Genomic DNA, 144,179 nt, shown 5'->3' on the forward strand with positions numbered 1-144,179 from the left:
TTACACTGAAGCTAGAGGATTTATGAGTAGGACTTCAAGTGCATCCCATTCTCCATCTTTGCAAAACCTGGAGAGCAGCAGCTAGATATTGGTTCTCACTGCAAAGGTAAGCTTCCCACCATGAAGAACAATATAATATTTAAGCCAATAGTTATTTTACAGCTTCAGAACATAGTCAAAGATGAAATTCAGACTGAACTATTACAGGGGAGAGATTATGAAAGAGGTGCAATGACACAGAGATACTCATTCTATAGGAGGATCAGACTGCATGGAGGAGCAGGAAAGGATTCTGATGACATGAGAGACTAATAACTGGATCCAGCCTCTGAAAAAAGCTGTGTAATTTTAATCAGATGGAGCAAGACTGGAAAGAGAAGGACATCATGCAGTTAATAAAAATATAGATCTCTTTTAAAAAAGAAAAATACTGGGAAAAAAATCCCCATATGGTGGAGCAGGATTCCAATAGAACTGAGTCACAAAAGACCAAAAATTAAAAGAGTTTCCTGAAAGGGTGTCTTAGTTGGTCTTTCCAACGGGATGACCACAGAGAGGACAGAAGTGAATTGTACTATGAAGAGCTCCTGTAGCTGCATGGAAAAAATTCCAAAATAATTTAGAGGTCTTTTGTGTGCTTGATCTCAGACTGTGAGCACTATAAGGTATGCAGTTTCATAGTAGGATATTCTTACACAGTCCTTCTCATGAATTACTTCTTGGCCTCTCCTGAAAAGGGTAACATAACAGTGACTACACTCTAAAAGCCTGAACAGATATGAAATCCTTTTCCAGTGCAATGAATTAACTTGTTTACCTATTGCCCCACATGCACTTCTCACTTGTTGCAGCAGATTTAGAAACCATCTTCATCCCTGGTCTTGCTCCATGATGGAGGTATCTGAGCTGCTTGAGAAGGAGCTGGTGTGCCTGCATTGTTCATCTGCCATAATGCTAGTCAGATGCTGGCTGGAAGCAGTGCATTTGTGCTTACAGATAGTGTTATCCTGCTTGGATAATTAATCCAGATTCCCAGCAGTGCTGTGCATTTGAATTCTGAAGCCCACTCATCTGAGAGCAAGGTGCCATTTCTATGCATAACAGTGGGCACAGAAGTCTCTAACTCCTCTGAACACTGATGTCACTTCAGCTTGTAAACATTGAGGAAGAATCTGTCTCACCCCAACAAAATTCATCACACCAAATTTGAGGAGTCTAAAGTCGAGAGGTCGATTTCACAGTAAGTAACTCTTTCTTATAAGTTGAAAGTAAAAGACATCTGGAGAGAGTGGTTCACCTGATCTACTTCCAACATTAAGGATGAGATGAACTGCAACGTGGAGGAGGCCTATTTGTCTAGTGACCATAAAGGGACAGAGATCAGCTGTAGATCAGGCTTCAGATGCTTGAATTAGATGATGGCTCATCTCAACATCCTATTTCTATGGTCAATGAGGAAAAACAGGCACCTCCAGAAGGTATTTTACCCATCCACTTAGAAAGGTGCTTTTTCCCCCCTATATGTTAAAACTATGATCTCAAAACCACATTTAAAATGGAAGCCTACATTTGGATAGCTAAAAGAAGTGACATGACTTCAAGGGAAGGTGGACACATTTTTTCTCTATATAGGTTTATAACAGGAACCCAAGACTTTGTGTTTTTCTCAGGATTTCTACATTTATAAAATTTACATGTTCAAATTAATAGTTTTATACTATGAATAATATGCAAACTTTACTAAATATGAAGTGATTGTTACTTTCTTTTATAACCTACATGGTTATAAACATAATGACACTAGATCACTTTCCCCCATTCATATCTTCTTATTCACCTACACTTTAAAATGTAATTCTGAAATACAGTAAGTAGTATAACAATAAGTTCCATCATAAACATTCTCTGAGTGAGAAAAGATGTTGGACTGCCCCAATGCTGAAAGATGGAAGGCAATAGGGAGCAGAGATTTATACTCATGGCTCTAATGCAATATGATGGAATAAAAATCCATCATCATTTTGTGGATGGGTACCCAGAGAACTTGTGAAACAGGAAAGAAGTGGCCTTTATCTACTGTGCCTTAACTGCTTTCTTACCAAATATAAAAAATTGCCAGAAAAGCGTTATCACACTGAAGGGGTTTCAAGGAAAAGGGCTACAAAAGGGTAGCCCTAAGGAGTTAAGTGCAGTGTGGTAAAACTAGGGAAGACAACAGTAGCAATCTAAGGAAGAAAGGTGTCAGAAGCTGCATGAGAGATCCATCTGGACTAGCATTAATTGCCCTATCATACATTTTTCCCTGGGCCATTCCACTCCTGAAAATTAGCATGAACAGGCAATAAAATGGAAGAAACACTCTTTTATAAGTTAGGACAACCCAAATCCTTCTCTGGGCTACCAGCTACTGCCCTGTTATCTTCTGCCTAATGTGCTTTCCTCCTGTCAACGAGGTAGCAGTTTTTATGACTTTCTTGTTGAGTCCACTGGAATGGACTTTGAGTTTTCTGCCTATTTTGTTCCTCCAGTTTCTCTACCTATATGAGACATGCATCAGCAGCTGGCTAACTTCTTTCTTGCTAGAAAATGAATAGTGCATCTCCACCTTTTAGTGTCACTGTGATTAAAATCACGATCTTGCCTATAAGGCACAAACACAGTCTGAACAACAATGGGCAGGGTGAAGTTTTGGTGTATTTCCTGGAGGCAGAATGAGATGTCAGATTTTCACTCAGTGAAGACCAGAAACTTTGAATTACTTGAAGATAAATTGCCTAACTTAGCAAGCTGAAGTCAATGCAATAGTCTGATTGTCTAATTTGAAACCTATGCTTTTATTGATGAACTAAAATTATGATAACACCAATACTATTTTGTATTTTTATATCTGGGTTTGGTGAGGTTTCTGGGGGGAGGGAATGTTGTTTTGTTTTGTTTTGCTTTGTTTTATTTTGTTTTGCTTTGATTTGTTTTGTTTTTCTAGAATTGAAGAAGCTGAAGTGTTCTCCAGGCTGAAAACCTGAGATTGACAATTGGGTGGGGTTGATAAGTAGTGAAAGAAGGGAAGAATAGACAACTGCTCTGGAAGAAAACTGAAAATCTAGTTTCTGAGAACAGTTTCTTGCATATTCCTACAGAACATAAATATTTCCCAAACAGGACCCATACTGGAAAAATGCCAGAAACACCGCCTGCAAATATTTACAAAAATGGGTAGGCATCTCAGCAATCTGAAGTCATTGACCTTTTTTTCAATACAGCAAATGGAGTGTCTATATAAACATTTAAGACTTAAGTGTCTTGGAAGATATGCCTAGACTTAAATATGATTATTGGTGTAAAGAATTACCAAATCATTATAATGCACTCATTTATATAAATGTCACGTAGTATGGTTTATGGTAAACTGTGAAAGGAAGTCATGTAAAACATATGACCAGACAATCACTTCAAAAGTATGTCTAACACAGAACTGATGAATTGCACTGGAAAGAACAAGAAAAAACTTGTTAGAGAAAGGGAAGTTGCAGCAACATATGCATACAAATGCTGGTGAATGAAAAGGACCAAGAGAAGAGATGTCTTGGATTGGATTAATCTGGCTTAATTTTGTTGTCTAATTTTGATCCCCTTTAGGTCTTATTAGTGCTGACAGAGATCTAGTAAACAAGCAGTGGTGTATACAGGGTGGTTTATACAGTGGCTGTTTCAGACCAGTGAGTTGCTCTTGCCCTTGATAGTTTGCTATTGACTATGGTGAAGTCAGGTCAATTGCTCACATGCAGACATTCATCTTGTAGCTCACGAGGTTAGGAGGAGATGAAAATAAAAAAGAAAGGGAAAGGCATGGGCTCATAGAGTTACATTATAAAAATAGTTATACTATAAATGTAGTTATAAAAATTTTGAGACAATCAAAATATAAAAAACATACTTGAAATTAATTCTGCTGGTGGAAAATAAATGTGCCTCTCCTTTTGACAACTGTCTGGAATGCCAACTGCATTTTACCCACCAATTTCAATAGAGATGTGATTATATGGCTAGCTTAGTCATCAATTTTTAAATACAATTTTACATTTATATAATGTGCACAATTACATTTTATATAATTATATAATTTTATATTTCTTTTTTGTCACTGGCTATATTTTATAAAAATTGAAGTAGTACTACAGTTTTATAAATCTCAGGAACTGTTCTTCATTTGATTTGCTTTTTTAGTATCCCAACAAGTTAAGACTTTTTGCATTTTTGTAGCTATTCGAAAAGGAAATAGGCTCTTGAATGACTTAATAAAACAAAATAAATCATAATTGCATCATTATTTTGCAGAGCAGGTGAGTATTATGAAGGCAACTTATATTCTAAAGATAATGTTTGCTTGTTATAACTTCAGATTTCAGAAACCAAATTCAGACATCCCCAGGTGTCTGATTGATGACAAATAATTTTCCTGGAAATTCTTTGAATCATACAGTGGTTTGGGTTGGAAGGGCCCTTAGAGATCACCTAATTCCATCCACTAGACCAAGCTGCTCAAAGCCCTGTTCAACCTGGCTTTGAACACTTCCAGGGATGAGGCATTCACAACTTCTCTGCAGACACCACAATTTAACCTGGTCAAGGTTAAAAAGATCACATATTTTTTAAAATTATGCTGTAGCAGTGTTTTTAATTTTTTCTACTGCCCTGCCTGTTGTCAGAGTGAATTGTGTGTCCATGTATCAAATTCTGTATCATGGGATGAAGGCTACAGATGAGTCAGATCTGCCTAGTAAAGCCCTCAGTATCCATCACTGTTCCAAACTCTGTCAAAGTTAGAAAATAGTGTGGTCGAAAAGGACCCAATTTGAAGAATGAGAGAGGTGGTGTGGAGGATCTGATATCCATGCTGGATACTTTCCTCCACAGAGTGGCTCTAACCTCAGCCCAGACTCAGCGACCATCACCAGCTGAAAAGCATTTGGTACATTTTGGGAGTTCATCTCCTATTTAACTCATCTGAAAGGAATCTGCCTTCAGGCTTGTGAGATTTGTCCATGACACACAGTGAGGAGGACAGCCAGGAGATCAGCTTCCAGTGCACACCCCTGACTGAGCATATATGCTAATATAGATATACCACAAAAGAAAAGTGTTACACCAAGAACAAACTTGGCCAGTGAGCGCCTCAGCCTCTACAGATGTCAGAAAAGTTGGATGAGACTTTACAGGTCATAGGTTTGAGCTCAGACATCTACCCGTTGTCAGAGTTTGCCTTAAGTAGCCTCCATTCCTCAGGTGTAAGGTGAATTTGATGTTACATTTCCCTGTTCAAGGGAAATTGTGAAGATGAGGAAAAACACTGTGAAGTACTTAAGAGACTATGGTGATGAAAAATAAAGTTAGACAATCTTGTCTAACAGTACAGAAAATGCTTCATTAATCATTTTTAAAAGCCTTTCTACTGAAACATTCCAGGACTAATAAGCCAGGGAAAATAGGAGGGTAAATTACCTGAGTGGAAAGCCATATGCAAGGATGCAGAGTAAGGTTTGCTGTGCTGCAGATCACAGGGAAGAGCTGCACGAGGGACCAGCTTTGAGCAACACCAATGTGAGGCCATGATACTGTTCTGCTGTGCCTGCTGAGACCTCTGGGCCTGGCAGATCTGGAAGTCCCACACACACATACTGATTATTGCCCATGGCAACAGTCATGAGACCATAGCCCAGAAAACTGCTTATTTAGGCATTGCATAAGAAGTTTGTCTTCTTAGGAAAAGGCTGAAAATTGTCAGTAAGGTCTAATTTGTGGAAAATAAATTTCCAGTTCACTTTCTTCCAAATGGCTGATGTATTTTCTCCTACACAGGAAAATAGCACTCGGCCTTACCTAACAATTGCAACAGTTTGAACAGCGTACAGAGGAACAAGGGACCAGACATTATTTTACAGGTTCTGTGAAGAATAAGACATTTAAGAGAGTTCCCTTGCAGGTGATATATCAACAAGAAGCAGGATTTAATTCCTTGATTTATCAAAGTTACATTTACAGATCATACAAGTCAAAAACTTAATTCTGCTGGAATTGTTTCTCTCATTGAGATATTTTGGAAAGCAATGTGCCCTTCACTCAGAGATTAAAACAGACAGCCTCTCTGTTAATTTAAATTTACCACACTCGTTTGCTAGGCTATCAGTTGTTTTCATTTTTCTAGACAAGCAGCTATTGTTCACCAGCCCGTGCACTTGAACTGCAGATTTTGTCTGCATGAAACCCATAATTCAAACCACAACAGAATGCAAGAGCCCATTTGGAAAATGATGCCCATCAGGAAGACATTCATTTCTCTGCATGAATTTTTGGCAACACACTATTCTTCATAATTTGTACAGCAACTATTCTCGTTTACTGGCACTACAGGTGTACCTTTGTGTTTTCATTTTTAACTGTAGGTGATTAAGGAAGGAAAAAATACCTTCAGTGATAAGTCGTCTATCCCATATTTGTCAGATTTCCTAGTGTTTGACTTACAGCTTTTTCAGCCTGAGTCAGCTTGACTATTGGATTATTGAGAAAATTAAGCACCACCAACCCTAGGTCTTGAAAAGATCATCAGACTGCTATTTGGATGAGTGATTACTATGATCTACAACTGAATGTGACCAAACCAAGTACGATACCTTCACAGTATATAACCTGTATGACAATAAAGGCAAAAGCACATATTTGCAAGAGTGAGACTTCATTACAAAAAAAAACTTGTCTGTCCCCCTGGTCTCCTTAAAAAGGGTTATTTAAAGATTCTGTGCAGGTTGATTTGGTCACCTTTCTTCAGTGCTTGTACTCAAAGGTTCCATATTTGAAAATAATGGATATGTATCAAAAAGAACTTTCCTTGTGTTTTGTACCAAGGAAAAAAAGGATATGGAACTAAATAAATACTCTTTAAAATGGATTCCTAGAAACTTATTCAAATGGTGTCATGCACAATCAGAAAGCCAAATTCAAATGGCATACCTGCACGGGGGGAATGATTAAGTTACTCACAACAACTGAAATTAGGGGGCTCCACTGTTGAATGTATTTCTACAGGCTCTAGCAAAGACAGTGTTTCAGGATTATGAGAAAAAATGCAGGTCACTTTTTTCTCTGGAGTTCTTCTAACCAAAATTTAAACAATTTAAACTTCTTTTGATTCAGTTATTATGGGTGCTTACAGTAAAACAGCAAATATCTCTCCATATATTCTCATTGCATAAATATAGAACTCTTGAGACCCTATCTGTGGGAAAAAAATTACAAGTGGTCATGTGTCAGCAAATGTGAATTAGCATCTTAAATAAATGCTGACACAGCTATATTGACTAATTACAATCACCTGGCAGTGGGGGAGAAATCATATCTTGTGAATAGATCATGTTCCTACGCATCCCAGATACCTCCTGCTGAAAATCTATGTTCACTTAAAACAATTCTCTCTTGAAAAGGACAGATGTTCCAGATCAGTGCAATTACACAAGAGAAGGTAAAACCATAAAAAGGAACTCAATCTTCGGAGAAATGCAGGCTAGATGTTGAGTAGGTCTGATAGCTCTGACCTGCATCCCAACCGAGCTTTCTGAAAGCTTATTTGGATATTTCATTTAAAGCAGCAGGCTCATTGAATTATTGAATTATGTACAATTTGCATGTTCTCTTTTTTTTTTTTTTTTTTTTTTTTTTTTTTTTTTTTTTTCTTGGTGGAAATGAAATGGTAAACTGAGCAGCAAATTACTTTGATGGACATAATGCACTGGAGTGCACTTCAAAGCAGTGATTTTACAATAATTTGCAAGCATTCTAAGTAGTCATATTTGCAGGTAAGTCACAGGTTATGTGATGGAAGATTTGAAGGAAGCATGGGAAAATCCATCTGGATATATGGCTTGACAATGCCTGGTTTGGAAGCACAGCAACATGAAAGTGCAGCCACATTGGATTTGGGACTTGGGCTGACTCCTCTGCACAGCACTGTGTTGTACATTCTCTTGTCCCTGAGAAAGCTCAGAAGTTAGGAGGAGATGCAGCAACATAGCTTTGATAGCTTTCTATGCAGCCACAGCTGCAATTCCTGACAGAGCTTTGAGCAAGTTTGGACAACCCTAGAGAGTGGGATTTCATTTTCTACCTGCCTTGCCATGCCTGGCCTCTAGCAGGCCACTTTAGACACCCTGCTGTGGCTCTGCAGAATTGGGAAATCTAACACAAGAGATGCTTTGCCTTTAAAGTGACAGCTGGAGGACAAGAGGTTTATTCCATGGCACCGAAGTGGCATTAAAGATCTAGGACTGGATCTTGGAATTCTTCCCAAAGTGTCAGTGTGCTTCAGAGTAGTGACTTGCTTTAAAATAGATCTCAGAACTAGCAGAAGAATTGGAGAAATTAAAGCACAATTAGGGTGCACTTTTTATCTTGCAATTTTGTACTTCTGTCATTATCATAATTCTGGGAAATGACAACTTTTAAGAACATGTTGTTTTGTCCTATTAATATTATCTTCTTAACTAAAACACAGGTTTTATTTTAAAATGTTGGGGAACAAAAAATCAACATTAATAAAGACTGTCTTATAATGATTTGTGTTTTCTTTTGCCAACCTTTCCTCATTAATTTTGTACTATTCCCCTCATATTTGCAAGTAATTCATGGAATATTTGAGAAATCTCATTGTATATTTCAGCCTGGTGCCCAGTGGACAGAACATGCTTGAACAAGGCATTGAGTTTTGGTTTTCTGTCTCATAATGAATTGCTATAACTACTAGGCTGTGGTAAGAAAGGGGATTTGAAGCAGTGTGTCTTACTCAGTTCATTAAAAAACTTCTTGTAGCATCCAGTTCTTAGGAGGAAATTCAGGCTCTGGATTCTATATGAACAGAGTTTAATACTCCTTTTCTCTTTTCTAGGGTCCAAAATGTGAAGCTTAGGCAAGTATATGTGCTCAGAGGGTCTCCAGATGTTTTGCAGTCTCAAATACTGAGCTCATCCCGTTAACTCAGGCAGGACTGTTTGCTGACAGCACAGACTAATAGCAGGAGCTCAGGGAGTGAAGGCAATGTGGAGTTGTACCTCTCTTTCATATACTTATAATCTTTACTGGACTGACTCCAAATCCTCATCAAGGGTCAGTCTTGTACCCATTAAAATGAATGGAAGTTTTCCCACTGAAATCAATATAATGAGAATCAAAGTCATTCTCATTAAGTACAATTCCCAGAGATTTAAGAGCCCATCATTTTATACTGACTGCTTATCAGTCAGTATAAGAAATGGACCTCATTATGGAAAAAAGCTGCATTGAGTTTGCATTTTCAAAGCATGGCTTAAATATGAACCAATTAACTTCAAAGTTTTCACCTGATGCAGTGACAAATCATGCTGACAAACATGCTAGTTCTAGTTATGAATCTCCCTAAGCCAGTCTCCATGCCTAGGAGTTAAGTCTATAAAAAAGTTTTGAAAGAATCAAACTTCTACAGTCATGTTTTATAAGGGAACATGAATCACTTATACAGAGAAAAATAATGAAAGGGTTTTACTCAGAAAGGTATTTGCCTTTATGTACCTTGATGTTAAAGCACCAGTAAGTTTATATGCTGCTAAGAGAAGTGAAGAGAATGAGCTGGTCTCTGAGGACAAAAAAGAAGCTTTTTCTTGCTCTCCCATGGCTGCCAGAAATTTTGTGACTGATATTTTTTTAGATAAAAAAAGAAGGAGAAGTAGTCTACAGTTATCTCCATTTTTTTTGGTTTTTTATTTGATTTTTAAAATATTTCATGTGTAAAACATCTTGTGCACTGCTTTTAATGTTGAATCTTCAGACTTTTTTTTCCTTTGCATATGTCCTCAAAATGTCACCTTCTTTAATATGGAATGAATGTCCCTGACCATTCCTTGCTTTTCTCAAAGTTTTGGAAGATGGATTTGCAAGAAGTAACTTCAGTGAATTCAGAAAACCAAACTGTAATAACAAAGAACAGAAAGACACTTTAGAAATCGAAACAAAACAACACTCTAAAAAAAAATTAGCCCAACTCCTTGCTCCTTGCAGGAACCCCTAAAACTAAAATTATATGACTAAGGCCCACGTGGTCCTTGAACTTTGACAGTCTTGGTGCTGTGACCAAGTTCCAAGCTGCAGTTCCAGTTCCAGTTCTGTGTGAAGAACCTTCTCCTAATGTTCTGTTTTAAAGTCCCCATGCAGCTTCACACCATTTCCATGTGTCCTGTCATCATTCACCAGAGAGAGGAGATCAGCAGCTGCCCTCCACTGACCACACTGGGGAAGCTGTAGACTGTGATGAAGTCACCTCTTAGTCTTCTCTTCTAAGTTTAACAAACCAAGTGACCTCAGCTACTTCTCCAAAGTCTTCTCCTTGAGGTCTTTCCCCATCTTTGTTGCATTCTAGACACACTCTAAGAGCTTTTTATTCCTGCTATGTTGGGGTGCCCCGAGCTGGACATCACACATGAGACTGGTGCCACAGGAGCGCAGTACTCTGTGGCACAACCCCCTGCCTTGGCCATGCTGTGCTGCCCCACTGTGTCACATGAAGGCTAACCACACCTGAACCGTCTTAGCCATACAGCTGGGGAGGCAAGGGATCCTTCACCTCTCTTCAGAACCTGTGAGACCACTTCTGGAGACCTTTATGCAGTTTGGGGCTCCACTGTGCGAGAACGATTCTTTCATACTGGGACTAATGCAGTGGAAGCCGTCAGGATGGTCGGAGGCTGAAGAACACGACAAACGATAGGAGACAGAATGAGGGCTGCTCATTGTGGAAAAGAGATTATTTTATGAACATTCTTACTGTTTTTGCTGATTGACTAGGAAGGTGAAGAGACAAAATTTCCCAAAGAGATTGTTGAATTTCCATCCCTGGTGACATTTAAACTGCAGCTGGACACAACCCTAAGCAATCCAGGCTGACTGGACCTTCTTTGGTATTGGACTAGAGGACCACCAAGGTTTCTCTCCAGTCTAAATTATTCTGTGATGCTATGAAAAGAGGGCATGAAGATTGAAAGATCTGGAGCACATTCTTCCCCTGAGAATAATACTGGATGGAGTAAGCTCTTGTATCATTTTGCCTACTTTTAGTGTGCATCCACTTCTCTGACAATTCAGATTCTCTGGTGAACAAGCAGTTTGAAATGAAAACTAGTTTCCATGCTTCTGTGCTTCGGTATGACTTTCAGTTTTAGGCCTCTTTCACCCAGCATCTTAAAGACCCAAATAAGCTGCAAAGTGGCAAATGGACCTAACAAAGAAAGGCTTATGTAGAGAGAGATAAGGCAAATGAGAAGGAACACAGGTATTATTATATTCATAAGTTCTGAATGGCACCTGCAAAAGCAGACTGAAAAAACAGAGCATGTTCTCATTCCCAGAAAAGGAACAATAATTTCATATCAAAGAGCAGAACAATCTGAAAAAATTAGTGGTCCTTTAATTTTACATTTCAATATGGCTCAAAAAAAGATGCGACATAGAAAACCTGGAGCCTTTTGTGTTCCTGAAATTTTAGCTTGCAAAGCCATTACCATGAATATCTTAATCTTTCTAAATGATCATTGTTTTCTTAATATTCCTTTGTATAATACACCATCAAAATTTAAATTCAAGAGCAAAATTTTTAGCCATGAAGTATTTTCCTGCTGGATGTCATCATCTGCAGTCGGTATACACATCATTTTCCTGCTTCTTTCTCTCTTGCAGATGTTTGGGTGAATTGTAGTAATTCTTTGTAAAGAGTGACATTTTCCTACCAAAAAAATATTATTTTCTCCCCTCAGCTATCCCAAGAGAAGCTGAAAATTGTAGATTAATGTAATTTGACTTTGTAGCTTCAGAGATTTTAGAGTCTGGAGATGCCACTACACTCATTCTGTCTTGGAGACAAAGCTCTTATATCCCATACTTGTGTCCCCAAATTAAATACTACATTCTGCATTTCACTAAACTATTTCTTCCAAAGAGAAAGAGTTTGATCTTCAAGACAATTTCTTTTGGTAATTTTATTTTTTTATTAAAAGTTTGCACATAACTTCTTACCTAAATATGTCTGATACCAGCTTTTGGATACTAGTATCTTCTACTCCCTGTTAGATGAAGCAATATTTTAATATATAACATTTTTCTTCCTGAGGCAGGTCTTAAATATTACAATCAAGTTATCTTTTGATTTTCTTTATGGCAATTTCTTTTCTATGTCATTACTTTGTACTCTTTTCTCACCCTTACAGGCCTCTTTTTCAGCCTCTTGAACATTTTGTGTTTGGCATTCTTAAATTCCTCATTGTATTTGACACCAGAAGAGGAGATTTTTTTTTTTGTCTTACATTAAATGCCAAGAAGACTGTTTCCATATTCTTCTTCATTTCTTTTTATGTATCAGTAAGAAGATCACATAAATTCTTCACTCATAACATTACGCAGTGATACTGCTTTTACTCTCCCTGGAGTCTTCTGACAAGAGTTACTTTACAATATACAGTATATAATATATATATAAAATAAACATATGTAAAATTATACTCATTCCCTCAACAGTCTACAACATCCACAGAATGCATTGGCAGTGATAACATACTTGCTTCCTGATGAAGCATGAAAATTCAAGTATGTGATGTTTAGCAGCTGGAACTGTCCTCTATTCTTACCAAATATCTTCAGGTCAAGTACACCTGTATTGAGTAGATACCAATCCCTAGTGAAGTAGTGAATTTACCTTTACCCTTCCAAAGAAGGTCTGGAAGAGCTTCTGTTGTGTCCAATATGTTTTGGACATGAAATGTTATCTTTGTCTTTTAGAAATTGATATGAACTCCTAGCTATACACAGTTTTTGTATTTGTCTCCAAATTGAAGCTTCTGATGAAGTCCATATAATTTCTTGCCATGCCATAGAAAAGGACATTGAATCTTATCTCTGATTTATATTTATATAAATATATTTATCTATTTGCTGTGCTCCAGTACACTCCTACTATGAAACAAGAGCCTAGTAATTTACAAGCTCCATGTCCCTAAGTAGGCAACAAAAATAACTGGCTCTGTTTTAAAGTTGAAGACTCTTTCAATGTTTAACCTAGTGATTGGTATAAAACACACATCCTCTAAAAGACAGAGATAAAGAAATCCACAGTGGTAAATTTAGTGCTAGGAGAACACACTGCATCTTTCCCATCAAAGTCACTGAGATATCTGTGACTTATCTCTGTGCGATCAAAGGACAGTAGTGGGTGGATTAATCTGAACATTGCTTACATTCCTCTAGTGTTCAAATTGACCTTGCTCGCCTCTGGAGCACCACTGAGACTTATACTTGCTATCTGTTAAATCCTCCTTTCCATCCTCTCCACACTGGTGCTAATTTATGGGAGCTGCAGTGGGCTGGCACTGTAGGTTGGAGTCACCTCACCTCACTGTTTAAAGCCGGCTGTGTCAGTGCCCACACGTGACCATGTCTTCCCAGGCTCGGTTTGGAGTCACTGGGACTTGGTTGCTCTGACTTATTTTAAGCATCCATGTTAAGACAGATTAAATGGCGCACAGAAAAGCCTGCCTCTCTGGATGGTAAGCCCAGGACATGAAAATCTACAGCGTAAATCTGGACATCTGGTCAGCTGAGCCCCACACAGCAGGTCTGGCTCTAATTGGTGCTGGCTGCAGAGCTCCAGACAGTCCCCTGCCCTCGGTGATAATGGGGATGGCAGGAAGAAAAACACAGAAGAGGCAGCTGCTTTGCTTTGAAATACTAACTAAATACAGCAGTAGGTCAAAACAAGCCAGTAGTAATGCATTCTCAGTGGGAAATGAAAACTATTGTAAGTCATAGCAAAAGTCCTCTCAGCTACTGAAACCAAAGGATGTTCAGTTTTCAGTTTCAATTTAGAGGCAACATTTTCATGCATGTTTTGTTTCAGGTAAAAGTGTGGGCTGGTTTTCTGTTCAGAATAAAAAACCCTGACTTTTGACTGATTTATTTAAATGTTAACATTTAAAATCCAAATTCTCTATCTGTGCAAGAAGGCTTTTATATGTTTCCAAAATGTCTCTGAAATAAGTCAGAAGGCAGCAACACAGCTAGAACAGACTATTCAAGTGTGAATTATTCAGTTTAGTTCTAGGCAAACTGTAAAATAATAGATATCATTGAAAAGAGCACAATGCCAGCATTTATTACTGCATACTCCTTGAATCTTCAAACTTTTGTATTGTTCAGAAGCAAAAGGTAAGTTATGCCATCAGTCATGATCCTGCTCACGAGGGCCCTGTTTCCCACATCAAATGGTCTGGACAATATCAGCAGGTAAGACAGAAATGGGACAGTAAATGATGCATGTGTACATGCAGTGTGTGGGTCTAACATCCTCACTGTGCAGAGCGAGTAGTGCTGAAGAGGAAAACGACTGTTGGATTCAATGACAGAGGGAAGTTGCACAGACACTTTTGAAATTTGCTTGAAAATTAGCAAAAAAATGAAGTATAAAGTATTTGTATCTTAGGAGAGAGGGCATGGAGTAGGAACAGAGCACAGAAGGAGTATGGCCCCGTGGCTCCACAGTGCCTGCCTAGGCAGACTCCCTGGGCACAGGGGATGGGGATGCAAAAAGCACCCAGAAGGGTGGAGTGTAAAGGGACCCACACCCCAGGATGTCCTGGTGGACCTGGGAGGGCTTCCCCACTGTGGAGTGTTAGGAGCAGTGAGGGTGACGTGTAGCCAGAGCAGCCACATTTCTCCTGTGCAAGCGTATCTGAGATCAGAACGTCTTGGGATCAGCTATAGAAGGGTAATTTTAGAAACTTGTAGGTTACATTGATATTTTGTAATTGTCTAGTATTTTTGTTTTTCTCTTAACAAAAACAAAAGTTTTACCAATATTGATTCTGCATTAATGGTTCATGGATTTTGAGTCAATGAACTGTCATTAATAAATCAATAAATGGCTTCAGTGCTGAACTACTTCAAATCATAGGAAATTATGTTCACAGTTTTTCATTGTGGCATCAGGAAGGTCTGCAAGTAAACATTTCAGTCTATGCTGCCATCCTTACAGTGTTTTTGTCTGCTGTTTAAAAATAAAACTCTTAGCTTCACAGTGCATGAGGTCCTTTAAAAAAATACCAGAAAAAAAAGCAAAAAAGTAATTAGATTTCCAAGCTCACTAAGCCTGCATCTGACACTGCCCACAGAGAAAGAGAGTGGGGTGCAGATCCTGGAAGAGCAAGCATGCAATGGCATATTTACAAATGACTGGAGGAAGGTAACTCTAATCTATCTTTCTGCCCTCTGCTTCTCTGTTGGTTTGTCAAGGAGCATTTAGTAAAACCAAGCATTGCCTAGATTCCTAAGGACTCCAGGAAGTATTTCTTCTCAGACACGCTTGAATTACCCCTCCCAGCAAGCCTGGTCTGCTATCACTGTGACCTTGTCATCTACAAAAGCAACATAAAGTGGTTGACCACAGGTTTTTTGCTATATTGGAAGAGTCTGGTTTGGAGGACTCATGAGCATTTGGGATAGGGAGGACCCAGGCACAGAATATTTCTGGTGTTTCTGTACAATTGCAACAGTCTCCTGGCCTGAATAATTTGTAAGCAGAATTTCTCTCTTCCAGTAAAGTACCATTAACACTGTAGTTATATTTTTTCACATTTTCCTTTTTTTCCATTTCTTAACAATAATTAATTTTGAAAGAAAAATTAATGACAGTAGGGCCTGCCTGGTCCTCCAGGTATCTCTATAATGGACATAAGTGCACTGCCAGCAGCTACTTCAGCACCTTACAGATACATTAACTGGTAACACCCTTTTCTAGGAAAAAGGTATGCTATCACTAAGGGAATAAATATATAGACATATATGTGTCTGTGTGGAAATACAGGAAAATTATAGCAGAGAAGAAGCTCAGTACTACATAATTGCAATTTTCAGAGGGAAAGACTTGTGTCTTGTCTGGCACTATTCTGGCATATCTAACCTGCAAGGCCACGCAAGAGCTGTTAAAAGAGACTTCCTTAGAGACAACAAGTACAACAGCCTCTCATGGTGTCCCTCTTCTTCAAGTGCAGTCCTGGACAAAAACCAGTTTTTTATAGCAGAGTAACTGGTGCACAGTCCCTGTATAGACAATACCCACCAAACAAGCACTGTAATTAGTTAATTAGAATTAATTGCACAAATACAGTACAAATACCCACCAAACAAGCAGTAATTAGTAACTGACCCCTGCATTTAGTCAGCCAAATAAAGTTGCTTGCTTCTCTGTTCTGAGTGTGTTTCTTCATTCTTCTTCTATGAGCATTTCCATTAAAGCAGTTGCAAGACCACAGCTGCCTGCCTTCTTTCATACATATAGCTATGCTGTTGCCAGCCTCCTTACTCCTGGAGATTCCCAGGTTCATTTCAATCATTATAACAGAATGTCACCCGTAGGTTTGATTGCTGTCATCCAGAGTAAAAATTCATGGCTTTGATTCTACGTGTTCCCATTGGGAAGAGGAGGCTTCCAGGTCTGGGAAGCATGGTCTGTACAAGCACACAAGCTTCTGCTCTGATGGTGGAAATCAGCAAATTCTCTTGGTATCAGTGGTGCAAATATATATCTATCTATATCTATATCTATATCTATATCTATATCTATATCTATATCTATATCTATATCTATATCATCTATATCTATCTCTATCTATATATCTATGTATCTATCTATCTATCTATCTATCTATCTATCTATATCTCAGTAGAAATATACTGCACAATTTATAGCAATATTTTCTTTTGTGACTGCATGGGTTTTCTGTTACAGGTAAATTTTGAAGATTATGAAATCCTGACTGTCAGATTAAAAAGAAGAGAATGACTTTGGGGAAGGTTGCTGAGCTACTTATCTACACCATGGAGAGCATGAGAGGGGCTAAGACATGCAAACTGGAGCACTGATGCAAACTGGGGTTCAGCTGCAGGAGGGTTGTGAATCAAGAGATGTTTGGTATTCAGATGCTAAGTTACTGAGATGCAAGTCTCCTCATAGTGAGAAATTATGATGTCAAAACCTGACAATCCAGACAATCAAAAGCTTTGGTACTGAAGCTCATGAAGTAAGAGGAAAAAGCAAATGGGGAGACAAGAGGGAGGAGAAAGATTTAATTATTCCTTCAGGGAAATTAATTTCCATTATAGTTTTTTGTATTTTTGCCAATTTCTGGTTGACAAATGCATGCCCAGAAATCAGGAAACAGGGAAAATCTGTATGACAACATTCAGTGAATATGAATTTAATATTATCTCCTTGTGGGCCCTAGTAAAGGTTCTAAATAAATAACCTTCTGTAAGTCTGTAAGGTAAGATAGCTGCATCTGGAGTGGGAAAAAGAGTGTAATTCCTGATACATGAGAGGAGTCACAGCATGCCTCAATTATCACAGTGGCTGTCCAACAAATACTTGCAAAAGGTTTCACCTTGAGACACATTTGCAAGTTCCTTAGAATGAGGTTTGAGTGTCTCTTAAAAGTCTTGTGAAATAGAAGTCTCAGCTAATTTTCCTCACTTCCACGAAACCCCCTGTGGTCTGACAAGTATTCCACTGCTGACTTAAATGAAGGCAAGGTATTACTGAGGTACTTCCTCACAGATTTACAGTGAAACCTTTTTCTTTTTCTTAGCATGCAGGGTTGCTTTTTTTTTTTTTTTTTTTTTTTCCAAAACGAATATTATTTTACTAATCAAATGTTTGGTTGGTGTTCCTTTTTCCAAACCATTTAATATGGATTTTGCTGTTTGACTTGATGCTTTTTCAATGTCCTCAGAGTCCTGCAGATCCCTGCAAAGTGTCTCAGATCCTCCCCGCTGATCTCTTGGGTGAACAGGCTCAACATCACAGGGCAGTTTTCCACTTCCTCTCACCCTCTGATTGCAGCCTTTCCTCTCTGTTCAAAGGATTGAATATACCCAGGACCATCTTGAATATACCCAGGATTCATATTATGGCAGATCTTCAGCCGGCTGCTTTGGGCAGGGGACACTGGGGACAGAGACCACCTGGGTTTCAGTCTCAGTGTCCCTGAAGGGTTATGCATTTTCCACATAGCTGAAGGGTTTCAGCAGAAGTGAAGAGCATACTCTATTTTATGTACCAAGCTGTCTGAGGCTAAGGCTCTTTTCCTGGAGTGTGAGCACAGGAGAAAGGAAGATTTCACTGTGGGGGTGAAGTTTCAGCTGAGTTGAAGTTGTTCTCCTGGTTCCCTTTCCTCCTAGTGAATTATTTAGCCTTGTGGCTAATGAAAAATTCATTGCTTTTTGTTGATGTAACTAACAGTGGGGTCTGACTCCTGTCTTATTACTAGATTCAAAAGGTTTTACTTTATAGTTTTTGTACCTCATTTCAGCCCTGTTTTTCTCCATTTCTCATGATTAAAAAAGGAGAAATAATAGAATTAGGGCAAAAGACTCATCCAGCAATAGTTACCTTTCTCTGACAAATTTTGTCATGTACTAGCTATACCCATAGCAAACATTATGTAGGAAAAAAAAAGCCCCAAACCAAAACCAATTCTGGGAGCTGGAAAAAGACTGTTTATGTATTCTTTTTATTTATGTACTTATTTCAATACCATTACCCCCCAAAATGCCTCTGTCCATTTTCTGAGATGGGATTCTCAAACAGAAAAGAAGAATAATTAAAGATGAGTGATTCTGTAGTGGAAATTTAATTTTTCATTAACCATGCTTAGTGGACCTTTATGGATCACACTGCTTGGACTTCATCCATAATAACAGGATTGCTATTACTCTTTCCTGGTCCAGGTTAGGGTCATCCAGCTGGGTGACAGGACAGAATCAGGCATAGTATGCCCACTTACCTCATGATGTTGGTTCATACAAGGAAAAGCTAGTGTGAGGGCTGATGTAGGTGCAAAGGGATGCTTCAGGAGATCCCTGCATGGTAGAACATATATAAACGGCACATATAAACTTTCTTGAACGGAGCAAAATATAAGTACACAGTGTCAACAGTTAAATTCTAGCCATGGAAGAAGCAGGTCAGTCCATTTTTAACTATGGACTCCTTCCCCAAAATAAAAGTGGATTAGCTGAGCTAAGAACAAGTTTTGCTCTTTCATTCAAGTCACACACCAGCAAGGGATCTGTGTGCACTTGACTGATGCAGTGTCACAGCAGCGCTAAGTTACGTGTTTGACTGTCAGTGGTGCTGCTGAGGTACAGATGGAAAGTATGAGCTTGTAATGTGTCAGACAGTGAGGCAAAGGACATGAGAATGGAAGACTGGAGTGGAAATACCAGTGGGTGTCTTGCTTGTACAAAGACCTCAACCTCACAGGAACCTTCATAGTAGCTGTGAAGAAAACAATTGGAGGAAAATTACCACTGCATATAAAACGCTGGTATTAACAAAATGAAGAAAGGAAAAAAACAGTAAAATACACAGCAAATACCCAGTTTTCTAGCCTTGATGTATAGAACACTGCTTTGGCCATCTTAGACCACAAGAAGAAGAAATGTCAATGGAAAATGTCACAGACATTTTAATTGCTACAGGTTTTGACTTTTTGGCATGGTCATAACTCACTGCAACTTTTCAGGCAAAATAAGATCACATATGCTGCTTTGTTAACATCTTCCCCTTCCTAAAATTTTTTCAGTGTCTAAGTAAGACATCAGAAGTTGTTCCATACCTTGTGTGGTCACTAAAGTGAGACAGTGAACTTCAGTCCCTGAAGTGAATGGGACTGAATCCTCCGCTGGTCTCCTCACTTCTGGCATCCCACAGTTCTAATGGAGAAAGGCTCAGCTTGGCCTGTCCTACCTGGGCTTATACTGAATTCCTGCTTAGTTGTGGCAGAACCTTAAAAAACAAACTGATAACCACAGGTGGATCTCAAAGCAGATCTTTCCTAAATGGACATTTTTCTCCAGCCTGGTAGCCTGGAGAAGGTGCCATATAGCCATTGCACTGCTGAGCTGTGGGTTCAACACTAACTATGCCTGCTGAAAGAGCTGCTTCTCTTAACATGTAGTTATTTTTCAATCTCAAGGGTGATGTACCTAAGTCACGTGTAGATAATTGTATTTCAGCTTTTACTGTAGCATATAAATCCCTTTTTTAGGGTCAGACCTTGGAAGTTTAGGTGTAATTGACTTAAAAGGGTATTTAGGATCCCAACAGACTATTGAAAGTCTTAAGACTTAGGACCCTGACTTGTTTAGCTGTCCTTGAAAATGTTACCATCAAATGTGTCTGCTGAAGTCAATAGAATCTGCCAAGCCAACACACATCAAAAATCAAACCAGAAACAAAAGTGTCTGTGTATTGTCAGTTTTTGCTGTCTCACTTGTACTGTTTTAGGTTTTGCTTCCCTAAAGGGAAAAATAGCAAATAAAAGTTACTTGCAGCAGTTGTTATATTATTTTTAATATTTTTAGCATTGCAATAGCACTTATTCAATCTTTTTCTTTTTATCAGTTCCTCACAGCTGTACTTAAATGCTCATGGTGGACTCAGGCAGCTAAGGTGTCCTCACTGACTTACAGATATTGCCAGGTCCAGAAAAAATTAAAGTTTTCATTGCAAATAAATGCCTTTAGTACATCTCTTCATTATATCCACTTAAGTACAGCTTCATTTTAAGTGTCAGAGTAAATTTTAATAGGCATGGGAAGGGAAGGGAAGGGAAGGGAAGGGAAGGGAAGGGAAGGGAAGGGAAGGGAAGGGAAGGGAAGGGATTAATAGTTAGCAAGCAGTCCTCAGAGGGAATGAAGAAAATACAAAAACACGGGTTGGCACTTTTCATATTGCATCTTGCTGGCCAACCACATTGACTGATTATTTTTGTTTCCTGATGAAGAAAGTCTCTTTTCTCAGCTTCTGTTTGAATGCACAACCACTCTCCACATTGTAGCTCTGTGTTTGCAACTGTCTATACCTCCACAACTCCTAAAAAAATTATCCAGGATGGAGCAACTGGGAGGAATGCAAAACCTTTTTAAGAAGCTGGATTTCCTTACCATCAAAGTTCCAAGCCTGGCATGTGGTAAAGGCTGTGTGGCCAGAACTGGCTCTGCTGTCGAGTTAAACCTTGCAGAATTTGCTCAGTGTTTTTCATTAATGAACAGGGATTAATTTTACTGAAGAAAGTATCAGTGCTACTTAGAGATCTTGTGGGAGCAATCATGTACGGTTCTTGGCAGAATTCCTTCATCATCTAGTTAATAACTTTAGTTTCCTGCACTGTTGACCCAAAGATATTTTTGAGGAGAGATGGATGATGAAAATAATTGTTCTTTTAATCTTTGATTAAACAGGACATTGACATACTTAGACTGATATACATATTGTAAGACCTGTTTCAAGGGAAGAGGCCATGGGAAAGGATGGACTATCTTTCATTAGCAAAGCCTTTCTGTATATGTTCCTGGTGAAACAAATTTCTCATTGTAGTAAGTGGTTATCACAGGCTCTTATTCTAAACAGAATGTTAGCTTTGGGACCAAGTTTAATTTATTTTGTCAAAGAAGAAAATTAAAGTTAATCTTCCTAAGTAGATTTTAGTATTTTTCTGGAGTTGAAACAACATAAGGAACTTCATGAAGTTACATGGTAACAGGACTGCTGTCTTCTATGTTCAGTCTCTCTTTTGAGATTCCCAGGAGCTAAGTTTGAAAGTGATGTGAATTCTGCTCTGTATGAAGTGGAAACAAAAGCAATTGGTTCTGGAGACAAATTCTTGATCAGTTCTCAATCTGAAAATGTCTTTTGCATGGCAAAAAACCATTAGTAACTTGGATCATTTTACTTCCCTATATGTATGAAAACATCCCTACATGTCTGATATATTAAGCAGAGCACTGTGCAAAAATTCAGCAGTAGCAGAGCCATCTATTCCCCATAGTTTACCCTGAAAGTTCATAGAACCTGAAAAGTACAGAGATCCAGGTTTTGGATCCTGATTTTGCCTCTGCTGTGTTAGAGGTTACTGAATGCAGAAATATTTATTTTGTATATATAGACACTGCTGGCCTGTCAAACACACTCATCCAATAAGTTTGCTACAGGAAAGAGCTAGAAAGGCTCTCCTTCTTGAGAAATTCTTGAGCAATTATTATTTTTATTTGAAAATACAGAGTTCACTTTATTTGTACTGTTTTTATTTGCACCATGGAGGGGAACTGCAAAAATGCTGCAAAACATGTCCTCTTTGTTCTAAATTAACAGTTTTCTGGGATGGGGCATTGAGCAACCTGGTCTAGTGGAGGGCGTCCCTGCCCATAGCAGGGTGTTGCAACTAGGTGGTTTTTAAGGTCTCTTTCAACTTCCAATGAGTCTATGATTTTATAAGTGACCAATAGGATTTTAATAACCTTCCAAAATCTTGTCTGCTTAGCATTAAGGTTTGATTGCTCTCCATTCAATGCTGATTCAAATTCCGTAAGTCAGCATTTAAGTCAGCCACCTAAGCATTCAGAACCCAATTTCTCAAATACCCAAATTTTTCCAAGACTAAAATGAAGCCACTCTAAAAAAAATTCTATGATTTCTGAAAGAAAAATGGTTAAAAGTCTTTTACTAATGTTCCTGGTGAAACAAATTTCTCATTTTGGTAAGGGGTTATCACAGGCTCTTATTCTAAATGGAATGTTAGCTTTGGAACCAAGTTTAATTTATTTTGTCAAAGAAGAAAATTACAGTTAATCTTCCTAAGTAGATTTTAGTATTTTTGTGGAGTTGAAACAACATAAGGAACTTCATGAAGTTACATGGCAACAGGAACGTTGTCTTCTATGTTCAGTCTCTCTTTTGAGATCCCCAGGAGCTAAGTTTGAAAGTGATGTGAATTCTACTCTGTAGATTAGTTCAATTTATTTATTGATATTTTGTAAACTTAAAAAAATGTCTAAGAAAATGAAATTATTTTATAAAAAATGCTGTAAGGTGCATCAACATGCTTACATTTTTTTTTTTAATTTCAAAAATTAATTCTCTCCTATGCTCCTCAACAAAACATTTGCTGTCTGAAAAGATTAACATAAAATATTTTGTGTTATATTATTAGGCCTTTTCATTGCACCTTCCTACATATAAGATTAAATTGGAATAAGCAATTTATGTCAATTGAAACTAGGGATATGGACATGAAAAAAGACATGAAAAAAACCAAATCACTAAATTCTTAATAAATTTATTATTTCTGTTTACAAATCATTGGCTAACACCTCCTGAGACAGACATGCAGTATTCTGTCAGAAAAGTCTATGTGAGATAACATTGGTACTTGTCTGTATATGATTTATATCTTGTTTCCTTTAAATCCTATTCTCTTCTCTTCTTCTAGTTTGTGTAACTGTTGCAGATTTTTGGAAGTCAAAGCAACGATTAGTGATTAAAAACACAATTTGTTGGATGAACTTTGTATTAAGTAGCAATTTACAACGTAGAAAGATTTGGGGGACAAACCTAGGGCTTGTGGAATACTCAGTAGATGAAAGGCCAAGAGAATAAGGTAGCTGCATGCATGAAAATGTTAAAACTATATGTTTTAATATGTATGATTAGCTCTTATAACAAAGCTGGGATCTAGGAGGAAGCTTGTGAAAAGCAGAAGTATTTCAGGCATAGGGAAAACATGTGCAAACGTGAATGCTTTACATGAGCTCATTCACATGGCTGAGAAATCCATCTGTTTCTATTTTCTTGCTTGCTTCCTTTCAGTCACACAGAGTTCTATGATCCCCCCTAAACAAAATAACCATCATGAAAGCAAATAAAGGCATTTCCCTTATCTGATAATTGTGGCCTTTCTCATCCCCTGCTGTGTGTGCTTCTTAAAAAAACAGTGTCATTGACATCAGCAGCTCACAGTACATGATGTCTCATTTGTACACCACAAGAAACAGAGCTGGTAAGAAATGTTCCCAAGAACTAGAAGGCCATTCATTGTCAATTAACAACACACTTTAATAAGTTTCTTAGCAACAACGTTTGCTTTAAGCATAGGCCCCTAAGGGATGTGCTCTGTGTTGTCAGACAAACAGCAAATGAAGACAGCTATTGATCCTTATGCTGTTGTGTGCTGAATGACAACATACAATGATAACCATTTCAAAATTACATTTGGAGTCAAAATGCTTATAGTACAAGATGTTTCCATTAAGTATGAAATGTTCCTTCCATTCCCCCAGTGGAATTTGCATCTAAAAATATGATTTGCTGAAGGAATTTCAATCAGGAATTGCCAAAAAAGATGTCAAATCCCCAGTCTCGAAGTTATAGAAACACGGTAAGCTCCAAAACCAGTGGATAACAAATCTAGGTGAAAATATTTAGTCAGAATATTTTTAGGGAAGATACAGACCCAAGGCATTGAAAATATTTCAAGAAGCCATCCAGTTCTAGAAAAAAATTCCAATCTGAAGTATGCATAGTTCCAGGGCATAACTTTACCTGATGACAAAATTTCTCTTAATGCTTCACATCATTCTTCATCTAGTATCTAATATTTCTTCCTTCTGTTATTCAACCACCTGGGCATTCAGGACTGCTCATTTCCCTCTCTTCTTTTTGCAAGCATTGCTTTATATATGTAAGAATACTATTTTTCTGAACTGAAAAAATGCCATTCCTGGATTCATTCTTCATACAACAGGTTTTCTACACATCTGTTTACTTTTGCTTCTTACGGAGCATTTTTTTCTCCCTTTATTTTTCTTGAAGGTGCTAATAGAATCATAGAATGATTTGAGTTGGAGGGGACCTTAAAGACCATCTAGTTCCAGCCCTGCTGACATGGCCAGGGACACCTTTCACTAGCCCAGGTTGCTCAGAGTCCCATCCAACCTGGCCTTGTACACTTCCAGGGATGGAGATGGGGGATGTTGACCAAAGGAAGTCTAATATTCCCACTGAGCCCTAACTAGAGGGAAAGCTTTGACTTAGTACTGTATCTTAGAGTCAAAAACTCCTGTTAGTGTAGACAGCTGTGGCTGTGCATCATTACAGGCTCTGGAACCACTTCCCCTTCCTTGGGGTCTGGCTACACGTGCTCAGGCCAGCTCTGCTATGGCTTGGTTGAATAAACTCTGATCACATTGTTGTGAAAGAGATGTCACAGAAAGAGCTCCTCTTTTCCTGGAACTGCATTTGAACTCATGGTCTCTCTGCTTGACCTTGCCTATTCCCTGCCTGACTATTGGTTTAGGCATGGCTACACCTGGACAGGTACCTCACTGACCATGACCTACAGACTTGACCTGGCTGGAGCTCAGCCCTGTCCTGGCCCTGTGACCATGCCAAGCAGCCACATGGTTCTGGGTTTACTGGTCACCATCTCTGGGCTTGATGAATACTATGAGACCCTGGCTGGTGAGGACAGAATCCCATGGCCACCCCAAGCACCTGTTGCAGCAGCTGGTCAGTGCTGTGGTCTGGCAGCAGCTCAGGATGACCCACAGGGTCCTTTCAGACCCAGTCAGTGTCTAGAGATGTGTATTCCCTACCTTATACGATGCAGTTCGCTGTTCCAGGTGGAATGCTTTCCCTGTATTTTACCTGACTAAATGCAAGATGGACTAGCTGATGTTTCTTCAGTTTTTTGGATCACTGTAAAAAAAGGTAATTATGCAGATTTTTAGAGGGTTATTTTAAAGGACAGCTATTGTTTGTTATTTTAAAGGACAGCTACAACCCAGGCATGCAACAGTCTTCAGTTAAATAAAATTTTCATTTTAGCTAGTTGATATTATTTGCTAGATGCTTAATCAGAGGGTGTTACTCATCTCTGACCAGTGATACTTGCTGGATCTGCCTTGTTTTCTGGGCTCGTTCGCAGCTGTCAACAATGTTAAGCCTCATTTCAAATATTTCTTAAAATAGCAGTAGTTGTTTGGGCACTATTTTTGTTATGTTTTCATTGTCCTTTTAGCATTCATGCTAAAAGGTAGCCACCAAACAGTGGTGAAAATAAGCCACATGTTAACTTTATGCAAGTTCTGAAACACAAACTGTGGATAGGCAGCTTGTCTGTGGATAGGCACCCAGGAGAAGTCCTGGGTGCACTCTTTTACAAGGACTATTTCTTAAAAAAAAAAAAAAGTGTAATACAATTTGTACAAAACCTATACCACACAATGCAATTTCATTGAAAATATGTGCAAGGCATGTTATTTTAAAACCCTATTCGTGTTTCCGTTTGTGTCAAGTAGACATTTTGACCAAGGTAGAAATCAGAGGTTAAAAAACAATTATTAAAGAGAACATAGCCAGCAGCTACCTTGCTTTCTTTAATCATTGCACTGCCTGGGCCACTGCCAGATGCCTGAGAGCCACCCAGGGGGGTGGCTCTCAGGCATCTGGCAGTGTCAGTAGACTGTCCCTGGTGGCCTCCCACTACTTCCCCTGCCCTGCCCATGGCCCAGGATGACACATCAGCCCGCTGAGGCTGTGGGCCCGTGCCTCTGCAACACCACAGCAGTGCTGGTCCCCAGCTCCTCGGAGCCCTTCCTTGCTCAGCCACGGGCCCTGCCCAGCTTGGCCCACCCACGGACCATAATCCATTCCTGTCCCCAGGGAGGTACCAAAGTCCAGGGCTGGAGATGAGCCAGTGGCTCTTAGGGCCTTGCTCCTGGCTGGGAGAGGGATGAATTTTGACTGCCAAGCATTTAGGGAACAAAATATTGTTTCCTACTAACAGTGGTTATTATGGTTATTTCTGCTGCCCTCATTAGCTCTGTCCCAGCCCTTGAGGTCAGGGAGAAGCCATTGTTCTGCCTTCTGAGGGCCTTTTTCTAAAAAGACCTCCCAGCAGTTTTGCAGAGTTATCATGGTATTTTTCCTTGCTTTGCAATGTATATATGTATATGACTCCAAGGGCAAAGGCAGCCCCATGCTGGATGCACGGATGAGAGGGAAGCTGGCAACTCATACCCCACTGCCATCTGACCCAGGTGTCAGGGGATCTTTTTCTTTAGTGTGCCCAAGGCTACAAGCAAGTGGTGGATTTAACTGCCCTTATCATACATCTACAGACCCTCTGCTTTCCTGCTTTGTCTTGGTAGCAAAGGAACAGTTGTGCCTGACTACATCCAGGGGGGACCTAGGGATTTCATATCTAAGCCTATCTACAGAAGTGTTCCTTGTTGAGAATGGGATTTGAAGCAGGCAACTAACTTGCATAGCTAGTATTTGTCGTTGAATAGTCATAAGTTTTCTACTTTATTCTTTCTAAACCTGAGAACAAAGTTTCTGTAATATGTCTTCCTTGCCTTAACCACATCCAGAAAAACAACACTGTAGGTGTTCAAGACCTTGCAAAAAGTTCAAGAGATTGAACAGTTCAGGAAATTGGTTTCACTGCCCACCCCATATCTAGCCTCTGAAGAGGTTTATGGATAGACCAGACTGCAAATGCGAAGTCATATCAGTAAGAAAAAAAATCTTATGAGGATTATTCTTAACCAGATATTTTATTGTACCTCTGTGTGTCTTGGTCCCACTGCTCCTTTAAAGAAGTTAGGGCCAAAATAGGTAACACCACTTTAAAAAATTCCAAGTTGTTCCTAAACATGTCTTGTAGGGTTCTTGTGGCCTAAAATACAAAATTAATTTTTGTGATTTGGCAAAGATTGCACAATGGATTCGTCACTATTTCTGTGCAAGGACTTTATTTCAACTGGTCTGGATGATGTTAGCAAGCATCAATACCCAAAGTACTTCTCTCTTCAGACTATTTGATAGTCATTGCTTATGTCACTTAAACCGACTTTTCAAATTCAGTCCCTTGAAATTTATTCAAAAAGAATTTGCTAGTTAAGAACAATTTTGGGACTTGCCAGAGACTTATTTTTTCATTCCAGTTAATGTGTAAAATTACCCAATTCTACTACCGAGCTATGAAAGATAATACAAGGTTAAAAAATGCAAGATTCTTGCTTTCTTCACTCTCTTGTTACATGTCAGAAAATTGCATTTTGACCAAAAAAAAAATACTCTCTGTAACAAAAAACTTCTTTTGAACAGTGTCTTCTAAACCTTGCATTTCAAGAATCTTTCTCAAGTTATGAACAATATTTTCTCTCCATGAAGAGATGGAGTCATCCACCCTCTTTAAGTTTGGTTTACAACATGGCTCTGTTTCCTAGGTAAAGAAAGAAAAAACCTTTCAGCATTCTGAAGAAAATTGGTCATGGTCTTTGGGTTATGAATAATTTCTGAAAGTCAGGAGCTCTTATAAGTCTGGTTTCTGGCTCTTGGTCTGGATTGTATTGTTTCCAAAGTGAATCTGTATTTCCCATTAATTTTTATAATCCAGAAGTCCCTCTATTCTATGCCATAAAGTTTCAGAGGCTGTAGTGCATATCCTCAAGAGAAAAAAGTCAGCATAAATACAGGAATGAAATTCAAGCTTTATTGATTTATATTTGCTGAGGATATGCTGGTTAATGTGATACAAACAGGGAATGTACTCTTTGAAAGACAGGACAGTCCTGTAAGGAAACCAGTTGGCAAGTTGCTACTTGCCAAGACAGTCCTTTTCTATTGCATTGATAGATAACAAGTATTTCAAAGACAAAGGAAATACAACCTGGGAGCAATTGAGTAAATTCTTGTCTTACCCTTGACTTGCCATACGTATTTTCAAATTTTTTTTAAATTGTCCTTTGTGCCATGTGCTTGATTAGTACGCCTCATTAGAAACATCTCAAAGGGTTTATTTTCAGAAAGATAATCTTATAGTTCTTGCCCCCATCATCAAATTAAAAAAAAAAAAAAAAAAAAACAAAAAACCAAAAAAAAAAACCAAAAAAAAACCACCAGAAAGATATTTCAAGGGCAATGCTGGATTAAATATCTGCCTTCAGAAAATCTTAGTCATGGACATCACCATCAAGAAATAGAAGTCTGTTGGCTCTATCCTTTTGTCAGCTTTGTCTGTCTTTGCCCCTGAGTTTAAGAGTTACAAGGCCATGGAAAAATAATTTGGCAGTCTCTCTCTTTGCCACCAAAGCCAAAGGGATTTCCTAACTTCTTAAGACCTTCAGCCTCAGTGAAGAATACATCTCACCAACTGAGTTTGTGTCTGTGTTTGGTATTGTCCTACTACCTTCACACAAGTTTCTGTGCTCAAAAAACACATGAGAGAAATGGCATTAGCAGGAAAATAAAGGCTGAATGCAGTACTGAGCCTCCCTCTCAAAGATGTATCTGTTTCATAAGCTACCCTTGAGACAGTGAATACAAATGTGAAGAGAACATGACAGAGCCTCCTGGTAATGGGATAAAAAAGCTCATCTCAGTTGGTGTAAATCAAATGGGGATCAAAGCAATTTAATTTATGGCATGCATTGAACTGATAATCAGTGCATTCAGTACTGATATCAACACTCAAACAAATGTAAGATGTGCCTATGATCATCAATGCAGTCTGTTGTGTTCTAGGACAGGTAGAAGAGCAGCACCTCTTTACCAACAGGGATAACCTCAGGAGGCCTCTGAAGTAAGATCTTCTCCACAGTATTCTGCTTTGCCTTCTTTCCACATGTTGTTCTTTGCTGGGTTGCTCCTGGCTGCCTTACATGTTTTTGTCAGAAACAAGGAAAAATATCTGAAACTGCTCAGCATGTGGAAACAGAAGAGATGGTGGTGACAGAGTATGGGGGTGGAGTGTGGTGCCCTAAAAATAGGTATCCATGGGCTATTTAAGTGTTCAAAGTTATCAGACTGTCACTTCAGAGTGTCATGAATGTCTTTTAGGATGGAGAACTTAGGAAGGGGTTGTGTCGTAACTGATAGCCTATAAGGATTTCTTTCCCAAATGCCACTGAATTCCTCATGGTCACATGACAGCACCAAGCCCAGTTCAATGCATTCAGTGGAGTTTGGAGACTCAGTCAGCTTTCCATGAAGTCAATGCTTACACTTAGAGAATCATGGAATTGTTGAGGTTGGAGAACACCTTTGACATCTCTGAGTCCAACTGCTAACACTGACAAGTCCACCACTAAACCATGTCCTTAGGTACCACATCTACACATCTTTTTCATACCTCCACTCAACCACTCAACCACTTCCCTGAGAAGCCTATTTCAATGCTTGACAACCTTTTCAGGGAAGAAATTTTTCTGGTGAGCTTGGGAAGCAACCTCCTAGTAATGCAAAAATGAAGAAAATGAGTTTATTTTGAAGTACCATAAGACAGAAAAGTCAAAATAATATCATGCATAATATACAGCCTTATGGTGTTAGAAACATAGCACTATAGTTCAATTTGGGAATCAAATACTTTGGGGAAGAGGAGGAGTTTGATAATGCCTATTCAATGTTACTGGAAGGACTGTAGCTTCAAAGGTCCTCTTATTCCCTTACTTAGTGAGTAAGGTAAGGGTTTCCCTTTGCTGGTGTTCCCAGCATCTTGGCTTAATAGGCAATTACTCCTGCTTGTAACAAACCTACCTTATCCTGATTTAATATCCTTATTTCATGCTAGGACATTTGATTTAAGTGGGCTGAATCTTCAATGATGTACACTGCATGAGTTACTGAAAAAGTTACTCTACCCCAACTTTGGCAGTTAAAGATCTAGGCTGAGTACCTGTAGTACCTTTAAAGTTGATTCAAAGGAAAAAAGTGCCTCCATAAATGACTCATCTTACCCTAAAACAGTTGTCCAAGACAGATTGAGTGAACTATCTCTCGAGGTGGTCATTTTCCCCTAATAACTGTAAAAGGAGACTGTTGTGACTAGCCCAAACGTAGCCATCTAAAGTTCATACCTTTAGGACACATTAGATGCCATCTGCTTTGTGGCCTCTAAGGGTGTCAATGAATGTCAAAAAGGCAATGTTGCAAAAATCAGGTTGCCAAGGAAAAAGGAGTTCCAGGTCCCTCATTCCATTTTGTCAGAATTGTGAACAATACTACAGCCTTTGTTTTGTCGGAGATATTTCTATTTTGAAAACAGACTTTCTGTGAAATATTCTTCACTTTCACATTTCATTTTTCTTCATCAAATCATCAAGTGTCTCACACAAAAGTTCCTTTCTGACACTCCAGATTCACAGCACTGTGAAAGGAGAGGTATTCACTGCCCAGGCTTGTGCTTTAGTCCCAGACAGCATATGCACCTCATCCACAAGAAAGCATTTATTCTTGCTTTGCTAATCCTGAAGAAAAGCAGCTCTTACTCTACTTTAGCTCTGGGGATTATAGCATTTAAACAGTCCAGAGAGCAGATACTCATAACTTGGGTCATTTTAAAAAGCAGCAATTCTTATCTTCTTATTACAAAAAGGTACAGATTTGCCATTTTAGTTTTTCAGCAGAAAGGCTACAAAAGCAGTGGGGAACTGACTCCACACCATAAGCTACAGACTAGGGAAATGCAACAATACAGAGACAACTATGTAGAAAGTACACAGAAGCTTTTCTCTTTTCTTTTCTCAGTAACAATACAGATTTGGTTTGGTTGTATGAGGTATTCATGTTCTTAGAGTCTGCTTTGTTTACAAAAATTAAAGAGATTTAGTGTAAATAAAAAGGAATCTGTAACTTTCTCAGTCACATGTCTAAATCAATGAATCATATTAGAAGAAAAATGTCATAGTGTTTGGGCACAAAAATTTTCTACAGGTTTTTACTGCTTTCAAATGACAAACAGACCAATGCTGAAGTGACAAAATCTCATTCAGTAAGAGATGCCAAACAACAGAGACTCAGCAGAGAGACTGCTGCCATGAAACACTGATTTAACAGTAAATCCACATCATAGGAACTAGACAAGAAGTGGCTTTCAGAGCAAGCCTTTGCAGAGTCACGTACCAGGTTTCATTCAGCCTTTAGCCCAGCTGTGTACCCACTGTAAAGATATCCATGTGAGACTAAGAGCAGGGTAGACTTGAAGAGAGCATCCCCATATTTCAGTATCTCCAAATCCAGCTTCCTTTTGCAGAGGGTTCTGCTGCCCTGGGAACTCTCCACAGCTGTGCAGAAGGGACCAGATCCTCCCCACAACATCTACTCCCTTCAGAGACCATGCAGAGGGACCAAACACAGCAAAGGTGTATAAAAGTTGAGTTTCTGTATCCTCCAAAGACAGAAAACGTACTCCAGAGAAAAGAATGTAGGGGAAACTGGGAAGAAGTGGTTACTGCATAATGACTTTCTGCAGCTTGGAGATGACAAGGTATTTAACAGATCTCTGATTTGTTTACAATTACACCTGCAAGAATACCTTAGACCTTCTCTTATGGGAGTCAAAATGTGGCTTAGACTTGAAGCAGTTTATATACACATTAGAAAGAAATGCATAGAAGGTTGTCCCAATAAGAAAGAAATGCATAGAAGGTTGTCCCAATATTATATGTCCCAATATAATATTGATTATATATCTTTTATAATCAATACTGAAATATGATTTAAGATATCCACAAAAAGCTTGGAATCAAAGGTAATTCTGTGAATGACAACTTGGAAATTAATTTTTACATTTCCACCTCTTGACTGTTAGGAATTTAATGCTAAATGTCAGTGTTTACAGCTTGCACAACTGTAATTGTGTTAATGATGAGTTTATGTTTCTAAGTTCAGGCTTAGAATGATTGATATTTTAAATAAATTTGTTGCACTAAATTTTAGCACTCATTACTTGTTTAGCATTCACTAAATTACAGGTTTTACTTCACAAGTCTATCAAAAAAATAAAACTGAGATAAGTTATTTCCTTAAACTATAGGCTACAATCTGATTAAATTAAAAGTTGAGTCCTTTGATTCCCAACAGTGTTTAATAATACTTTTAGACTTTTCCTTTTGCTTTTTCTTTTGCTTGTTTATGGAAATACCTTAGAGCTAAATAGTAAGGAAAAACCTAGCCATTGAATTCAACATCATCCCTTAGAAAAGATTTTGGAGGCTCAGTGCAATCTATTGAAAAGGCTGTTCTATCAAAATAAAGGTAAAATTGAATTAAAATAGCTATTTCCACTTCTTTGGAGTGATAGCAGAACAGAGAATCTCATCAATTCATACTCATCTGAGCATAGCAGTTCTTGTTCTCATCTACAGATGTAATCTGTAAATGTGAATTTTGTGTCTCCATCTGCTGTTTACCTGCTTGGATGAGTTAAGAAAGTTTCAAGGCTGAAGAGCTGCATGTCCTAAGGCCATTTTGGTGGCAGAGACTGTCCTGATGACCCCGTGATCTCTTTAGATATATCACTGCCATTTAATAGGAGATACTGCAGTGCCTTTTCATGAGCAAGCAAGTGCACTGTAATTGTATCTGTATGGTCTCTGATAGCCACAGTTCAGTATGGATTTGAGTCAACGGTGCCTGTAGGAATGTGATCTGATTTAAAGTCCAGCCCCATGGTTGTCACATATGGTTGTTCATGTCTCAGTAAATTGAGTAATTTTCTAGGTACTAAGGGAGCTCAGGATATTTGGGGTTATCACTAAAGAAAAAGATTATATGCATTTGCATATAATAGAAATAGATTATATGCATTTGCACTTGCCTTCTACTAACATATTTGGTGAGCATGACATCTTGAGACTTATAACTCTATGAGGAGGAAGAGAAGGCACAAAAACTAATAAATAATCTTTCTACCCATTGCTCATCAATCTTAACTATTGAGACTAAAATTTGATCAAAAGGCCTTTAATCCCTCTTCTCCCAGAAGAGGGATTTTTTTAACTGCTCAGTTTGCTGACAGTGGTAACTGTACAGTAACTACTAATAACAATGTCAGAGAAAAAGGCTTTGCTCCAGCTCCTGTCCATGAGTTGGTAGTTTTCCCAGCTATGTGTTTCAGGCTGCTCTTTAGATCATGTTCTGGATGGCACAGTTGCCTACTGCTCAGAGCAGGCAGGTTTGCCCAAGCTCCCTTTGTTCTCTTCCCCTTGATATCTGTTGTACTCTGCTCCATTCCTGCCTACTAACACATTCCTCAGTCTAGCACCAGCTGGGCAGTTTTCTCCCCGCAGTAAAATTTCCATGGCTGAACAATGTGTGTGCCTCAGCTGAGGCCAATGCTCTGTAGTGACTCTACCATATGATAAATTCTTGCTCTACTAAATACCCTTCTTCTGCCTCACTCCATCCATACTACTGCTAGAGCAATAATATGAACTCCATCGGAGGCAATTACTCTGCTTTCAATTTCCCTTTAATTTCTGAAGTTGGCCTGTTTGCTGTATTTCTGCATGGGGAAGCACAAATCTACCCTTTGCCAAACATTAGGATAATTTGATGTCTCAGCCTGCTTCTTTGTGAATAAGGTCTAATAGATTATGATGATATCCCAGGCACAAACACTGTAATGGGAATATGAATACATTTTATCAAAATATCATCTTTCTGTTGTCTCTTACACAATACCCAGCATAAATGCCTTTACAGCTTATCCACAAGTGCACAGCTGGCCTCTATGGAAGGAGCTGTGTGATTGCATGTGGTTAGCACATTATTTGCAGACTGAAGCTTGTATCTGGAAAATCCAGCCATTAGGTTGTTGATAAGAATGGAAACCAATTTGTGGATCCATGTCTTTTTCCTCCACAGCAAAGTTCCTCTGACTTATTGTGGCCAACCCTACTATCTATCCAGGTCATTGTTCAGTTGTAGTGTTTCTAGTTTATCGTTTTCCACATTCTGGCCATGGCACAATATTGTTGATTCCTTTTGCTAAAGTTCCTTTACACAGTATGACTCATCCAGGCTTTCACTATCTTACATCTTTAACAGAACAAAATTATTTTCTTCTGCTTTAAGAGATCCCTCTCTTTGCATATCCATTCAGACTGCTGCTGCAAAATGCTGTCTATGAGTCATTAATTTCGATCATAATAGTCTTGGTTTGGAAACTTTTCTGGGTTTTTTTTTCTGTTCTGTTCTATCAGACACAGGCCACTTGTGATCTTATTCAAGGATCTTAACATCTTTGGCTTTTCATTTCAGTTCTGTTCACTATCAAAATGATTTCTTGCAACTCATTTCAGTCTATGGTACCTGCATTTTTCACAAAGTCCTCTAAACCTTTTTGCAAAGTTATGTTAAGATTGTCCTTTAGTCCCTCTTCTTTCTCTGTGAAGAAAGCAAAAGCCATGGCAACATCTAGCCTGCTGGTGTGCTGGAGCCAATACATCCAGTGCCTTTGCAGTACAACTCTCATTTTACCTGATATGTTTGTTGTTTTCTGCATATAGTGTGAAAATTGTCTGGGGAAAGGATTAGGTTTTTTTGTTTTGTGCTTTTATTTCCCAGTCCTGAGAGACTGGTTCTCTTCCCTGACTGGACTTCCTAAACACTGTGGATTACTGCCAGACAGCTGTGGGACTCTTTTGAATCAACATGCAGATATGCTGACATAAGCCCAAAAGAGAATACAACCCTATTGGTATACTTTCTTGAAAGGTATAAGCAGTGTTGGGATAAGTACTTGGGACAGCTGCAATTGAATCTTTTATTACAGTTGCACAGCCAAAGCTGCAAAACCTCCTTATTTAGAAAACCAGTATGTCTCTCTGGCTCAACAATGAGACACTATAAGGGTGGATAAAAATGGGAGTGTTGGAGTGGTGGGTGCTGCTGCCTATTTCTTGTCCCCAACCAACCTCTCCTGTAGAAAAGCAAGTTGAGTTAAGCTTTAGGGAACTCAGTCATACCCTCACTCAACACTCACCACAGCTGGCTCAGTGACAGAGGCAAGAAAGGCTCTTTTTGCAGGGTTTTACTCCAGCGAAGGATATCACACATGGCTGAAAGGAGCCCAGCGAGGCAAAAGAGAGCAACCACATGCAGCACGCAGCTTAAGAAGGGGAAGGGGTGCGGGGTGGAGCTAAGGGTGGGGCAGAGGGATTTGGTCTCCAGGGGAAGGGGGAAGGGGGCTGGCCACCAGGGATACCAGTCCAGTGAGGGGACAGGGAAAGGAGAAACCAGGCAAGTTGAACAGGGGAAGTTGACACAGAAGTCCATTTGGGAGTCTGTTTTTCCCTCAGGAGGACTGACCCTATGGTAAGTAGTTACTGCCGTTGCCAAGGACTTGGGAATTGACCGAGGTGGGAGAGTTCATGGGATGCTACAGGTGGAGATGGGAATATACTGCCACGAGGGGCATCAATATTATGGCAACAAGGGCTAGAAATACATAGGTAGATAATTGGTATACAAGATTATATAAGAAACACAGATTATCTGGCAGGACTAAGAATGTTTTTCAGGGTGGTGCGAAGATCTTTAGTGACCACATCATCATTCATCTTTGTAAGCTGTCATGTCTATCAAATCCTCCTCCCCAATTCGCCAGCACATGCATGGATTGGTACCTGCAGAGAATTATGTTTATTGCAAAAAATAATAGATATAACCTTGTCTTCTTTTATGTTTTAACTATTATTCAGGTTTCTAATTGTTCTTCACCCTGTCTCATTGGACTGTTTTCCAAAGAAGCAGTACCTACCTTGTTTTCCTGACACCAGTACCTTAAAGCAACATTACATGTTCTCATAGCTTCTTTGCCATGATGATGAAATGCTAAAGCCTTTTTTTCTCACAGCAACAGTAGGTTTAGCCTGCCATGAACTAAGTTTGTTTGAGCATATGCCCACTCCTCAAGTTTTATAAAATGGAATAACCCAGTCAGTCAAATCTGTTTAAAAGCCTGGATTATGAGCTGGAACTAGCAAGTTAGGAGTAAGAGGTATAGCATTTTGATCTCTTCTAAATGCCTTAGTTGAAAAGAGTGAAGACTTGACATATCTGAAAATAAATCCTTTTACCAGATGTCATCCTGGGGAACTAAACTGGTACAGCAATAAAATTTAGAAAGAGTTCAGGTGTGGCTGAACTTGTGAGTCTTTGTTTTCACAGGAACAGGAAGAGGTCCCACCACCCATCCTCACCTAGAAATATAGTTGGGGCAATAGTCCCTCTAGTTTACATAAGGCAATCAGGAAGCTAAGGCCCTAGTTGAGCAAATACTCTGTTCTGCTAAATGTGTTCAAGTTATAGGCCTCTATCTTGCTAATGTCATGTCCTAATTAGTTACATGACAAGAAATGACATACAGCAGTGGTCAAGGAAGCTGAGATTTAGAGACTGTCACAGGAAATGATTGATAAAGCCTTTTACAGGGGTTAGTGTAATGGGGAACAACAATGGGAATAAAATTCTATTCACAGCAGCAGCTCCAAGCCCTCTAATTACTTCATGTCTAACAGTGACGTATCTGCATAAAACTTCGCTAAATCACAGGAGGAAGAATTAAGGCTACAGTGACAGATCCAGAGGTTAGTTACATACTAGAATGCCATTTTTTCTCCCAGACACTCATGGCCTGTGGCAGACTAGTCCTCAATCCCAAATCTTTACATCAAGATATGGTTTGGGGCACGGCTGTTTTTTTCCCCCGTTTCCTTTTTTCTTTTTTTCCAGCCTGAGTGAGCATTTGGATTTCTTTTTTGTAGATGGTTGACAAGAAGTCGGGCAAAAGGGTTGATGTAGGCAAAGTCACACCCTTTTTTCACATCCTGGTGAATCCAGGACCCTGCTAAAATGCACACTTTCAGCAATAATTAATATTTTTCCTATGGTTCATTAAAGTAGCCACCTTTCTAAATGGAAAAATAGAGGCAGTGTGTATTTGCTTGGTCTGTGGTCTGAGGCAAAGGAGACTTATCAAACTGTTCTTGACTGTGGTGTATGAGACCAAGAGACCAAATACATCTGGGTTGGGTGCAGTTCTGAACGCAGTTCAGATCAACATGCTTCATTCCCTCTTCCTATCAGAAAATAAGAAAATTGTCTCTCTGAGTCTCAGAGCGGGGAATGATGTCTTAAACACATCACTTTCAACATCAGTTTCCGACAAGCACTTAATCAGACAGGGCTAAGTAGATCACAGAATCAAGCAATATAAAAGCAGCAGATGTTTTGACTCTAAATAAAAGTATTTTGATAGTCATGAAGTGAATGGCAACTGTCCATCCTTCTTTAATGCAGGAAAACAAGTTGTTTGACAGTAATACATCATTTGTTGCCTTTTCAAAATGCTGTCGTGTAAATGCCACTTGCATTATGGTCATTCACAAGAAATGTCACTTCAGCCAAGCAAGCTTTTGGCTGAGGCTCTGTCATTTTCCATCCAGTTTGCACAATGAATCAGGCACTGTGGTAAAGGGGTGCGTGAGGCAGACAACTGAGGTAAGTGGGGAGACGGCATGCTGAGAAAGCTTGGCAAGAAAATTTTCTCTTAGCTTTATTCAAACTGATAAATGCTAAGAGAATGCCATTTGCATTAAAACCATGGTCAGATTGCAAATAAAGTTTGGTGATTCACAAGCTGCTTCGTTCCTTCTGAGAGAATATTTGTAGGGCTGTGAAATATTGCATTTTAAATATAGTGGCATTTAGGGCATGATAACGTGGGAAACTGCTTCTGTTAAAAAAAGCCTGCAATATGCATCAGCCCAAGGACACCCAGAAATTAATTTGCCACCACAGCTGCATCCCTATTTGATGCCATCACGCCCTTTTGCCTCCTCCAATACTGTTCAAAGCTCTTCCAATGGAATTAGAGCTCCCAGAAACTGCTGCACTGTCTCCTTTGAGTCTGAGGTTCTGCTGAATGGAAGAGGAATCTGTACATATCAGCAAAATTACTTCAGCCCTGCCCTTGCAGCTGATAGCTAGAATAGAGTGTGGTTCTGGCCTTATTGGTGAGACCAATGCAGCTATCCAAAAGGGAGTGAGAGCTGAATGAAATAAAATGCTGGCTTAAGTGTTTTCCACCTCCCAATAGATTAACTGGTGTCTCTGTAGGAAATCAGAAAAGAGAGTGTGGGCAAGCTCATCTTTCAAGACTCACCAAGACAGCAGGTTGGTTGATAGCTTTAGGCTGCCTTCAGTGTCAGAATTTACTGCCATGTGCGTTAAGCAAGTTTTCTGAGGTCATGTCCATCACATGCTATCCAGTCAAGCTTACTGGTTATATAGGACATTACTATACTTGTCCCTGCAATAATGTATTTCTATAAATGAACTCTGACTACTAAGTGGACTTTGGGGGCAAATAAAGATCCTGCCATCAGTCTTAACAGAAATATAAATTCAAATGTATGTGACACTAAATCCCTTTTCCCACCCCTGCCTTGTTACAACCATTACTCTTAATGGATTGTCTATGTGCAGGTGGCTAGATCATCCTGTTGGAATGTGTTAAGGGGCACAGTGATGCTGGAGCAATGGTATCAAAACCTGGGATAACAATGGTCCTGTCCCTGTTTAAATCATCTCTTGTAATAATAATTTAGGGGCAGCATCTGACCCCCAAGTGACTGAAAAATGAAAGTTAAAAAAACTGAACTAGGAAAAAACCCTACAGCTGCAGTAAGAAATTTAGAGTGGAGAATTCGATGCTGGCTTTGCCATGAGTGTTCTCTGGGGAATCAGTACAGTAGCAGCCTAATACATTTTATTCATGACCTGAGGAGAATTTATCCCAAGTGTGAGCATGATGGTATTTCACCAAATGTAGTCAGCTTCACTGATCAGAAGATGAGAGCCCACAGTGCTTAAGAAATAGCCTATAAGAAGAAAATGTTAATGATGTAGAGGTAATAAGGACCATTTGGATTTTGTAAGGACTACATGTTCTATTTATCACAGTGACTTTTAACTTGCTCTGTTAGATGAAAAAAAAAAAAGTTTCACAAGTGGCTTTAATTCCAAAAAGTTTGTGTTTTTCCTTCTGTAGTAACTTTTCCTGATTTAAATTTGGAGTCTTGTTGTATCTACAAGCTTAATTTGGTAAACTGTCTGGATCATGATATTGCCAGGGTGGATTCAGTCTGTTTGGAACACATATAATACATCCTGACCTTCAGGATATTTACATTTTTACACCACATCCGAATAAACTATCCAAAAATATTTTTGCTAATATAACCTTGCCATTTTAACAAACTTAATTTTCTTAAGCCAGCCAACACTAAGTATGGAGTTTATTATGATGTGGTATAGTTGAGGTCTATGTGAAATCTTTTAAGACTACATAAAACATCTGTTTTTAATTTCCCAGAAATAGAGGGTGATGGCACCTGCTTTTGTATTCTGTTTAAATTATTCTTAGTTTATTTTAATTTATTTTTATCTTCAAAGGTGGTTAGTAAAAACACTTTGAAGATTTTCCTGGGTATAGATCACAGAACTACTTCATTCATGGGCAAAAAAATTACCAGACACTGTATTTAGTCATACTTCATTATTAACAGAAAAATGAATCAACTGTGATTGTAAAAAAGTTTACTACTTACCATCATTTATCTACAATGCTGCATCTTCATTGGAACTTCAGGTGTAAGGTAACCTTGAACTGTTTTCAAAACTATCAAAAAAAAATTACAAAAACCTCTAGTATTTTGCTTTTCTAAAGGAAAATATGACAGTTATAAAAATAACCTTACATAAAAACCTTCACCAATGACCTGCAACAACTTTCAGAAGTGCAAACATCAGGTGTCTCCTGACCTTGCAGAATGAAATTTGAGTTGTGTTATAGGAGGAATCTCAGGTTCTTCACTCTATACCCTAGAAGGTCTAGTCACAAACCTGTCACTGGTCCTAGTTGTGTGATTCTTGTTTTGAAACCAAAAGGGATGTGTAAAAGTACCAATGCTGTTTGGTGTTTGTATTTCCCTTTACAAAGAGAAACTATCTCATGACTGCAGAAAGAGAGAGGAGTTTAAATGATTAGACACGCTGAGGTGTGTTTTTCCAAGAGTACTGTGTGTACTCCATTTACCACTGAAGATCTCAATTTTACCACAATGTGAGTTGACTGACAAATTTTATGGAGATACAGAGAAAGACTCAGGGCTGTTGTATCAACATGGTCACCTAATTGTCCTCCAGGTTAATAGACATGGAGAAGATGAATGTCTGTAAGTAAATTAATAAATAAATTCCTGCCTTCTTGTAGTTGACTGAAATGTTGAGATATGATGAAACCTGTGGGCCAAAACTGGTTAAAAGCACATTTCACAACCCAGTAACCACTCCTTAGGGTGGGATGCATGAATGGGGGTCTTCATACCATGTGCAGGAAGGGTCTTTTTTTGGTCTTGAGTAGAAGCACTTCAATCTAGTTTTCAGCAAAATGGCTGCTCAGTGTCAGCCTCAGAGTATTTTTCACAGCACCTGCTTCCACAACACCTCTTCAAAGCACAGTTATGTACTTGGCACACACACACACACACACCACACACACACACGCACTCACCAGTTTGTCTCTTGACCATGTATCTCACATGGTACGGACATCCTTGCCATGTTAGGACCTGTTCTGTGATTGAAACTGGGGGATACCTGAGCACCTTCAGTGATGACAGGCATACCTGAATGACTTTGGCCTCTCTTCCTGCATTTTCTCATCTGTCTGTCCATTTAAGCCTTCTGTCAGAAGAGTCACCTTCATTCTTATCATATTGTTAGCATTCCAAACCCCCAAGAAAACAGAGGATGATAATTTAATATGTATAGAGAAGTTCTTTTATCTTTCTTCTATATTTGGCAATAATTAATTTTATATAATTCTTCATACAAAATTTTAGCAAAAAACCCTTCCTTACTGCAAGATGCTTAACAAGTATTTTGATGTTAATTAATCACACTAATTCTGCATTTTTGAGGGAGGGATTTTTTCTCACTGATCTTTCGGATAAGGGCAAAGTTTGCTAGGTTTGGGGTCAGAAAGTTTTTGTTTTTAGACAAATGATCTCTCTGGCTCTTGGAACAGCAATGGTGAAAACACCTCTAAATCTCTCCCATCTAAATGTCAGTTAATACTTTGACCTTTTCACTTACATTTATTTTACATTCACAGAGCCTCAGGCATAGACTAAATTGCAAACCCCTCCCACTCTGATTAGAATTGCTAGTTCTTCAAAAGACCCAGCCAGAGGTCTTACCTACTCTTGAACCTGGATCTCTTGCTCTCTCTTGATTTTTATTTTGTGTCTTCCTGGTTCTGTGGCTTTCCTACAGACAATTTAAAAGGAATGGCATAAAGTCCCACCTGCATGTGTTCCTGTGTAACCTGCTCCATGTGATTCTGCCTTGGCGGGAGGGTTGGATCCGAGGATCTCCAGAAGTCTCTTCCAACTCCAACGCTTCTGGGAAAGTGAATGGGCTGCTACTGAACCAAAGTGTCACCTGTCACCTCCTCATGTCCTGTGATTCTCCACTTGTCAGCCATGGCAGCAATGAATTCAACAGTCAATGCTTTCTATTTCAAAACCAAGTCAGTTCTTTATTCTCCATCCTACCTTATAAGCTGCAACCAAACGTCTCCCAAGAGCTCAGTTGAGACTTGGAGTTAGATCATGGCATACAAACATTTCTGGTAGTAAAGAGACACCTTTCAGGATTTCAAATGCTCAAGGTGCTCCTGCTTTGTGATTGCATTCTCAGTGGCCACGCAGTTGTAGGCAGCTATTTTGGCAGTTGTCCTGGTGCTGTCTTATTGCTGCCTGTCACATCAGAGTGTCAGGTACCATGTCCCATGAGAAAGGCTGATTCAGAAGATTAGAATAAACATGCCAAGGAACAAATTTTCAGTTAATTCAAAAGCGGCTTTGTTATTCTGTCTTTAGGCATTTGAGGGGAGGGAGGAGGAGAGTCTTGCATTACTCAAGAGAACTAGGTGTTTTGCCAGAGCTGGAGAACATGATTCTTTTGGTCACAGGTGCTTGAACCAGGGAGCAGGGATAAATTTTAAAATAATATATTCTAAATTTTTTTGTTATCTATTGGCTCATTCCCTAACTCTGTTCTGATGTCCTCAGACTGTCTGTCTTTAATACAAGTTTCCTGTAAGGTTGCTATAAACCTCCCATTTCACTATGGTATCAGGAGTCAGCCTTTTTCCAGCTCTTCTCTAGCTCTGCAGACATAGCCAGAGTTAGCTGGGCTTTGATATTAATTGCTGCATTTTTCCACCAGTAATAGGCTTGGGTAGCTCTGACTTGTGGAGACATTGGAGAAGGGATTGAGAAGGTTTGAGAATTATAATTGCTGGGAAACCTCACATTGCATTGATGAGAGCAGCTGGCTCCTTATGCACTGTAACACAACCGGTGAACTGCAACAGGCCATGGACGTATCTTGTCAGCCGCAGTGAGAGACATCAGAAAAAATGTGTTTCTGTCCAATGTGGGGAATGGAGAGACCAGGTATCCTGGGGTGACCTTTTGCCTTTCGTATAAATCGGCCACGATGAGACTAAAGTTCATCAAGTCTCTGCAAAATCTGAAAAAAAATCAGTTTCCAGATTTCCAGGTGTTTCTAAACCCCATAGAAACTGTAGCTGAACCTGGAACATAACTGAGGGAAGAGAGGTTAGGCTCAAAGTTCCCTGAAGAAAAAAGTACAGAACATGAAAACTTGGTTGAAACAAAGTGCTGTGCTTAGTAGTCCTGTGAGAGCCCAGAGAAATGCATGCACAGGGTCTCTCCTGCACTTCCAGCTGCCTGTGAAGCTTTGTGTTAACACTGATTATCCAAAGAGTCTGTCTCATGTGATCAGCTTCTGCCAGACCTGTCACAGGAACTTCTGGGGTTCTCCATGTGCTCCAGAAACCACATGGATTTATGGAAGACTTTGTTCAGTCATGACACACTGTGAGGAAACCAGCAGTTAGTATAGATCTATAAACATGCTCAGAGGGAGCAATTACTTCTGGCATGTGAATGATAGGATCAATATGTACACATTCTTTATAGTCTTTGCCCGTCTGCTAAGTGCATAGGGGAGATTATTTTTAGCAGTGCAAGTTGTTTGCCAAGGTAAATTTTTGTACTTTTGCTAAAGTTACTTCAGCCTGGGAAAGGCTGGGGAGAGACATCTGGTGGAAGAGCCTGGATGAAGAGCAAGTCTGTTTCTGAAAGAGGGGAAAAGTTTGGACCAAGCTTGCAAAGCCAAAAGCTAGGTTAATTAAAATATTTCATCCTGTCATTCTGATGTTCATGGAAGCAAACCAAAATACTTAATATTGCCCTTCAGGGTCAGACCATGCTTTGCTTCGCTTCACTTCTAGCTGCCTCTCCCAGTCATTGTTAAGTGCAAGCCTCCAGCTCATAGGGACATCAAGCTTATTAATCAGATTTCAGATGAGACCACATTATATTGTCTGGGTCCCAGGACTGTCAGGTGTTTTATGCTGAGGACTGAGTCTGATGCTTTAGATTGATCATCCATTTCTGGGCATTCAGTGGAAACTCATCTACAGTTAAGCTGATAAGGTTTCACTAAATGAGGTACACCACAAGCTGAAAAAAATTAGCCATATTTCATATTAATAGAAACCATTTTGAACTAAAGTAGAAGTACACTGAAAGATGCAGCACGGAAGAGGAAAATATTGAAATATACTCTTCCAACAAGCACAAGTTTGGAGCAGAGAGACTGTAGCAAGGAGATGCATTAAGCTTCTGCTACATCTATAGGATTTAAGCATTAATTTCTTCAAAGTAATTGGAAAATCTTAAATTGAATCTCCCTGAAAAGGGATACATCAAAGTGACAGAAGTTGAAGGCTACTCTTGTGACTCAGAGCTGAAATGACTACCATGGACTCAATGACATGAGAAAAGAAGCAAAAAAGAGTGGGGAAAGGGAAAGGGAAAGGGAAAGGGAAAGGGAAAGGGAAAGGGAAAGGGAAAGAAAGGAAAAGGAAAGGAAAAGGAAAGGAAAAGGAAAGGAAAAGGAAAGGAAAAGGAAAGGAAAAGGAAAGGAAAAGGAAAGGAAAAGGAAAGGAAAAGGAAAGGAAAAGGAAAGGAAAAGGAAAGGAAAGGAAAAGGAAAGGAAAAGGAAAGGAAAAGGAAAGGAAAAGGAAAGGAAAAGGAAAGGAAAAGGAAAGGAAAAGGAAAGGAAAAGGAAAGGAAAGGGAAAGGAAAGGAAAAGGAAAGGAAAAGGAAAGGAAAAGGAAAGGAAAAGGAAAGGAAAAGGAAAGGAAAAGGAAAGGAAAAGGAAAGGAAAAGGAAAGGAAAAGGAAAGGAAAGGAAAAGGAAAGGAAAAGGAAAGGAAAAGGAAAGGAAAAGGAAAGGAAAAGGAAAGGAAAAGGAAAGGAAAAGGAAAGGAAAAGGAAAGGAAAAAAGGAAAAGGAAAGGAAAAGGAAAGGAAAAGGAAAGGAAAAGGAAAGGAAAGGAAAGGAAAAGGAAAGGAAAAGGAAAGGAAAAGGAAAGGAAAAGGAAAGGAAAGGAAAGGAAAGGAAAGGAAAAGGAAAGGAAAAGGAAAGGAAAAGGAAAAGGAAAGGAAAAGGAAAGGAAAAGGAAAGGAAAAGGAAAGGAAAAGGAAAGGAAAGGAAAGGAAAAGGAAAGGAAAAGGAAAGGAAAAGGAAAGGAAAAGGAAAGGAAAAGGAAAAGGAAAGGAAAGGAAAAGGAAAGGAAAGGAAAGGAAAGGAAAGGGAAAGGAAAGGAAAGGAAAGGAAAGGAAAGGAAAAGGAAAGGAAAAGGAAAGGAAAAGGAAAGGAAAAGGAAAGGAAAGGAAAGGAAAAGGAAAGGAAAAGGAAAGGAAAAGGAAAGGAAAGGAAAGGAAAAGGAAAGGAAAAGGAAAGGAAAAGGAAAGGAAAAGGAAAGGAAAAGGAAAGGAAAAGGAAAGGAAAAGGAAAGGAAAAGGAAAGGAAAAGGAAAGGAAAAGGAAAGGAAAAGGAAAGGAAAGGAAAAGGAAAGGAAAAGGAAAGGAAAAGGAAAGGAAAAGGAAAGGAAAAGGAAAGGAAAAGGAAAGGAAAAGGAAAGGAAAAGGAAAGGAAAAGGAAAGGAAAAGGAAAGGAAAAGGAAAGGAAAAGGAAGGAAAAGGAAAGGAAAAGGAAAGGAAAGGAAAGGAAAAAAGGAAAGGAAAAGGAAAGGAAAAGGAAAGGAAAAGGAAAGGGAAAGGAAAGGAAAAGGAAAGGAAAAGGAAAGGAAAAGGAAAGGAAAAGGAAAGGAAAGGAAAGGAAAGGAAAGGAAAGGAAAGGAAAGGAAAGGAAAGGAAAGGAAAGGAAAGGAAAGGAAAGGAAAGGAAAGGAAAGGAAAGGAAAGGAAAGGGAAAGGAAAGGAAAGGAAAGGAAAGGAAAGGAAAGGAAAGGAAAGGAAAGGAAAGGAAAGGAAAGGAAAGGAAAGGAAAGGAAAGGAAAGGAAAGGAAAGGAGGAAGGAAAAGAGAAAGAAAGAGCTCTGTCATGTATGAGGAGAATGCAAATATTTGAGAAAAAGACAAAACTAATTCCCAAAGCATTGCACATGTGACACACACACAGGAGTTCAAGTTTCTCCTCTATGTCTTTCCCACAAGGTCCTCTAAACAGTTCAGCCTTTACCACACTACTCCTTCTTGGGCAAGAGAGAGACAGACTCCAGTATATTTGTTTAGATTTAATGTGACCTTCAAGCCATCCTTGCTCTGGTATTTTTGGTAATAAGTGAGTATGTCTGGATACTCTCAAATAAATGATGGCATGGGACAGTGGGACATAGCCACATTGGAGAGCTGAGATAAGCATGAAATTCAGTGTTGCATCATTCACAAGAAACAGCTTCTAGACAAAATGATTAAATTTGGATATATATGCCAGTCAAGGTTTATTTCTCCAGTTTAAGGAGGCGATTGTATTTTTCTTGGAAAAACCTGAGGGAGTATGCAAGAAAAAGAGCTGACCTCCAGCTGTTACAGGTTAAAGAGGTTAAAACCCCAAGGATAGCTTCCATCTCAGTGGTGAGAGATACCACCCTCCTTGCTGCCTCTCTCTATTCAGTCTCAGGACTTGTCTCATTCAGGGAGTCTGTCTGTAATTAGTTTAGTCCTGAACACATATCCTATCTGCCCTGAAATTTGAGACCTGACTCTCCTTATGTCTGAAAGATACGATTTTTGTCATGCTTCCAAAATTTTGAGGCAAACAAAAGAAGCTAGGTCCATTTCTGGGCTTCCTGGCTTATCAGTTAGGACCAAGAGTTGTGATCTTGTGGCTCAACTCTTCTCTAAGTCCCTTCTGGTGTCAGCCTCACTTAGTCACTCTTTGCCTTCTCTTATTTCAAATTCCTGTTCCTCTGTTCTCTTGTTGCAAATTCCTGCTCTCAATGCCATCAATGACAAAGCAGGTGCAGTACTTCAACAGGTGTACATCATTAGGACATCAGAACAGATTTTTTAAAGAAAGAAGAAAGGGAATTTCATAAAACATGTTCCATTTAGTCCACATCTTCTTCTGAAATGAGGGGAAATTATTCCCTATTATTATAATCCTTTTTTTTTTTTTTTTTTTTTGCTTTCTTTCACTGCTATAATGAATTAATCTGGAAACCATTTCCTTCCTCAGAAAGTGATGAATAAATAAGCAACAGATTAAGGAGCTATAAATGTATTTTTTTAAGACATCATCTGCTTCAAAATAACAAGATCCCAGGTCTTCACTGTTGGAATGAATAACTGCTGGTGATGCAAAAAAAGAGAAGAGACTGCTTAGGCTTTACAAATGCCACTAGAAACAAGAAATCAAATGCGAGCCCTTCCTCACATCATAGTGACTCCTCTAGAGTTATTGTAGATCCTCTCTTCTTCTTCTTAAATCAATTCCTTTCTTCTTTTCCTCATCTGGATGGTTAGATGGTCTCCATAACTCAGTCCAAGGGGCGAGTGAGGTATGGGGGAAGATCCTGCTGTGCCTTCTGCAAGGTGAGTTATTTCCTAGCATGTAGAGGCAGTGTATTTGCTAGCTCACAAAACTCTACAGTTTGGTCTGTTTTACTGAGTATCAGTAACTTTCAAGGGCCTTCAGCAATGTATATTATTCCATGTTTTCATGGAACTCTTATGACTTTATCACATGATTTGTAAGCTTATTTATGAAGAAAAATTTTAAACTCTGCTTTTCTTGAACTTTCTCCATAATGCACAAGCCTTAAAGCCCTCCAGGTTCATATATTAACTCGGTTAAAGCTATTAAAGGGATGTTAAGACTGATAGAAGGCTGAGAGCCTAGGAGTTCCCAGAACTGGGAAGAAGGTCTGGGGCAGAGAAGGCCGACTGCCCAGAGCAGGAGACAGTGTTTCTTAGGGTAAGGAGGTGGGAAGGGTGATGTGGTGCTCAGAAAAATGGAGACCAGGTCAGTGATCTGTTTGCTGAATTAAGTGTGTTGTCTGTAAGAATGGGGAATAGGAGATAAGGATGAAGAAAAGAAGGTAAAGATGAACAGGTCAGTGTGTAGAGAGCATACTTGAGGCAAAACCATACTTGACAGTTTTAGATTTTGGGCTGACACATGGAAGGAGATAGAGAATTATATCCCCAAGCTCTTAGCATTGGCCTTATTCAGTTGTCAACATTCAGCTGTGAAATGAATGTTTCAGCAGTATGTGTGACTTACTGGGTCTGGTGGGGGCCACAGCAGGTGGGGACACGGCACTTCTGTTGCTGAGGGATCACAAACCTGTGTCAAAAAGGATAGTGAATAAAGGAGCCTTGAGTTTCTCTTCTGTTTGTGGTTTGGTTTTTCTTGTTTGTGTTTTGGGATCTTTTTTTATTATTTTTTAAGCTGTGAAGTCTTCATGTGAAACCACTGTAAAAAAATTGAAATAATGCTGTTTGCAGATGTAATGATTTCAAAGATAAGCAATGTCAGAATCAGATGTGAATCAGTCTTTGATGACACATGTACTAAATTCTGCCAGCGTCACCCTGAAAAGTAGAGTCAGAACATGTAACGATGCTCTCATATGGCATACACAGTAGAGGAGAGGCGTTACATTTGATTATGCAAGCAAAATTTGAGTTTCCCCAGCTCACGAGTGCTTTTTTTTGGCAATGATTGTAGTGTTATTTTAGCTTCACAAGTTCCATGTAGGCCAGTGCTAGAGTTAATGAGAGGCAGTATATACTGAACTGCATAATGCCATCTATTTTTACTGTATAACTTTGGAGCACTAATGCCCTTTAAACAGTTTATAGATTTTGCTTTGGCTGGGTGTTTATAGCTCAGTCTTTCACATGTTTGAATTCAACCTCTATAAAGTCTATCTATGTATAGAGTTTTGCTAGTATGTAAGTAAGCTCATGTAGATAGGAGTAACAACACATTGCTTAATCAACTTCCTCAAGTAAACTATAAATGGAACTCTGCTTACTTGTTTGTGTAGAATATATGTGAATGGCATCTGTGTACCTATGCTAAAAACAGACTTATGAAGAGAGAGGCCATAGAAAATGTTCTCAAAAAATATGGCTGTTGTATCCTGCTGTGTTTCTCTATATTGGGAGTGCACGAATGTGGTAATGTTTTTTTTTATAGCTAGGTAACTCATTTATCTATTTCCACAGCATTTTGACTTCTAGGAACCATAATTGGTGTTCCATTAGGCACAGTGCTAGCTTCACTTCAAATAAATATAGAAAACTCTTCCAGTATGCATCATTAATGACTGCATAGCACACACAAAATCATTCCCCATGAAAGGAAAACAGATGGCTTCTTTACATTTTTAATATTGCACGGAGTAAAATCTTACAATTGCTTTTATTCAAGAAAAGCTTTTGTCTCCTCTACAGTAAGATATATTTTAGTCTTTATGGCCTCACAGCTTACAAGATAAATAATTACTGGATTTCCATCTATGACTGCAGACACAGATATTCTCTAGGTACAGATGAGACTGGAGTGTATTTATGAAATTTATAGATCATCTTTAATCAGTGGGTTCCTGAAGTGACCTTCAGATACATAAATAGCTACCACCAGGTGTCCGAGTCTGAAGCATAGATTTCTATGAAGAAAACAAAGTAGATAAGGAATGTCTAGAGGGTAAAAAGAAAGGAGGAAAGTCACTAAGTTCCTTTAAATTGTTCTTTGAGAGGAAGTCTACCTCTGAAGATTAGATACAGTGCCTACGAAAAGAACATGAGAACCTTAACAGAGCCCCAATATAAATATAGTCCCTGGCTGAACCCTCTCCTTGTTCTTCCAAAGAGAGTAGCACATATCAGAGGAGAAACTATCTTGACAAGTGCTTTGGTTAGAAAATATCTTGAGTTCCAGGGGCAACCTGTGTATTTCCTCCAGCTGAGTTATATGAGAAGTACATAAGCACACATTCAGCCTCACTTTTGATCTCAGAGAAAGTGTATTACCTGCTGAGTCTATGGTTTAACTAGGAATCCAATTTTAGTAGACCTTTAGAAATTTATTTACAGTAAGATTCTTGTGGCTGTAGATGAGGCAGAGCTAGGCTGTTTATCAGCCATTTTCCCAATCTGTGTCAAGCACTGGGATGTGAGGAAGGTGAGGTGGTCACCTTTCCAGCTCTAAGTTAGTGATCTCCTCTAAGATGTTCACCTAATCTCCTCTGTGAGTCAGTGAGGACAGAAAAGTGATTCCTTCCCCCTCACTCAGACTCTGAGACACTTTGGTGAGACAGCACACATGAACTGAGAAGGGGCACATTAGGTTTTATAAATCTTGGTTAACCTGTTGCAGTCGAGTATTTATTCTTCAGACTGTTGAAGAACATAAAAATAATAATAAATTAATAACCTTCCTCCCTGACAATAACAGCAATAGCATGAAAATGAAAGGTGGAGATGGTTGGTATCCATGCAAAGCCCTACTCCTCAGAGAGCAGAAGATCCTTGTGAGGGATGTCTTGTGCAGCCTCTCATTTGGGCACAGGTTTTACTCTGAAATGAAATTATTTATTCCAGGGAGATAAATGACTGAAAGCACAAGTGCTCTGCATTGAGACTTGCATCATCAATGGGCCAGCTTCTACACCACCCCAACTTCAGTCTAGAGTTTCCTTTGATGCCATTGTGAATGAGAGCATCAAATGCTCCGTCTGACCACTCTGACCCTAAAAAAAGAATCATTGCCTTTCTTTGAACAGTGTAACAAAGGCATAGCACAATTGGGCAAGTTTTAAAATGTTGGAAAAGGGCACAATGCTTTCACGGTGCTATATTTGCATTGGACAAATTCAGATGAAGAGGAAGCTCAGACCATCTGTACTTTAAGGAAAACCTGGACAACAGATGTTTTTCTTACATCATGAACATTTTGTTCTCCTCTGTGATTTGTCATCTTTTTTTTTTCTGTTTTCATTTTTTACTACCAAATTCTTGCCCCACTAAGTCTAACTTTTCTTTGAGCTAAAACAGCAATGAGTGTAATGAAGTCAGTAGGGCTGTGCTGACATGGAGACAGTATTTTCTCAGTGGAAAAGGTCTTTGGACATTGCTTCCTAATGCTGTCACACACTGCTCTGCAACCATGCAGGAACTGTGGAAGCTAGTGAATTTCTGAACCAGCAATTTTAGTATCTAGTTACAAAATGTAGCCATATGGTCATTTTTGTCTTGGTCCTAAGGGTCTGTATATATTTGCATGTTTCCTCTCGAGGGCCACCACAGACAAAGAGCACTTTGGGGACAGAAAACAAGAATAGCAACAGCAACACTGACTTCAGCTGAGGGGGCACAGATTCATACCATTCCCACGGTATTATTGGGATCTTCCATTTGTTGGGATGTTTATAATTGTCGGGTTTTATATAAGTGCATATGTGCAAAAGGGAAAGAGATCCACACAGAGGGAAAATTCTGTTCAATGCCTTAGTAAAAAAATGTGTTCACTGGAAATCACAAAAAATGCTAATTTGACTCAATGGTATTGAATGTTCTCTTTTCCCTTTGGTATATAGGTATTTAGGAGTCTAAAATTTATGTGAAAGTGGAATGGTGGCAACAATATTAAGAAAAAGTTTTCTTTTTCTGCAAAAATTCCTGATTTTCATTATCCATTCAATCACCCTGCTACTGGATCTGTTCCATTAGCATGACCTGTATCTGCATTGGAAGCCCACTCCAAAATCTTTTTTGAGGTCAGTATAGCCTGGCAATGTCTCTTGACACTGTGTGGATAGTCATGATGACTGCCTGTGACCAAAAGCTATACTTGTATGCAACTTTTCTTTTTATAGCAGATCCCATTTTCCTCCTTTCTCTCTTTTAGATTTGTTTTCTCTCTGATTGCATGTTGAAGTATTTCTGGTAAAGGTAGGAGCTTGGTAACCCTGCCACTTAAAACAGTTTATGCTGTTCATAAAATTGAAAATGAATGTGCCTGAAGTTCTTAAAATTCAGAGAAGGTGATTAATGGTAGATGGTCATCTCCATCATGCTTCTCAAGCAGTGCTGTGTGCAACTATGATCTTCATTTGCCTTTCAATCCCAAACAAAATCTCACCACTTATTATATTATATTCCTATTCCTTACATCTGCTTACAAAAAGCCTTAGGTGATGCCTGATGGCTCTTCGCAGATACATAATTGAAGAAAGGGAACCTCTGTGGAAAAAAAGCCCTTAACCATGCTTAACATTTTGAATTAGTTGCTTAGGAGTCTTTGACCCTAAGGATGATCTCAGATACATCCCAAACAAGATAAATATTCAGGAAGGCCCTTGAAAGTGTCAGTTTTTTATTCTCCAGCCTTCTCTCCTAGCTTAGAGTATTTTGTGTCACATTTCAGGCAAGTTGTAATCTCCAAGGGGAGAAAAGCACTTAAGCATGCTGTCAGGCTCTTACTTCAGGCTCTCAGCAATTTTCTCCTTCCTCTGAACACTCGTGTATATGAATGAGACTTATAGATATTGTCTGACTAAACAAATCAAATCACCAGCTATCTCACGGAAACTCCGGAGGTAGCTTTGCATCCCTGCTTTTCAAAATGTCAGGGTGTCTTTTAAATATTATTGAAAGTCTGCTAGAAATGCCATCTAAGGTGTTAGCCTGAAAACAAACACATGAATCGAGGAAAACAAGTTTGATAACTTTGTCCTAATTATCTACAGTTTAGTAATAAGAACTTGTGTACATATATAAATTTGTGAAATAATAGATATACAATTCTATTTTTACTTTATGTACTTGGTATACAAGTACATAAAGGTATACATATATAGCATATATGTAACATAATAGCACATATATTGTTAGAATACACTATTTCTGTAGGAAGGGACTTACAAAAATAATTTATTCCAGCTGCGTGACCACTTGAGGGCTGACCAATAGAAGCAAATTATTGGGGAAAATTATTCACAGAATTATAAATTGTCTGAAAAGCTATACATTGATGGATGGTATACAGAATGGGTGGCCTATCAAATTAACGAAGAAAGGAAACATCTGTGGGAAAACCTGTTAAGCTTGTATATGGGTCACATAAATTAATCACATGAAGAATCATCAAAGTTGATGTAACTAATGTCTTATGTGTATCAGACTCCATCACACAGAAATGAATTTTGTAGAAACTGCTTTTTGTCCAAGCTGGGTGTGCAGAAGTGTGCATTCTGATATCCTCTACTATAAACTTTGGAATGTCTGTATCAGATTAGTCATTTTAAATGGAAATAAATTTATCTTGCTGGTATTTTGTTTGATATCACTCAAATGATAAGTCTGTGATTTGCAGGTCACAGAGGGATGCCTTCTACACTACTTTCACAGTTCTTGAAGACCCTATGGAAGAACATGAAGTTCTAAAGAAACATAAAGGAAGAGTTTGGATCAAATTTTCTTGCTTTCTTTTTTCACTTTCTTTTCTTCCATGTCTTCTAGCCACCACTGAGACACAGCACATGGTTCATGAAGAAATCTCAAATAGCCTAAGAAATAGTGAGAACAAGCTTTTGACAAGGTAGTACTGTAGTTGACATCTCTGCACTGGCAAGTGCTTACAATTCCCTTTGGGTGTCTCTAATTATAATGTATTGTTCATTAAAAATGGCAGCAAGAGTTCAGTGAGCCTGCATTCTTGTGATTAATTGCAGTGTTCTCCTAATCTTTTATTGTTATTTATACTTCTGCCTTCATGCAACTGATTATGCTGTACATTTACACCATTCAGAGAGTAACAGGAGGGACACAAAGTGTGAGTTTGCATGATGCAATAGAGTCTTGTGGAGATATATCTGAACTTGTGTTGACCCAAGCCCAGAGATGTACATCACTAGAAATTCTCATCTCAGAGCTACAAGGGTGCCACGTTGAGCGCATAAGCTCTGCCTCAGAAGGATTTGCTACACTCTATGAAGAGCTGTGGAATCATGGTTTTTCTGCTTTCAGTTAAGCGCATGCTGTTTCCAATTGGTGAAAAAATTGCAGGTAGTTCAGTGCAGGTGTCTCTCAGGAACACCCTTTGAGTGTTCCTTCCTGTATGTGATTCCTGTATAAATATCAGATGCCAAATTTCTGCTAAACCCTTAAGGCTCCTAAACATGTCTTTAAAACGATGTATATCCACTGTCTGTGCACTGATGTACATTAAAGAATCTACTGAGCAAAACCCCCATAAAAGTCTCTGCAGCTCCCATCATCAGGAAGAACAGAAATTTTGAGTTATCCATGATAACTTGCCTGTAGCAGGATTGTAGCTTGATCCACCTTGAGTTTACATTCGTCATTAAATGATTTCTGATTTTCCTTTGATGATTGTAGCTAAGGTAGCAAGCAATTTTAGGTGCCCGTTATTGGATACCCCAACCTGAGGCAGATGTCAATAAATTGATTTTTGGAGAAATTTCAAAGTGGCTATCTCTGAAAATGAGTTAGTCTCTCATGTACACTAGCGTGGATGGCTTGGAGAGGTGCACACTTCATCAGGTAAAAAACTGGCTGGGTGGCTGGGCTCAGAGAGTGTTGGTAAATGGAGTTACATCCAGCTGGTGGCAGGTCACTAGTGGGGTTCCCCAGGGCTCAGTGCTGGGGCCAGCCCTGTTTAATATCTTTATTCATGATCTGGATGAGGAGATCAAGAGTACCCTCAGTCACTTTACAAATAACTCCACTTTGGGTGGGAGTGTTGATTTGCTGGAGGGCAGGAAGGCTCTGCAGAGGCATCTGGACAGGCTGGACCAATGAGCCAAGGCCAGTGGTGTGAGGTTCAACAAGGCAAAGTAACAGTGCTGCACTTGGGTCACAAAAACACCATGCAGCACTACAAGCCTGTGTAAGAGTGCTGGTTGACAGGATTTGAACATGAGCCAGTGTGTACCCAGGTGGCCAAGAAGGCCAATGGCATCCTGGTCTGTATCAGCAATAGTGTGACCAGCAGGACCAGGGCAGTGATTGTTCCCTGTACTCAGCACTGATGAGGTTGGACCTCAAATCCTGTTTTCAGTTCTGGGTCCCCTCAATTCAAAAAGGACATCGAGGCGCTTGAGCATGTCCAGGGAGTTGAAGGATTTGGAGCACAAGTCTTACAAGGAGGAGCTGTATAGCCTGGAGAAAAGGAGGCTCAGATGAGACCTTATCACTTTCTACAACCACCTGAAAGAATCTTGTAGCAAGTTGGCCTCTTCTTGAAAGTAGCAAGCAATAGGACAAAAAGGAAACAGCCTCAAGTTGTGTTAAGGGGAGGTTTAGATAAAATATTATGAAAAGTTTCTTCCCTGAAAGGGTGGTAAGACCTTGGAACGGGCTGCCCAGGGAAGTGGTCACTGTCCCTGGAGGTATTAAAAAATTTGTAGACGTGGTGGTTAGGGATAAGGTTTAATGGTGGACCTGGCAGAATTAGGGTAATGGTTGGACTTGATGACCTTGGAGTCTTTTACAACCTTAATAAATTTATAATTTTATGATTCTATGCATGTGCATAAAGAATTGCAGCATTGAAATGCCAGCTTAAGTTTTGGGGTGTTTTTTCAGAGAAGCCAAAATGTTCTGTGTTGTTTGAGATCTTTCTTATGTCTTCCTCTTCTATTAGTTTTCTGCTTGCTACACGCCTGCTCTGAAACTCTTCTGTTCCTCAATCTCAAGCTTTTAGTTGCAATCTAATGCTATCTGCACTGCATTGTTGCCCAGAGGCCTAAGTCAACGCTGGCAAGATTCCTACTGGCATGTTATGTTAATAAACACTTGGTTTTGTTCTCAGTGAAAGCAATTTGTCCCAACAACTGGGATTCATCCTGCTTTTCTTAGTGAGTACACAACTACACTCTAGTACAAATATTAAAGGCCAAGATCCTTAAAAATAGAAAGGTTGGAACCACCAGCATCACTTCATCCAAGCCAGCAGCTGCAGGATGCATGGAGTAGCTGCCTGGTCCAAACTGCACACCAGCACTTGTCCCCACCATCAAACCAGTGCTCCTGAGGGTAAATTTACATTTGCTTACTTCTGATTGAGGATTTTGAGCATCCAAGCATCCCCCTGCCAGCTTCAAATATTCAGACTTTTTAGCCAGGCAATTGTTGACATTTTGGCCCACCCTGGCATGTAAATACTGCAGGAAAAAATCACGCAGATAAGGACTAGCAATATACTGCATTAATTAATACACAGTAATGGGAATTAAGGCTGCAGAGAGCATGCTTGTACTTGTTCTTCAGTACATGCAACATATGTCCCTAATATTACATGTACTTGTATTTGGCACTACAAGGATGCATCTCTATGGTGTAAGCTTGGCATTTTGACTGTCTGGGAAGTTTCAAAATAAATACCCCAGACAACAACAACAAAAAAAATGCTACTCACAGGCAACAAAAAGAAATATGTTAAAATCTATATTTTTAAAATAAGTCTGTGAAATTTTACAGTCATTTGCATTTCAAGTCTGCAATTAGATTTTAAAAAACCCACAACTGCAGCTGTGACAAGTACTCTGTTATGGGAAAAAAAAAAAACCCATGTAAATAAACCTCTTGTCCTTCAGTGACAGCTCTGATGAAATTTTCTGATGAAAATGAATTTTAGCATAGCACTCAACAATTGCCTCTTCAAGGTTGTTTTCATGCTTGATACAGTATGAATGGTAAACCAAAAAGAATTGACATCCAAACAAGATATGTATTTAATTCTACAAATTGCTCTTGGTATTGCACATGACCCTTTACAGAGCATCTTCTCAGGCTTTTTGGATGAGCTGTAGAGCATCCCCAGAGCCACAGAGAAGCTTTTCCTGGCACACAGGGTGTTATGGCATCCCATCAGCTCCATCATTATTCAGAAAAAGGGGAGATGAAGGTTTCTAGGGATGGACATCCATCAGCTCCCCTGGAGCTGGGAGTGCACATCCTCCCAGGAAGTGGAGCACAATACATAGTGGGCAGCCAGGTGTGCAGTGCACTGCTCTGCACTTTGGCTGGTTGTTGCCATTGCCAATGGTTTTCCCTGGTGCTCATTAGGGGTGATATTTGTAAGCATTTTTTATACTTAGCTGAGTTGGCAAAAGGAGGTGCTGAGGTTTGACACAGCCCTGCCCTGAGTATCTGGCTTCAAGTATGGACAATGACTTCAGTTTTAAACCCCCAAATAATCCAGCATTTAAAGTCTCTTCCTGCCAGCATTAATGCTGAAATTGTAACAGAGATGTTAGGTCTGAGCCCCAAGACCTCATGGAGGAAATGTGGCATCTTGGAAAATATCCATTGCCTATATCAGAAAGCAAGTGGACACAGCAGGGAAAAGTGAATTACAGATACAAAAGACAAATAAAAGTAAGTGATGAGCTAAGGACTGGGCAGGGGAAGACACTGATGATAGTTATTGGGAGAGTGTGTTGAAATGACACAAGAAAGGACATGATAAGGAGGAATAAAAACAGTAGGAACAGTATATAATAATTTTGTCATTTATGATCCATAAAGAGGGTTATTATATTTTTTTTTCTACAAGAGGTGAAAGACTAAGATGGTGGTCAGGGTAGAAAAACACACAATGTGACTTAAAATAACCAAACTTGTTTCAGCTTAGCAAAAGGAAGATTGAGAAGGATGTGATTTCTCTCTAGAAATATATCACGAATAAATGCCAGATGGAGAAGGGCTATTTGAGCTAGTGGGCAATTTTGGCAAAAGAGCAAAAGGGGGAAAATCAGCCATAAATACTTTCATCTTGGAGAGCTTTCTACCCATCTGAGCAGCAAGGGTGTGCGCTGTCCTCTCAATTGGTGCCACTGGGGCAACATCTGAGATTTAAACCTAGAGCCTGATCACTGCATGGAAAAGAGTAAGTGACAGGACTGCCTGGCTTTGGCAAGGCAGGATGCTCCTAATGTTCAGGTCTTTGGGAAAAGCCAATGAAAATGGAAATGAATGGAGGATTTGCTACAGCCTTTTTGTTAGCTAGCAGTTATCAATAAGACTGAGTGTACTGAAAATTTCCACAGTTGGCTTCACCCTCACCCAGCCAGTCCCCTGAAGCTCTTACCTTCATGTTTTACAATCACTTTACAATGGAAAAGAATGCGTATCCGTGAAGACAGTGCTTTAGAAGTTACCAAGACATTTTCTTATTACATCTGAAGCTACTAAATATGCTTTTCAAAGTCCTTTGACATGCCAGCCAGTACTGAACTCCAAATAAATGTCACCTAAATAAATATTAGACAGAAATTCTTCCAAAGTTGCTAAATTATTGGCAGCATGAAGGTAGCCCCTCCTTGGAGGTTCTCCTTCATTTTGGTTGTTGTGATTTCTCTGTTCCTTAAACCTCTAGTAACTCACTCTGAGACTGCTGGACTGGTGTCAGTGGGCAGGAAGCAGCACAAGAGCCAGGCAATGTTTTTAGTTTTGTATATAGGAAAGTTTCTGGCCAAAAGGTCTTCACTTCCCAAATTAGAACTGTCCCATAAATTCAACATGGTTCAACACTGTTAGGTCTCGATAAACATTTCCTTTCCAACAAAGCATGTAATATGTCTGATTAAACATCAATAATACATTAAATATTATATCAATATTTTTATTAATGAAGAATAATGAAAATAATTAAAATACCTATCTGTTGCAGTAGGGTGCCAGCCATCTGGAGATGGGGAGAGTTTTCTGACCTGCCAGATGAGGTCTGCTTCAATTTTTTGGTGGCGGTTTGGAAGGTTTTTTCATTTAGTTTAGCATTTTGCTGCTAAGGGGCAAGCCTGGGTTTTGTGGACAACAGTGGACAAACAAAAACTCAGCCTGGTTGTTTTTCACTTCAACATCAACAATGGAGTTGATTAAACTAAAATCACAAAAAATTCTATCCATTGTCTCTATTGCAATTCTTGGTTTCAGTCCACTATTGTATTTTGATCTTTCTTATAGTCATCTTATAGTCTGGAAATTTTTATATCTTATCTTCATATAGTCAATTAAGATGTAAATTTTCCAGCAGTCTGGGTAATATTAATTTCAGGTGGTATGAAAAGCCTGTTGAAACCTCTGAGAGCTTTTCTTTCAACTATAATGGGCTTTGGATCAGAACTCATAATAGCAGTAATTTGCTTGAATCTATTCTAGCTAATGAGTGATTAGCAGATGCTTTTTCCCCTCTTTACCTAACACTTGATAAACCAGAATCCATGAGGAGCTGTGTACTAAATAATGGTGTGATTTTACAACCCTCAAATTGCTTTAGAAAATAGATTTATAAATCATGCACATAAAGGCAGCGGATATTGACAAATTCTCTGTTATTAAAGAGGTGGCTTGCTGTGCTTTATGTGAGCCTCTCAACAATAAAGTGTTACCTGTGATGGGGCACTGGGAAAAACTATCAGGTCTTTACATATATTGGTGTCTCCTTTCTGTTCTCTTTTATTTGAGGTGATTTACATGTTTTTGGTATTTCAGCTCAAATTTCCTATTTTTTTAGGACAAAATCCCTGTTTAAATGCTGTTAAACAGTTGTTGCTTTGTGCAGGAAGAGAGTTATGCAAAGGAATGACTTGCTGTTATTCTCTAAGTCATCTTTCAATCCAAGCAACCTTTCTAAAACTGAAAGATACCGACTATCAGGATTTGTTCTACTCGACCTTTCTTGATATTTAGGCATCTGGCTTTCCAGCTCAGGTAATCAAGATGATAATTAAACCTACATCTTTGTGAATGTCAAAACTGTCATCTGCATTCAGGATGTTACAGGTCTGAAAGAAAACATGATCAAGAGAAATTTAACATCAGTGAGGTCATTAGCAAATTGTTCTAGCATTGGCTTCACCAAAAACTACCTTGTCAAGGCAAATGAGATACATGGAAGCGTGTTATATTAACTTCCCCTATAGAATACCTAATCAGTGTTGTTATAAAATAAGCATATTAGTCAAATAAAACTGTCAGCAGTATTTTAAATAATGCTCAAGCAGTGGTTGCAGGTAACAGGTATCCTTTAGAGTGTTTCACTTCTAATATCTTGCACTATGTGCAGTTGTATATGCATTTATAACACCAATTAATTACTTTCCTGCTGCAAATGGGCATTGTATTTTTAGAGAAACCAACAAAACCCCTCTATGCTTCACATTAAAAAATGGAAAATGAAATAGTAATTCAAAAATTAATTAATGACACAGTAGCCTCCAGCTTAGAATAAGACAGAGTCAGAACTGTTAAATTCATGGGAAAACATGTCTTGAAATTGTTCCCATTTGCAAATGAAGTCATGCCACAGTTTTCCAATCCTCAAACAATCAGAAGTAATTTTCCTATAGCCAGTGTGGTTCTGAGTTTTCAGCCAAAGCTGTAAACCCACACTCAGCTCTCACTGATACCAAAGGGAGGCGACCACTGTTGGTCATGATATGGGATCACTCACATCACAGGATGTCTTCTGTCATCTGCACTGAAACCGTTTCATCCAAAACATTATAAATATAGGCAAGTGTAGCAATTATTTCCATTTCTTTGGCATTATTTCTCTCTCGTGCTCCCTATCACATGCAAAATTCAAGCACAGCAACTCCAGCTGCAGAGCGGCATGCAACAGCACTTCTGTGCTGTTTCCTCTGCTCGGATCTTTCTTTGGCGATGGTTTTACAGCTAGTTGAAGAAATGAAGCTAAAAATGTTGGCTTGGAACTCCAAATGTGTGCTTTAAATAACCAGGATGATAGTATGTATTTTCGTTTGTTAAAAATAGGGTCTACAAAGATGGAAGGACTAACTGGATACCTCAGATGAATGTGCCATGTGAGATGGAGTGAATTCAGTCCATGTGTTCTCCGCTGTGGCAGGAGAATTGTACAGCTCTGCAGGGCAAAGCAACACGTCCAGTGTGCAACTGTCCAGGAGCAGTGGCAAGAAATAGAGAGTGTAGGGAGAATCCATGCCTTGAAGGCACTCATGAGACATGCCTGGCACCCAAAGCCTGCTCATGACAGGAGACTCCCCTCCATCTTAGATGCAGTTAGATGTAGTGCTTTTGTCAGCTCTTCACATGAGAGACAGATGCCTAAAGCACACTTGCAGAAACGGTGCTCTGGGTCATGTTTCAGGATCATTCTCAGCTGAGCTGGAATTTCCATCAAAACTCTCCAGCTGCTCAGCCAAGAAGAAAGACCTTTGAAAGCAAGAGGAGCACACATGCCTGACTCCAGCCTAGCTCTTGACCAGCTTGTGTAGGGAGATTTACTGTCTGCTGGTTCCTACTCCTGCAGTTGTTTGTGCCTTTCACATTAAATATCTCCAATGGAAAAAAAGATGTACAGATTGTTGCTAGAAATATAAAATACTTCAGCATTTACCTACATTACTTGTGTTTTGGACTGCAAACTCTTAAGAGTAGCCCTGGGCAGGAAATTTTGTACCAAATTACTTCTGTCCCTGTAGATTAAATGTATAACTTGAAGCAAAATGTGAGCCTGGGTGAATGGAGAGAGGTTCTTAATTGTCTGACAGCTTGCAAATTCCTCTTTTTCTAGTAATTTTCAAAGGATGGGAAAACGGGGTCCCTAGTGGCAGTGCTGGCATTTTAGGAGAAGGTGTGAAGCAGCAGCTCCTTGTTAGATTAATTATAGCATCTGATCTGTGAGAGGCTTTCTAACAAGCAGAGGATTTAATGGTACAGCTGAGCAAGTCAGCACTTGGCAGCACACGCCTGCAGGTCTGGGCTCTCAGTAGTGGGGGTGGTTAACCTAATGCAGGGACAATGCAAACTCGGATCTGTGATGTGGATGAAGGATGGAGGAAATGCCCAGGAGAGTACTGCTGGGCAGATTTAAAGTGTTTAGGAAAACTCCCCATGCTCTGTCCCAGGTACATTCATATAAAAAGCACCATCATCTGGAGACAAGTGTGCTAACCCTTGAAGGCTAGAACATAACTGAAATATATTTAAATACAATATTAGAATGAATAACCTAAAGATTACAATGATGTATCTTAGCCCTGAGTCCACGTGCTGCTTGCCAGTGTACCCTCTGACAGCTAGGGTAACAGCTACTTTATCTCCAAGATTTTGCAGCAGGAGCAATAACAGCTGAAACAACCCAACTGCTGGTGGTAAGCTGGGGGATAATTCAGAGTTAGCCTAAGGCTCCCTCTGGAGTTAAAGGAATGATCAGTGCCTCCAAGGAGGGATTCAGAGATGGGATCAGAGTCTTTCTGGAGAGCTCAGTGTAGGGAAAACCCAGAGAGGTGCTCTCCCTTTGCCTTGCTGGAGCTATGCCAGTGCAGGGCCACTTTTTGGGTTTTCTCTTGTTAATGGGGAGAAGAAAACTTGCTAACCTCAATTAGGCTGCAATGCTGGGACAAAGACATACCACAGTGAATGCTGCAAAGTTAAGGGACGTTGTCCAAACAAATACTGTGCTTGCTTAAGCATTACCTTAAGTTCAGTTAATTAGTGATTTAAACTTTGGATGATTTTAGGGACAGTTGTTTTTTTATTTTTGTACTATTACATATTCTATCCAGATAGCTTTAGTTTTCAAGTACAAGTGATGCTGTATGATGAGAAAACTGTCAAAAGGCTGATTTTCTGAACGTGCACTTCAGAGTCCACAAGTCAGCTCTCACAAGCTGTAAGGACCACATGAATTAAACACCCATGATCTGAAATAATTTTTGTAAAGCTCTGACCCTGTATTTGGAGGAGTCTGAAGGCACTTAAGAGAGATTTCTTTGTTCAAAACCAATTCAGAGAAGCCTTGAGATTCCCACTGGTTTTAGTTCAGTTTTCAGCTATTGCTGTACCTCTTTTAGCAGGAAGCACTTGCTGTTGTGACAGTTGTGACTATAAAACCAACATCTGTGGAAATAGTCTTGATACTAACAGGATCATAACTATTTGGAGAAAAGAACTCATCATTTTGACTAGAACCTGAACTCCTTTGATAAATGAGTAGTACTTAAGGAATTAAATAGTATTTATCCATACATCATCTCCAAAATACACAAGAAATGCACCTCTTAGCAAATATTCCCCATCACAAAACTGAGCTTACTACAAGGTTAATCTCTCCTACTCTACAATGCAGGCTGGACTAGAAAAAATAAATCATAGATGTTACAACCTGGGAAGCATTGCTAAAAGTGAGCAGAAACATGCTAAAATAGGAGGGAGCCTTTCTGTAGATTTAAAAAGCCGTTACAACTATGATGCTGAATATTTTATCTGCTTTTAAAAATTGTGACATATATCATTAGCTACTATGAGATTTAAGCAAGCATATGACAGCTTGTTCCCGCTTTCCAAATTTTCAAGGTATTTTTTGGTTTTGATAGAAGGGGTTGTATCACTAATAGCAAGGTGTCTTTAAAACCCCCTTCCACAAAATTCTCTGTATCCTCACTCCTCTAAAATAACTTATTTAGCAATAAAAAGTTTAATGAACACAGTACTTACTGAAACACATAAATAAACATTGTCTTGTTTTGATATTAAAAAACTCTTTTGTGTCCTGGGTAGAAGCAGGCTTTTTCATACAAAGAACAGAACAAACTTTTTGCTCTTAACTGGCAATGCCACAGCTTGAAGACAGATTGGTTTGCTATTAAGAATCTTGCTAAGTCAGTGGATGTTGCTTTTTCCTGTTCCTTTATCTACTATATAAAGCACTAGGAAATATAGTTGTTCAGTGCTCCAGAATCTCTTCTATTTGTGTGTTGTTTAGAAAATGCTTCCATATTTGGTGTTTTTCTGTAAAATGTGTAAGACTAATAATTACATGCTACTCAAGATTAAATTTGGCTAAACAGTCATCATGCTCCCACCATTCCCAGAAAAAAAAAAAACCCAAATAATTTTTAAATCCTTTTTAATAAATTAATATTCATTCATCAATATTTTCATAAAGCATCTCTTCATCATTCCATTTTACTATTCTTTTTTTTCACTGCAGAAGAATACCAAAAATACATAGCTGTGCCTTAAGCAAAAAGGATTGGGGTTTTTTTAGTTTATCTTTACAATGGGATGAAATCAACTTGGAGTAAAACCACCATAATAGTTCTAATGTTTACTGAGCCTTTCGGCTATAACAGAAGATAGTTCCTTTTTTCCTTTTTTTTCAATGCCTTTTACAAATAAATTATGTGTAAATGTTATTTATAGTAGTGTTGAGTTACAAAGGAGTTAATTAGCTATGAAATACAATACTCTGGTGTGATTTAATTGAAATTACTGTTTTTAGTCTTAAAGCAATCTATGGTTAAAATAATATACTGCAGCTAGTGCACAGGGTCAAGAGCCAGAAAATGGGAGGTCAAGGCAAACACTGTTCTTAACATGTGGTTGTACGTGTGTGTTTTTGTGTGTAAGAAGTCGTGCTGGGGCTGTAGGAACGGAATTGGCAAAAAAAGGCACAAAAAATGCGTGTGTAAGATGAAGTGCTAACCTTAAGTGAGATTTTCCTGGCTTTTTTCAAGTCAAACCAATACTTGGATCTGTTCAAGGTTAAAGCTGTTTGTGACTAAACCAATGAACGTGAAATCTTTTGAAAAAGCTGAAATGTGCAACTGCCTACTTTTTGCAAGGACAGGCAAGATGAGGAGTACAGTTCCCTGAAGGGGGCTGCAGTAACGTGCTGCCCTCCAGTAGTGCAAAGGGTAAGAGAGGGAGAGAGTTCTCAGAGACTCAGCCCTCTTGCACATGCAGGTCCCTGAAAAATCCACATTGCCTCTTTGCTCTGTGCAGAGAGTAATTTTCTGCCTTCTTGGAAATTCTGGTTGAAGCCACTGAAGAACTGATTTCAGTGGGATTTGGAACATACATTACTATCACAACTAAAAACTCACTTCTTATTGAAGGTTTCTGCCTGGTTATGTGATTTCCAGGAGGTGGGGCTTGAAGAAAAGAGAGTGCTGTGGTTAAATCATGAGGGCAGGACAATTCTCAAATCCGACTTCTTAGGGTAGTTCTTCTAGGGCACTTACCAGAAGACTTGCTTGGAGATTATTTCAGTAGGGAAACTTTTCTAAAGCAAAGCCTAGCATTTATAATTTTTATTAAAATGAGATATTTTGTTTAAACATATTTTGCTATTAAGATAAAAACTTAGGAGAGGTTTTCAACAATTCTATCTAATATGTATTTTGGAAGGGTGTTAATTGTTAGTTACTTTGATTATAAAGGTGACAGTGTGTTCTGTAATCCCTTCACAGTTTGAAGAGATATTAGAGAGCTCGCAATACACTGTGCTTTACCAATGGGACTTAATACTGAGGAGCTTTTAAACACCAAGTTTTTCTGCTCCAGCTCTACGGGTTCCTTTGAGGCTCTTGCTGTGTAGTTGTCTGCAGATATAGTGCTGAAAAACTGCAGCTTCAGCCACTTTGCACCATTGCCAAGGATGCAGCAAGACTGCGGCGCTGATCCTGCCCACGGCAGCAGCCGGGGTTCCGGTGAGCATTCCTGGCTGGGGATTGCGCCGCAGCAGTGCTGCAAGGCAAGTGTGCCCAGCCCATGCATGCTCAAGGAGCAGCCTTGGGGACTGAACTGAAACACCTTTGCAAACCAGGCTGGAATTTCAGTCCAGAGCAAAGTTTCACAGTTCAGCTGCAAATAGGGGTGGGAACAGTAATGGGCTGTAAATGGCAGCAACCCAAGAATCAGTGCTCTACTCAGGTAAATCAAGTCCTAGTGAGAACAGAGGGTGGTCATTACAGAGCCAGGACGGCCTTTTCAGTTTCATATATATTTGGTGGTTTTGCTAGATGCATATTCACACATATTTTTGCCCATAGATGTCTCCAGCTAGCAACCAAAGCTCTCTGTCAAAAAATCCCATTGATGTCCACAGGAATTTCGCATGCAGAGAACTGTCAGGGCTAAGCCTGAATTCTATTTTTTTAGATCTATTTATGCTACTGTATTTGTTGTTATTTGAGAATGTACATGATAGAAACACTGTTTACAAAAAATATATCTTCTTTTCTTTAGAAAGATTTAGTTCTGCTAAATAACAAATTAGGTTTACAGATCTGAAATTGGCATACCTTGATGACTACAATCTACTAAACTGAAAAAAGTTGGAATCCCAGTGAGGGAACAAACTGAGATCAAAACTAAAATAGTCACATTTGCATGAAGGGTATGTTAGAACACAGTTAATGCTGAAACAAAACATACTGTTGTGATCTGTGATGGCAGCACACTACCTTGGTAAGTGTAAGCATATACTTTCAGTATATAAATTAAATATGAAAATGCTCTGTTACTGAATCAAAGAATTGGAAGTGCTCTATTTGCTCAACTCTAGAGAATAAAAAGTTATAACATCACAGAAACAAAAATATGACATAACATGCGGTCACAATAGCAAGCACAGGGAAGAAAATTATTGAGAAAATATACTTATATGCATATTATGCAAATATATTTTACATTAACATACAATGTTATAAGAATGTTAAATAATACGAATGCATGTTTAAAAAAGGCTACAGCTAGGTGATTTCATGTTGAAGTAACAAATAACCTGAGACATCTTCTATGCTTTCACTGGAATAACAATCTTTAAATCTACAGCAGATGTAGAGCACATTGACAGTAGTTGAATTCTCAGCTAAATTATACTAGAAATGTGCTGTTCTTTTTCAAAATGACATAGCAGCTGGAACCAGTCCAAGGGAAGGAAAATGTGCTGTACATTTACAGTACTTACAAAAGATTAATGTCACTGTTGATGGACACTTAGAATGCTTGTTTGAAATATTATAAACCTGTATATGTCTCCAAAGACCTACAACACTCCCATTACCAGCTTGCTTACTGCAGAAGAGAAAGCAAGAGATCATTAAAAACTATGTCCATCCTGGACTGGTAAAATATGTATTATGACATATAGAAACCCAAAAAATTTTAGCAAAGAAAAATAAATTTTGCTTGATGAAATGGTAGTTGATAGATCTGCAATATAAATAACTTATTTTAAACTTACCAGTGTAACTCTACTGCTTTATGATTAGTGTGTATGGCAGCATTTACAAAGGATGTTACTAAATACTGACTTTATACATGATTACAGCTGTTCAAAAATTTCTGACAATCCAAGTTTTGTAGTGATAATATACAACACTTACTTTCTCAAGGCTTGCTTCTTTGATGACACCTGCCTTTCAATTTAAAAAGTTCCTGTGAAGTGCATTCTATGTTAAAGTGTCCATAACCTCAGAATGAATGTGTTCATGTGTGTGTGCATACATATTCTTTTGCTTTGCAGTATGTGCTTTAAAGTACACACAGTTCTTTGCTACATGTATTCACACATACATGAGTATGGTCTACATAGTAAAAGTTCATACATATATTTTTATATATAAATATATATATATAAATATATATATAAACTCTGCAGGCAAGTAGTACTTCACTTGTTATAGTTGAAGTCCTTTAAAAAAACTAAGTCACTCAGTTAACATAGTATAGCCAGTAAATTAAGTTGAAAAGAGAAAATGTGAATGGAAACACCATTCTTGACCATCTGTCAATGGCATTCACATCCGTTAGATCGGGGATTTTTATTTTCAGTTGTGAAGACCTTCTTCGTAAATGGCCCCTCTTGCTATGGGAGCCTGTTCTTTCTGACGAACGCCTTCCAAGGCTTTCACGATGTGAGCTTTGTTTTCTGTACTGGATTCCTGAGTTGTCAAAGGATATAGTTGAATTTCGGGCCTCTGTAACGCTGGTGGTGACCTCGTTGCTTGCCACCTCATTGTGAATTTCAAGCGATGTTAGCAGAATGTTTCCATGTGTATCCACCTGGGGGGGAAAAATAGAAACATAAATTCTTTCAAAAGACTTGACATCGATGAGCAGAATGTGGGTGTATGTAAATCTCCAAACCCATACAGATCTAGAAAAATAATGTAATTATTTTTAAGCATGTGATAATCTTAAAAAAGAAATGGCACTATTCAGCTGCCTAAAATCAGGCAAGTGCTTAAATACTTTTAGAAACAGTGCTATTATCATACTACCAAACATCCAGTACAAAACTGTACTTGGCAAACTCCACCATTTTCTTCTCCCACAGAAGCAGCCACATTTTAAAGGATGGTGCAGTTCAGTGAAACCTCTGCGTTGCTGGCAATGGAGGGAGAGAGTAAGGGATGGATCCTCTCTCTGCTACAGTAGGAAATTAAATTAAACTGGCTAGATTTTTTTTTCCTAACTGTGATCTAAAATAAGATAAAAAAAAGTGCCTGTGAAGTTTGCTAAAATCACAAGAACAGTTCTGATGTGCTGAACTCTGTATTTTATAATCACAGAGTTTATTTACAACTTATCTCCTGAAGTTTTCCTTCCAAAGTAATTTGCAGAGTTTTCCAATCATGACAATTTTTAACTGCAGAGATTTTCTGTCTAAGTGATTGATCTTAAAAACCAATGAACTTAAGGCATAGAAGAAAAGTGGGTGAATTGAGGAAATAGGAGGGACTCTCTCACTGCCCTATTCCAGAGGCAGTAACCAGTGTTTAGCACAAAGTATATTTATTATGCTAACAAAGTCAAAGTCTTGTTGAGAGAAACTTGACAGCAATTTCTATGTAGATATTCTGTTTAGTACTAATAATACTTTGCTTAATTTAATAGCAACAGCAACTACAGAAAGGTCAATGTTTGTGTGAGCAGTAACCCATACCCAGTCAAGGACTAGACATCACCCTGATAGACAAAAAAACAGGACCCTGGTCAGCCATATCCCAGAGACCTCCATACAAAAATCATCAAAACCCCATATAAATTTCCAAGTACAGAACACGCCATTTTCAGTAATAAAGAAAAAGGTCCTGATCATTTAGAGTCTTAAAATCTGAGCCAGACTCTCCAGTCCTCCAGAGTGGCAAAAGAGGAGCAGCACAGAGCTGTGTATGGCTCCTTCACTCCAGAAACCTTAAGAGTTCCCATGAATGGCACTGAGGAGAAATTCTAAGCAATGGTGTCTGAATCAGTATTTGATAGTTTCATTGGTAGGGCAGCACAAACCCCATGCCCAGGCCCAGGCCCTACACACTGAAGTATTTGCAGTCAATACAGGTAATGCAGGGATCAGCTCCAAATTTTCTGCCAGTTTTGGGACAAGAAAAATAATGGCTGAAGGTAAAAAATTTGTCATGTGCTGGGTATTTTCAGACAGGTAACACATGTGTGACTCTGTTCAAGAGAATTTAGTTCTCTGTGTCAGAAATAGATAGTGAATCATGGAATACAGGATAATTTCCAGTTTTACATATGCAATTTATTCATCCATAATTCATTGCACACTTAATACATTTTTCTAGCCTGCCACATTATCTAGCTGTGTTAACTGTGTAGCAGTTGAACATTTCATTCTAGAAGCATCAGTTTAAAAGTGATTGTAAAGACAGACTATTGTCACAGCCTTCTGAAGTTTGCACAGTCATCTGATACCACGTCCTTTGCAAGCTGTGTGATGGATTAAAAGTATGCGCAGCTATGTGTCTGTCCATACACATTTAACTTCTTTCATTCCTACTGAAATTTTGTGAAATGGATATTTCTTTCATCCATTATTGATGCTTCAGCTTATCTCAGGGAAGACAATTATGATAGTATATCAGTAATGCTTTGCCAAGGTGCTTGCAAATGGAAAAAAAAAGAATGTAAAATGCTATGAATGATATACAGGCAAGTAGGAAAAAAATTCTAAGGTATCTAACAAATCCTGCTGCTGTAGGCAATGACACATTATGCTGATGAGTGCCTATAAATAAAAATAAACAATATGAACAAAAATAATGGCATGGAGAAACTTCAGTGGTGATTAAGAAGAATTTATTTTTTCCATTGCAGAAACCCTTTGGGTACAAAAGTAAGATCTCGAGGTTTATAGAAAGGAGTTCATGCTGTTGAGCAGTCTTTGTAACCAGGGAATAAACACAAGTGTAAAATACAGTCATGGATATCATCACTTCTTATGGTGGTCTCTGAAAAAACTGATTCAGTTTCTTCTGTTCTTCTTTTTCCCCACTAAGAGTACAAATTATGATCAGGATATTTTTTGCACATTGCGTAAAATATCTCAACAACCTGTTTTTTCCTTGTGAAGCTTAAAACTAAATCTCTCATCCAGACGGCCATGGCATCAAATGTCATCTTTCCCATTTCCTCCTAGGCTTTGAGAAATATCCTTCAGCTTACTAAAAATGTCATAGCAGAGACCATTTTGGTGGGCTTCACCCCTAGAGCCCTGCCATCTCCTTGCAGGTCTCCTCCTTTTCCTTCCACCACCTCAGATGTCAACTCTTCTTTCCCTCAGGATTTCCTGATCTCTCCTGATTCTGTCTGCCACCTACATATACACAGACATCAGCCCATCCTGGGTGCTTTGTCCTTCTACACTGAACCTCGACTGTTGTGATCTGTCAGTTGAAAGCCTGTATTATGGAGGGTACACCTATGCATTCAGGCTTCTCTTGATAAAGGAATTAATTTTATTCCTGTTATTTCCTTGCATGGCATAGCCTTCTTCACCTTATCTCCAACTTCACATGCCACCTTAACACAGCTACTGCCTTTGATGTGCCAACTTTTCACTGTTTGTCACTGCCTCTAGAAATCAAACCAGAAAGGTGGTCAAGAAAGTTGCAACTTTTGTGTAAATTCTTCTTCTGAAGGTTCCAGTATGTCCTATGAAGCTGCATGACAGTATACATTTTCCTCAAAATGTCAAATGAAACATATTTGGAAACATACTTTAGAAATTCAGCTCTTTTCTAATGGAGCAACAGGCTTGCATGTTAAATATGAGGAAGGAGCAGATGGAGAGAAGGGGTCTGCAGAAGCTAAATCAGCCTCTGATCCACAGATACTCTTGAGATTTATTCTCTCAAATTGATTCCTTCAGAGGTTTTGAATAAACCACTTAAGCTGTTGACAACATTAGAGCACTATATGCTAATACTTTGTGACAATCTTAAGGTGATGTCTTAAAGTATGAATACTTAATGCACGCAGCATGTTAAAAAGTATTTGCACATAAACATGACTTTAGAATCATTTAGGCAATGATTTAAATTACTTTGACAAAGGTACACAAACTCTCTCAATGAATAAAGAAGTAAACAAATAATGACAGGGTAACCTGTGCAAGTCACCTCATGCTTGCCTGAATATACAGGGAAGGCAAAATCCTCCATGAGTGAACACGAGTGTTGCTCAGTGGCTCCAGGGAAAATGTTACCCCAGGTATAGATTAAGAAAAGTAGCTGACTGGATTACAGGCAGTCATGGCTGTGTATGACAAACGAGGCCAATGTCTTTGATAAAATTTAGTTTTACTCTGTATGAGCCTTAGAATACAATTTTATCACCTGGCTCAAAAATGTCACTCTGTGCACTGGAAATTCTCCCCAAAATGCTAACAGCAGTCTTTACTCTCAAATGCTGTTATAAATTAGAGAGGAAACTGTGGATTTGGCCAATTTCCCATCAATTCTTACCATCCTTCTTTAACCAAAGTATTTCCCTTTTTTCACTTCTCTGCCAACCCTGTGCTTCCATTATTTTTACAGCCTTCTTTCTCCCCACTTTGGCTCCACTGAAGCCATTCCTTCCCATTTCTTCACTATGGTCTCCATGTTTGGTTCTCATATCTCCTCCCCAACACAAGCAAGGGTTGGTTGTTTCCTTGGAATGTTTCCCAGTAAATTAATCAAAACAGATGAAAACAGCTGAGTATCAAATCATTAATTAATTCTCTGCTGAATCAGCATGGATACAAATATGCAAAATCAGTGTTCTTATTTCAGAATAAATTTTTATCAAACTCCATCCCTCCCACCTTTGAGTAACTACAGCTTCTGCACCAGGGTGAAGTGATTGAATCTCACATAAGTGCACTTTGAGAAGCAGATTCACTTTTGAAGGTTCACCATTTCTGAACTAGGCATATTACAGGACAAGTGAAAAATTCAAATACCCCAGCAGCCTAATGTCATTACCCAAAAATGACTGTGACGCACCTAACTGAAGCCAGAAGGAGGAGAAATTAAGACAACATTCACAAAGAACCTGCTCCTTGCTCTTGGAGGAACACCACATCACCAGTGGACTCAACTTGGATTATATGTTCCAGGTCCAAAACTTCAGTGCCCTATTATATCTGGGAAGTCCTTAAATCTACTTCTCAATTCTGCCTAGGATCCAGGCTCATTTAGATGTTAGCTATTCTAGTTTAAAAAACAAAGTACAACAGCTGCTATTAAATACCTTTCTCCAATATTTTTTTAAAAACTTCAACTTTAAAGACAGTTTGAAAGCACTTTACTAGGGCCAGAAAACTACCATAAGCCTTGATTTATTATTAGGTAGAGTCTGAATTGTTTCAAGTTCATTTAGTTCTCTGTTTAATATTCCATAAATTTTAAAGAGTATGTTACAATGAAATATCTTTTTCCTCGTAAGTCTTTCAGAGGGAGCATTTTGCTCAAAAATAGGAAGCATTTTATTCAAACCCCATAGGTATGTTTACTTGTACATCTATCCCAAATTTTCAAATACCATGTAAACCCTTCCCATCATGTGAAGCAATATAAATGCAAATAGGGGGTTTAAATAACATAATGAAAAGCTCTGTCGCTGTAGTTAATCTTGCATTATTGTACATCAAAATTAGCATTTAAGTACATACAGAATCACAGAATATTCTGAGTTGGAAGGGACCCAGAACAATCACCTGGTATGACTCCTGACTTTGCACAGCACCATCCCCAAGGGTCACAGCTTGTGCCTAAGAGTGTTGTCCAAACATTCCTTGAACTCTGTCAGGCTTGGTGCTGTGACCATTTCCCTGGGGAGCCTGTTCCAGTGCCCAAATACCCTCTGGGATAAGAACCTTTTTCTGATATCCAACCCAAACCTCCTCTGACACAGCTTCAGGCCATTCCCTTGAGTCCTGTCACTGGTCACCAGAAAGATCAGTGTCTGCCTCTTTCACCTTCTTTACTTATGCAAAAATGGCTTTCCAACATGTAGAAAAATATGCAATCAGGCCTTAAGTTTTATCTGTGCTTAAAGAGAAATACATTGACCACATTATGCCTTGGATATTTAAAAATAATTTGAAACTGCAGGCAAAACAAAAATTATAGTGTTGAGTGTTCTCCCTGAGTCTAAAAGTTGATACTTCTCTCACTGCCATTTAATATGTTTATATTAATTAATAAGTATCAAAAAATAGAAGAGGTAATTATGTTATATCAGCTTAGTAGATGAACCCAGGATAACCAGCAGAACTGGGAAGATGGAAGGACCTTGAAAAACAGGGAAAGCATGAAGAAGCAAACTAATTAGGAACTTCCATATTATTCTCACTGTCTATCAAATAATAATGAAGTTTTACAATTAGCCTTGATGTATTTCAATGGAGGAAGAAAAGGAAACAAATGCATAGTCCTCCTTTGCTCTGTATTCCACATTGTATGGATTATTACAGTCGCTGAGATGTCCTATGAATTGCACATACAATCCTTCTTACTGTCTCAGGATTTGCATGATTCATACTTGTGCAAAGTGGTTGCAAAACAAAACTAGTACATGCATGAGTCTCAGTGCACAGTAAATGTCCTCACCATGAGCTACAGGATGAATGTTCTTCCCACAGAACTGTGCTTATCACCCTTGACAGATATATTTCAAAATTTGGTACCTACTCATCACAGTGGTGATATAAAAATCTCCCACTGTTAAAAAAAGCACTGAAAAAAGTATCCAGGAAAGATGAAGATACATAGGAGAATACTGCCAGTTTTGCTATTCTCGTACTTCCCAATTTAAACTGAGTGATAATTCTTCCACAGAAGTCAAGATATTGATTTTCACAATAAAATCCCACTTATGAGAAGGGTTGCTACAATTAACAAAACTGCTATGTAGATGTAAGTGGCCTGAGCCTCTATTCTCAGCCATGCCTAGTGGGAAGCTGCTGCCTTGGCCAACAGCGGGGGTTGGAGCCAGGAATCTCCAGAGCTAAAAATACATGCAGACACTGCTTGATGAGAAGGGCCTTTTTATAAAGGGTTATTGCATTATTCTTGTCAGAGGAAGCTCTTCCCACATGTCTTCCAACCATCGGGGGTTTGAAGCTTGAATGAGCTTGTGTGATTGTTACCCTCCTGCTTGATACTCTGGGCCTGAACTTTTGGTCCCTCTAAACTGAAAACATAAATAGCCACAGTTTTAACCAAAAAGCAATGTTTTCAGCAGGGGACTTTAGCATATATCACATAAGCCCTGTGGATTGGCCCAGAAGGAGCAATGTCTGAAACACATGCTCACCATCTGATTATACAAGTAGCCTCTACCACAAGAGTGAACAAGTGAGAACAGGATTGCCTTAAAGCTGATTTAGCCATAAATTAGGCTTTATCTGAGCCCTATTTAAAATTAACAAATTGTGTAGCAGAACTGAAAGCTTTGAGAGCTACAAATGAAGCCTCAATCTGCCAACACAAACAGGATAAATGGAATTGATTTGTAACAATGGTGATCAATTTTCAAAGGAAACATTTTTAGAGACCACCTATTCTTTTCTGACAGTTTTTCTACAATCAGAGGGCTTTAATTTAAGCATCAATACCCTGTCAGGAGAAATATTTTATGAAAAATAAAAATTAATTTCTTCCTTGATCCTAGAGCTTGCCCTCACATAGGAAGCAGAGCATCAAGGCTTTCAAAAGAGAGTTTTCAATCCCAAACGAGCATGTGTATGAAAATTGGTTATACACAAAAAAAAAGCAGCATCCTGTGTTTGTCTTAGTAACTATGGTTTACTGCAATAGGCTGGAACAATTCAGTGAGGAATACTGTTTACAGTGCATTATCTGAAATAAAATGTGATGCAAAAGCAGTCAAAAGAAGAGACAGCTAAGTGTGAAATTCCCTCTGTAGTCAGCCGCTGATCCACAGATGAGTCACTTGGAAAGGATCACTCAGGTTTCATCTCATCACCAGCTCTGAATCTTCTGAAACCTTTTGCAGAGATTCAATTTAGTCAGACGTGCTTCAGCCATCATGCCACCTTTAGCAGTGCTGCACAGGAGAATACAGCTCAGAGTTTTTCTCTCCCCACTGCTTTTCTTTGACACCTCTGCAATGTGAGGACACTGGCTGTGCCAATTCCATGTTGCAAGAGCTCTTCTTTTCCTTACACCTGGAGCTATTTGGCTCACTGGTTTCAACATAGACAAGCAGCAGCTGGTGGAGCCCTCCCTCCTCAGCACAGCAAGCCTTAGTGGTAGCATATCAGGAATAACTGAGAGAGAAGTACCTAAAAGCCCGGCACTGGAGAGGCACATCCATAGCAGCAGCACCAAAATGGGGGTGGCCGTGCCAGTTTTGGCTTTTCAAACCCTAACCTCTGACAATGCAAACGCTTTCATTATGAAGACTTACTGAGCGTGAAGTTACTGCTTTGCAAAGCAGTTATCAAATGCAACACAAACATACCCACATCTGTGCATTTTGTAGTCTAGAATATTTTTTCAGTAAAAACCTCCTTTTCTCTACAGTCCAATAAGACTAAGAAAGCAGGAAAAGCCCTTTTGCTACTATTAAGAGGACTGTTTTTAACCAAGCGTGCTAGCTTGCACTCCAGATTTCAGTCCTCTTATGTGTAAAAAATAGACTAAAATAGTAGTATCCACACTGGTTCTATTGGTTTTCATGGGCTAAAACACTTCTGAGTGGAAATAACGTGCCATTTTCCCACTGCCTTTTCTTGTTCCTTTTCCCTGAGAGAAAGGCATTGTCTCAGCAGCACTGCCAGTCTTAGGAACCATAAAAGAAAAGCTTGAACTCAGGGCCTGAGCACTAGGAAATGTGTTAAGCTGCCCCTTCTCTGCTAGTGCTGCTTCCTAACACAAGGGATTTCCACCACACCACCAGCCCCTCCTGACTCTGGCTGGACCTGATACAGCACTAAGTTGTTCTTTCACTACACCCTACCCCCACAAGTTACAGCATCTGATGTGGACAACAAATTGAATGTTTATTTTTTTATTCAGCTAAGTTTGTTTTTTGATTTGTTTTGTTTTGTTTTCCTAGTGCCCTGAGCTAGTATTCTTGATCAGTGGCAGGGAGCTCATGCACATGGTCATAAAAAAGCAAATTCAATTACTAAAACAAAACAGCAACAGAGCAACCCAAAATAGTAGTCAGAAATAAACTAATAATAACACCTTTTGCCAGTTTTATATTTGAACATTTTTCAATCTCCTTTCCAGCACAGCTTACATTTGACAGTTATGAAATAGTGGTGATAAGTGCAATGTGGGCTGCCTGCTTTTGGCATTCTCCCTTTCTTTAAAAATGTTCCTCAGCCCCAAAACACATGAGATTGGAAATATTTTCCAGGATTAGAAATCTTCCCTTTCTGAATGGAATTACACTTCATGGAAGACTGAAGCCTCAGCAAAACTACAAAACCATTAATTTCATTGAACTTGCACAAAGTAGTCTTCATGTGTGTCTCTGAGCCTCCCTTACTGTGCAGTATTGGGGTACACTGCGTGAGCCTGTCCCAGAACATCTAGCACCGGAGTCCCAACTCTAAAGCAAGAAGCAAGCAACTGTTATTTCCACCAGATTCAATTATTTTCAAGAGCCACCAAAGGAGAGATTGGAAGTTAATCACTCTTTACTATCCCTGAAGTGGTCAGAACCAAGGTTGCAGAGCTTTCAGGTACTGTCTTCCATAAAAAGTATGTTAATCCAGCAGGATCCAGTCCTGTTGCATCCATGGATATCTGTATAGCATGGTAAATGGTGGACATGATCCAGAAGACATTTTCCTGTTTCAAGGCTGTGGTATCTCAAAGCTATGAAAAACTTCTCCAAATATATCTGTTAGATATATTTTCCCTGAGATGCGCATCTTGAAATCCATGGGACCTCTTGCCTGTTGTGATCAGTTTCCTATGCTTCACATCTGCCAGTGTTTCTCAAATGAGAAATTTGACATCCTATATCCAATGAATCTTCTATCTATGTTTTGTTTCAAAGGAAGATTTCCGATTAGCTCTACCTAATCTTTCTGTCTGTTTCTGTTGCATGCTGGCACTGCTTCTCTGAAGGCACTGAATCCAGAAACTGGAACAAAGCTCTGCTGAATTCCCCAGCTGAGGCCTGAGGATAAAATGTTTTCTACACGGAAAGGGACCATACCATATTATTTATCCTGTGCTATTTGATCAGCAAATATTCGCTGTAAATATGAGTATATATGATTCTACAATGTATGCAGCGCTCCCTTTCACACCTGGGACTCCAAGGGACAAAGTAACATACTCTCCTTTAAACTCTGGTACACTGAATTTGTATCCTTATTTGACAGAATCATAGAATCTCTTAGGTTAAGAAGTCCCCTGAGGTCACTGAGTTAATCTATTAACCCAGCACCATGTTCACCAATGAAACATGTCCCCACATGCCACATCCACCTGACTTTTGAACTCTTACAGTGATGGTGATTCCAATGCTTGAGTTCCTTTTCTGTGAAAAAAATGTTTCCTAATATAGAATCTAATCCTCCCCTAGTGCAACTTGAGGCCACTTCCTCTCATCCTGTCACTTGCTACGTGGGAGAAGAGACCAACCCCCACCATACTACAACCATGTCTTGAAGTGCTGCATCTGAACATCTTTTAAATATCTCCAGGGATAGTGATTCAACCACTTCCCTGGGCAGCCTGTTCCCATGTTTGACAATGCTTGCTGTGAAGAAATTTTTCATTCATGCATGGTTGATATTAAACCAGCAGAAAAAGCAGAACAGTTCATTATATTTGCTTGGGATGCTTCAGAAAAGAAAAGGCTGTAAGTCAAAAGCCAGGAAAAAAAAATTGCTATATGGTATGAGCAGATCCAGGATATAAAAATGGCATGAACGGGGTGTAAAAATATACATTTTCATTAGTTAAGGTACTTATGAATATTTTGAAAACAGAGATAAATTGATCTCAGGATAGAAGAACTGTCAGGCATGGGGTAGAATTGGACCCATTAACAAGTCTTGTACTGAATTATGTAAATCATTTAAATGGATGAGGTACACCAGATGGTTTCCAGCAGGAGAATTAAACCTTAGTGTGTACATCTGCATTACCTGCTTGCAGTTAAAATCTTCTCCATGGCTTTCAATTTGGATACTCTTTTATTTCTCCATCTGTATTTCTTTTATTATTATGACTATTTATTTTTCCAGTAAAGGGAATTCCTTTGTCCTGATATCTTAGTTCTAAGTAGAGCTGCCAACTGTGATGAGAATCTGGTTTCATAATACAGTGGAAAAAACGTGTTTACTGGTTTAGAATTGTTTCACATATATGAGTGCTGATAATTAGGTAGTTCTGCATTACATTTACTGTAGCAGACAAAATCATTAGGATAAACAAATATAGATTGAAATTAATTTTATGATACTGGTTTTGAAAAACAGGTAGCAGTTTTGTCATTGTGAATTCTTCTGATTTATAGCTGATAGAAAAAAAAACCAGTCTTACTCAACAATGAAATGAAATGAAAAAGCCTCACTGGGAGCATTTTGGTAAAAAAAAAAAAAAGATGTTCTATTCAAACTGATATGGTTTGTTAATGTCAGATACTGCTGAACACCTTGAAATTTTCTTCCAAATATTAAAAAAGGAGGTATTCACTGGATAAAGTAATACTCCAGGCAAGGAAATAGGCGCATAGACCTTGCCAATACCATGCTTCAGAAATCAATCTGAAAGTTTCTCTAGGACTTACACTTTTCTGCTGGTTTTTAACAGCAGCAGATGACAATACCACACACAGCATTGAACTATGCTGCCCAGTTAATTAGCGTGGCAAAACTAATCCTTTATCTGTTCTCTCCCATGGTAAATGCATCTCCTCTAAGTGAAGTGAGGGAAGGTGTGCTCAGATCCTGGATTTGCTTACACAGGAAATGTACATAGGTACTTAAAATCACAGTTAGATTATATTTAATTTAGAAAAATAAACACCTTTGTAGATCTGAGCCTTTATTTTCAAGCTAGCTTCCCTCCCACTGTCTTCTTCTTACACTTACTTGTCATACAGATCATACTCACTTCCACATCTGTATGCCTACATATAGTCTTCTATGTCAGTTTCTGAAAATGAAAATGGCCAAGGTTGTCCACAAAAAGATGTGGTTGGTTGTCACCAGATGGTGATGTTTTTGCACAAGCCTTTTTGGTTTTTTCATACCAATAGTCTTTGTGATGTAAAAACAGAGTATATATAAATTCAAGAAACCTACCCGATTGCCTTCAAACCTTGAGCGATCGTTGTGTGCCTTTGTTGTTTTTTCTGCAAGTTTCTTCTGCCTTTGAGGGCCTTTTCCAAAGAAAATGTAGTTGACAAAGGCGTATTCAAGTAAGGCCAAGAAGACAAACACAAAGCAGCCCATGAGATACATGTCAATGGCTTTAACATATGGAATTTTAGGCAAAGTCTCTCGTAGGTGAGTGTTGATTGTTGTCATAGTCAGCACAGTCGTAATTCCTATACAAAGAAAAAAGATCACATATCTTACAACTCCAAGCATTCAGTTTTATTTTCCTTCTTGACAAATATGCTTTGTCAGTGGGAAGAAGCTTAACAATTTGTAAAAGACGTCTTGCAGGTGACATCACTGCAAAAAAAAAAGCAAAATTAATACTTGATGCATTATTATTCTGTTACAATAATTTCCTTCCTATGAGTGGGGGAACAGCTAACAAAGGGGTCTGGCACCACTGCCATGAGTTAATGTAGCTTCATGGAAGCCAAGTGTAGCTGTATTGAAAATCTCCTCCATGGACACCAAACTGATGTATAACAAGAACAGTGCTCACACAGATGATGAAAGACTTCTCACACAGTTTTAAATTTCTAAGAGTTAGGCAGTTGGTTGATGTCAGTCCTGTAGGATCTCCCTGTAGACAGGTAGAGACAGGTACTTTTCTTGAGCAGTTCATCCCATCTAGTTTAGATATCTATTTCAGGAAAGTTCAACGTATAAGTGGAATTTGAGATGACTAATTTGGAGCAGTAAGGTAGTTACATAGAAATAAGTGAGGTGAGCAATGAGAGACAGAGAGGTATGTGAATTTTTGGAAGGAAGAAGAAGTGAGAGTAGCATTTCTATAGTAGCAAACTGGACACTAATAAAATATCTACAAAATATCTATAAAAAACTTTTGTCAAGGTATTTATCTAAGGATGGACATAGCACCTGAAAATATATTACAGAGCACTGTTATGAAAATCTGGAAAGAAAAGCAAATTTATTGTCAGTCTGCCTGAATTCACAATAAACTGCAGGATCTTTATCTCTGCTGGAAATTCTATGGGAATTGCAAATCACAGGTTGCTGAAAACACTGATTTGTGGAGTAAGTCTCATTTCAAGGCAAGTCATTCTATTAGTTCTCCTCCATTACTATTTTCTTTGATTCCATAATTATACCATCAGTTTACATGTAGTCACTAAAATACAGGCAGAACAAAAATAAAGGACAAAATAAAATTGCTGCCATGTAATAAAGCACAGCTTCTTTTACCTGAAGAGACAGAAATAAAGACAATATAACTCAAAATCAAGTTGTCAGTGTAAGGAGTGTCACTCCAGGGAACTGTAGTAATTCTCTATGAGATTGTGTAACAGCTATTTTGGATATTTAGTAGGTTAGCGTCATGCGGTTTTCAGTGTTTTTCCTCTACACTGTGAAACAAGTGTGCATTGATGCCAGATGTCTGGTGATCTGGAAGATTAGGCACACTGAATAGAAAGGTGGCTATCACTAACCAAAGGGAAATACATTCCCTGGAAGATTCTGAAATCCTGTGGCCAAATGTCCTTCTGAAGCTCAATAATTTATTTTAAAGCACAGCTGGAAGAGAAGAAGCTGACACTCTCCTAAAACAAAAAAATAAGATAATCTTGTGATTATAGTCCTTCCTACAAGGGAGGACTCCAGAGATTATTTTCCTCGCTCTAAGGACTGAATTTAGGAACTTCTGGGGCTAACTAGCAAAAAGTTGAGAGAGCAGAATTGATAGGTTTGAATATTTCTCTTGAGATCAGCCCTATATCACCGTCTGTCTGCAGTGTACATAGCACACAGTCTCTGGAATGAGCACCTTGGCTTCACTCTGGAGGCAACTATTTGGTTCAGTGCAGCAAGGGATCAGGCACAGGGGCAAAACATAGAAGTGAATGAATAGAATCAGGCTCTTGCAGAGAATATAGGCTTCTTGCAGGGGTTGGATAAAAGTTTGTGCCCCAAGAATTGCACAGGGAATGCTTCCTTGAAGAAATACTTAGGAAATCAGGTATACCTTCTCTGTACTGTGCTTTTCAGAGCCAATCATATATGTCCAAAGGCTATATTGCCTTTAAACTTTTATACCGGCTCACATTAGGATGCCATGTAAGTTCACAGACACTACATAACAGGGACCAGCTGTTGCCTCCCCTGGAGGCAGGAAAGCCCTGCAGAGAGACCTTGTCAAATTAGAGGACTGGGTGGGCAATCACCAACCATGTGAAATTCAAAGAGGGGAAGTGCCGGATCCTGCACCTGGCATGGGGCAAATCTCAATGAACAGACAGACTGGAGAACAAAAGGCTGGAGAGCAGTGCTGCAGAAAGTGCTGGGGAGCATCAGGCACAGCATGGCCAGCCGGGCAAGGGAGGGGATTGTCCCTCTCTGCTCTGCGGTAGCCTCACCTTGAATATTGTGTGCAGTTTTGGGCACTGCAATTTAGAAAAGATATTGAACTATTAGCAAGTGTCCAGTGGAGGGCAACAAGGATGGTGAAAGGTCGTGAGGGGAAGCCGTATGAGGAGCAAGTTAAGTCACTCAGTCTGTTCAGCCTGGAGACCTCATTGCTCATTCTGTGATACCAGCTTAAGACTAATAAGAGCAGGTACACAAAGGAACATAGGATTAGACCCGTGATACTGAACTTTATTATACAAATGCCACTAATCATGTGACATAATCACCAAGGCACTAATTGTTTTCTGAGAAGAAACTATTAGATGGATTTTTGTCCTCTCAAAAGGACTTTCTACCAATTGTAAATAGAACCTCTGGTCTCCTGAGCTTGCCTTGTACTCTGATTTTTGTTCTAATATGAACTTGTGCTACACAGAAATGGATGACATGAGACAGTCTTGCTCCTTAAACAAGGAAAAATCTCATGAACCTGTAACAGAAGGGCATGGAATGTCACTGGGTATGGTAACTTCTGTCTAACCATCTCTTCTCCGCAGTCCTGGCCAGTATGTATCTAGATGCTTCAACCATGGTTGTGTTTGAAGCGCTACCCTCACTTGGTCCACCTGGGTGGATCTCTGCTATCCAGGAGCTCATTTATGAACACATCCGAGATGTTTGGGCTCTATGCCCCACTTCCTATTAAGCTACTACTTAGCTTTGAGTTGCCAAACAAACACTGGCTGCTGAGTGGTAATGCCAGACTGTGTCATGCCCATACGTACCAGCTAACCCACAGTATATGCAGAATTACTGCGCAGTAACTGCAGTTAATCTACAGTATCTCCAGCTACCCAAATTCAGACGCTGGATAATATGTTGCACAAAGGTGACTACCCTGCCTGCTTCGGTATGTGGGACCTTGGGAGACATGGGATAAGGAATCAGGGAGTCACAGGGACATGGGCTGGAGTCTGAGTTTGCTGAAAAACATTACAGAAAAATGGAGGAACTAGGGAATATGCTTCTCTTTTAAGAAATAAGAGAATACAGCAGGAAGATAGCACAGACTTAGTGACAAGTTTTGGGTAATGGGGAAGTGACAAGGTATGTGTAATTGGGAAGCACAGGGTTGAAGACAGAATTTGGGACAAGATGAGAGGCAGAAGTATTTATAAGGACTTATAGATCGATTTAATCTTCCTTAGCTATAGCTATCCCTAAGTATGCTTCTGTAAAGGATGAAATATTTGCTGGGATATATTGTCATAAAATCTGTCCTGGTTCTGGCCAGGACAGGGTTAATTTTTGCAGTAGCCAGGAGTGGACATGGCTAGGACCCAAAGGCTATTCTATACCACCTCACTAACCACCAGTCTTTTTCTGGGAGGATGTTTCTCTTCAGGTTGGGGCAAGTGTGGCCGCCATTGAGTCGTGAGTTAGTTCCACAATAAGCATTTTTGCTTGGGAATCACTCATTCTTTTGTACAGTTTTGTTATTAGTATGTTGCTGTTCTTTTTCATGTCTTATTGCTATTTCCAGTAAATTGTTCTTACCTCAGCCTGGGATCTTTGCCTTTTGTGCCTCCAATTCTCTCCAGCCACTCACAGGGGGAAGGGGGATGGGGTAAAGAAGGCAGCGGTGTGGTTTTAGTAAGACCACTAAATTGGAGAATATAATTCCTAAACTATGACCGAATCACAGAATGGTTTGGCTTGGAAGGGACCTTAAACATCATCTAAGTTCACTGCCATGCGCGGGGACCTTCCACTAGATTGAGTTGCTTGAAAACACATCTAACTTGGCCTTCAACACTTCCAGGGATGGGGAATCCACAACTCCTATGGGCAACCTGCTCCAGTGCCTCATCACCATTACAATCAAGAGCCTCTTCTTAATCTAAAACTATCCTCTGTCATTTTGAAGCCATTCCTCCTTGTCCTGTCACTACATGTCCTTGTATGAAGTCCCTTACCAGCTCTCCTGTACCCCCCTTTGGGTACTGGGAAGTGCTGTAAGATTACTCTAGAGCCTTCTCTTCTTTAGACTGAACAAAACCAAATCTCTTGGCCTGCCTTGACAGGAGAGGGGCTCCAGCCCCTGATCACCTTCGTGGCCCCTCTCTGGACTCACTCCAACCATGACCTTCTTAAATTGGGCACCCCAAACTCAGATCCAGTATTCCAGCTGGGGTGTCATGAGAGCAGTTGAGGAGAAGAATCACCTCCCTCACCCTGCTGGCCATGCTGATTTTGGTGCAGCCCAGACACAGTTGGCTTTCTGGACTGCAAGTGCACATTGTTGGGTCATGTGGAGCTCCTTGGCAACCAACACCCCAAGTCCTTCTCCTCAGGGCTGTTTCTCAATCCATTCTCTGCCCAGCCTGTACTTGTGCTTGGGATTGTCTGACCCACATGCAGGATCTTGCACTTGGCCTTGTTGAACTTCATGGGGTTCATGCGAGTTCACCTCTCAAACTCGTCAAGGTTTTTCTGGATGGCATCCCTTCCCTCCAATGTGTCAACTGCACAATCTTCTAGTGGCCTTCCATTTAAAGGATACCTTGATCTGAAAAGTCCTTGGGCAGGAATCACATACCTGTGCCAAATCCAAGTTTTTCTGTCATGAGGTAAATGACACTTTAAGCTGTCATAAACATGCACTTAACACACCATGTACTCTGAGGGTTAGGTGGTATGGTATGGTCCATAGCTGATGTGCCCCTGTGTGCTGAACTAGCAATGGTTCTTGAAGTCTGTTCCTGCCAGTGTCAGTTAAAGCAGCCAGGAGCAGCCTCAGGAGGAGGCTTGGAGCCACATTTGTCCTCCCACACTGAGCTGGACTAAAGCCCACGCTCAAGTACGATTGTGGAGCTGGTGTCCTAGATGGACTTACTGACAACAGCATTAACTTTGATGAGAACAAGTCTGGGACCTGTATGAGCAGCTCATACATGTATGAGTAGTAACTACACTCTTGCATGAAGGGGAAAACATCACTTTTGAGGCAATACTGGATGACATGATTTTGATGCAAATTATTTTGGAATTTCAAAACACTGACATCATGTTGTAGTTTTTAACAACCTCTGAAGGCTACATTAAATCTGACATTTTAATGTCCCACTCATTTTTACCACATACCAAGGGCAACTCTTGCTGCTGATGCATCATAATTGATCCAGAATGACACCCATGATAAAATGGTAATCAGTATGGAGGGCATATAGGTTTGAAGAATAAAGTAGCCAATATTTCTCTTCAACCTGAAGCTCAGTGAAAGTCTTGGATAGGCACCTGAGAAAAGAGAGAGGGAAACAGTATTATCTATACTGAAGGAAAGACGCTTGTAGATAGCTGCCTTCAGTTTTACACATTTTATGGGGTAGTATGACATCTGCAGAACAGTAGGGATGACACCTTCACTGTATTACTCATTTGTATTAAAAGAAACCTTGCAGTGAATACAGTGATAGCCAAGTAATTTGCTTTGGGGAAGAAAAAGAGAGACAGTAAATTACTTTAGACTATTGAACAGATAGGTGAGCACTGGTTAGTTTTTAAAAACAATTGCTTAGGTCTCCAAGTAAAATGCTTCTCCAAACACACATTTTTCTGTATAGAATTTATATTGAGAGAATAAGTAATGTGCATAGTTTTTCATGAACAATGAGGAGTTGTTCAAGAGATCAGATTTCTTAATTACATCTGAACTATGAGAAACATGCAACCTGTGATGTCAAACATAAATTGTAATGAAAAGCCTCCAGACTAGATCCTTTAACATCAATTACAACCAGCCTGAATTTTTCTTCCAAACACATTTTAAACAAAACAAAACAAAACAAAACAAAAAAACCAAAAAAAAAACAAAAAAAAAGTGTGTATATATGTAGTTCACGAACAGTGAAACAGAAAAAATTAACAATGAAAAGAATTAATAAACTAAATACCAACTTCATTTCAAATTGGTGTATATCTTACTAAATTGGTGTTAATCTTACTGAATACATTTTAGACATTTATATATATATTATATATATATACTCAGACTAATATATTTAGAAATCTCAAATTGTTAAAAATAATTGTGACTTTTTTCACTGAATGCAAAGATGATTAAATCTGAGTACAGCTGTATAAGAAAAAGGTAGTCATTCACACATTAACTCCACGACTTCAGTGTTTGCACTACCAGTCTTAGATATAGTTCTAACAGCTCATCCAAAAGATCTAGTTAGTCAACATCCTAAAAAAATATTGAGCACATACCAAGAACCCAACCATGTATTGGAACACTTCCCACCTATTCTAGTGCAAATATGTAAAAACTATGAAAGAGTACATCTAGAGAAAAAATAAAAATTGAAAACCTTCCCTTTAAATTATATTCATGTGTTTGCATATGAGCTTAAGAAACTACATTTGCCCATGTAGACATGAATGATGGATTTCCTAAGAAAGAAAGGGAAAGAAGGAATAGAAAACTGCAGATTTCTCTCCGTCACATTCCTGATAATTTGTTACACTTTGAGTCAGATGACAGAAAAATGCCACACCATTTCCAGCCAGCAGGAGCATCAAGGTAATATCAAACTTGTGCAAATATCCTTAGCTGTTGTATCAAACAATCTCAGAACAACTATCACCAGGAAAAGAAATACCTGGTACATGTATCTGGTTGCTGTGATTACTTCAATCAGTAGCATTTATTACAGAATGAAACACCTTTTAGTTTCACCAAGAGAAGTATATTGGTGGAATCAGAAGGATGTATTTCATCCTGATTAGACCAAGGTTTTCTGCTGTCTGGAGCAGTTGACACAATTTTCAGCAAGCAAACATCTAGTCTGCAGCTTGCTTAACATCTTCATTTTCCAAAAAACAATGTTTCATTTCAAAAGACAAGTTTTCTCATTGAAACCAGCCTTGCTTTTTCTTTTGCAAAGCTGAACATTTTCATTTGGATTCTTATGAAAATGCTTTTGTGGCCTTGTGTCTGCAGACTATATAAATAAAACAGGAGACCGTAATGAAATATATAAACTCTGCTATCATGAAATACATTAAAAATACAGCAGACCTGATCACCTTTCTGCAATAAGAGTAGAGCATCAGACAGAAATCTTTAAAAAGCTCTGTTGAGAAAAATTACTTAATATAATACACTACCCACTCAAAGGATTTTCTATAAATGTGTATAAAACTTTTCGAAAGTCCTGTCCAGGTCTGGATATCTGTGGAATATTATTGATAGAGATGACAACTAAAATACTGATTCTTTATTTAAATAGTATGAAGGATTAATTCAAGAAAATTCAGTAGAACTGAATCACTGAATCAAAGTCAATTCTTGGTTTGCTCCAGAGCCAAGGACCCTGAATGCACAAGGGAAATTCAGAGAAAGAAGAGAGAACTTCACTTTTGATAAAACACAGAAAATGGTGTGGGTGAAAGAGGTGTGTTTCAAGAGGGGAGAGAAAAATGTGTCACATATGTTAGTAATGTTCAGTAACAAAATCCCAAACTGAGAAACCATATAACAGAATGAGCTTTAGACATTTATCTTGAATGCTTCACCTGTGACCATCACCCATTACATCAGCACCATTTCTGTCTAATTAGGTAAGGTAATTACTGAAACGAGTGAGATCTGGCCTTAAAGGTGGACTCCCAAGAGAGCTGACCTCAAGGCTAGAGACACCAACCTAAATATGCTTCAAGCACCAGGCTCTTTGTCCTGAAGTTGGAACCTCAAGAACCATGTCTAGGGCCAGGGCTGTCAGTGCCTTCTGTCTTCCTGCTCTAGAGTTGGAGTTGACTGTAACAGATTCAGTTGCTAATCCGACAGCGCCTTGATCCTTTTGAGTTGCCTTGTGACATCTCTCAGACACCAGCACACAGCTGATGGACATGATATACCCCCTACATCTTTTTGATCAGCACATGGATACCATGAAGACTGCCTTGTGCCCTCTCAAATAGCTGTTGATTAAGCAGCTAATTTGAACTGCTTACACATGAGCTTGGTGTCGAAGCTCCAGCTCATCCAGTCAATCTAGCAAATGAAACCTAGACAATTAGTCACCACTTTGTAAAATGGACTCCTATAGGTGTACTGAATTTGTCTCCAGACTCCACCAGCTGCATGAACTAGATTCTGATCAACTCAAGACACCTAGTTCAAATGTAGACACTGAAATTATATTCATCATAAATCAGAACAAGATTAATCCAGACCCTGCAAGTCTCAGGGTAGATTTTGATGGTGTGAGGCTCCTGGGCAATATAAACAAAAGTCTTGCTGGCATTACAGCTGCTTACTGCGGTTGACACGTATAGTAGAGTATAGACTTTGTTAAGGTCAGGTTGAAATTGAAACATGAACTGGTAGCCTCATTTTTTATCATACTACATAGCCAGAGTTCTCTTTTAGGTACCTCTCCCTGAGACTGTGAGAGTTTATATTACTTTCAACCGAATTGCTTTTATGTCTTCAAAAATTATCTATTGACCCTGCATCCAGCCTGCCATCTCTGCTGCAGTATCTCACCTCCAGCAAACAGGCCACAGGAATCTGTGGAAAAAAAACAATTAAAAGAAGTACCCCTCTTTATTTCCTTTAGTTAATTCCCCCTCTTTGTCTGAATGGCTAAAGCTCTGTGAAAAGGATGGGTCCTAACTTTCATGGAGCAAGGACTGTAAGTCCAGATCTTTATTTATCTAGAAAAATTCATTCTGTGCATTACTTATTTAATATAAGTTGACTTCTGGGTAAGCTCAACAATTACAATGTTACTTGTCTGATTATGATTGCATAATGATTTGTCAATTGAGGCTCAGTTCATTTAGAGATTAATTGCCAGGAAATTCTAGTTGTTAACTTTCTTTAAAAATTTTCTGTTTTTTTTTCCTTTTAACCTTGTTTTGCCTTGTTATCCTTCCTCGCATCTCATCTAACATGTTGATATATATGTGCTAATTTAAATACTACATGAATAACAGAATTTTGCCAGAAGTATTTCAATCTAACAGAATGAAAGTATGAAAATAAATACTTAATCAATACTTGAACCCCAAATGTTCCTTTTTCACATTTTTGGGCACTTGATAAAAAGAGATTACTTGTTTCTGTTCCAATTTCATTAAAAGCTAGCAAGCTGAAATATCTGGCTTCAAGGCTAAATTAGTCTCTTGCTGTTTTATCCAAGTATGAAACAAGATAACAGAGGTGGTCAGTTACAGAATTCTTATTTTAATATGTTCTTCTGGGAAGGTTCTTTGGCTAATTGGAAATATACTTTACATACTGATCTTTCAGAATACAGCAAATATTTCATTTTCAAATCTTTTAAGACTACCCTGCTCGTACCAACAGGTTGCTAATATGGTTTTAACTGCTAGGTGACTTGAAGCCTTTAGATGGTGCTTTACATATCCCCATTCCTGTTCACTATCCAAGCATTTTGGGATAACAAACATTTAGGAGGCAGATTCAGGTAACAGATTTAGCACTACATTTCAGGTGTTTGAATGCATGTATTTGCTCATGCATGGAGCATGAGCTGTTAGTGGAAACCATGGAGATCTAGACTGATCTAGCCAGCTGATTCTAAGGGTGTGATTTAACTGTCTGTACTGTGGTGGCTAAAGCCATTTGAGATGTGATAGGCTAAGGAGGAGCAGAACAGAACACTACTTAAGTAATCAATACTGAAGCAGTAGATGGTGAACATAGGACGCAAGGCTCTAAGATGCCAGAACAGCAGCCTAACTGCTAAGCAAGATCTTCTACAGCAGCTCAAGAAGCAGCAGATTGTTATGTTTAGGCAACTGAATAGTGTCTTAAAATATTCATTTGAGAAAACAGAGGTATTCAAGAGCTGAATAGCTCTTTAGGCTTCACCGACAGCACTGACTGGATAGCATTTGACTGTGGGCTTAATTCAGTTACTGGCACATGGGCATCCAGTGCCATTTAAACATCTTATGGTATCCTGTATGGCCTTCAGTTGGTGTGAGAAGGATAGTCAAACCAGGTATTTCTTCTTCCTAGCAATTTAAAGATCATGAAAAAAGGGATCAGGGTACATGGCTTTGCAGATACCTTCTAGACACCTGAAGGTTTTATTTAATTCCCAATCAAGTGCTCTCTTTTTTTAAACTACATGACCATACTTGTTTCTCCACTAATCTCAGGTATGCTGTTTTCTATATTTTCACTAATATTTGCTTATTTTCCATAAACCCTCTTTTATTGCTCCATTACTGCCTCCAAGAGTGCTACCCTTGACCAAAAATACAAAGCTTCAGCATTATCAATGTACACCAGACTTCTTTTTATTATGAGATTCGTGGTTTTGTTTGTTTCTTTTTCTCCCAAAAACATCTTATTGGTTCATATTCAGTCTGAGATCAACACCAACCCCTATATTTCTATACACAGAACCCTAGCATAACCTAGCATTCTCTATCCTTAATTTGGAAAGGAATAATTAGTTGCAAAGGTGCTGTATTTTGAACTTGTCCATACTGAATTTTATACTTTTTCATACACATGTTGCTAATTTGGCAAGATAAATTTTAATTTCTATTCCATTGAAGGAACTTTTAACTCCTATTCCATAGAACAGGCATGCAGTTCCTCCAGCATTCTTGCAGCTCCACCCAGATTTCTGTCATAATTGATGGGGGTTTTCCCATGCTTATCATTGCTTCTCAGAAGTAACTATGGGAACAGATTTTCCTTTGCCTAAGCTACACAAGGTTATACAGTACAGTTTCTCTTGAGGGACAGGAGAAATAACTAATCCAAAAGCTGTTTATGGCATGACTCTGAAGTCTTCTTTTAGTTTCATTCAATCAAAGCCCACTAGGACTGAAATCTCTGAAATGTTCCCTGAGATATTACACTCAAAGAACTAATATCTCCCCCTGAGACTTAAATAACCTCAAAGCCAAAAACATGCCTAACTTATTTTCCAAAAAAATGTAGAAACTGGCCCCAATTACTAGGACTGTAAAAAACTCTTGAGAAGAAACTTGAAAAGTGTCTGCTGACTTTATGTATCTGATCTGCTGGCATGCTTTAGATTTAGATTTAAATGTGGTTTTGAGAAACAAATGTGATGTTTCCCTGCATGGAAATACTTGTCATAAAATGTCATAATTAATCAAGCATTTTTATAGTGTCCTGTATCAAAGCAATAGTAAATTCAGTATCGTGTCTTCATCAGTGAAAAAAATGGCACAAGAAACATGCTGTTCTCTGTGAGTCCCTAATGCCAAGCTGTCTTAAACCCTGAAGCATGAGACTTTTTTATTCCTTTCACTAGTATTTTGAAGAAAGAACCATTAATATTCTGAACATTTGGTCAGTCACAGAAATATGCGCTCCTAGGTTTTAGTCTCTCTTGTATCTGTCACATATCTCTTTGGATTTCTTGTTTTCCTGATTTTTACAAATCTCTCATCTCTACATTACTAAGTCATGCATTTAGTGAAATATTTCATACTGAACTAAAAGGTGGCCTTGGACTGTCATAAAAGTCACTCCACAAATAAATTCTCTGTATTCTCATTGTTGTCTAAAAGAGCCTTCCTACAAAAGCATATCCAGTCCTGTGGAGGGGCAGGTAAGCCCTGGCTGCCAAAGGTGACACTAGCTGCAGGACAGAAGGATATGGGATTAGAGCAACTGATTCTCTCTTTAAAAAATCTTCCATTCACAATGGTAACTGAGAACAGCAGCAGCTGGCAAACCCCCTCATACTAATTTCAGTCCCAGCAATATTTACATTTTGTTCTGAAATACAGCTCGTGTTTCTGTGTACTTTGAAACAGATGCTGTGTCCAAAGAGTGGGTGAAGTGATGCTTACAAACATGATTGAGCTGTGCTTCATTTGTTCTGGTGTGCTGAGACAGATGGAACAGCACACTCCTGTGGTCTGAACAGCACTGAAAATCTGAAGGCCCAATAATGAACCAAATAACGGCCCCACATGTGCTGATGGCTTTCTGTGTTGCTTTGCCTTTGTCACACATATTCCTATTTTGGTGTCTAATGCCAAATATGTAAATCAACCTTACACCTTGTAATCTAAAGACATCCAATGCTGTGAGTTACTACTAACTTTTATTCCATCTTCAAGGAAACAAGCAGGGATTTAATTTTAGCACTTTAACAATGACTACAAATGCACTGGATGGCTATGTATAAAGTCCTGTATATCTATCAGTGGAAATCAAGAGACAAAAGACATTACGTTCACTATATAACAACAAAAAAAACATGCACTGATAAGTTGCAGGGAGGTGTTTATAAAATTGGTGGCTTTGTGACCTAGCATGCCAAAACACATTTATGTATGATCAGTTACCCTGCAGGTTACATTTAAACTCATGATTCAGAGGTGAATGACTTAATACTTATTTAGACCATAGATATTTAGGTGTCTAGTTAAGTGTCACATACATACACAAAAAAGAAAAATAAACAAGGAGGCAAAGAATCACAAAATGGTTTGGGTTGGAATGGATCTTACAGACCACATCATTACAACCCCACTGCTGTAGGCAGGGACACCTTTGACTAGACCAGGCTCCTCAAAGCCCCATCCAACCTGGCCTTCAATACTTCCAGGGATAGAGCATCTACAACTTCTCTGGGCAGCCTCCTGCCTCACCACTGTTACAGTAAAGAATTTCTTCCTGTATCTAAGCTAAATATACCCTCTTTCAGTATGAAGCCATTTGCCCTAGCGCTATCACTACATGTTTTTTGTAAAAAGTCCCTCCCTACCTCTCTTGTTGGCCCCATTAAATGCAGGAAGGCTGCTAGAAGGTTCTCTTCTCCAGGCTCAACCTCAACTCTCTCAGCCTGTTTTCATCGGAGAAGTGCTCCAGCCCCCTGATCATCTTTGTGGCCCTCCTCTGGACTTGTTCCAACAGGTCCACGTCTTTCTTGTGTTGGATGCCCCAGAGCCGAATGCAGTACTGAATGCAAGTCTGGAATTTTCATGGGCTCCTACCTCCAGGTTTTGTCAGGTAATTTCTTTATCCAAACATGCAACACAGGCTACATATTGTGACTGGTAATAATAGTTAATTATTAATTATTAATAAAACAGTAATTTTCATGCACAAGAGAATTAAACACTAAATGTGCAAATGGCAATACTTGCCTGTGGCAAAGACAACATTCTTTGACACCAGTCTGTATTCCACGATAGAGAACTGAGGAAGTTCAATCCTCTCCACGCCAGTGACGGCGTTATCTCCACCTCTCCAGTAGAACTCTATGTCATCAGTTGTGTAGCCATCTGCAGGCAAAGCAAGAGAGTCAGAAATAACAGCAGACTCAAACGTAGCTCCAAACATGCAGCTTGTCATTTGTGACAACAAAAAGAATTGGTACAGCTGGAGAGCTGTATGGTATTTTGCCTGTGGGAAGGTCTCCCACATTGCTACATCATTACAGTCTGCCTGGGAATTTTAGGCAAAATACTCAGCTTTCTTTTTATTTTACATTTTTTTTATCATTCATGTATTATTCACTAATGGTCACAGTGAGAAGAAAACACTATCCAAGATTTAGGATATCAAATGCATTTAGCATTGAAACCGAATGTATATTTACACTGATAATCACCAGAAGAAGGTTGATTATTCAATGAACACAGAGAAACATAATTGGGGCAGACCTTTTCCATTCACAGTAAACTGTGTGTTGCATCATTTCCACTAGCTTCCACTAGTAGAGGACAACAGCTGAATATAGAATATATACTAGTATTTTCTGTATATGGCCCACATTTTCCAGCCAGTAGCAGAAATGGCCCAGATAATTCTGAAGAGTAAATATACACCTGAATATTGCAATCCTAGGACATGACTAGGTGAAAAAGAGAATACTGTTCTTTTTGTAACACAATTTCAAATCATAAATGAGGTCAGTCTGAGGTCCTGCACCAAGATGATCCATACATAATAAAGCATATTGAAAGTGTAACACAGTGTTTGCTCTCTTGAAAATAAATCTGATAAAAATACAAATATTTGTTTGTCATGTTGAAGATTAGCATCCTGTCACTACCTCTGCCAAGTTAGGCAGGAATACTAAATGACTTCATTCTGTCCTAACCATATTTTTCTAGGATGTATTCCTCTATCTAGAAATGGATGACTCCTTATATCTTTTAATAATTCAAATAAACAGACAAAAAAAAACCCTAAATTGTGATAATTACATGATTCAAATAGCGTTTATAGACACATATGTAAATATTACACAGTTCTATAAAAAAAAAAAAAAAAAAAAACAACAACAAAAACCAAACTAGAGTTCACATGCATTTTCTTAGGTACATACAGCTTTCTATTTCCAGAGTACAATTTTGTTCATCTAATGGGTATCTTCTCAAGTCCATCATACATGCTGCAGTGGTTGTGATTCTGAAATACAAGCATCAAACAGTTTTACCATACAGCCAGTAATCCAGGTTTTGGGTGATGGGGTTGTTTATCTTCCAAAGTGAAGACCTTCTGAAGAATAGCTTACAATAACTGAGAATCTGGTCCATATTTTTACATTGAACAGCAGCCTAATGGAGCAGCAATTACACTGACTTTCAGTGGAACAACTCACTGTGAATTACCCTTATGCAACCAGCCCCTTTGGGGTTCAATGGACCTATCCTCATATGCAAATATTACATGAACATTTGCTGAGATTAAAAGATACGACTTTATAACAGAAACCATGAAGTGAAAATAGTCTGCTATAAAATGTCAAAAGTATTACAGCTGCATGAATAACTGATTTCTTGGTTTTGTGGCAGGTCTTGAAAAAAAACCCTGAAATGTTGGAAAAAAAGTTTTAAGTTCAGAAAAATTCTTTGTTTTAAATCTTACTTCCCTGGTTTTCAAATTGAAAGAGGATTTTGTTGTGAAGCTCCATGTTGAAGTTTTAAGTTTTCTCCTCAAATAACAATACACTTTTGCTTTTCTGTCTATTTAACCATTTAGCACTCTAAGGATGGTTTTGCAAAATATTTCACTATTGATGAATCAGCATTATTCATCAACCTCTTGTATATCAAGAGAGTCAACAATAAACATGTGCAACCAGAACAAGTATCTTAACAGCTTCACACAGGACTGTCGCTTCATTTTGTAATTAATGGATTTATGTATTTGTACTAACTTTAGACAGATATAATCATATGCTCATAATTAATCTGCAGCATATTTTGATGTTTTTCTGAATCACAGCCTTCACCAAGGGTATATACATTATTATGCATCATTGTTTTTATAATGGCATCATATAAATTATCTTCTGAATCTGACTAGCTCCATTCATTACTGATCCTTTTTTGATATAAACAAGACATGGACCTTGCACAGTTTGTTCCTAAACAAATAATATTCTAGTGATAATTTATGCTAATAAATACAAGATGGGAAAATTCCTTAAATGTACCACTAAAAGCTGGAACCCTCAATGTTAATGTTTTTTTCATGTGTCTTCTCTGAAGTTCTTTCTTCTGCCCATTAACCTTCTAAAATTACAGTCTTCTAAATTGGTAAATTAATATTCCAGGGCAATGTTTCAAGAGAAAAAAGTAGTTAGGTGCCTTTCTTCACATCTTTCACAGTAAAAAAAAAACCAAAAAAACTATATTGTTATTATGAATGTTCTATCCAATCTCAAAGAAAAGGAAGGAAAGAATGCTTATCCTTAGTATATAGGATCTGTCTGTCCTCTGAATACTCTTATGCTAGTCCCACAGTACAGGATGTCAGGTACTAAGTACTGTATCACAAGAGGATACTTAGGTCAGCCTTCCTCCAAGCTGCTTCTGGGAATTGCTGTGGTTCCTCTGTTAACACAAATTCCAGTGGGCTGGAACAATGTACAAACAGCAATTCCTCAGTTGCTCTGCAGTTTAGGGAAATGTCTTCTCTGCAACCAACATTTGCAAATGCCCTTCTGGAACCTCAGGCAGGATGGTAAGACACAAAGCTATTAACTATGGAGATGATTAATCATCTGGGTTGTTTAGTCTGGAGAAGAGAAGGTTCCAGGGGGATCTTATAGCGGCTTTCCAGTACCAAAAGATAGGTTACAAGAGAGCTGAAGCAGGACTTTTTAGAAGGATGTGTAGTGGTAGGACAAGGAGGAATGGCTTTAAACTGAAAGATGGTAGATTTAGATCAGATTTTAGGATGAAATTTTGACTTTGAGGGTAGTGAGGCACTGGAACAAGTTGCCCAGAGAAGTTCTGGATCCTCCATCCCTTTAAGTGTTGAAGCCTGCACAGGACTTTGAGCAACCTGATCTAATCAAAGGTGTCCCTGCCGATGGAAGGATGATTTTAAGGTCCTTCCCAATGCAAAGCTTTCTGTGATTCTTTATATGTCTCCTCAATACAGTTACTAAGAGCAGCTCTAGCTAAGCATATAAAACTAGGATTAGCATACAGTCTTAGAGGAGCAAACTTATTCTTAAATCTGTGATTATTGATATGCAAGCAATGATGCCCTTAACAAAGCCATACTGATTGTGCAATGAAAGGATCTTGCTCCTGAGTCAAATAATAACTGTGTTCAAAGTAAAACAAGTAGGCATGCTTGGAAATTGTTGATATGAAGGTTCTCTCCCATGCTTTAGAAGATTTGCCTACACTAACCTAGGTCTCATGCAGGATCCTGCAGCAGAATCCACATGAGCTAAGTTGATACAAAAGGGAATGTGCTAGCAGGCTCTTTACTGTATTATGTTGTATAACTAGCTATAAATGCCAGCCTTACAGAACACAAATTATTAATTTTACAATATTGTAAAAAATTATACAGCTGGCAAATGTATATTCAACTTAATAACTGTGTTATGACTTTTAAGGAATGTATTTTTATTTTGGTCTGTTCACATACTCTAGTGGGTTTGCATCACAAGTTCCAGTACCAGAAACTGCACATTCTTGCTCAAGAAACTTTTTTACACTACAGAAAAAATGAACTAGAAAATAAGATACAGCCAAAAATAGACAGAAACAAATTTACCTCATTTTTTCAAAGTAAGTTTAGTACTCAGAGGTCCCTCCTGAATGAACATTCAAGCAACCAAATTTAACTTGCACAAATGCACACCAAAGCAAATATGAATGGCTCAGGCTTGTGTATGCTCCCAGGAACAACAGGTTTACTTTTCATGGGATGGGATGGTGCCTGACACAAGACAACAAAGTTTCAAGAACTCATCATCATGGCAGTGACAGAGGAATGATTATGAGCCAGACAAAGATGAAGCGGGACACAGACACAGACACAGAATTTGGGTCAAAGCAACACACAAACAAAATGTTTTTAATTTTTTATAATTTCCTACTATGGTCTTCTTTCCTCTGGATATAGATTATCTTATCTTTCTCTGGTACTATATTCCTTTGATTAAAGGGCCCATTGCCTTTGATTATACTGCCATATTGTATAAGAACCCCATCTGTGATGGGCTGTGAGGCGCTGCATACATAACTGAGAGAAGGATATTTTATGTCCCCAAAACCTTCACAGTATGAAGCAGTCTAGATACTGCTATATAGATACTTCATATGTTACTAGGTCACAGTCCTGACTGTTTACTTTCTTGATACAGAAATACATTAATCCAAAAAGAAGTGTGGTTGCCTTGTCTGACTGATCACAATTAACTTTTTCACCCTGCAAACATTCATCACGTTTCAAATATGGGTAATAATTATGTGAGTCCATTCAGATAAAATACATATATTCCTCCACTCCAGTTACTTTTAACATTTAAAACTGTACTGCCTAAAAACAAGAGGTTTATGCATGAGAAACACAAGCAGTCAGACTCTATTTTTGATCCCCAGACTATAAAATAGTTATTTCTTCCATAGTCTCTTATGAAAAAAAAAAATGCTGTTATATCATAATTTTCCTTGTAGATTGCTCTGAAGAAGGTAGAACAAATTCAGTGTGTCGGCCAAAGAAAAAAATTCCCCAGAAATGGTCTGAACTTCAAAAAGCTACTGTTCCATTCCCTCACTATCACAGACTTCTGCTGCAGTAGCAAAATGCTTTCTCTAAAGCAGAGAGGAACCTTGGATGACTGAAGGTCAAGTCCTTCAAAACTGTGATAAATCCTACATTGTTCAGAAGAGAACACACATCCAGTGTGGCCTTGGGATCACTCTCAGTCGTATATGTGTTGAGAAACTGCTTTGTTCTGTGGATGTTTTGTAATTGGTTGAAACCCTCCAAAATTTCACCTATTATTTTGAGTGACCCTGTGCTTTGTAGCACATAAAACTCCCAAGTTCTGGCCTCAACCCACATTGCCCTGGACTGCAGCTTGAGCCCAATGCCATTGGGATGCTCTGAAGCCATGAAAGAAGAAGTAGGGTAGTGATGGAACTTTACATCAGCAGAGATAAGACTCAGATATTTTCTTCCTTTTGATCACAATGTTCTATATTTTGCCACAACTTAATTTAAGACAGTCATTCTTCACTATGTAACTTAGCTGCTGCATATCATGGATATCTCACCCTGGATATTACATGCTTTCAGAGAAAAGGAATGGGAAGAAGTGTACTTCATATGAGCCACTGGTGCAAATCCTGCTGAGCAAATCCTATTATGTGAAATGCATCTGCTGTGGACACTTGTATTTTGCAGAAGAGGAAGCCAACTTATCCAAATACACTACTCTGTAACAGATACTCCTCACCTGAATAGGTACAAATGTTTTTAGGCAGTGACAGAAAGACTTCCACATATTACTAGGATCACAAGAATTCTAATCTCCTTTACTTTTTTATTATATTGCTTGTGAGGATATTTCTTGACATGAAGAAGACAAATATATCTCAGATACTTTTTTCTTACATGTAACCACTTGAGAAAAGTATCCTAAACTTGTAGTGTTCCATACTAGGTCAATACCTTGCAAAACAAAAGCCTCCTTTTGCCAAAACAGGTTAATTACAGAGAAAACATTCTAAACTTTGAAGTTTCATATTAGGCTGAGTCTATCTCTATTCTATGTCTAGAAAGATTCATTCAATTCTCCATAATGTAATATGAGTTAAAAAGGTGAGGGCCAAGACCCAAGTCAAGTAAAAAGATCTGCTGTTGATAAAAAAGAGAAGCAGGTAAAATATTGATACTGGGTATGTAACACATCTGCACCACTTTTCTGATCTATTTCTATATTAGGGACTTCTTATCCTTCACTACCTATGTGCACCTATCTTGAGTATTATATCCGCTTAAATATACAAGAAACTTCCAACTATGGAAATGGAGCTTTCACTGGCAAAGACTTGTTTTGCTGGTTTAAACCATTGGAGCAAATGAAGTAACCTGTTCAAAGAAAGCAATATTTTGATACTACTGGGTTTTCCATAAGGATTTTTGCTAGCGTAGTTAAGTTTATTAAGGGAAGGATACTTCAGCATTTCTAACCATAAATGTTATGGCAGAAAAGAAAGAAAACACAAGTCAAACCTAAAATACATAGAAAGTAAGAGAATGTAAGGTCACTTTGTACCTCTGGTTTGAAATGTAACAATTACATTTGCTGATTCCTGCTTGAAGAAATCACTGAAAGCACTGGGTCATGATCTTAGCTGTGGCCGACTCTCCCCAGCCAGGGCTACTTCTGGCTTTTGTTATATAGACTATGAACACATCAAGAGACAATATAAGCACCCATATTCAATCTTACTGCCTGTATTTTGGACAGGATTTTCAGGTTTACAATTAATATGTGCTTTTCTGATTCCTATAGCCAGTGGGCTTTCCAGATAGGGTGACTGTACAGAAACAGATAAAACCTGACTGAAGGCGCTTCTGGCAAAATTAAGAAACATCGAGTGTGTCATTTGTTTTCTACTGGCATCTCTTAGAGTTACAGGGAAGGTTACATAATAAACTAACCAATGTTTGTAATAACCTTGTACCAGGAAGCAAACATCAACAACACATAACAGCAGTAATGAAATCTTCATCATGGAAGCACAGACCTGAGGCCGTAAAGCACCGTTCCGTCCGGGTGAAGGCGAATCATTCGATTCTTCACAGTAACACCGTGCACAAATGATTTCTTGTCGTTTAAGAAGTAAGTGTCAGGCACCCAAAGCTGATCTGCCACTCGGTTATCAAGTGTGAGGTTGAGAGGTATGCCAGCATAAGCCAGCCTCTTATCTCTCCAGTACTGTTGAAAATACATAGTCAAAGTGTAATCCTGGTGAGGAAAAAAAAAGAAAAGTACAACAGTCAACCGTACTTTGTGTAACTAGGAGAATAATATCCCTGTTGATGGCTTATTCTGCTGTTGATTAAATTTAAATTTAATATTTTAAAATGTTTTTTAAAAATTAAGAATTTGTATCACTTAAGAAATAGTTCATATCATTCAAGTATCGCTGTAGACTAAGGGGGCATTTCAACTCCTATGAAATTCAGCAGGTATCAGTATCATTTGTCCTGCTTCTGCTTTTCTTTCATGTAGTTCCACTGACAACTGCCCAAAATTATCATATTTGTGGGATGATAAATGACATAATGGGTAAATTCTGCCATCTTCCTAATTTTTAAAAATGACAGATAAATGGAAAAACATTTAAAGTATTTTAAAGCAGTATGCAAACTTCTGTCTGAAAAATAAGCTGAAGGTATGTTGATTATACATGTACATTTGTGTGAGACTGCACAAATATTTTCTCATCAACAGACTACACTGATACTTTGAATAACAGTAAATTGTATTAAAGTCCCACTAATGTCAATGTTTGATTTTCATAATTTTGTCAGTTTTAAGGTTTATGGTGTCTACTGCAAGCTGTGATCACTAATGTAAATGCCTAAACATGGATACAGAAGCGTAAAACATCCATTTAAAAATTCTTTATTTCAGAATTTGCTAACCTGACTTCTTCATATCATAATAATGCTATATTGAAATGCTTTGAAAGGCTTAGATGGTAGGCCTCATTCATTAGCTTCACGGTATTATAAAACATTTTAAAGTTATGTACCAGCAAAACTGTAAAAATAAATCACATGAAATAAATGAGACTGTAAGTACAGGCCATTAAAACTCTGATTTACAAATTACAGAAGCACTCTAAACAATAAAACTCTTCATGAGATTCTTCACAAAATACTGAGGAATTTATGTGATCTCCAAACGCATTTAAATATTTAGCAGCAGGTGTGCAAGCCACAGGATACCTGCATTTGCATCTGGTTCTGCAAGCTGGTGATGCAAAACCCCTCAGGCTTGCCACTTGTTTGGGAAAAGGATGCTCAAGTTTTCTAAGCACGGCTGTGGGGAATGGTCCATTCTTGTAATGGGTTTCATGGACACAATCCAACTCCAGGCACTGCTCCTGCCCTGTTTCCTTCAAGCCCTATGGTCCTTCCTTGAAATCATATGAAACTTGAGCCTGCCTTTCACACTCAGAGACTTCGCATTTTTGATTCAGTGATTCATTCTCTTTAATGAGGGAGCGGCTAAGGTTTAAAGAAATCAAATCTAATTGCTTAGAAAAATAAATCATTATAGATATCAAGGAAAAGCTGTTCCCATTTCAAGAAACTAATAGGAGGTATATTTGAAAACAAAAGGGTCCAGTGATGGGAGAAAGGAGCCCACGTGGAACTGCCTGGAAGGAATCTCATTCCTCAAACCTCAAATCTGATGTGACTGCTCAAGAGAATGAGCTCTAACCTTTTTGTCAGCAGCTTTCTTCAGTGGGACTGATGGTCCCTGCTCAGCAGTGAATGAGGTGCATGAGACACTGGGTGCACCTCCCTCTCTCCCATTACCAGGTCAAAAAGGCCACCTCTCCTCACGTTCTCTGCAATCAGTTTTCTAACACTGATTCATTAGAACAAATATCCTCTACCAGCTCTGTTTTGCTCTCTTTAATTAAAGCTTGTTTCAATTAACATTCAAAACTTGCTGGCTTCTATAATGGCTTGCACAGCAATGTCAAAAAATTTGGGATTATAAAAGTTGTGGACACAAGAACAGCACACCAAAAGCTCACTACGTGCAATTGCACAGTATATGCACAAAATAATACTAAGAAAATGAAATAAAGAAAAGGGGTGGCACTGCATAACATTGAAAGCGAGCTGGCCAGCACCAAAATATAAGAGAAGCAGTACATCTGAAAAAAAAAAAGTTTTAGGCTAGCTTTCTTTTTCATTTGGTTTGAGATAAAATATATGCTAACATCTAATGAATGGAGTAATTAATAAGCTAAATAAAACATACATAACAATAAAAGCACTAATAGTCTGGCATATTATTTTAAAATACAATTTACTATGTCAGGGAACAACTTTACAAATTATGCACAGAAGCAAAACAACCATCAAACATCCAAAACTTTTTGTGTCTTGAATGAAAAAAGGACTTCCAAAACACATTCTCTAAGGTACAAATTTCACCAGTGCTTTCTGTATTAACCCTGCTTACTTCTTATATCATCTTAATTTTAAATTTAAAAAAAACTCTCAAAACTCTATGTCTATTAATGTATATGATTATATTTGCATTTTTTACATATGGGCTCTGCCAGCCTCACCTGTTCTGAAGATGATGACAGAAAGAATTAATATGAACCATGCTTGGCCACCATCACACTTTTTCAGTCCTCTCAAAAAAAAAGGGAGCAGCAAGCTTACACAAGAACTGCACTGAAACTGCTTGGCTGTACAAGGAGTGAAAAATGAGCAGGAAAGGCCAGTTCCTTAGGGTGGCTCCACCAAGTCGCTCACTACCTGCAGAAAATATACTTTTTAAAACCCATACAGATCAGTTCCAATTCTTTGATTAACTAATTTTCAAGACTTTGTATGTATAAAGAAAGATTTTCCCGAGCCTGGAGGAAAATGCAAAAATGTCTTGAGTGTTGGTCTGGAAAATATGAACTAGATATTACAGCTAAATGAGAAAATGAACTTTTACTACTCAGTAAGTAGCCTACAAAGTTTATTAAGGGCCACCTTCCTCCAGGGAGCTTCTGATAACTAGTTCTGATATGGAGGTCAAGAGGGTAGATGTCTAAAGCCAGAAGAGATTCATACCACTACAGCTACTGCATTAGGGTGCTATTGTATGTCAAAGATGACACAGAGCTGCCAGCTTTAGGAAATTCTAGCTACTGCAAAGAGCAGTGGACAATTTTCTCAGCAGCAAAGACCTCTATAAATCATATTTTATTCCCCCAAACAATACAATGCAACATTCAGCATTTACCTCTCCAGATCCTCACAGTTATAACACGCTTCAGGTCAAGCATGGTAAGAAAATCACTCAAAAGCTCTAACAGCCAACAAACACAGCGCTTCTCAAGTACAGGTGAAATGTCCTCAGAATGGGAAAAGTTTGACTGCACAGGCAACATGATCTTTCTTTTGTGCATTTAAAGACCCTGAAAGGGTCTTTACCCCTACAAGGATAAAAGACAGTGCTGGGCATCCTTGAATTTCTAGCATGGCAACAATGCCACTAAGGTAAGGAAAGGCACACAAAAAGTTGTGATGGCTGTTCTTTCAATATAGCTTTCCTTGGACAAGGGGAGTGGAAAACAGAATTAAAAAACCTCAAAGATCCAAAAATACTTTGGATATTTTTCAAGATACGACATTTAGGTACAACAATAAAGAGGCTGATATCACAAATAGTGTGTAATACATCTATGGTCTCCGTGGGTACTGCTTATGATTTTAATACATCTTAAGCAAGAACTGTAGACTAACAAATATTGTATGTGCTAACCATGTACAAAGAAATTTTAAGTGTTTTCTACATTATATATTTCTCTCTTGGACTGAGCATACCATGCAGGAAACACAACTAACCCACTCCTAAAAAGGCACTTCAGAAAGATAATGTACAGTACCTAATGCACTGACTATAAGACCAATTAATGAAAAATACTAATAAGCTGTAATAGCAAAGGAAACAATTACTTTTTTTCTATTACAGGGCTTGTTATCTCTAGTTTTCCTCTCCTTCACTCAATAACAGTGAAAGAAAAATTCGAAAATATAGTTTGCTCATCAAAATAAAATTAACATAATTATAGCAGCAATAATGCCCTAAATTTGACTATCACTGTTTGCTGTCTTACTATATCATACTTGAATCACTGATGTTACAAGTTTTCTATTAGCTGTAAAAATGTTGCATCAAAATGATTTCTAGATAAACACTGCAGTCAATAATTAAGATGGAATACTGTTAATATGGCAAATAAGCAAAAGAAAATCTTAATGTAAAACAAAATAATATATTTAAAATTATTGGATATTATTGAAAAAAATGATGCAACAAAGAACTATTTCACTGCTTGGGAAGATAGCCTTATGTCTACCTAACATGCAGGTTCCTGATTTAAATTTGCATTCGGATGTAAATTCACATCCTTGTTTTCTTGACCAAAAGACAAATGTGATTATTACCATTGTTTTCTGGATTATTTAATTTTGATGATTTAATAAAGCAAGTACTCATTTAGTGGATAAGAAGATTTCTTGAGAGTCCATGCCTTAGTCTCTTTAATAACTTCAAAGTCTCTTCCCTCACCTTCTACACGATTTCAAAAATTAGATATGGTTCCTGTAGTATAAAGAGCTATTTCTGCACCATTGCTGATTGAATTATATTCCTCCCAATAAGCCCAAAGTGAGTTGCAAAGCCAAACTCATGAAACCTATGCTTTGACAACATATCTGTAAATCTGTTACCCTACCATACACAGAAGAGTCCTGACAAATAGATTAATGCACACATTAATTCACATAGCTAAAAATGAGTTTAAATAAAGACATATTCAGAAAGGCTAACCATAAGAAAACAGAATTTACCAGCAGTGCTAGTCAGTTGTGTGAGACAATCACAAACCTTTTTCTCAGAATTCAAAATTTTCTAATAGCTTCAGCAACTTTCATATTAAAGAAAAAATTATTAAAGAAATAATTTCGAATCATAGAATCATTAATGCTGGAAAAGACCTCTAAGCTTATTGAGTCCAACCACTAACCACCATGCTCAGCACGTGGTGAGCACCTTATCCTCACATTCCACATTTACAGGCCTTTTGAACATTTCTAGGAATGGTGATTCCACCACTGCCCTGGGAAGCCTGTTCTAATGTCTGAAACCTGTATTTTCACATTATATTTTACTTGTTGACATTTTGAGTTGTCCAACATCTAAACAATACAGTTTCTTACTTAATTGCCATAAAGTGGAGAAAACCACCAAAGTCTGTTTTTCTGTGAAGTCTTTTACAAGAGAACTGCCTGATGAGAATGTCTCTGGCAATAAATGTAGTTCCTGGGCAGCCTGAGTGAAGGAGACCTGAGCATGCACACAGACACACACACTCATCCACTCTAGTCCACCAAAGCTTCTTCTTCTAACATTTCTTGGGTTACCTGCTCTTAAAAGTAAAGGTTCATCTCACCTATAAGATCCTGACTCGAGCTTTTCTTTGACATTATGCAAAACCTCTACAATACTGACAAGTTGAAAACGTAGCACATATTTTCCCGAGCATGTGGCTACAATACTCTTCCAATTAAGCAAATGCTAAAGCAGCTCAATCATGCTGATTTCAGTGTGACCCTCCATACATCTATGTTGTCTTGGTATCTTTTGTACAAAATTACCATTACTGTTTTCCTCTTCTACTGAAACACGAAAGAATGGTGTTATAAACAAAAATTATTTAGCCTCCAAGAATGTACTTGATTCTACAAAACACATTTCCAAATAAATGTGTGATTAAATGGGTCTTTCCTGCCCCTCATACCCTTTGGCACAAGAGCTTCCACCTCCACTGATACCCCAGTGCCTTCTCCAAAGAGCCTGTTTCCCATTGAGCATCCTTGGGTGCTCCGAGGAGGGTTGCCATACCAACCAGCGCTTGGCTTTCTGCAGGCAAAGAGAGCACAGTTGACATAGCAACCAGCCAAAGCAGCTTCTTCACTGCTTTTTGGGCACAGGTGGTGGTCAGTGCAGTGGAATTAAAGCTTCTGAGCAGGAATGAAGGGAGCAACCAGGGCCCTGAGGGGTACTGCCCCTAGCACCTTCCTGCCATGGCCAGCAGAGCTCACTCTTCAAAATCTGAGTATTGTCTCTTTTCTCTCTGTTCCTCTACCCGCCCCAAACTGATGGGGATGCTTTCCTGCTCTTGGAGTGTTCTCTCATCTCAACATCAGAGGACCCTAGCTGACAAGAAAGCAATTGCTTGGGGTGAGCTTTGGAAGGCAAATATAGAGAAAAAACAAGTTCCTGCAAATATTTAATTTCAGGGACATAAGACAATAGGCAGACAGCCTGGGCTATTTAATCCCTGACAGATGAAGGTGGGGGGAGAACACTGCAGTATACCTTTTCTGATTCAGACTATCACAGGTATTACAACACCACAGGCTTCTCAGTAATAAGGAATTTCTATTCCCAAAGGACTGATCAAAGGAAAACTAACACACACCTTTACACATCATGGGTATAACACTCTCTGACCCAGAGCAGAAAGCTAGCAAAAAAAAAGTGTGGTCTTACACTACATCCCTGAAGAGCTGTCCAAAGAATTTGTAATAATTTACAATCAAATTACATGTGCTGATGGACAGATAGAACAAAAAATTCAGTATCTGATAGGTCCCTCCTAAGAAAGAGGAATAGAAATGCCAGATGTATAGATGCTGTTCTTGAAAACTCTAAAAGAGATCAAGTCACAAAAAAATACTATCAAATGACCTAAAAAAAAAAAAAAAAGACATACAAAAGAAAAATAATGCTAGGCTAAGTGATTCACTGAACTTGTTTCAAGAAGCACATTTTAATGCCAAAAAGACCTAATGAAAACAGGTACATTTAATTGCACTAATTGAAATCCTGCTAACAACATACAGGGAAGAAAAAATCAACTTCTGTCAGCTGTCAGCTGGTTCCCACAAGAGGCAGCTGACCTTAGAGGGATGGGAACTGACAACTAATAGAGTGTGCCTCCTACACAGTAACAGGATGTGCCACCAGTGAGTTGGAGAAATGAGCTACTGCCCTATAATCTTAAAGCTGTAGTTTTACTTTTTTTTCAGCTTGGAGGCATGAAAAGAGGTTAAAAATTTGGGATATACCAAGTACCCATTTTAGAGAATGAAGGACTTCTCACACTTCTACTTTGTTCTTTCCATAAATACATAATCTTATATCTTTCCTTTGCATTTCTTGAATTATCAATATAAATCTGGAAGGAAAAAAAACTCAGAGAAAGCCCTGTAAGTTGATATTATTTGTCATATTTATTCAGGCCTTCCAACTTCTTAGACTACTGAATGCATGCACTCTTTTAGTGTACGCAAGGTGTTCCAACACAGACTCTAAAGTTGGGCATACAGAGATGTGTTTTAAATACTGTGGCCATAAATACATAGCTCCATGCCCCTCTTATTTGCTGTGATTAAACATGAAAAACATTCAAAAAAAATTTCGTAAACAGTATTTCATGCTGAAAAGTCCACAGTTTTTTGTCACCACATAATTGTAAAAAGACCATTGTAAAGGCACTTGTAGATTTTTTTTTTAATCACTTCAGAGTCTACAAAAAAATCAAAACTATATTTAGGAACAGAGAGCTGATGGATACACGCACTTGAATGAAAACACGTATCTGTTCACATCCACACTTTTTGGTTAAAAAAAAAAAAAAGGAGTATTTACTCCACTGTGGGAAGAATTTCTTAAATTTTCTCATCTCTCAACCTATCAATTTGCTGACTCTTGGAGCCAACCAATTTCACTGGCACTGGAGCATCAAGGCTGACACCCAAAGTTCTACTTGCTGTCTGTAATTATCTGAAACAGCAGATATTCTTACAGAAAAACGCATTCAAGACAGACACAGTGAACAAAACACCCTTTGAGAAAGAGAGCAAGAGCACATTACCCATCAAATGCTTTAGCTATGCTAAACTTGAAACATAATCTCTGTATTTTCAATACCAGGCCTGGAGAGCATCCTCACACCCTGCCAGAGCCAAGGGCCCAGGACTCCAGGTCAGCACCTGGGTCCATCAGCTCCTGCCCCATGGATGCCACAGCAGGGCTGGTCTTCCACAGCCCTGCCCCAGCTGGCCCTGGGCCAACCAAGCCCAGCCCACCCGTGGGGCCCTGACTTGTCCCCAACCCCAGGGAGGTGCCCACACCCAGGGCTGGGGCTGTCCTGGTGCCCCCAGCTGCCCTGCTCTGGATTGGGATGGGATGGGCCCTGGCTGCCTGCTGCCTCTCTGCCTTTCATGAGGATCCCCTGCCACTACAGACACCTTGGCCACTGTGGCTCTCTATATGTAAGAGGGTAGTTTATTTGTTCCAGGCTTTTATCTGTTCATTTCAGAGTAAGAGAACGAACTGGAAGAGATTTATCCTTGGTGGCTGAGGATTGCAAAGGTGATGCCTGAGCTATCCTCTGCTGCCTCCTCCCTTCCCTCCAGACGTGTCACTCACACTGCCAGCTTCTCTACATCTTCCTTTCACTCCATCAGTAATGCTAATTCCCACTTTATATCTTACAGTAACAAAATTAGGATGCCTGCTAAGTCAAAGGGAAAACATGCATTTACTAACAACTCTTACAGCGAGTAGGACAAACTCACCCTGTGACACGGCAATGCTCATGAAACTCAGCCAAGCACAAAATAAATACATGGACAAACCCCCCCAAATGCTGTACCCAAGAGGACATATTGCAAGCATACCTGATATTTAACATCCACACAAACTTCCTGCTGTACAGAAACCTGTGGAAGAAGTGGAGAGAGTGTGTCCTTTTGACAGTGTTCTTTAAAGATCAGGCTGTGAGTGACTTTATAGAGAAATATCCTGCCGGAGGAGAGTCTTCCCTCTTGCATGGGATCTGAACATCCTGCAAAGGTCTGCTAAAAACCTTTGGAAGGGAATCGAAATATGCAATTGCAAAAAGAAAAAGGAGGAGAGTTTCAAACTACAATGCTGCCTAACTCCTTAAGCCACAAACAGTATGGTCTATAAAGGCAGACATGTCCAGGGATCTGTGTCCACTTAGGATATTTAGAGCAAAACTGATCCTGTAGCAGATAATTATTTTCCCCTTTGTGTGAGCCTCATGCAGTTCAATTAGGCCAAGTGCAAGGTCCTGTACCTGCATCAGAGCAAACCTAAGGACAGATACAGGCTGGATGGAGAATGGATTGAGAGCAGCCCCAAGGAGGACTGGGGGGTGTGTGGGAAGTGGGACATGATCCAGCAATGTGCACTCACAGCAAAATTCCTCATATACATCTGTGCTAGGTGGACACACTGATTTCAAAGACACACCTCAAATTCAGAAGCATGGGCAGAGACAAGTTATTTACAGAAACTGAGTTGTCTTTCCCACAGGTACAGCCTATAACCACTGCTCAATCACTTACTTAATTCATCTACTATTGTCAAATATTTCAGAAGCAGGACATGCATTTATGAGGCAAGAAATAATTTTCCCCAAGAGGCCTTTGGGTGGAAAAAATGTGTCTGTGTAAATCAGCATGAGCAAGGTACATTATATACCATTGCTTTCAGATAGAGATTACTATTCTGCAGAGTCACTCAGCTAGGATGACCAGGTGACCTCCCAAATATGAAAATTATATCCTTGATCATCTATCTACCTCTGCTCTTGCCCCAGCAGTGTCTTTCACGCTGGCTTCAGACAATGGTGTAGGAATGGAGGGTTTAGACTCATGAGGAACTGGACAAACTTTGTACAAAGTCTTTACAGGAAAAATTGGATTCAGATAAAGCTGCTGTAAATAAAAACCAGGAAGGTCACTGAAGAAGGAGATTGAATAAAAGACTAGAGGAAACTTAAACAGGTGCAGAAGAAAATCTGGCTTGGGGATATATCATAGAAGAGTGAAATTATAAAAATATTTGTATCCTTGAGAAGAAACATGGGACAGAAGTTCATAAAACTCAGGCAGGACACAAGCTCATTCTGTGCCTGAAAATGCCATTTAAAGATAGCATAGAAAAAATAGCAACCAGATCAAATACATACATCCTACTATTGAAATGCTACAAGTTTTAAATTAAATAAAGAAACGAGGATGCTTAGTTTTAAGAGACAATATTGACCTAATAGGAGCATGAAAGACTTGATGAAAGGAAAGGCAGTCAGTGCAAACTACAAACTACACAGGCAAGAAAAAAAAGGATGCAGTATATGTTAAAGAATGCTTTGCATCAGATAATTGTTCTGAATGTTGCACATTATGGATTAAGACACCAGGACTACAGAAATTTTAGAAAAATCCCTAATCAGGATGACAGTGGTGTGAGTGAGGTACCAAGAGAGATTTAAAACACAATAAGAAAATAAATTAGTAATCAGAAACTTCAATCACCCCCACAAAGACTGGGTAAATGTCAGGTTGGGGTGTGATGAAGAGACTAAATGACACCACAAATGACTGATTCATGGAGAAGCTTTTCAGCTAAAAGCTGAAACAAGCCAAGATACCCCTGACTGGGTTCTGAGAAATGTGCAAGTCATGGGGCAAAATGCTGTGACAGAAACTCTGCTCATTAACCTGATGGAATTGGGAAATTCTATTTTAGAACTGAGAAAACACTAAATTAGCATAAAAATTGTTTTTGATTTCAAAAAATAAAAAAACTTGCTTCAAAATTGGAGAAGATTGTTTATAATCACCATAATATAATTTTTTAGCTATCGAAAGCAATTGTTGAATAACAAACAAACAAACCCCAGAATGTTTACTTTACTACAACTAAAAATATGTACTTCAAAAATAAGAATCACATCCAAAGGAGAAGAAAATAGCTAAGAAGATACACCAGAAAAGCAAAATAAAAAAGCAAGACAAAACTGCCTAGGCATTAATTATTTTAAGGCATAAACACTTACTATAAATCATCAAATAATATTAAAAGAAAGCCTTGTAAAACAAGAATGTTTTATATTTAGATTGTTAATGACCTGCGATAAGACAAGAAACAGAGACCAGCATTTTTTGCAACAGTGGGAGGTCACCTGCAGACCTGAATGAGGATGTTTGCAGACCTCCATCATCCTCATAAACATGATAGACAGGAGATGAACACTGAGGTACCTAAATTTGCTTCAGCAATTCTTTGAATAGTAAAAATGAGAGGTGTGAGTGTGAGGAGGTGCAGAAGGACAGCAGAATTCTGTATGCCTGAGTGATAAAACAAAAAAAAAAAATCATTGCTGATGCAAAGTAATGCACATGGGGGAAAAAAAGAAACAGTCCTAACTATGGACTAATTTGTAGGTTCTGAGCTAACTATGGCCACTCAGGAAAAAAAGAAATTGTGGTATTAACCAGTATTTTTATGATTAAGTAAGTTCAGTATTCTGTAAAGTCAAAATAAACAAACATTATGACTATTTGGAAAAGAGAAAGGCCAGTCTGAATGGAGCTCTGTGCAATCTGATCTAGTGAGTGGCATCCCTGCAAATGGTGGCAGGGCTGGAAACAGATAATCTTTATGGTCCCTTCCAACCCAAACCATTCTATGGTTTCTGAAAGTGTTGAAGAAAAAAGGAAAACTCCCTGCACTGCATCATTTTAGTCGACTTACATGTTGAATACTGAGTACAGTTCAGGCCCCTGTCCCCACAAGGGCAGAGCATAGCAAGGTACAAGGAACTGCAGCAAGGGGAATGAAGGGCACAAAACTCCATCTAAAACCAGACTAAACATGCAAGGACTTTTCTGCCTACAAAAGAAGCAACTAAGTGATAAATTGAAAATATCTGAAATAATGTTGTGGAGGAGGCCAACAGCTATTTACTCCTCCTCACTTTTAAGAAACAGAGACCAGCAAATGCAATTACCAGATGCTGAGCTCTGAACAAATTATATGTATATGTATATGTATATGTATGTTTAAATCAGGCGGTCCTTACCCACTGCTTGACACCAAAAATAAGCAGATGTCCCAGGAAGCCCCTGAGCAGTTCCACAGTTTGCTGCTGGAAGAATATCAGAGAACTAACATAACTTAGTCTCAACCTACTTTTATACTATGCTAGAGCATTCATCATTGCCCACAGCAGGAAACTGAATACCAAGAAAGGCAGATTTCAGGTTTAACTTTGTAAAGCCATTCTTGTGTCTTTATCTTCTTGGAGAATGCTATGAAGTCATTTAGGACTCTGCAGTGTCGTTCAGGAGCTGATGTGACCGTCCTGTGGTGTTAATAAGTATTGCTGTCAGGGCTGACAACTTATCTTTCCCAGGGGAAAGGAAGTAAAAGTTATAACCTGAAACACTTACACAATTCATTTTTGATCCAACCGCATATGATGATTCTGAACATGAGATTTTTGCAAATAGCACAAATATGTCAATGTAGAACATTTTACTGCCTGTCAAATTTCAGAAATTATTTTAGAGTCACTTCTTTAATGATTTTGAGTGATACTTATGTTCACTTTAATTTGTCTAGCATCTGCTCCTGGCAAATGTAAGCAGATGTGTCTAATTATTACCTTTTGATACTTGTATATGCATAGCATGAGTAAGATCATAAAGAAAACAGACTTTTGCGAAGAGGAGGCTAAAGACCTTTGAAGCCAATGACATGGCAATGAATCAGATAGCTAAAATATCTATTTTATAGTCGTGAAGTTGGCAAATAATCACAAGCCATACATTATTCCAACAGAAAACATAATTTGAAGATGATAGATACATATGTAAATTTAAATTAGGTTGGAGCTCAACATCAGAACCATGTTCTTTCCAATTTAAGCTCACAAAATCATAGAATATCCTGAATCAGAAGGGACCTAGAATCATCGAAGTCCAACTCCTGATGGGTTGATCAACAGGGGTAATATCCTTGACCTTATTTTTCAACGGTAACACCATTCACATTTCATTTGAGTGGGTTTTGCCTATTGAGAGATTTTAAATTGGTTAAAACACCAGTTAAAATGGTGCTTTTTAACACAACACAACAATTACAAGTAGAAGTTTAACCATAAACCCCCTGTAGAATCTCTAACCCCACAACTGCTTGTGCAGCTTCTCCACCTCCCTCAGGTACATCTATAGTCTTGGATTTGGGCCACTTGTTGACAGTGCAGCTCTGGGACTTGCTGTTCTGTCTAGGGACAAATTGCTAGAGAGTCCCTGGAATCTTTGGGGTTATAAAAAGTATGTCAGAAAGGGAGTGTGGTGGGTTTCTAGGGTGATATGATCAGGAAAAGTTGAAATCTGATAACTGCTGCGAGAGCAATGTAGTCTCAAATCAAGAGGTCGCGCTGTTCACACCAAATGCAAAGTTAGTTACGTTATACACAGAGATCATGTCAGTAAAGGAGGAAATATTTTATTTTAAAGTATCTATTAAAACCACAGAAAAATTCTTTTAGCAGTTTAAATTTTAAGAATGTTTATTTCTCTATTATGTTACCTGGTTGCAGACAAAATGATTCTGCTTATGACCAAGTATCAAAATTTGTACATGGTTCAAAACTTGTAAATAGTTCAAATTCTGCTAGATGAGAAAGATGTACCTAAAACCATATTGCATGCCAACATAGATCATTAGAGAAGCTAAACATAATTGTTCTTCCACCTTATTGTACTATATTCAAATTTGATTCTGTTTCTATTTAAACAAATACTTTTTCTCCACTATTGGCTACTTTTTGTGACAGCTACTACACTGATTATCTTTTTTCAAATGAGATTTGTAGTTTTCAGCTACAAGCAGAAACAGAATTACCAAATTATTAATTGTACAAAACAAGAACATAAAGTAACCCCTATCTCTCACTCAGAAACTAAATGTAAATCTATGTGTGATATAACCAAGTTTTACATTATCTCTTTCACGTTTGTCCAGGTTCATCTCACAAAAATTCATTCCTATATGACCAGCTGTTCTACATGGTCCCAAATCCAGCAGCTCACCTTCAGAGTAGAAACTGATGGATGCTGAACATGTTAAAACATCTGATGCTGTAGTGGGAAAAGAGATCTCAGAAATTTGGCTGTAATGTCAGAAATGGATGCATTTGAAAAACATGGTTGATTGATTATCTTTTACAGCTAACTGTAACAAATGTGTTTACACTAAAAAAAGAACTGACTTTCTTTGAACTCAGACTCTGTTCCCCAGCTAAGTGATTTATTCTATGCTTAGAAAAAGACCTTTGCTTGAGTTATTGATCTATGCATTATTACTACAATAGCATGACATGGTAGATATATTGCAAATGGATTCATAAAGTGGGTCCCTGATTATATAATGACTAAATACAAATATAAACAATTTATCTTTCCTACTAGGAGCACTGATTATACATGCATTTGTACGTGCAGACATGCAGTCTCTAAATCCTGATTCCGTGCTACTGTATATGAGAGAGACACGCAGTGTCTTTCTGTCACACTAACTCATCTTTTCACTAACATGGCTCGCCTACCTAGGCTTTAAAAAGGTTCTGGGTTATAGTCAACTTTCAAAACAACTAATTTGTGATCATTCACAAGCCACCTGAAATATACATGAAGGGTTGAAGCTATTGTTTCAAAACCTTTACCTGTGGCTATGAATTCTAGAAGGCTAATGTAATGAGAAATGATTTTTAAAATATCACTATGCTTTTTTGAAGAAGAAGTATTTATTTCACATACTTCAAATTTTCAAAATCGATTGACATTTCTTTGCAGGAATAGTCTTCAAAAGCCTACAAAATGCAATGCCATTTGGGTGTTTCCATTAAAGACAATGAAAAACTATATTGAAAACTGTGAAAAATTAGCCCCTGCCTTTCATAAGACTAGACTTTCTTTGACTGTCATAGTTGGAGGTATACTTCAGTTACTCTACTAAATTAAGCTCTCCTTTCAGTCAAAAGGAATTAAACTATTTGAAATTGAGGAACACAGAAGAGGAAAGTTGCGTGCCCAGGGACTGAAAACAACAACAGCTGATCAGTCAGTAGAAATCATAGATTATTAAGCTGGGTATTTTGGACAGTTACAAGAGCACTAAGCATATGTGCCTAGTTATATTGGTACTTCATACCAATGAAATGCATATGTGAAAGATGGTACTATAATCCTAGCATGCAGCTAGGATGGACTTGATGGAAGTCAAAGTGCCACTGCACAAGGTACCAGTTCAAATTTCCTCTAAAATACACTGAAAAGTTCTGGTCACCTTTCTTCAAAAACTTCAGCAGGGAGAAGTGCAGGGGAAGGGCTATTGAGAGCCCAAGGCAAGAGAGCATCTGTCTTCTGAATCAAACACTGGCTTGTTTAGCTCAGTGACATGAAAAATGGAATGTATGGTGATTCTATCCATGCGCTACATGCACTGTTTCCTTTCAGACTGAGTAACCAGAGATGGACAGATCATGTGCATCCACATGCAAAACACACTGTCAGCATGTATCTGCTTAATTTACTTTGATACTGAAGAAGGAAATACTCCATGCTCAGATGTAATCTAAGACAGTATACAATTGATTGCCTCAAGAACTGCCCAGGCACAGTTCTTCATTATTTAGCATTAACTTTTCACAGAAAGTCAAAAAAACCTCCAACTTTTATAAAAAAATAACCAACAGGTCCTTTGTTTTTTTTAAAGGTGTTAAGGTGCAGTTATGATGTAGTCTCCTAAGCTACCTATGATCTTGAACTCCTTACTGAAGCTCTATGCAAACAAATTGTTCAAATTTTAATGGGAATTCGTTAAAATAATTTAATGATTTTTTTTATTATTTATTAGGGAAAAAACATTAATTATATTTAGAGGCATCAGTTGCCTAATTAATGTTGATCTGATTCATTGGTTGCTGTCATTGATTGCGACTAATGAAAGATTCCAGTAGTGTTAAAACCAGAAAATCTGAACTAAACTAGAAGCTGTGGGACTTGTCCAAGCACTCTTAGGCCTAAAGCCACAAATAGTAGCTTTACTTATGCTATAAGTGGCTTTACTAAGTACTGTACTTATATATAGCAATTGTGTTCAAATGTGTACTTCACATGGCACACATGAGCATTTGGAAACCAAAACAGAGACCTCAAGAGCAGTGAAACCATGTGCACAAAATCTGCTGATATTGGAGGGATGAGGAGACAAGACCCTGCTTTGAGAGTGCAGTTTGAGTAGCCTGATGAGTCAGGAGACAGGAGCCCTTTGTGCTCTTGTGATTTGAACTGCAGAGTTTCCTAGGAGTGGTCTAAAGCCCCAGTACAAGGATCCAAGTGTGACTGATTTACAGGGAAGAGCTCATGAGAGGCTGATGAAGACAGAAGACACAAGCAGGGCTAACACTCTTTGGCATCCCAACACCTTGCAAAACCAGGGTGTAAGTTCCAACATAGGTATAAGCAGTTTCTGCTTTCAGACTCTTTCTACATCATCATGTCAGGATGATGTTTTATTTTAAGTATGCTTATTCTGGCATTCAAAGGTTATGCTCACTTTTGACTGAAAGGAAGCATCACATGGAGAAAGTATTGACAAAAACCTGGAACAACAGTGATAGTGTGCAGCTTACACTCAAATACTGTTCATCTTGCACTTAGATAGGATGAAAGGACATTCACTGCTTTAATGGAGACCTCTGGCATGTCCATGCCCAGATAAGCATTCTCTAGAACACAGCCACAGCAGAAGAGCTGCCCATTTTGAATTATTTCTGTCACGTGATTCAGATTCTGGACTGAGCTCAGACAGACAATTTGCAGATAATGGGCCACATTCAGATAATGTGATGCTATTAGAACTCTACAGGTTCTGACGGGGTTGTACTCCTGTGTAAAGGACATGTTAATTTCTCCCAGTAAACAATAAAATAATGATTCATGTAGAATGCTATGATGCAAGACTAAATACAACCCAAAATTAAACATGTATGCTTCCCTTCTTTCAGGAAAAGCATTTTTTCTGGCTTTTTCTGTTGTGTTCTGCCTGCTAGACATTTCTTTCTCCTATAAACTGTGTTTCTGCTCAGGCAAATTCTTCATTTATTGGTTCTTTTCTTTTTACTATTCAACCTACAATCATCCATGATACAGTCTCTGTAGCTTTATCCTTTTTGCCATATTTTTGTTTCTGAGTGTATCTAATTTGATCTGTGCTTTTAAATGCATTTCTCCTTCCATGGAAATCATATTTCTTCCTCTAAATGTATTCTCCCATACTTGTTTCTGCCACTATGTGCTTTTTAGATTACCTTTGTTACAGTATTATCAGACCAGAGCAATACATTCCTCCTTATTTCTCTGCTGTGGATTTAGTCTGAATTCACACAGATATAACGGTGCAGAAACTGAAATAGAACATTTGAAGATGTTGGAACCAATCTTTTTCCAGAATTCTTGTATTTATGTGAATGTGTTTTAATATTTCTTTTCCTTCTGAAAGTGCTGTGAATAACAAGCAATCATGGAATTCTGCAGGGGTGGTCTTAGAAATTTTGCTGGTTGCTATTTGCTGGCTTTTACCACTTTTCTGTCCGTCAACTGTGTTTATTCACTTTAGATGTAACCAGTTTAAATCTCACTTATCTAAACCTCTCTAAAACACATAGGTAGTAAACATAACTCTCTGCCTTGGAAAAAAATGTACATCTTTGAAGCCACCTAAAAACAAACCATTTTATCAATACACTCAGGTTTTTACATATTATCTGAGCTACCCAGACTCATGTTTATGTGGATAATAAATTCAACAGACAGAAGGAAGAGGAAAGACTAAAAGACTTCTGAAGTTCAACCAGAAGCATTCTTCATTTTGTTCTAAGATTTACATGCAGATAAAAAAGGTAAATGGCTACTGATCCCTCTCTTTCTGGCAGCTTCATGGGCTGATACTGATGTGTGTTTTAATGCTGAATTACAGGAGGAGGTAATGGTTCATTCAGGTCTCACTACCTGGATATTTATGCATACAGTATTAAGGAAATGGCACTTAGTATTTTGGAGACTTTCCTTTGAATTTTATAGATTTCAAACCAGTCTGTCCAGAGGGCCTCAGGATAACTGTTGAGAATAATTAAAACATTCATTATCAAGGAATGAATCACAGTAGATTGCAACCAAACTAATCTGATGCAGGGACTGCATTTCCTTATTTCTTGCCTTCATAAACAACATATATCACAACCTTCCCGGGATGCTGAAACATCCTTCAGATGGATTAGACAAACTATTTCTAAGCAATTTTTTAAAAATCCATTCTAAAAATAAGTAATTCTATTCCAAATATAGTGCCCTTACTGAACATTTTGTTCTTTTAGTCTTCACATATTGCATCTTTACTGATCAATTCATTCTTTACAGAACATTTTATTCTTTTAGTCTTCATATGCAAGGAAAAAGTTGACATCTTTTACTCAAAACATACTAAAATATTCTGGAGTGTACACACTTTCCCTTCACTGATCATTTTAACTGTGAAGTTGTTACCAGAAAATTTTAATCAGAAATTCTTCAGCAATCTTGGTCCAGCAAGTTTTAAACTATAAAGGAACTTCCAACATTCTTTGTTGTTTTCTGTCTCAGAAGAAAACAGGAACAATCATAAAACCATAAAAATTCAGCCCTAACATATTAAACCTGCAGTGCAGTTTTTACTAGGGCCTCCAACCATAATGATGAAATCCCATTCATTTTGTGTAGCTGTCACTCCACAAAAAGAAACAGCTTTGCAGAAAACATCACAACTGATTTGCACCCGTTTGCACCTGTACAATTTAGTTACAGTCTAGAAATAATCCAAGTAGCAGAGATGGAAACCGTTTGGAAATACAAATGTTCTGTTGCAATGAAGTCAGCCTGGCTTGAGGGGTTGTGCTGTCTCTCCTTTGACAATACAAGAGGCAAATATTTTGATTATCTATTGCTGCCACATGACACAGTGTCACTAGCTGATAGATTTTTAAACCATGCAAATGAAAGGAGCACCCATACGCAATAGATACTGACCCTAAAATATTTACATCATATTTTCACTGAGGCTGGAGGGAAAAAACCCAAACTCTAGCAACCTTTCCTTAAGAAGCCTTGCAAGTATTTCAGCAAATGGAGATTCGGTATTTTTGCAGTTATGCTTTTCCCCAGAGAACCCAGACTTCTGATGAAAGAATAGAAATAGCTGAAACACTAGGAGAGTAGCACTTTTCACATGATTCAGTTAGGCAAGAAATGTTATGTGTCATTCCAGTGCCTGAAACAATTTGAAAATGCAGATGTTGGAGATTTAGTATCTTCATAGATACACATATGAAAAGCAGGAAGGACCAAAGTAAAAATCATAGAATCACTCAATGGTTTGGCTTGGAAAGAACCTTAAAGACCATCTAATTCCAACCCCCCCCATCATGGGACACCTTCCACTACATCAGGCTGCCCATCCAGCCTAGCCTCCAGGGATGCGGTATCCCCAGCTTCTCTGGGCAACCTGTTCCAGAGCCTCACCACCCGCAGAGGAAAGAATTTCTTCCTTCTATCTGATATAAATCTACCCTCTTACAGTCTGAAGCCACTCCCCCTGATCCTATCACTACACATCCTTGTACTCAATTCTTCTCCAGTACTCTAGTGGGCCCCTTTAGGTAAAGGAAGGTGCCATAAGGTCTCCCTGAAACCTTCTCCAGGCTAAATTGTCCCAACTCTTTCAGCTTTACTCCATAGGAGAGGTGCTCCATCCCTCTGACCATTTTGGTGACCTTCCTCTGAACCCCTTCCAACAGAGTCCCTTGTCTTTCTTGTAGTGGTGACCTCAGAGCTGGATGGAGCACTCCAGGTGGGGTCTCACGGGGGCAGAGCAGAGGTGGAAAACCACATCTCTTGATCTGCTGGTCATGCTGCTTTTGATGGAGCTCAGGATGTAATGTGCCGGTCCCAATACTGACCCCTGGAGGAATGTCACCAGGACATGGGGCAGTTGAGGGAGACCATCCAGACAATGCTTCATCCACTGGGTGGTCCACCTACCAAATCCAAATCTTACCAGTTTAGAGAAGAGAAGCTTGTGTGGAACAAAGTCAAATACTTTTCTAGGCTTGCACTATCACTGGTACTATCAGTGAGGAGACCTCTGCATGTGTAGTCCTGGGAGAAAGACAAGACCCACAGATGGGATTTTGGGTGGAGTGTTTATGACCTTCTTATTTCTGAACACAAGGGAGATTTCTCTTGTATCCACACAATGGGACCAGGAAAACAAGACTTTTCAAAGACCCTTACTTTTTTTGTGTTTCCCTTGTAAATAAACACCAGTGCTAGACCAAGCAGCACCAAACACATTAATTTCCCTTTCTCACCAAAAAGATAACAAGATCCAGTATGCTATCACTCTGTATGAATCTCAACACAGTAATATCCAAATGTGCTGCTACAGTTGTAATGATTAATTAACTAATATTCACAATCTAATATTAACTAATATTCATACAAATTTTCATTATTTAGCATTTACAAAATTGATTCTGCCTGGAATACACATCATGAAGCATCAGACGAATGGAGAAGATGAAAGGAGACATGCTCAGAGGCTGTTCATATATTAATGTACTTTAATATGCTTGAAATAATTTTTCAGAAAAACTTTACTTTTCACTTCAAACGTTGAGACATACACCACTGTTGAAGTAGAGATAACTGTCACCCTGTGGATGCAGAACAGAGACAGACAGTTTTACTTTATACATACAATATAAAAAAGGTAAACAAAGGAATTCCTAATTACCTCTGTATTGAACTCAAGGGCTGGCTGAATCAGCTCACTCCTAGAGATATGCTACCATTTCAGTGCTTCCCATTCAGTAAAACATCAGTCTACAATAACTGGAGTATGTGGTTAAAATACAAGATTTGTTAATTTCCTGCTTATATAAATTTTATTATCTTATTAAATGAAATTAATTTAAAAAAATAAGTTGCCTGCTTAAGAAATAACAAAAGCATCTTCAGCCTTTGCTGAGGGTAGCAGGTGAAAACACTTCTTTTTTTCAGAATCAGTGACTGCCATTTCAGGCTGCAAAAAATAGAAAGCAGTAAAATGTCAGCTGACACAATGAATATCTGTATAAAAGCAATGATACAACTTGGCTAAAGCTAGGGAGATGTATGTGATAGCTGAGGGCAGTAGAGCTGTCAGCCTGCTATGCAGATTTTATTGTATTTCTTATTTAAAAAAAATAAATACCATTTATATTGTGCACTACAGATACAATATTTTTGCATTTGTTATATCAATATTTTTATTTTGTCACTGACATAAATTTGAAGTACTAGTAGCCACAGAATAAAGGTATGCAACAGGATGTAGACTTAATTAACTGGCATCTGCTTGTACATTTGTTCAATTAAATCAGGTCAATAAAAGTGTTAAAACAAACTTGATCAAAAAGTAATCTTATTTACTTAGATAAACAAAATAATTGCATTAATCAAACTAGAGCATCTGCCAAATTTCCATTATGTCAGTTTTAGTGAAGAAGCAATCCCAAACTCCACGGGCAGCCACTCCAATGCTTCTGAGGATATTTGACCTACACAAGTGCACATCATTTGCATCCCCATAAACATGAGAAAAACACATTTCTTTCTTACATCTGTCCTCTTTTGGTAGCTTTGGACTATTATGTGACCTCTCCTACCAGTATAATCTGTCTGGCACTAATTCAAAGAGTTTGTTCCTGCCAAATAGTTTTCCCTATGACAAAAAAGCTTCTTACTTCTTCTGTACTCCCACACATATTTACATCCATCTTTGATAGCCTGTGGACTGCCAGGCCTTAGCAAACACTCAAAAAAGTTTGCAGAAAATAAACTGTTCTAGCTGAAGAAAAACTAATTCAGAATGTTTTTATTGTCTGAGATAATATGTTAATATTCATACCGTCCACTGCAGTTGGTTTGATGTTGCTCTCACTGGCAGTACATAAAGACCATGAGCTCATAAAAAACAGGACAAGGATTAAAAGAGTATCTAAATGTCAAATAACTTAGGGAAACTGGGCTCATCAGTAAACACCATGGTAAAGCCAAAATGTATTTTCCTGGTACACAATGCTGATGTGACAACAGATAAGAACAGTGAGAGTAGTAGCAAATGATGTAAACCACTTCCTACTCATACCAATACAAACCCTTATTTTTTATTTTTTTTTTTACAAAAAAAAAAAAAAAAAAAAAAAAAAAAAAAAAAAAAAAAAAAAAAAAGACACCATATAAAAACAGGATGGAAAATCAGTGGCAATGACTGGTAGGAGATTTTATTCCCTTTTTTACTCTTAATGAAGCAAGAGCACAAAAATTATAAATGAAAATAAGAAGAAAATTATACCAAACAGACACCGTTAACTTACACTGTAAGAATTTAACATAAACTCAGCTAGATCTATAATCCTTCCAGTTTTGATGTTTGTGTGTACACATTACTTGAAAGGACCTATACATAATTTTTTTTTTTTTCCTGAAATCTGTAACGTAGTCATGGAAGCATATTTGTTCCGAAAAACAACCATTACAAATATGAGAAAACCTATTCAAATCTAGGACAGTAAACACTCAATATGAGATAAATTAACTTAAAAAAGTTTGGGCTTTTTTCCCAAACAGTACTTATTTTAGGGTCTCGTAAGACTTCAGTGACTCTTTACAAAATGATTCCAGTCCATAACATACTGTCTTCAAGTGTATTACTAATAGCTCATTTAGTGCTCAGGGTTGTGCTCAGAATCTGGCATCCAAACACCAGTTTGTAATTATTTTGTTGTAATACAGTAACCCATCTCACATATTTTCGAAAAAGAACAGATTCACTCTACTGGATACTTGACATAAGAACAGTGAATATTTGGCAATTTCAGACAACCATTTTCTGAACCATGTAGTAGCTTGCTGGCTACTTCATAAAACAGCTCAAATTTTCCCATTCCAAGCCATGACTTCTTTTTCCCTTACTCTTGCCTTTTTTCTCTCCCCTCCCCTTCTCTAACATATGCTTTTCTTACTCCAACTCTTTTTTTTTCTATTTTTTTCTTATAAAAAATAGCAACATCCATCATTAGAACCACTATGCAAAGAACCACTATGCAAAGAAACTCAAGTGAATGGTGTGTGACAACAGGAATGATACTCCTTGAGCTCACCCAGGATACTCTTGCTGTATTTTAGTGCTAGTCTATCACATTCTTAATTCTCCAGCCCTGGCTTCCTCCTGAGCAGAGATGCACACAACCACTTCCCTGCAGAAAGATGTGATTGCATATTTCTGTTACAGCTTCCATATTCTGAACACTTGTGATCACAAAAACTCTTTCACTGCCAATAATACCACATATTGCTGGACACTAAAGAGGCAAACGCCTCTAAGGAAAGAAATACTACACGCTATAATAAACATCTGAAATGAGGCCAGACTTGTATTTTGTTTTATGAACAGTAATTCTAGGTAATTCATGCTACATGGCAACCACATTTTCTTTTTCATGAATGACAGAAACAAGGAAAAAGAAAACTGCTATTAATTCTTCAGAGAGCATCAAGTCCTTAGGCCTAGGGTCACACTGCTGTATTTCAAGTACTTACATGAATGAGATACGTAATTGCCCCAGGCCAGCGGAGAAGAATATTTAGATCTTTGACAAGCTGAAGCCTCTGAGGGGCACTTCCCTTTCCATTGACTGTATATGCAACCTAGGACAAATGCACTCATAATTTAGATGTCTCATATGAAGCCCAATACAGATTTCATAAGCAAGTTACTCAGCCTGGACTAATTAGGGTTGAAACAAAGCCATCTCTGAACTAAATACTGTAGACTCCAAATCAAATGTCTATTGCAAATACAGTTTTAGATTTGCTGTTCCAATTTGCACCACATAATTGCAAGCAACTGTTGCCTGTTTCAGCTCCTCCTTATATTTCTGGAGCTCAAGAGTTGATATTTGTTTGTAATGGGCGTATAAAAAAGCTTTACATTTCACTTTCCTGATGCCTCTAAATATTCTGTTAAGGGAAGGATTGTTTACTTACCCCTCAAGAAAGTAAACAGATAACTAACCTCCTCAAGTACAGCACGTCTCTATAAATATTTCACCACACATTTTGTTGTAGAAATAAAGTGAGAAATAACACACCCACTTCAGCTAGAATTGAGTCTGGCACTTACACTTGCCGGACAGACTCAACGACTACTGGACAAGCATTGGTGTGTGGCTGTCATCTTACAATTACACTTTAAATTCTAATCCAAAGTTATAAATAAATAATTTGTATTTACAAGCCCCACCTTAAATTTGTTAAACTATCTAAAGCTGTAATTCAGTATTTATTAGAAAAGCTTTCTTGTTTGTTTGTTTTTTTCATTTACTGAAAAGAAAAAGGGGATAAGTGAACAAAGAAGGATCACAGAATCATTTAGGGTGGTAAAGACATCCAGGATCATTGAGTTCAGTCTTTGACCAAACACCACCTTGTCAACTAGACCATGGCATTGTCCCACACTGTTTCTGGAACACCTCCAGGGACAGTGACTTCACCTCTTCCCTGGGCAGCCCGTTCCAATGCCTGACCACTCTTTCCATAAAGAAATTTTTCCTGATGTCCAATCTAAATGTCCCCTGGTGCAGCTTGAGGTTATATCACCTCATCCTGTGGCTGGTTGCCTGGAAGAAGAGCCTGACCCCCACCTGGCTACGACCTCCTTTCAGGGAGTTGTAGAAATGATAAGGTCCCCTCAAATTTCCTTTTTTTTCTAGGCTAAACAATCCCAGCTACTCCAGCCACTCCTCATGGGACTTACCCTCTAGACACCTCACCAACTCCATTGCCCTTCTCTGGACACACTTCCAGCACCTCAATGTCCTTCTTTAATTGAGGGTTCCAGAACTGGATATGGCATTTGAGGTGTGGCTCACCAGTGCTGAGTACAGCAGGACAGTCACTAATTTGATTCTGTTGGCCACACCATTGCTGATACAGGCCAGGATGTCATTGGCCTTCTTGGCCACATGGACACTCTTTGGCTCATGTCCAGTTGCTGTGGACCAACATCCCCAAGACTTTTTCTGTTGAGCCATTTTCCAGTCATAAAATAATTAACATTACAAAACAAATTTTGACTCATAATCATAATCAGACCCTAAGCCCAACCTAGCCTTATTCTTATTTCCACAGAGAAATAAAATCTTTGTCTAGAGAAATTATTAATCACAAAGCCAAGGCAGTATTTCTATATTAAAAGCATAGCATGGGGAAAAACCCTGTCTGCTCAGCAATTTATTACAATAGGTGTAATTGTGGAGAAGTGACTTTATCTCCGACAATGAAATTCATCCTCCTGGAGCCTACTGTATTTCTGCACTCTGCTCTGGCGCATCTTGGTGTTATCTATTTCTGTGCTTCACAACACCCTGGAGTAATGCCTTCGGCAGGCCTGGAAGACAATTCTCCTGTCCCTTTGGTACCTGTGAGCAGGGTTTGGTTACCAAGATGTGCAAACCTATTCCTCTTGGATAGCTAAAATTTCTGCACAAAGCTGCAGATGGGACATATAACTATCAGATGAGCCTGGAACTCTATTCCTGGAACTGTACCTGGATGCCGGATAGAATAATTGCAACACCCAAAGGGACACTGACAAGAGATACTGGCTACCTGTGACTGAGCCAAGGACTATAAAACTCTCAATTACAAAATTAACACAGATTTAAAGAAAGGAAAAAAAAAAAAAAAAGGAAGAAAGAAAATAGAAAATAGATGACCAGAAGTTGCAAAGGTATTGGACAGAAATAGCTAAACACATCAGAAGCAGCAGCCAAAAATATGGCCCACAAATTCTGATTCTAAACAAATTTCATGTCTCCTGTGTAAATTCTCCCACTTTCTGTTCTATTTTGCTAATTTAGTCATAGAAGAAGCCCCTCACTGATTCATTTTTTCTTTTTTAAAAAAAGGTATTAATGATTACAAGAAATACTTAATCGATTCAACTCCTTTTCAGCCCCTGTCTGTAATGTTAATTTCCAACTTTTCCACCCAGACACCCTCAGAGTACACTACCTGAATGGGAATTTCAACTCTCAAAGCTGCAAAAATCTCCAAACAATGTTTCAGTATTTTACAATATATGCCCTGGTAGTGTAAACATTCATTTTCCTGAATAGCTCCTTGCCAAAGTCTTGAAAGACAGCAGGATTTTTACCTTGAGTAAGTGATTGGTTCTTAACATCTCTATATGTACAGGAAATAACCATATAGAAACAGTATCTTCAAGGAATTGATCTTGCTGGTATAGAATTTGTCCTTTAGAATTACATGACTGGTACCTGTACTTCTGGTTCAAGAGCTCCAGTTCTTTCCATGTAGAAAGGGGAATAAAAATATAACTTAATTACACCAATATTACAGTTCCTACTAATTTTTTGACCTAAAATGATAAAAGGTGTAAGTTTGAGTATTCAAGTATATGTATATCTGAAGACTAGAAGAGTGTCTACACTTTATTCATCTCCTGTGTTCAAAAGTAATCTTTGAAAATTCACAAAACAGAGTCAACAAGAACAGCAGGGAAAGATTCAGTTGTTCTCATTAATTCTACATCGAATTAATTGAGCAAATTAATAGCAGAAGTGTATCTGTCAGACATCACTCATTTTACAGTCATTAAAACTCAAGGTAAGAAATATCGGATGGAGAGTAGAAGAGCTGTTAAGATACATCAGAAGGGCAAAATCATACTCCATGCAAATTGTTGTTCAACAACAGCAATTTTACATACTTAAAAATTTTTTACAATAATTATTTAAAAGCTGTTAAACAAACTTTTGGGCTTTCAAAAAGGCAATATGATTTAGTTCTGGGACAAAGTAGGACCAATTCTGTATCATTTGTGTGCATTCTCTTGGAGAAATCTAGTGATACAAAATAAAAATAAGCCCATTCCATGAGGGCATCCATTAGAAACCGGGAGAAGACATTCGTGCCATTTCTGAGTGTGCTTTCTGGGGAAACTTGATCAGGATAAATGTACTGGAAGTGTAGAGGTAGACAAACAGGAAAATGACTCCAGGCAAAGCTGTAGTACAGACCTTCCAAGAGAGTGGCTTGAAACAGGTTAAGCAATGAGTTGACTTCTGCTGATGGCTGACAAAAGATTGAGACAGAAAGAGAGGAAGGAGCAAAGGAAGGCAGGAGCTTTCAGTATGATTCAAGCCACTGTAGCCAAAGAAATCAGAAATTCCAGTGGGAAATCTTAAAAGGCTGCAGGTATTTCAAGTGGATGTCGACTGATTTGAGTGACAAGCTGAAAATAATGCTGCCCAGTTCGGTGCAGCCACAGTAGAGCTGCTGCTGCACAACACTACCCATGTTTGGCACAGCTAAGGGGAGCTTTTGCTGGTTGTCTGGAGAGACCAAGGACTTCGAGCAAGTTGCTCCATCTGAAAAGGAACCATGAATGATTAAGGATTGGATGTATGTGTCAGAGTACAGGGCAGTCCTAAAAGAGCCCTCAAAGGTAAGCCATGCATCTGCCTGACTGCTCCCAGGTTTCTGCCCCCCTGCATAGTATTCTCAGGCTGTCTGCAGAGCACAGAACAGGCTGGCAGACAAACACAAACCTGGGACATTGCTCTAAAACACACAGGTGCATGGCTTGCTTCAGAGAAGCTATGGATAGCAATAGCAGCCAGAGAGACTAAATCTAAATTATACCTTTGTTTTCAAACACACAAGGAAAACCAAGAGCAGCCTAAATATCAGCAGATAACATTAGGAGTGAGGATGCAATTTTACCTCCCTGGGAAAAGAGGCTAACATCAGTAGGCTTGCAGTACTGATGCCAGATGGACTTTTTCAAGCACCTGTAGATCAAACTGAAGTCTTCAGGCAAATCAGAGACAAATACATGTCAGTGTCCATGACCCACTCATAAACAGTATCAGGGAAAACTAAACCAACCAAATAAGCAAATGCAAACAAACCTGGAGGCAGAACTTTCTATGTTTTAGGCATTAACTGAGAAGTGTAATGTTGTAATTCCTTTGTGGTCAGCTACTCTAGCAGAAACATAAGGCAAAATTAGTCTAGCTAAGCAAGACAATTGCAAAGCAAGAAGTGTGCAAAGCATACAATCAGAAACAATATGCTTTTAAAGTAAAAAATTTGTTTACACAGAATGCGTTATAGACATGATCAGAATATTGCAAAATTCTAAATGAACATTTTTCTGCTTGGATTAGCCATGCTAAAGGGCAATAGTTTTGCCCTTTCTTTGTATTTCCTCTTTCTTCACAACTCAGCGCTTAACACAGTGCCTCTTAGTTCAGATTAAAGTGAGAAGATGTAGGTCACTTGTGGGGGGAAAAAAAAAGACAACAGCAGGATTTTTACTAATAATCTAGCAACAGAACCAAGAAATACCAACATTTTGGAAATGCCAAGATGGTACTTTAGAGCCATGCTTTGCTTTTTTCCATGGTCTACATATAAAGCAATTGTTTCAATCTCAGGAAGCATCCATGCATGTCACCTCCAAGTGATGACACTGGTGAATCTCAGCAGCAAGGGACTTGCTTCTTGCCTGTAGAGAACTGCTTCTTGCAGCGCCCTGTGAGCACGATGCCTGGGAAGGCTAGAACTGAACTTCCATTCACAATCTCTTCCCCACTCACGTGGGAGAGCAAGAGCCCCACGATCTTGCTGTCTCCTCTGTTCCCCCATACCCAAATACATGGGAGACAGCCTATGGTACCATCTATACCAACAAACCACACCTTTTCAATTTCTAACTAGGATTTATCAAATCAGCTATTAAGACCATTAAAAAGGAGGCTAATGAGACAATACTTAACATCACAATCAATGTGAAACACTTTAAATACAATCACAGTAACAAAAGCAGAAAAACAGACTTTGAACTACTCAGTACAAGAAAGAAGGAAAGCAAAAAGGGGCTGCTACATCATTTTCTGTAATACTGAAAGTCTCTTTCATCTCCGAGCTACTGCAGTAAAATATAGTACTTATAGAATCTGAAATAGATTTTCTAAGGAAAAAGATGTACCAATTTCATGCCAGCCATAGAAATGTTATTTTATTTGTTGTTTTCCAATGACAGTCATAGTAAATCTTAAGCATGAATCTTAAGCTTGCATAATTCTACAGCTCATTCTCTCTTGTTTGTGGATTTAATTAGAGATGGATAAGGTATGGCCCAGATAACTTTAAATATAGGAGAAAAATATTTACAACAAGATACACAATAAAGTAATCATATTTCCCAGTGAAAATGTATGCTGTTATTTAATTTGCTTAAAAACATATACCAAACACCTTCCTCTAATAACCATCAACTAACAACAGAGAAAAGATGTGAAGGGTGTACAGTTATGCTGAGTACTCTCTGGTGGAAACTTTAATTTGCGTGGAAGTCCCTGTGAGTGCATATTATGTAAAACGAGTGTTGAAAGAATAAACAGGGAAAAGGCATGGACTGAGGCTTTGTGGTCTAAGGTAGTTGTTTGTGTTTGGTACTTTGATGACACTACTGAGTTGTTATAGCAACAGGCCAGAACCCTCTTGGGGAGAAAAAAAGGAGGAAAAAACCCCCAACAAACTGAAACAGTTTATGTGACATGTAGGTCACTGTACATGTTTTGATGGAACAGGCATGGGGAATGGACACTGTCCCATTCCATAACCTCAATAAAAGTTTAAATTTCTCCATTAGTTTCACTTGGGACTTTACGATCCATTAGACTCTACAATCAAATGTGCACATCCCTCCTTTAATCTAAATAAAATCTTAGGCAGTCTGGTCAAGTAGAGAAAAATATATGAGGATATTACAAAAAACAGAGAACTTTTTCCTGACTGTATTGGGTCTGGCTGATCTGGAGTTCATTTTCCTTTGGCAGCCCTCACAGTGCTATGCTTTGCATTGGTAGCTGCAAAGGTGCTGATAACACCCCAGCTTTTTGGCTACTGCTGAGAAATGCTGGCATAGCATCAGTGCTGTCCCCTCAACATTCTGCATCCCACCAGCAGGATGGGCTTGGGCAAGATCCTGGGAGGGGACACAAGGAGGCCAGCTGACCCAATTAACCAGAGGGACATTCCAAACCATAAGCTCAGATATAAAAGCTAAAGGAGAGAGGAGGAATGGGGGGCATTTGTAATTTCACAGTGTTTGTCCTCCAGACACGTGTGCTGAAGCCCTGCTTCCTGGGAAGCCTGAATATTGCTCACCGATGGGAAGTAGAGATAAACTCTTTTTTACCCCTCTGCTTAAGTATGTGCCAACTTTTGTTTTTTTTTTTTTTTTCTTTAGTAAACTGCCTTATCTCAACCTACAAGTTGTTTTCTATCTTTTTGTCTCTCTCCCCTGTCCCACTGGGAAGGGGAGTGATAGAGCTGCTTGGTAGGCACCTGGCACCCAGCCACAGTCACTGGTTTCTATAAAAAGAAACTATACTGGTTTCATAAAAGCTCTGAAAATCCCTAACTTTTCCTCTCCTGCCACTCATGCCTTCACCTCACTGCTTTTGTGATCAACAACACCAGCAACTTCTAATGTAAGTGTTTTGAAAGGCTTAGTGTGGTAAGGTGTCGGAGTCCAGGACATCCCTCTGGCTGCCCTGGCTGTCTCGAGACCCTGGCAGGGGTCTCAGAGACCCTGGCATGAAGTCAAAAACACCTGTGGCTTCAATTTTGGCCTGTGGAAAAGGCTGTCAATTTTGTATGAGGAATTACAAGCCGCAAGGGCTTGACTAGTGTGATATTTCTATTAACAGAGGGTGGAAAAGTAGAATTTTGGAGCTTTTTAGAATATAATTTAGGGGGTCAAGATGGAGGAATTTGGTCATGTCCTAGCCTTCTTTTCCTTCTTCTTGTCCTCCATGTCTTGGTGTGATGGTGACACTTTCCCATTGGTTTAAGATAGAGACACACTGTCTAACATAAATGTTAGATATTAGTACAGGAACTGTAAACATAGTACACATAGTTTTGAGTATATAATATGGGAGCCGCCCGAGGCTCGAGGAAGAATGCTATGGTGGACTTGCTAGGCAGAGCTCGACAGGTCAGAGGAAGAATGTTATAGATAAGAAGAAATAAACAACCTTGAAAGCGCAATCGGAAGCATTCCAGACTCCTTCTTTGGCTGCAGCACGTTAGGAAGCAAAGACTCTTTATGATTTCGGGGTCACCCTGACTTTCAGAACCCAGAGAAATCATCAGTAAGGGAGTTGACCTGACTTATACTGAACTTGGAAGCATGGAAACTCCTGAACTGCAAACAATGTCAGGCTCTTCATCGTTTACTATTGTGCTTGTCTCCCTCCTTCTCATTTACCTTTGCTGGATTTTGTAAGATTCACCAAAACCTGACCATTCCTAACCATCTTCTCAGGAACAATAGTGTCTGGAAATTTCAAGAAAACATTTTCCATTTTATTAATATAAAACACCAATAAGGGATAATTCATCATTATAGGCCAATTTTAAATATTAAAACTATCCAGATGTGGTATCCTTACTAAATTTTTTTGGCAGGAAAATTGTGAAAAAAATTTATTTAGCAATGCATCACAAGAAAAAAACACTGAAAAATCCGGATTTTAGTATCTTCATCATCTTCAAAACAATAGATAGAATTAAAAGGGTTATTTCAGAAATGTATTAATTCTAAACATTCATGTCAGCATTGGTGTGGGGAAAGTCACACATCATCTTGATACAGTAATGAAGATTGACTATAAAGAACCAAAGCAACCTGGACAAATGTTCACATCTGGGTGCATGGCATGCAGCATATTGTAGTTTTTGGTTTAAATTGTCAAATGTAGATACAGGAAGGGTAACATCAAATTATGACAACTACATTATTTGGATACAGCAAATCTAAGTTTCTAAAGCCTTCAGAGCTCTACAGTATGTCAAACATTGTTACAATCTCATGTTAAGTGGCCCTTAAATGTGTATTCTAATTATGTAAATACCTACATTTTACATAAAATTCCTCAAGGACTACTGGCAGGCAAGGGGACACACCTTTTGCATAAATAAACACACACCAGGAAGCGGGCTCCCCAGTGTTTCAGCTCTTTTTAACCTAGGACTGGCACAGAGCTGGAGGGGGAGGTGAAGTGCTTGAATAGGCACGAGCAGAGACTGACTTTTCACCCACTTTCCAAATTCATGTAAGACATAAATGTAACTCCTTACACTATGCAGGGAACAAAGATATTTTCAAAACCACATCCAGTTCAGCCCAGAAAGGAATTAGCCCCTGTACATTCAGCTCCATGGGTATGTGCTGAGGATGACTAGCTGGCTGAGGATTACTCATGGCTGTGAAACCTGGTCTCAGCTTTCACAGCTGATAAGCATACAGTGCATGGCCTTTTGGCTGTCTATATTTGTACCACTCTGCTTAGAGGGCTTTGCATTTGCTTAGCATTGGTCAGGTCATTACATCAGGCATCAGTGCTTCCCCATAAAGCAGAATGATTGCCTGAAGCAGTTTTAATCAGTTTGTAACTGGAAATGTTCCATACAGGTCAATGGCTATCAGTTGTTGAAGTGTGCATAATGTAATTAGCATGGGCTACAATTGCTATATTCGACTTAAATAAGGGCCTTTTTGCTAAAATCCACCACTCTAGATATTGAAATCTCTATCTTGCAGCAGTGTCATAGTCCATGGAGGCTTTATTCTCCAAATCAAGAAATTTGGACTGTTTAAAGAGAACCATTATGCATAAATACTTCTGGAGGGTCAGAAGGTTGAAGGGCCTGTTTGGCTTTCTACAAGTCAATATTCTGCTGCCCTAGCTCTGCAGAATTTAAAAGCTGTCTTTCTCATATTAGTCAAAATAGAACATGTATTGATTAATACATGTTGGGGTGCATGAAAAATGTTACTGCTGTCACCACATACCTTGTAAAGCCCTCCACAGACTGTTTCCTGTTATGTCACACATTATTCACCAGACAGCAATTTTGTCTTCTAAGTCTTTTGGACTCAGCTGTCTTATTTCAGCAGGACCTTGGAACAGTAACTCTCTGCTCCTAAATGTCTGCACCCCTAAAAGCATTTGAGAACTAAAAGGTCAATACCTTTCCTTCAAGCTCCCTCCAAGCTTCAGGATTTCCTGCAGCTCCTCCTCAGCTAAATCAGTGCACAGGTTTTGAAGAACTTCCCTGTGTTTCTAAGTTATTTAGTATTTAAACAGACCTGCCTTTGAAAGGAAGGTCATACAATTATTCTGAGGAAGTCAAGACAACTTTTCCAGGCTCCTGATAGTGTCTGCTGCCGTCTCATTGCATTTTACATATTTAAAACCTAACTTTCATCACAAGGTAAAATTAGCAGTGAAGCAGATAATTTTTAAAGCATCAATTCATAATGTTAAACAGAGCAAGGGACTTTCCCTTTGAATTCACGTGTTAGCATCCATCCCTACAGTCTGTGTTCCTTGTTTTAAATGGCAACAGGGAAAAAAAACCCAACAAAACCAGGGAAGCAGAACAATTGTATTTAGTGCTACAAAAAGTTTTCTTTTATTGTTAAACAGCACCATTAACACAGCACTTGAATATATTGGTTTAGATTGGGCTATACTATATTCGGTAGCTACTGCAGAGAACAGACATGAACACAGTCTTCATTCTGTTTATGCCCTCAAAGATATTGAGATATAAAAGGATGTTTGGGCAGAAATACAACAAATTCTACTGATATACTGACTTATTGGCATACTAAAATAATAATGTGTTTTTCATATTCCATCATCCTCTCAATGTACTGGAAAGCACTCAAATTTAGAGCTTCGTCACTGGCATTCCAGCAGAAATGGGTCACAAGCAGTCTGAAACCTTACCTGTGATGGAGAACTGCATTAAAAAAGAGTGGGGAAGATGAGGATAGCTCCCTTTGCAGAGGAGTATAGAGCAATTTGATAAAATACTAAAATGAACCAGACAGGAAACATATAGTGGCTTCCAGAAGATGAAAAGCACAAAGTGAATGTGATGGAAGAAGATGAGGCAGTGCTGGGATTCCCAGTGTGAGAGTTCTGAATCCAAGATTAACAGAAAAAAAAATACAATTGCTTTGAGTGTCTGCACTTAAAAAAATGAAGGATAAAGGAGAAATATGTTAGAAAAAACAGAAAAGGAAAGGCAGTGTCACTAAAGGATATGGAAGTAAGCTTGGATCACACCAGGACATATTTTAGAAAATGACTGTAGACATGCATTCACAATTACAAGCAGAAAGAGAAAAAATAAAATTAGTTGTAACCTTAAACAAACATAAAATATGAATGGAAAAGCAAGCCTCAGGCTCCTTATTTATCTATGCATTGTTGAATCTTGATCAAGGAAACAAAAACCTTTGGATCCAAATGGCAACAATGATCAAATAAAAAATATATTGACAATAGTTAGTTTTCATTCAGACATAGGCTAGAGAATTCATAAAAGGGTTTAACTATCATATATGTACAAAGGGAATACCTTGGTAACAATTAGAAAAATGAAAGAAATTCAAGCATGGTAGCTTGTCAATACAGCCAATGCTGAAGAAACCTTTCTAATCATATTCTGCACATTTAGAACTTTGAGAGGGATGTTTGTTTTTGTTTGTGGTTTTGTTTTTTAACTGCTGTGTCTGAAACATAATTATTAATTATTCAATGCATGGTTCTGTGAAGACAAATGCCAGTCTGTTTCAGATGACCAGCTGCTGGAATTACAGCCGACTTAATTGTTTGCTCATCCTTCTTCCTTATAGCCTCAGTCTAGTCCCTCTCTGTGACCTTTGCACATTCCTTTTGTTGTTTTCCTTGCCCCATTCTTGACAGAGAGGTGGACATTTTGAAGGCCAAGCGTGAGAGGAAGGCAAGAGGAGACTACTTTGAAGTCCTTCTTTCTCCCCATGCTCAGCAGACTTCTCTACTTGCAACCTGGGGTATGCTCCCATGTTTCTGAAAGGCAGAAGAGAGGGAGGGGGCCACTTGGACTGGTAACTTGTGCCCAATCTCCTTACCTGTTTGTAGAAATAGGTGTCAGTGCAACAAACTTTAGAAATATTTGCTGTTCACTGTCATTTATATCTGAGCGAGGAAAAAAGGGGATGTGAAGAGCATTTCTACCCAAATATGTCTACACATATTTTGTTTTGGCTTAAATCTGATTGCAAACTTTAAAAAAAATCCAAACAAACAAAACTTCACTTCTTCTTCACAGCAGGGAGGCTTCAAGGGGAGTAATGAGTGCACTCCCAGATATCCTTGTTTAATCAAAACTAAAATGCTAAGCTTCACAGGCAAGGTCTATTATGCAAATTAACTTGAATAGTACAAAATGGCTTAATTTGTATTGAAAAGATCCCATTAGTATGTGCATTCTTCAAACAAAAGGAAATCTGTATACTAGTGAAGGGTGGTTTTATCTGTATAATAGTGTAATTGTAATAGCTGCAAAATGAAAATCTGTAGGCATACCCTAGAAAACATGAAGTAACCAGTAATAACCACATTCCTATTGATATAATATGCTAACTGGCTGAAGGGCTCCCTTGTAGAGACTTTTAAATGTGTTTAATTTAGAAAGACAATGAAAAATCCCAACATCACAGGATGGATAAGATTGAAAGAGAACAATGTTGGGGTCATCTAGTCCAACTTCCCCGCTCAAGGAGGGTTATCCTAGAGCATATGGCACAGGATTGTGTCCAGACAGTTCTTGAGCATCTCTAGCAAAGCTAAATCCAGCACAGGATAAAAAGCTAGACATTCAGTTCCATATCAAGTGTGGTTTACAGCTTATATGAATAGTTCATTCCCATTAATGAAGTCTTAAAAAGCACATAAAAAACATAGTTAAGGCATAAATGCTGAAAGATGATTAAGAAGTTGTTGGTTTTGGTTTATTTTAAGCTTGACTAAATAAATTCACATTTTCCACAACATTCCTAACTTTATACCTGAGCAGAGGTCACAATGAATGAAGGGGCACAATATACATGCTCCAGGCTGGGGACATACCAAAGTGAGCTGCTAAGTAAGACCTAAATTACACCTTGGTGAGGAAGCTCAGCTGGGAGGCCAAAGCCATAGACGACAAATTACCACTTTGACCTCAGATATTTGTTCCTTCAGACACAAACAGAATTCCATTCTCCCCTGGGAGCTGGGGAGTGTTTTGCCTTGAGGACAGATAGATATGATTTTTTATCCAGACTAGGAAGAGCCATAATACACCAACCCCCCCCAATACCCCTGCTAGCACTCCAGGGACCCTGGGCTTCTGAAGTGAGCTCCTGAGCAGATCTCAGCCTGGCTCTCCACTTCTTGTGTAATAATCATGCTGCTTTTCAGGATGCTAAAGTCATGGTCTCAAATTAAAACCTGAAAATACACAGATGAAATCTGGAATATGAATTTTATTCCAGATTTGAAGGGTTGTTCGCTGGCATTCAAGTAATGTAGGAGGATAAAAAAAACTCTCTCAGAAGAGCAGGATAACCTCTGTTAATAAGACCTTTGGAAAGCACACACTATTAAGCTGAGTATATAAAAGCTAAGGATATAATTCTCAAGCAGCAGTGACTGAATTGTGTCTTGAAACAGGAGTGTCACTCTACTGAATACTGTTTCCAATCTAGCTGTTTGTTATGGCATCCTTACTCAAATGATTTGTACTCAAATACATATTGATATATCCAAAGAAAAAAAAACTTTTTATGCTACTGATGAGTAGACCACAAGTTAGCCTGCATCTTTGATATCTAAGACGAAAATATTAGTATTTCTATTATCTTGGAGAACCAGGCTACAGAGCTCCCCCAAGGAGTTTTCACATTATTTTCTGCACACTATACTCCTGGATTTATATTCTAGTAGAAAACAAAAGTCATTCGTTTCCTAGTGTACTCCAGCTTGCAAGAAAAGATCAAGCACATTATGTGAACAAGATGTCAGAAGAAAAAAAAAAAAAAAGTCTAGCTGTTTGAAATGATAATTAATTTACCATAACAAATAGAAAGAAAAAACATTTGGCAGGTGGTGATTGACTTAGCATTGCTGCTAGCTAATTTCAGTTTACTTTCAGTAACAGCATGTTCACTGCATAGTAACCCTGAGTTCACTTCGCCAAAATCAGTGGAGAAACAGCCTGTCAATTGCAATAGATGTAGCTGGCTCTGGGGAGCTGGTCTAGAGTACTCAAAGTTGTGAGTTGACAAGGCCGGTCGTCCATTTGGGGGCACACCATTCACAGAATTACAGAATCAATTAGGTTGGAAAAGACCCTTGGGATCATTTGAGTCCAACCTATAACCCAGCATCACCCTGTCAACTAGACCATGGCAGGTCCAGTCTTTCCTTAAACACCTCCAGGGACAGTGACTCCATCACCTCCCAGGGCAGCCCATTCCAATATCTAATTGCCCTTTCTGTGAAGAATTTTTCCTAATGTCCAGCCTAAACCTCTCCTGGTGCAACTTAAGACTGTGTCCTTCTGTCCTGTCGCTGGTTGCCTTGGAGACAAACCCCCACCTGGCTACAGTCTCTTTTCAGGTGGTTCAGGTAGAGAGTGATAAGGTCACCCCTGAGCCTTCTGTTCTCCAGGCTGAACACCCCAGGTGTTCACCAGGTCCATTACCCTTCTCTGGAAGGGCATATTCCAGCCCTTCAGTGTTTTTCCTGAATTGAGGGGCCCAGACCTGGACACAGGATTTGAGGTGCAGCCTCACCAGTGCTGAGCACAGGGGGACAATCCCTGCCCTGGTCCTGCTGGCCACACTATTGCTGATATTGCAGGATGCCATTGGCCTTCTTGGCCACCTGGGCACACTCTGGCTTATGTTCAGCTGCTGTGGACCAGCACCCCCAGGTCCCTTTCCACTGGGCAGCTTCCCATCCACTCTGTCCCCAGCCTGCAGCGCTGCATTGTGGCCAAGGTGTACTTTGTTAATCTTGTGGAACTTCATGCAGTGGTCTCAGCTCATCTACCCAGCCTGTCAAGATTCCTCTGAAGAGCCCTCCTAGATCCTAACACCCAACCTGGAGGCATCTGCAAATCTGCTAATGGTGGACTCTATCCCCTCATCCAGATCATCAGTGGAGATATTATACAGAACTAGGCTCAACACAGATCCCTGGGGGACACCACTGGTGCCAGGACATCAACTGGATGCAAAATCATTCACTATGACTCTCTGGGCCCAGCCATCCAGACAGTTCTTATCCAGCAAAGAGTGCACCTGTCCAAGCTTTTTCAGGAGTGTGCTATGGAAGATGGTGCTGTTATGTATATCTGGAATAATTCGTGCATATAAAATGATATATATATATGTGTTATATTATGCTGGTGAGAAATATTCTTATAAAGATCTTTTTAAGCACACAAGTCAGTGTCGGGAGATTACATCACAGGGTGTCCAAACCACCATGGACAAAAGGAAGGAGAACCTCATTTGCAAACAAATAAACATAGCCAGTCCAGAGATGGGTCGTTCCCCAAGGTGATCTGAGGAACACCTGGATGATGAATATGTGACAAATATCTAAGATTGAGATATCTGGAGCCATCAGAGAGATACATCTCAATACCAGATTCCAGGAACTCAATCATGGACTACATCACTCTCCGGACATGGTTTTGTTCAGTTCTTCATGGGGAAAAGGAGCTACATAAATATTTTGGACTCTGAAAGGAAGAAAAGGGACCCTGTCTCGGGCAGAATAAACTGTATAAAAACCGCTCAGACGGGACGGTCGGTGTGAACATAGGAGACCCTATGCTGTAGAGGTTGGACCTGTGTTTCACCCAGCGCCGATCCCGGGCTCGGCACTGACCCTTTTTTGATTGTGGCTATCTTGGACCAAATCTCGGTTGCGAAATAAAAATCTATTTTATTAATAATTAATTCGGCTTGATCATTTTTACCTATAACAGTGCCAAAGGCTTTGCTAAAGTCCAGGTAGACGACATCCATGGCCTTCCCCACATCCACCAAGCAGGTCACCTGGTCATGAAAGGAGATCAGGTTGATCAAGAAGGGCCAGCCATTCCTAAAATCAAGCTAGCCGTTCATAGTTATCTTTGCCTCTACTCCAAGGGCTGTTCTTTATATTTACAGAAAGCATATAAAGTATTGAACAGTAATCCTCTAATTTTATCTGACCATTTATGTTCAATGAGGCTCATATTGATCCATCTTGTACATCAAAATGTGTAATTTCAGAAAAAAAATTCTTAAATGGAAAATGGAAACAGGAAGCGAGGGCTGAAGAGGAGAAAGACTACAGATTAAATATTAAAAGAACACAAATATGGCTTGACCATCTAAAACAATTCCTCAGCTGAGAAATGATAGCTTTCTACAAACAGAGCTGCTCCCTTGTGAGTATTTTATAAATCACTATTCTGCTGGTGAATAGCATGCAACCCGTTAAGCCCCTAGAGATGTTATATCTGCATCAGAAAAGAATGGCTCTATTTTTAGCCACCAACATGTTCTGGGTAAAGAAAAGCAAAGTAAAGCCATGGCAATTAAACCTAATAGCTGTGCACAGCAGTCCTGTCAGGCTGCTTCTCCATAGGTGAATGGAAAATGCATTGGGACTAAAAGCTCTGTAGCTAAAGGAAATTGCACAATTAAGATGCTTTTTTGATTTGGTATTTGTAATCTGTTTTTTTAGGGGAGAGAAGCCAAGCGTTTGAGATTTTTGTCTAATTACAGAGAAAACATTTCAGTGAGATTTGGTCCCTCGATCCTATACCACATTCCTTCCAAGAATTAGAAATAAAGTGATTTTCAGTTTCTTAGCTCCTGCTCTTTTCTAGACTAAAAAAATTTAAAAAATGAGAGAATGATCTAGTCATGCACCGCTTGGCTGTCTGCTTTCCTTCCAGGATTCTCAACTCCACCTCTAGTCCTTAGATCCTTGAAAAAACCCCATACTAACAACCAAGCAAACATAAAAAGAAATCAAACAAACAAAAAACCCCACAACCAATGAAACAAACAACACAACAAAAACAAACAAAAAACACAAAAACCCCCACAGCCCTGAAACAGAAAACCAAAAGAAACTCCTAACACAAAAAAAAAATGCTCATTTACTTTTCAGATATTGCAGATATTTCTCATTTGCCTTTGGCCCAAATTTGACAGTGCTTGGGTACAGCCCTTGTAAGATACAATACTCAGGATAAATAGGTGCTAATTATGTTTTGAAGAGTCTCTTAGCACTTTTTGACATGTTGCATCTCCAAAAATTGGCTGTTCTGAAAATTTCAAATAAAGCTTATCTGAAGTGAGATGTAGCTGAAAAGAGTCATTAGAAGAGGCATGAAGGCATTCTGGGACATTATTTGTTGGTAATCACGAAAATAAGAAGAATCCTAGGAGCTTTGAAGATTTTTAAAGAACGCAAAATTACTAAATACTATTTGGAGTCCTAATCATTATGCTTAACTATGGGAAAACACAGTTTTGGAGGAAACAAAGGAGTAACAAGATTGCTAAAATGGTGGAACTGAGTTGTCTACCACATTGTTGAATGACATCCACTTTTCACAGCAACAAGCAAGGAAGTTTTACATCCAGAAGTGCTTTAAGATGAAGTTTTCAGCATGACATTAGTATCTGAATTAGAGAAGCTGCCTTTAGGTCTGCACTGGAAAAGCATAACACCACTAAACTGGAAGATTTACCATGTCAAGGCTTACACACTACGGCACTCGGTATTACACATCTGGACCTTTGCATCTTATGTCTAAAGAAATAAATGGACCCAAGAGCTCTTCCACATGATGCTATGAAGAGCAGAAAATAATCACAGCATTTATCAGCCAGACCCCTGAACAGGGCCCTGAGGTCCAGCATTTAAGACATGTCTTCGAGTCTTCTCTCTGAAGATGAAGTACTGCAGTGCTTCTGCTCACAGGCTGTGATAAGGGTCAGATGCAGGTGGGGAAAAATGGCTGATAACTGGCACATCTAATTGAGCTTCCAGCACCTGTGAGGGTTTTTCCTTCTTGGGAAAATATAACCAGTAGCAGACAGCTTTCTAATGTATGTTTATAGGGATACTGGAAGCATACATTTAAAGAGTGAAAAAAAGGATTTCAAACCACAGCTAACAGAAATATACAATCTCAAAATTTGTATATTAGAATTCCCTCCTAATATAAAGGGTTAGAACCCATTTATGATCTCTGAACAAATCTAGGCTCTTTGACAGTCTCTATGCAATCATTTCTTTATAAAACTGCCTTCTTCTTACCCTCCAGCCCAGAGCTTCATAGTTAGAAGCACCATTCCATGTGACTCTGTCTTAGTCAAATGGTTTGCTTCCAAATGGCTATCACAAAGATTTCATTTTTCCTTTCTTAAGAGGGCATATGCTCCTACCAACTCAAACCCTGAGTCTGAAGTATCTCTCCATCTATAATAAAGGCATATCACAGCAGTTACAGATACAGATGCTGTGTCAGTAAACACCCAGAACCACAGCCCTATTTGTTACTGCTTTGTATCTCTGAAGGTCTGCAATGAGGAGAAGCAGGAATCAATATGTGCAGACTGCAGGAATATTGAGTAACTTCCAAGGTGGACAGACACAGCTCTCCAAAAGCTGGAGGAGAGGCAAGGAAAATGGAGAATTATAAAGTAGAATGAAGAACCCATAGACCCATGAAAACTGCTCTCCAAATGTTTTGTCCCCATGTCTTGCAGAGAAAATATAGAAAATAAATTTCTAGAGGAAAAAGTCTGTACTAAGCTAAAATTATAGTTCAGAACATACTTTAGTAACCAATGGTAATACAAAAGTATTTCACCTGTAGTGAAATAAACATTAAAAGAGAAAGAAATTGAGTGTTAAATACAATTAAAACTGAAAGATTCAAAAGCACTGAAAAATGTGTTATACAAGTACTCTTGGGTCTGTCCAAAAGCTATTCAATGCAAAAACCAACAACAACAACAAAAAAAAAACAACCAGTTCAGTAACTCTGAGATATCCTTTTTTTACCAGATAAAAGGGCTTAATTTTCATCAGCAATACAGAAAAACAATTATTTAAATTCAACTTTTTAATTTTTATACTAATACCATCCTCTGGGATCAAGAGAGAGCTCAAGACAGAAACTGTAACTTAGTGCTGTAACTCCCATCAGCTTGACTAAGGGCAAAAGACTCAAGTCCACCTTCCGCAAGGTTTCAGTGTGAACCCTTACATTATGCTACAGGAGTTCACTATGTCACAAAAAGACACAGAGGATATGTGAAATAAGACTTGCAGATATATATATATAAAGCAGCAGAGGGAGAAAGAACCTGACCTGAACTGTTAATTTAACAAAAATACAATCATGCTTTTCAGCCTGAAGCCAGTGTTACATAAGTACAGTAATAGAGAAAAATGGTTTCCATGCAACATAGTCTGATAATCTATCTGAATAAGAAGCTATTTTTAGTTTTTGAGAAAAATGACATCTTCAGACACAAGCATACCTTTCACTATACTCAAAAATTACTTCTTGTCAGTCATAAGTATAATGTGTACCATCTATTTACATATTTTGCACAGATTTAATACTTTACCTGATACAGCTCCTACATATTAAGTTCTATTAAAATACATATAATTTAATAGAATAATTTATTCCAGTAAGTTCTGTTTATTGAAATTAATAAATACAAGATTTTTCTTGAAGCCAACTGCATTACGTTCTGTAAATAGAAGTCAACGATATTTCTGTAGTTGTAATTTTTGAAGACACTGATGTAATTTCCTTGTAAACCAATTTCTGCTAACAGTATGAACAATAGGATAATAAAGATTTTTTTCCCTCAGCTTATCCATTACCCATTTAAAAATTCTTTCTTCTGGATGCATGGTACTTACACATAATGCTCATCACAAGCAGAATTCAGAAGATGCTGTTAATTGTGTCATTGTTTTGTATTGAAACTGCACTATAGGATTAATTTAGAACAGGATCCCACACCAGAAGTCTCTGAGCTAGTACCTACAACAAACTACTCCCTACACCGAGGAAAGTTAAAGAATAAAAAAGCGGAAAGGAGAAGCATGACAGCAAAAGAAGTCATGTTAGTGTCACTGAGAGAGAGCACCATGATTTCTACATATAAACATAGGCAGCATCACAAAAGAATTGGGAAGGCGAAAATGTCAGCAGAGAGGGAGCTCAACAGAAAAGGGAATGGTCGGAAAAAAAATTGCATATTAAAAGTTTAGGCAGAGAGTTAGTGGATGGAGAGATGACCACACAAATGATCACAGGTGACTGAAGGCCTGTGATCCCAGCTGTAACTCTGCAACTCGAGAGTGACTACCCTCAGCCCAACCCCTTGGTGAAGTAAAACCACCTAGAACCCCAGGCAAGTAACTTTAAGCAGTGAAGTGTACTTCATGTTCAGGAATGTAGGATTGTGAGTACAGTCACTTGATGCTGAGGTACCATTCAGCTTCTCATTTAGTGAGAGCAGCTCCATGTCCTCAGCAAGAGCAGCTCTTGTCTGAGCTGAGGGCAGCTCAGACAGTCACCACAGGCTTGTTCATGCACAGGCCAGCATGATTGTTCAGATTTATGTTTTTCCACAATGATCAATTCTGCATGTGTATGTTAGGAAAACTGTGGATTTAGCTCATATATATTTGGAGTTCATATATATATATATACACACATATATATGTATGTTGAATAATGCAATTCAGCACTACCAACTTCATCTCCTGGGAAAAGGAACAGCTATTTAGCATAAACACTTTGTTTACAACCCAAACTCAAAAACATTGCTGGCTAGCCAGCTGACATATGCCCAAAGCATGTTTATCTAACACAGGAAAACTCCCTCAAACAAGGACAACACAGTAATGAACAAACAAATCATATCTATTGCCCTCATAACACTGTAATTAGGATGGGATTTAAAGATGGCAATACCTTAAAGGGAAAATTTGGGGGAAAACATAAACCAAAGCAGTTACTCTTTCTAGAAGAAAAGCTGAAAACATGTCAA

At 38.6% G+C, this 144,179-nt stretch overlaps 1 protein-coding gene across 1 annotated transcript; it reads right to left on the bottom strand.

The window, feature by feature from the left end:
• Positions 1-64,066: 64,066 nt before the first annotated feature.
• On the bottom strand, positions 64,067-100,274 carry GABRB3 (gamma-aminobutyric acid type A receptor subunit beta3). Its single transcript, XM_053934662.1, has 6 exons — positions 100,054-100,274; positions 94,371-94,453; positions 93,184-93,321; positions 85,144-85,296; positions 79,555-79,799; positions 64,067-68,027 (listed from the first exon to the last, which is right to left on the bottom strand). The coding sequence occupies exons 1-6, from the start codon at positions 100,257-100,259 to the stop codon at positions 67,677-67,679; spliced, it is 1,176 nt and encodes a 391-aa protein (XP_053790637.1). The 5' UTR covers positions 100,260-100,274; the 3' UTR covers positions 64,067-67,676.
• Positions 100,275-144,179: the final 43,905 nt, after the last annotated feature.

This window comes from Vidua chalybeata, chromosome 2, assembly GCF_026979565.1.
Source record: "Vidua chalybeata isolate OUT-0048 chromosome 2, bVidCha1 merged haplotype, whole genome shotgun sequence".
NCBI classification, from domain to species: domain Eukaryota; kingdom Metazoa; phylum Chordata; class Aves; order Passeriformes; family Viduidae; genus Vidua; species Vidua chalybeata.

Bases quoted from the DNA above. Each gene is read 5' to 3' on its own strand.
- GABRB3 (XM_053934662.1), bottom strand. From the start codon at position 100,259: ATGTATTTTCAACAGTACTGGAGAGATAAGAGGCTGGCTTATGCTGGC. The intron at 93,322-94,370 runs GTATGTACCTAA...CTTTGCCTGCAG, and splicing joins TACTCTGGAAATAGAAAGCT to ATGGCTACACAACTGATGAC. The intron at 79,800-85,143 runs GTATGTGGTAAA...TTCTTTGTATAG, and splicing joins AGCAGCAAGAGTTGCCCTTG to GAATTACGACTGTGCTGACT.